Here is a 144179-nt window from a genome sequence, read left to right on the forward strand (position 1 = left end):
GGACAAGAGGTTGTGCAGCATGCTCTGTTTCTGATGTTGTGCAATGCAAACCTGCAAGATCAAGCAGTCTTTGCAATGTGGTCTTTGAAGGTCAGCTGGTCATCAGAGATTACACTCGTCTGACTGAAGTTGATTGATCTCATGGACAGGAGCTTGTGTTTGCAGCCGTGCAAACTCGACATTAGACTAGAGGTGCTCCTATCACGATCGGCCGATCGTTAATGCGCATCTCGTCAGTAAAGCCGGTTTCTAATCAGCTGTAAATTCCATCAGGTGCGTGATTTCACATAGAGCAGCTGTTACTACACAGAACCGTTGTTAACTGAGAAGATGCACAAATAAACGCTGAAAATGAACGTGGATTTGCGCAGATTCTCAGTAAAACAAAAAAGTGTGCTCACCCCTAAACCATCTCGATTGGGTTCAGGTCCGGTGACTGTGGAGGCCAGGTCATCTGGCGCAGCACCCCATCACTCTCCTTCTTGGTCAAATAGCCCTTGATGCCTTCAGTGTGACTCTACAATTTTCATAGTCACGAAAATAAAGAAAACTCTTTGAATGAGAAGGTGTGTCCAAACATTTGGTCTGTACTGTATATATTCATAATTTAATGCCAGTTGACATAGCCCTTATCAATCTATAAAATTCTGTAAAATTATATAATTTCAGATTCTGTGATAAGAACATCTGTTCAAAGAAGAAAACCTTCTCTCTCTCTCTCTCTCTCTCTCTCTCTCTCTCTCTATATATATATATACATATTTATTATTTACACAAAAACAATATATAATTTAAATTATTTGTTTTTATATTGTTTTTCAAGTTTTCTGTAGATATCACAATATACTGTTATTGTTCATTCTTTTGGCCATAATTGTGTGGTGAAAAATCTGATATCATAATAGCACCTAAAGACATAAAAAAATAATGACAGACTCCAATCTTTTGTACAGTAGTGTATGTGTGTTCATTGCATTCTGTGTCCATGTGTGTGCGGCAGGATGTACGTGGAATTCTTTTCAATATGAAGAAGGAGCCACGTGGACTGTTGCTGACCAAACATGTTATTGTCGGGATGGACAGGTGACGTGTATTGAACAACTCAAAGTGACCCCCGCACCCTGCCCAGATCACAGAGGTAAGAGAAAGAAAAGAAACATAAAAACACACAGGAACTGTTTCAAACCCAAATGAGTTGTCTATGTGTCTACATTCTGTACATTGGCAGTTACCTTGTAAAACAGCATCCAAAGCCAAATCCTGACTGATTTGAATCACTGAGAGAAACGCTTTCAGAGATGGGTGTTAGACTCTAATTAGAGTTACTGTTAGAGCAGTACTGAGGATTGCTAAGCTAATGAGACGGTGTTGTAAGTATCACAAAAATGTATAGTAGTGAAAGTGATGTGACATTCAGCCAAGTATGGTGACCCATACTCAAAATTCGTGCTCTGTATTTAACCCATCCGAAGTGCACACACACAGCAGTAAACACACACACACCCGGAGCAGTGGGCAGCCATTTATGCAACGATAATGATTTGAAGGTGACGATTGCTGTGGTGACTCCTGTGGGCAGTGCCAGTACAAGCAGAACTCGTATACAAACGGCCAAAGGTTTCAGGACCCGGAGGATCCCTGTGTGACATGCACCTGTCAGGTAACGCAATTGGAAATCCTAGATTTGACATTTTATGAATGTGTAATACCAGACTTGAATGGGGTTCAATGGTTTGTATGAGCAAGTATTAGCAACTACTGTATTTATACCTTTCAGTGTTTATTAAATGTTTAACGTTTTGGGAAAAAAAGTGATGTTCTTTACATTTCTTGTTAAAAGTCTGTTACACTTTCCAAGGCTGCATTTATTTAATCAGAAATACAGTAAAACAGTAATAGTAGGAAATATTATTGCAGTTCAAAATAACTGTTTGAATTTGAATATATTTTAAAATGTAATTCATTCCTGTGATAAAGAGTTGATTCTATTAATTTCAGATTTTATGACAGTAGCAACAATGCATTAACAAAGTGCTATTGTTGTAACACCATGTTTTCCCCCAGTGTCAACAATAAGAAATCAAATAAAATTAAATATTACATAATATAAAATAAAATGTTTTATAAAAATATAAAACATGTTTTCCCAAAAAAGAAAAGAAAATATAAAATAACATAAAATAAAATACTAAAAGAATATAAAAGAAAATACCGTATTGTAATACCATATAAATACCCCCCCCCCCCCCCCTCCAAAAAAAGAAAATATAAATATGTATTGAGAATTGCTAAGCTAATTGCTAATCATACAGTACTATGGTATACTCTTTATCAAAATATAATAGTACAGTACAGTATTACCATAGATAACATTACTGCACCATAATACAGCATTTGTTAGTCAAAACAAAACTCTAACTTAACCCCTTTTAGCAATGAATTAATTATATGAAAGCACACACTGTTTTGAGCCCACATGATTATTTTAAGGTTTTATGCTAGTAGCAAGAGACCAACAACAAAAAAGTGCCATTGCATGTGTTTTTCAGAACGGCTTTGTGCACTGCGAGACGAAGCAGTGTCCCCAACAGTGTGCTCATCCGGTGAGCATGAGGGACTGCTGTCCGGTGTGTGATGGATGTCTGTTTGAAGGGCAGAGGTACAGAGAGTCGCAGACGTTCTATGCCTCCTCAGACCCCTGCAAGGGCTGCGTGTGTCAGAGCAGCTCTGTTACATGCAGCCCGGTCACTTGTCCCCAGGTTTCCTGCCAAAACCCCATCACCCTGCCGGGACAGTGCTGCCCTCAGTGCAGAGGTCAGTGTGTGTGTCTACACATGTGAGGTCTGTAGCAAACAGCAGACAACATGTTCTACCATGTTGTACTTGCAACTTATTAAGGAATCCAATCAATATAAAATAATCTGTATCTATGAAATTTAGACAAAGTAAGTAGATTTTATTTATATAGCACATTTAAACACAGCATAGCTGACCAAAGTGCTGAACAGAGTATAAAAATAATCATAAATAAAAATAAAATAAGAATAATAAATATGTTAATCTATAAATTCTATTTCAATTAAAAATAGAATTTAAGAAATAAATAATACACAATTGTTTGTGTAATTTTTTTACACTAGCAACAATAATAAAAAGTGCCATTGGTAATAAAATGTTCTTTCCACTGTCAGAATAAAATAAAATGTACAATATGACAAAAACTTAAACACTGTTGTGAAGGAGGATCCCTATTAGGGTTTTACACTAGCAACAATACATTAACAAAAAAGTGCCGTTGTAAAACCATGGTTTTTCAAATCAACAATTCAATTCAATTAACAAATAATAATACTAATAATAATAAAAATAAAATAAAGTAAAATGCTTCTACACTGTTATAAAGGAGGGTCCCAGATTTTTGATTATGATTTAACAGTCGCAACAATACATTAACAAAAAAAGTGGCATTGCAATCCATGTTTGTTTTTTTTGTTTGTTGTTTTTTTGGACATGAACCATGGTACTGTCATGAATTGTCTCTCGAGTACTATGCAAATATCATAATAAATATCAGAATACATGAATATGTTAATCAAACTGTAACATTGTATGATGTATATCAAAATACCTTACTTCAAGCTCTGTTGAGATCAGCTGAGCTCACTAAGCTCTAGAAAAGACATCTATGCTCTTGCAAAGATGTGAGTTTGTGTTCCTGTGAGTGTGTCTGTATGAGATCTGGTTTTCACATGTTATCTCTTTGGCCTCACAGGATGTTTTCAGCAAGGTCAGGAGTATTTAGAAGGAGATAGCTTGACCCTCCCCAATGAGCCCTGCATCAAATGCACCTGTGTGGTATGACACACAACACACAAAACAGCTGTTTCATCCTGCTGAGAGCTCACTGTTTACAAATGTGTGTGTGTGTGTGTGTGTGTTTCAGGACGGTGAGGTGAACTGTGTGGGTCCAGACTGTCCTAAACTGACCTGCATGAATCAGGTCACAGATCCCGGCTCCTGCTGTCCCCGCTGCAGAGGTACAGACACATCCATTAAAGAGCCCATATAGCATTTTATTTTTTCCCTATTTTATTTTTTTGTTTCATTTCAGTTAACAGAATGATTTTAGTTTTTGAATGAGTACTTTATTAAAAAGAAAAAATAATTAATATTTGATATTATTTTTTATTTTATCATTAATTAAAATTTTACTACATTTATTAATAAATATACATTTAATAAAGTCTAATAATTATTTATGCATTTTTTAATAAACATTTTAATGTCTTATATTAAATATACACACACACATATATAAATATATGTTTAAATATATATATATATATATATAGGATTTTAGTTTTTGAATGAGTACTTTATTAAAAAGAAAAAATTATTAATATTTGATATTATTTTTTATTTTATCATTAATTAAAATTTTACTACATTTATTAATAAATATACATTTAATAAAGTCTAATAATTATTTATGCATTTTTTAATAAACATTTTAATGGTCTTATATTAAATATACACACACACATATATAAATATATGTATAAATATATATATATATATATATATATATATATATATATATTTATTTATTTATTTATATATATATTTATTTATTTATATATATATAAACTTATACATTTTATGTATAGATCACACTTTGACTAAAATAAGTTCTACTAATGTGAGCTGTCCCTCTCTCTCTCTCTCTCTGTTTTTCAGGCTGTATTTATGATGGCGTTGAGCATCTTGAAGGCAGTATCTGGTTTGCATCCAGCAGTCCCTGCATGTCCTGCATGTGTGTGAATGGAGTGACCACCTGCTCAGAGGTCCACTGTCTGTCCACCTGTCTAAACCAGATCAGTGTGCCGGGCGAATGCTGCCCAGTGTGTGCAGGTACAACTACAATCCCTACAACCCATTTTGTGCATGCATAGTTTTGCTTTGGAGGTCTTTGGAGGAGTTTGAAATTGTGTCTTCTGTCAGACTGTGTGTATGAAGGCCGTGTGTACGGCCCTGGAGAGAGTTTCCACCCCTCTGATGACCCCTGTCAGATCTGCACCTGTGAGGTATGGCTCAGCACAACATGATGTGTGCATGCGTTGGTTTTCTCGCCTTACGGGTGTGTGTGTGTGTGTGTTGTAGGTGATGCCAGATGGGAAACAGCACTTGCGCTGTTACAGGAAGCAGTGCCCAAGTCTGGTGGACTGTCCTAAACACAACATCCTTTACAGTGGCTCTGACTCCTGCTGTCCTGTCTGTGCACGTTAGTATGAGCACAGCGTCAGCAGATGCTTTACATTGCTGTGCTAGTTTTATCACTCCTTAGTCTCTTTATTCCCACATATTAAATGAATTGATAGCAAAAACTAATGAAAAATGAACAAAAGCACATTTATTATAAATAGTTTGTTCATAACACATTAATGTTAATTTATACAACTTGAAATGTTAATAATGTACTAGTACAGATATGTAGAAATTAACATTAATGATGCATAATGCATTAACTAATATTACAAATTGAACCTTGTTGAAATGAATTGAAATTAATTCTGTTACTGCAATAAAGCTAAAATAAATAAAATATAAATAATGGATTAAATGAATACTCAGTTGAAATTAAATATGAAATACTAAAATAAATATAATAAGACTGAAACTGAAATAAAAATAAAGCTAAATATAAATATTAAATAAATGTTATAATGTTAAATGTTATAATAAACATAATAAATATGCATATAAAAACATAATAAAAACTAATAAATATGACAAAACTGAAATTAAAATAAAACTGAAAATAATAGCTAGTCAAGTCAAGTTTATTTCTAGAGCACATTTAAAACAACAGAAGTTGACCAAAGTGCTGTACATCCCACATCATAAATCAACAACAACAAAAATAAAATGACATCAAAAAGACAAAAACACACAGCTAAAAACCAAGGAAAATAAATGTGTTTTAAGACTAGATTTAAAAGCAGATAGTGTTGGGGCCAGCCTCACAGACAATGGTAAATTATTCCATAGTTTAGGGGCCGCTACTGAGAGAGCCCGAACTCCCCTATGTTTCAACCTTACTATAGGAACAGCCAAGAGCATACAATCTGTCGACCTAAGAGACGTAGACCTAGATGGAACATGTTGTTGTATAAGGTCAGAAAGGTAGGATGGGGCTAGACCATTTAGGGATTTGTAGAAAACTGACTTTTACCACAGAATTTATCTGCTTTTCAAGTTTAAAATCACCGTCCATGATTACTCCCAGATTTTTAACAGAAGATTTAACATACGGAATTAAGGAACCCAATTCTATGTTGGGGGCCACATAGGTACTACTTGGGCCAAATATCACAATTTCAGTTTTACTCTCATTAAAATGTAAAAAGTTCATGGCCATCCAGGCTTTAATGTCTGCGAGGCAGTCCAACAATAATTTTACAGAGCTGTTATCATTTCGTTTCAATGGCAGATAAAGTTGTGTGTCGTCTGCATAACAGTGAAACGAAATGCCATGCTTTCTCAGGATAGAACCCAGAGGAAGGATGTACAAGGAAAACAGCATCAGGCCAAGAATAGACCCCTGGGGGACTCCACAAGGAAAAGGTGCCATTTGGGACACAAAGTCTCCAAGGCAAACAGAAAACTTCCTATTGGACAGATATGACCTAAACCACTCTAGAGCAATACCTTTGATACCAACACAGTGGTCCAACCTAGAGATCAAAATATTATGATCAATAGTATCAAATGCAGCTGTAAGCTCTAACAGCATTTGAATAGCAGAATCTCCTGAGTCTGTAATCAATAAGAGGTCGTTAAAATCTTTTAAGAGTGTAGTTTCTGTTCTATGAAGGGCTAGTTTAAAGTATTAATGAATACTGTAATAGTATATAAATAATAGTAAAATAACTCTGAACAGTTTGTTGTATTAGTTGTTCTTTATTTATTTCTATTACTTCTATTATCAGAAATAACTTTTTGTATAGTTGATTTTATTTTTTTATTTTATTTGCGTTGACAAAAATACATTTTGGTGAATTTCAGTCAAATTGAATTACTGTCCTGTCCATGTTCTATTCTAATTTTCTAATTGAATCAAATTTTTTAAATGTCAAACTTTGACTCATCTTCACAACAGTGACACATATTGAACAAACCATACTTTATTCGTGTCAAATTAAATATGGCATATCTTCTAAAAGAAGATCTTTTTAAGATCACTTGATTAATTCAATGGATTTTTAAAGTTGTATTTATCTGAAAAGTATAAGTTAATGCAAAACTGATGCAAGATGGTTAAATAATCACATAAATTGCATAAACATTTAGTTACTTAAAACAATATATATTTTATAATATATTTTATACCAAAATAAGCAACCAACAGCATTATTAACCAAACATGACTGTCCTAATTTTAAATCCTAGTTGATTTTCTCCAGATCATTTGATTTTAAAATGAATGTTGTAGGATGATTGTTTTATTCTTGTGGTTTGTGTTTCAGAGCCCCTCAGTAACTGCACAGCTACACTGATCGGTAATGAAGTTTTGGCCACTGATGATCCATGTTTTACCTGTCAGTGCAAGGTATAGAAACACACACACACACACACACTACTGTTTTAAAAAGCCATGGTTGATATGATGTATGAGTAATGTGTTTGTGTAGGATTTGACGTGGACGTGTATCCATCGGGGCTGTCCTCCTCTTAGCTGCCCTCCGGCTGAACAGCACACACCGCCGGATTCCTGCTGTCCCATCTGTGATGGTAAAGAGTCTCTCTATCAGAAACACTGCAACGCTGTACATGTGTGCTCATCAGTGTATGTGTGTGTCTCAGATTGTGTATTACAGGGCAACCAATATCGCGTGTCAAACGGCCAGAGATGGACGGACAGGGACAACGAGTGTGTCACCTGCATCTGCAATGTGAGGAACACTAACATTTAACTGTCAGGAAACCATTTCAAGAGAAACACGAACACAAAACCACATTTTGCTTTTTTGTGTGTTGTTTGGTGCTTTAATGTAAGCTTACTCTCACATCAAAAAAAAAAAATCTGTTCCATATGGACCAAAATGGGGAAGTCGTAGACTAATGGTTAGAGAGTCGGACTCCCAATCGAAGGGTTGTGAGTTCGAGTCCCGGGCCGGCAGGAATTGTGGGTGGGGGGAGTGCATGTACAGTGCTCTCTCCACCCTCAATTACACGACTTAGGTGCCCTTGAGCAAGGCATTGAACCCCCAACTGCTCCCCGGGCGCCGCAGCATAAATGGCTGCCCACTGCTCCGGGTGTGTGTTCACAGTGTGTGTGTGGGTGTGTGTTCACTGCTCTGTGTGTGTGCACTTCGGATGGGTTAAATGCAGAGCATGAATTCTGAGTATGGGTCGACATACTTGGCTGAATGTCACGTCACTTTCAAAAGTTCCATATGGACCAACTAATAAAATACAAAATTAGAAGTTCAATTAATATTTTTACTTGAAGGGAAATTTTTGATGGATCTCAAATCAAACTGTTCAAATTATGTCCATTTTATTAGGAAATGGTTGTTTGGGTAACAAATTTAATCACATTAATAGCTCTGAAAAATGTAATGTTAATGTAGTATTTGGAACATTTTGAAGTAATGTACTGAAACCATTTACCAGAAACTGGAATTAAAGATAATTTAAATCTAAATAGAAATATATAAAAATTAAACAACAACAAGAAAAAAATATTGAACAGCTATTTTTAACAGTTGAGTTGATTATATCTGAAATTGTTATTTTGATGCTTTTTAACAATAAACAACTCTTACATCAATCAAACACACCAAACTCTGATGTCAAACAGACTTGCATCTGCAGCAAAATATTAATACTCATATTTTATTGACATTTAATGGAGTATTAAGCACACTTTAAAGCACTTAAATAACTAACATTGCAATAAAAATCAAATCAAATTTTTTATGTCAGGTTTATTAGGCAATTGTTTTGATGCTTTTAATCACACAATTAGCCCTTTAAAGTATTAAGCTCATTTTAAAGTAGTGTGTTTGTGTGTGTGTGTGTGTTTTAGCAAGGGCATATCGAGTGTGAACTGCAGGAGTGTCCTCCTCTTGATTGTCCGAATGGATGGATCAAAGTGAAGAGTCCTGGGAAGTGCTGTCCTGAGTGCACAGGCATCATAACTGTGGTTTACTCCAAAGACGCTCATGCAAAGTGTGTGTACGATGGTCAGTGGTACAACCACAATGACCACTGGCAGGTGGACGAGTGTACGTCCTGCACCTGTGTGTACGGAGACGTGCACTGCCAGACCCAGAGATGCCCAACGCTCACGTGTGCCTCGGTAGGATGACAATACACCTTTGAGGATATTATAGTGAGGACTTCACATAGCTGAAAAAACCTACTGAAACTCACAAGGTTTTACTGTATTAGTGAGGATATTTTTGAATAGTGAGGACATTTTGGGGCTCTCAGATGTAACTGAGCTGAATGTATGGTACATTTGTGTGTTTGCAGGATGAAACGCCGGCTCTGGTTCCGGGAATGTGTTGTCCTCACTGTATTCCTCGACCGGCCACATGCATTGTGTTTGGAGACCCTCACTACCGAACGTTTGATGGAAAGATGGTGAACTTCCAGGGGAAGTGCACATATGTTCTGGCTCAGGACTGTTTGGGCGGAGACTTCAGGTGCTCAGTATATTGTCTCAATCATATCTAGACTACCGTTTAAATGTTTGGGCTCAGTAAGATTTTTCAAATGAAATTAATGCTTTTGTTCCACCAAGGATGGATTAAATTGATCAGAAGTGACAGTACAGACATTAATGTTACAAAACATATCAGAACTTTTTTTCAACAAAAATGTTAAGCAGCATGTCTGGTTTCATTAATTATATTAAGATATGTTTCTTGAGCAGCAAATCAGCATATTAGGTTTCTGAAGGATCATGTGACACTGAAGACTGGAGTAATGATGCTGAAAATTCAGCTTTGATCACAGAAATTTTACATTTTAGTACTGTTTTTACTGTACTTTTTAATCAAATGAGTGTGAACATGAGACCGATCCCAAATGTTTGAACGGTAGTGGATTTTGTGCATTAGAAGAATAATTCACCCAAAAAAGCAAATTAGCAACATTATTTTAAAAATATAAAAAGTGTAGTACACATGTACAGTACATAGTCTGAACAGACATTTGTGTTTGTGTTCCAGTGTTCATGTGTCTAATGAAGACCGGGGACGTAAGGGAGTGTCTTGGACTAAAGAAGTGACCGTGTTTATTGGCGATATTGTGGTACAGCTGTTCCAGGACTGGATTGTCAAGGTGATATGTTTTCCAGTGTTGTTTAAACTATTTTATTGCTTACCATGAATATGGTATTTTGTAGAATTGAAATGTTTTCATAGTTTATCTGAAAGCTCACTATTCTATTTTTTGCCTATAATAGTGTCAGCAATAATTTAACAACTCATGCACATGTTTACATTACATTGACATTGGTTAATGGAGACATTACATACAGGTAAATCTTTTTTTCATCTTTTTTTCCATGCCTCAGGTTGATTATCAGCAAGTCCCTCTGCCGTTTCTTAAAGAACCGTATGTTTACCTGGAACGCAAGACCAACACCATCCTCCTGAACACCAATGTTGGGCTGAAGGTACAGCCTCTGGGCGGACAGTCTCCTATAGGAAATGGGATTTATTTGTAATGTTTTATATTAATTTTCTCTTTGTGATGTAAGGTGTTGTGGAATGGTCGTTCTCATCTGGAAGTCAGTGTTCCTGGCACCTACAAGAACCACATGTGTGGTTTATGCGGCAACTTCAATAACTACCCTCATGACGACATGAAACTCCGTAATAAACAAATCACCAACTCTGAAGCAGTGTTTGGAAACGACTGGAAGGTTAAGATCCTAAAACATTTTCATGCTGTGCTTGCTTATTGCTATGTGATATTGTAGCTGACAGCAAAAGTAGAAATGATACAATAAAATTTTCCAATTTATACACCAAAGCATCGGCTCTGATGCATCATTTTTTACTGTAGTAGTATATCATGTGTTTCACATGAATTTTAAATTCTATATACTTTGACCTCCTTGCAGGTGGGCAGTGAAAATCCAAGTGTTCAGTGTCCTGATGCGATAAACATTCTCCCGTGTCAAGAAGCAGGATACTCGGCCCGCAAGACTGCGAACGCTCGCTGCGCAGTGCTGAAGTCGCCCGTTTTTGAGCACTGTCACAAGCTGGTGCCACCCGAGATGTTCTTTGCTTCGTGTGTGTATGATCTGTGTGCCTGCGGCTCCAATATAGACGAGTGTTTGTGTGACGTGTTGGAGGCTTACGCATCTGAGTGCCGTGAGGCTGGAGTTATCCTGCAGTGGAGGTCGCCGACACTCTGCGGTGAGTGACAAATACACATACAGTACATTATGTGCACTTTCTTTTTTGCTGTCATTTTATAATTGATGAACTTTGCAGTGTTGACAATGTCATTAAACTGATCTGGATCAACACTGTACTGACTTGAATGGAATAATAATACTGCTGTTTTCTGTAGAGCTGCTTTATAGCTGAATTAAATTTCCTTCGTAATTGATGAATATTGCAACACTGACACTGTTACTGAATCAATATTGAACTAAATTTAGCTTAATAATGACATTTGTCTTCTGTACAGTATACTCAATATATAGAAGTTTTTCTTGAGCATCAAAGCAGCATATTAGAATGATTTGCTCACATTTAACAAAAACCCACCAATTCACGATCTCAACAAATTAGAATATGCTGATTTGCTAATCAGCTAATCAACTCAAAACACCTGCAAAGGTTTCCTGAACCTTCAAAATGGTCTTTCAGTTTGGTTCACTAGGCTACACAATCATGGGGAAGACTGCTCTTCACACAGTTGTCCAGAAGACAATCATTGACACCCTTCACAAGGAGGGTAAGCCACAAACATTCATTGCCAAAGAAGCTGGCTGTTCACAGAGTGCTGTATCTAAGCATGTTAACAGAAAGTTGAGGCTGGGGTCAAGGCATCAAGAGCCACCACACACAGACGTGTGCAGGAATTTGGATGCAGTTGTCGTAATCCTCTTGTTAAGCCACTCCTGAGGCATCATACCTGAACTAAGGAGAAGAAGAACTGGACTGTTGCCCACTGGTCCAAAGTCCTCTTTTCAGATGAGAGCAAGTTTTGTATTTCATTTGGAAACCAAGGTCCTAGAGTCGGGAGGAAGGGTGGAGAAGCTCATAGCCCAAATTGCTTGAAGTCCAGTGTTAAGTTTCCACAGTCAGTGATGATTTGGGGTGCAATGTCATCTGCTCGTGTTGGTCCATTGTGTTTAAAAAAAAAAAAGTCATTGCACCCCTTTACCAAGAAATCTTGGAGCACTTCATGCTTCCTTCTGCTGACCAGCTTCTTGTAGATGCTGATTTCATTTTCCAGCAGGATTTGGCACCTGCCCACACTGCCAAAAGCACCAAAAGTTGGTTAAATGATCATGGTGTTGGTGTGCTTGACTGGCCAGCAAACTCACCAGACCTGAACCCCAGAGAGAATCTATGGGCTACTGTCAAGAGGAAAATGAGAAACAAGAAACCAAAAAACACAGATGAGCTGAAGGCCACTGTCAAAGAAACCTCGGCTTCCAGACCACCTCAGCAATGCCACAAACTGATCACATCCATGCCACGCTGTATTTAGGCAGTAATTAAAGTAAAATGAGCCCCTACCAAGTATTGAGTACATGTACAGTAAATGAACATACTTTCCAGAAGGCTAACAATTCGCTATTTTAAAATGTTTTATTGGTCTTATGAAGTATTCTCATTTGTTGAGACGTGAATTGGTGGGTTTTTGTTAAATGTGAGCCAAAATCATCACAATTAAAAGAATCAAAGACTTAAACTACTTCAGTCTGTGTGCACTGAAGTTATTAAATACAATTAAATTTGAGTTGAATTACTGAAATAAAGTAACTTTTCCATGACATTCTAATTTATTGAGATGCACCTGTACTCTGATTACAAATTGTTTCTTTAATTATTTTGATATTAACATAGTATATTAAAATGTAGGGACCTTTACATGTAATTATGAATTTATGTTTGTATAAGAGAAATGTAAAGTCTTTTCATATTTTTTGTGCTTTAGTTTAACTCCATCCTTTCCCTCCTCCATTCCTACAGCTGTGGGCTGTCCGCTTGACCGCGGATATGTGTTTGATGAATGCGGGCCACCGTGTCCTAAGACATGTTTTAACAAAGACGTGCCGCTTGGTGTGATCGAGTCTCACTGCTTCAAACCCTGTGTGCCGGGATGCCAGTGTCCAGCTGGCCTGGTGGAACACAACGCTCACTGCATCGCCCCCGAGAAATGCCCGAAAATTATCCACGGCAATCTCCAGAGCCACAAACTCTACCAAACATCACGTGGAGTCACACCAGCTTAAAACTGAGATCTGATGAACCGCAACAAGCTCTTTAAGTCAACATGAAATCAGAATTTGCTTTATTTCATTTAATTCATATTCCTGGTCTCACACTAGTAAGATTTATTCTGAATTTGTTGCTCACAAATCTGACTGTTGATGCTTGAACTTAAAGCACATTTAAGTTTTACTTTATAACTCAAACCACATAAACACTCTTCTACTGCATTTAATTGTTTTGTTGAATTGTTTTATTGGTGCTACTGTGTGTAAGTGTTTCTGACTGATTATAGGACACTGTGTTAACCTGAGTTTCATGGAGCTAATTTTTACATGTCCATGCGCTGATAGGAGGATGTTTTGAGCCAGATGGACAAAGTTTACCTGCTTTTTCCTCACCACAGAACAAGATAGGGCTTTTTGCACTGGTATTGTGGTTTTAAATATTTTGTTAATCTCTTAAAATACATAGGTTTATAAGCAATATGTTATGAATACACTTCATTTGCAACAAAAGAAACACAAGCTAAATCTAACAGTGCCTTCACAGGATTATTTTGCGTTATGATTATATTCATCAGATGCATTGACATTCTCAGGTTCTGTAAATGGTCTGTTTTTGTGAGTGCAAACATTGTGTCCTCATTTACTGTTAAGGTTTATTAGTTACACAGTATCCCACTGTTACCCAGCCTCTGTTAGTTCCTTTTTTACATCTAACATGGTTTATTCCTTTTTAGAGAAAAACTGTCAAAAATAAAAAAAAAAGGGCAATAATTTTGTATTTTTCTATCAGTCATTTTCATATTTGTTTTACACTATTTTATATGAAATGTTGGGGGATGTAAAAAAAAAAAAAAAAAAGAAAAAAGAAGTACAAAAAAGCAAGACAATTTTGCTTTATAAACGCACATCAAAATCATTTTTTAAACAATTTTTCACATCTCAATCTCAAATGTAATTTAAATTTACAGTAAATATGACATGGTTATATAATTGAAACAACTGTATTGTTTATAGCCTTAAAATATTTGGTTACTATTTTTTTAAATATCATAAAAAAAATAAAATAAAACTAAATATGGTCACAAATGGTGAAATTTAACCCAAAAAATAAATAAATAAAGGTCTATTATAAGTAGCTATCTATCTTGTATTCAGCCAGACTTTTTTAGTGTTTAAGTATCATTACTAAATGATTTATCTGAGGAAGAGTGTGGTCAGCGTTGAGCTTCAGTAATCTGACTCAAACACTTTCGATCATTCATGAAGATAAACTCGAAGAACAGGTGAGACACTTTCTCTTTTCATGTTTAAATTCTATTTTTTTTTTTTTTGAAGGCATTTGGGACAATGAAATCAAGCTTACATGAAGTGGTTTGTCTTTTTTAGGATGGAAGATTGTTTTCATTTGGTCTGTGAGGCGATGGGTGTACATGAGGATGATGAGGTTGGCGTGGACTGGGTCTTCCTCCTCATCACCACCAGCCTGGACGAGACAAAGAGAGCCACTGCACAGGTGCTGTCTCAGAATCTCATGAATGAGAAGAGTGAGACAGAAAAGAAGCAGAAAGAGACATGTTTTGTGTGAAGTGGTCAGACTGGAGGCTTGTCATGTTCAGCCAGAGGAGTTCTGCATGTTCTCCTCGTGATGAAGAAACAACGTGAGAACAGAGTGGAGATCTCACAGGCTTTCCCTGAGTGACCTCGAGGGAAACATTCAGAAAGACAACAGTTAAAAACATCAACTATAAAAAGCACACACTCACCACTACAAAAGTGATCGTTCACCTAAAAACAATAATCCTGTCATCATTTACTCATCCCCATGTTGTTTCAAATTAGTACAATTTGGACTTCAATTTTAGGTGAACTGAATAGTAACTTAACATTAGAAGCACATCAGCGGTAAAATGTACCTCTGGTTTTCATTAAAGTGTGCATACGTGTCTATCTTTCAGATGTGGTTCATGGAAACGTGGTGGATCAGAGCTGTGTGCGGAGCCTGCAGCAGATTAAAGTCTCTACAGGAAACACATGGTTCTTATCCCGGACCACTCGCCCTAGGGTGTTCTGGGATAGATGTCTCATGGGGGGAGTGTGCCACTCATTTGCTGACCCAGCTGACACAAGCACAAGATGATGAGGCCTGGATCATTTTAAACTCTCTGCCAGATTTTTTGTATACATCATGTACTGTGCAGTAATCAGTTTGCAAGTATTCCATTTCGAACAGAACCATACTGTAGCAGTTCTGAAAGGTTAACTGTGCATTTGTCAAGTTTGAACTAAGCTAAAAATAGATCATGCAAATACAAAAATAGAGTTAAAGGGGTGATTTACAGTTTTTTTTCTAGGCTTGATTGCGTTTATGGGGTGCAGTTTAACATGTGTTCATGCTTCGGTTTTTAAAAAACACATTATTTTGCTACTGCTTCTGTTAGCTTTTAATATATGGTTTAATTCTGATTAAGGCTTTAATACAGCACAGCAACCGTATACGTGTCCATGTGTAATGCTTCTCATTGCTATGTGAAAATAAGTGTATAAATGGAACAGTTTGTTGGAGCTAATCTGACGATCTGAATGAAAGGGAGAGAGAGAGAGATGCAGAGCAGGGTGATGCGAGGGACAGGATTGAGAGCAGCTGCTTTAGAACATTGGTTTTGAAACTTGTGAATCCATTAAAATCGTTAGAAGACAGAATCACGATTCATATTTGCACAGATTTTTATGTTCACCGCTAGTTTTCTCTTCCTCTTCTCTAAAGCAGCACAGCATGGCCTCACCCTGTTTGTTATGTGTTCCCGGGGCCTTGTTATCTGGGTTTGTGACGTAACGAACCTGGAAAGAAGCTCTTGTAGTCATAGACAGTAAAAGAAAAGGACAAAGCAACCCCATTGGATTCAACGGAGACAAGTGAAGTCAATTAGAAGCATGCACTTCCTGGGGGTCGAGCGAACTGCACAGACTCAAACTGAGCTTGATGATGTAGATGTCACGTGAGCAACCTCTCTGACAATTTTAAGTCTTCTAATCGCTGTGCCAATAGAAATCTGAATCACCCACCGAATCTTGCAGACGTTGTTGAATAATTTTGTCCCGTTGCTTTTATGGACTCTCTATGGGCTTCTCCCTTGACTTCATTCCTCCACGTCCCCCGACCGCCTCATAGACAGTAAAAGATTGTCTGCGAGCTTCTCCTCCTGTCAATACGATAATTTCTCTACTGTGCAACAGAGAGTCAAAAAAACTGCTTCTACTGGGCCACAACGTAAGATACAAGGTAATGGTGTCTTTTATACATTTTCGTGTTTCTTTAGAAATAATAAATGGACAACGGAGTCTTTAAACTCCTCAGATGTAAAGTTATTCGCTGTCAAAGTGACGCCAAAATGAATGGGAGTCATTTTATTTTTTGCTGTGTCCACCCTGTCATATGTAGCCTATGTCCACTCTATCGAGTCCAAAGTAGCCGAGAGGGTGGATATATTTGTGCTTCAATTAGCATATTAGCTTACAACAAACTGTGACTTGCTAAATATTTAGTCTAGTTGTTGAAGAGAATTTGATATATTTAAACTTATATATTTTGAAAATACTGTATTCTAGTCACTTCTGGCATATTTTAATTCAGACAGGGTTGACATGTTTAGTTTTGTAAAAGCAAGTAAGCAAACTCAGATGAAGAAAATTTGTCAATTTAAAAGTCACCGACTTTTTCACCACCTTTGAAATTCCAAGACAAAAAAAATCTGTTGCTTAAAGGGTCGGATTCCCCAATAGGACAGGGTGGACAACCATTCAAGCACATGGACATACTCTTTTTTTTTTTTTTTTTTTTTATTAAACAAAAATATTGTTTTAATTACTAAATGATCAATACATTCAAACTGAGTAATGTCTTATTTAGCAAAATATTAATAGGAGAACCATTCTTTATTTACATTATATAATTTGACAATATTCTACTATCACTAAAATTTTATGAGAAGTGCATGGGACATATAAAAATAACACACATCCTCTTACACACACACTCACACAAAAAATCTAGAAAAAGTATCTAAAGAACCAAGTAATGGTTGGTTATGAATATAAAAACCTAATATAACTAACCCTTTCATTGTTCATTTTTATGTCATGTTATCATGGTGGCAAATGTGTTATTTATTACAGGATGCCAAAAGGCTTATTGACCAAATTGTGACTTAGTATCTCATGTCTACTTTTTATGTCATAATCAGGATTTACCAGTGCAAACTTGTTGGAAACGGAAACTCCAGCCGATGAGGAGAGAACGCTCCTGTATTCTCCAGACCAGACGGGAGAGGTAACATATACATACTAATGCTAGACTAGTTCAGTCTGACAGTGATCAATCAATATGCAAGCATTTCACCCTAAAATTAAAATGGTCATCATTTACATCATTATGGTGCTTGAAACCTATGGAAACCCATTTTTGCCATATAAAAAAAGCATGCTTTAAGTCAAAATTATGATAAGAGTTGAAGTTGACAAATCATCATTTAGATTTCTGCATGTCAACTCACGTCATAATTATGTTGAAAATGAAGTCAAAAGTCATAATATGTCAAGTGGACATTGACATATTAATATTTATGAAGAAAAAAAAAACAGTCAAAATGATGACCTGTCATAACTGAGATAAAGAGTGAGATAAAAAGTCAAAATTGAGTATTGAGTTGGTATCACACAATTTTTACAGTTTAGGTCATAAATTGATTTACCAAAGCATAATTTTTTCTAACATGACAGAAAGAGGCTTCTATTTCGAAACAACCTGTGGTGATTGAAAAAGGGTTTGATCAAAAATCTGCTCAATTTCTCCATTTATGAAGAAAGAAAATCCTGAGTTAGAAACTAAAATTTAAAAAAGTTTTACTAGAAACACGGCTGGGTTTAAAGAGCTCCTTGCACCCACAGCTCAACGCATGACAGAAACTGAAGAAGAGCACTACTGGGTGCTCAAACCCATTTCTACAAACATACAGCACACGGTCAAAACATTCACCCACTTTATTGATGTATGAGCACAAAAGTAACTCTGTTTGAACTACAGCAACTTGTATTCACGGTTCAAACACTTCCTAATTGCCAATGATGAATGCCGCCCCCTACAGGTTTATAGTAGTGCTCACAATACATGCACACATTGGCTGCTGATCTTTTAAGAAGACCGTGGTGTTCCTTTGGCAAATAAGAAGATGCATGACTCGTATACCATTATCATAAACAGTAAGCACATTAAAACACTTCTGGGTTTGGTTTGCTTCATATTAATCTCAGCAGAGAGTGTGTCTCCCACATGCATGCTATCCTGTCCTGCCACTGAATATAAACCAGTACAAGATGACTGACAGTGCCTGAATCACTGGCAAGTATATAATGAAACACATCTGAACATTTTACTGAACTCCAGGAAACTCCACGATGCCTCAGTCTTTAACAATTTTCTGTGTGCGTGCGTGCGTGTTAGTTATAACTTAAACAACACAGTCTGTCTCCCCACAGACAATGAATTTTACATATTCAGAGAGCATATATACTGTGAAAGTCTACAATGGAAATGAAGTAGTGATGAATAAATTATTTAACATTGCCTTTAGTTACGCTTGTCTTTTCTTTTAAGACAGTGCATGAATGAGTGTACTTTTAGGTAAGATTGCAGGAAATAAGTCTAAGTGTATGTCTACATATACTGCAAGTGTGTGTGTGTGTGTGTCTGTGTGGTTCACTATATGATGAACGTGGAGGTGGGGATTGAATCTGTCCGACCAAAAAGACTTGCAAAGAATTCTGGGACTATTGGTGAGCACACTGCACCCCTGGACCATGCGGACCACCTTCTTCGTCGGAGCTGTCATTATACGCTTCATGGCGATGACCACCAGACGATCCCTGACTGATGTCAAAGTCCTGCAGATCAACTTCCTCCGCATCAGCTGAGATGACAGGAACCTCTGTACGGGACGGCAGCAGATCCTCCAACTCCTGCGTGAGCAGACACACACGAACCAAAGTCTGCATCTCATCAGGTACACGCCAGCGATATTTAAGTATCATATAGGTACCGCTGTAGATTTTATTTAGTTATTATTCTATATTATAGTTGTTATTATAGTTTGTATAAGTTTTACATTTTTTATTTTTATTTCAGTTATAGTTTTAGTCATTAATGTTGTTGTTTTCCCCCACTTTTAATTGCATTTTTTATGTCCATTTAGTTTTTATAAATTTTTATAATATTAGTTTTTATTTCAGCACATCAAGTTTAAACTAAATTAAAATGAAATATATTTCCTAGGCAATTAAAACAATTTTTGTTTTTAGGTTTAGTTAACTTATAATAACAAAAAATAGCTTCAAGACTTAATAAGATACTTTAGAAAGGAATTTAGGGAATCATAGGCACGCTACTGATGCAAAGACGTATAAATAACTTTGGAGATAATAATGTACAATTTTACCCAATATGTGTATAGTTTGAAAACCAGTGTTTTTTTAAGCATTTTTCATGAACTATTGTTTATAAATCATTTATATAGTACTATATAAAACTATTAACTTCTATTTTTGTGTTTTCGGTTTTAATTAAAATTTTAGTAAATCTCTTATGTCTTAAGTAGTTTTCAGTTTAGGTTTTATATAATAGTTATATTTTATTTAAGCTTTATTTAGAACACTTTTAATGATTTCAGTTAACAATAAGAGCACTGTTGAAAACTCACCGTTAGTTTCTCGGTGCTGATCCAGCCGTTCTCTGGAAACTGTACGTCAAACTTGATGTACAGATCTCCTTTCTCAAAGGGGTTTCTGTACTGAGGCATTCCTTCCCCTCGGACGACCCTTACAGAACCTGACAACGAGAACACAACATTGTCTACCGCATATCCTACGAAGACATGAGCAATACATTGACAACATGGCACTCACCTGGCTCTATGACTTTGCCAGGGGGATATTTGATGACGAGATGTCGGCCGTCGAGGTGCGTGAGCATGAACTGAAATCCACACAGCGCCTCCACCAGACCAATCCTGTGGCCCAAGTGCAGATCGTTTCCATCACGACGGAACTCCTGTAAACAAAGACATCATCGATATTTGTGCTGTAAAACAACAACAGCAAAAAACACATATTTCTATTCTTATAATGCAAACATTTCCATTCTGCAAAACGGCACATCCTCACTGCCATTCAATTGTTGCTTCACTTCCAATACGCTTAAATAGAAAGGTCAACCTTTAACAATGAAAATTCTGTCATAATTTACTCAAGCTGACAGTAGTCATTAACTTCCATAACATGAAGAAAAATACTACGGAAGTCAATAGCTTCTGGCAGCTGTTCAGTTACCAACATTCTTACAAATAACTTCTTTTGTGTTCAATAGAAGAAAGAAACTCATACAGGTTTGGAACAAGTGGAAGGTGAGTAAATGATTACATTATTTAAGAACAAATGTAAATTAAAGTGCAACAGGAAATAAAGATCAACTATTGATTCAAATAATATTTTTGATTCAACAAAATTGAAGTACATTAATTATCAATTAATTAAATGACATTAATTAGAACAAACTTGAAATCATGTATGCAACACAATTATGCTTTTTAGTAATCATTTCATTTACATTTAATAATTTAGAAATTGCATTTACATTAAATCATTTAGCATTATTAAAAATAAACTTACAAAAATACATATCTACATATACATATACACAAATATATACACATATATACATATACACATATATACATATGTGTATATATATGTGTGTATATGTATATGTGTGTATATGTATGTATATATATGTGTATGTGTATGTATATATATATACACATATATATATATATATATATATATACACACATACACATATATATACACACATACACATATATACACACATATACACATATATATACACACATATACACATATATATACACACATATACACACATATATATATATATATATATATATATATATATAATCAATAATAATAATACAAATGATTAATTTTATCCTTACCTTTATATTTTAGACCATTTTTGCAAAGATTACCATAAAATTCATTTATAGATTTCAGTTTGCACATTATCTATGGAAATACATTGGGAAAAATGACCAATTAATTAACAGATAGTCAAAATAGTTTTTTGTTAGAGTCCTTCTATATTGACTCTACACTGCTCATTGTGTGTGTGTGTGTGTGTGTGTTACCTCATGATCTTTCTCCTGCAGCACCAGTATAATGTCTCCAGGCTCTGTGTTGGGCGACTGGTCCGCCTCTCCGCTGAATGTGATCTTCTGTCCGTGTCTCATTCCTTTATCCACGTGCACATCCAAGACCTTCACTTCTTTACACACCTTACGGCCCTCACACTCTTTACAGCGGTCCTTCTCGTGAATCACTTCACCTGAAAATGCAACCAAGATTCGAAATGTTGTATTCGGACCATCACAAACAGTTCACCGAATCCAAATGAATTCTCACCCTCTCCATTGCAGTCAGTGCACACAGACTGCATCTGCTGTACCATGCCAGGAGCCAGCTGTCTGATCATGATCCTCATGCCACGGCCCCGACACGTGGCACACTTCTGCACGGCCCCTGTTTTACCCCCTTGACTGAGGAAATAGGTTAAGTTTATATATATATATTTTAGGAGCTGTACCCAATTGTTATAACCCTCTAAGACGGCATATAAAATCCTGTTCACACACACTCACCCATTGCAGGCACTGCAGAGTACGTTCTTGCTAAGCTGTAGTTTGGTTGCTTTTCCATTGTACAGATCTTCCAAAGACACTCTATCAAGGTATTTAAAAAGAAATGTCAAAATCGTTTGTTTAAAGAACATTTTTCCTTTTTTGAATGCATTTTATGGTACCATCTCTCTTAAATTTGGAATAATGTGTATAGATAAATCATATACAAAGGCATTTTTACACAGCAGAGTTAAGGCTGCTCTGAGCCTGCTTAGAATTATGTGTGAAGATGTAATGCTGCATGAAAGCCAGACTAAATTATGCCTGTTCGGTTCCTCAGCCCATTGCATCAAATAATACAGTTGTAACTGCGGTGGAAATGCATTTATGCCATCACTGAACAGCATTAAAGAGGTTGTGTACTGGTAAATGCCACTTCGAAAGCGCATCTATGCCACATTTGCAGTGTAAATTTGGCATTAAAGATGAATAAAATACATTTTGATTTCATGTTGACAGAGATTGTTCAACCAAACATTTTCCGTCATCATTTATTTACTACATTAAAAAAAGTCAAAATACGCACATCCAAAAGCCTTGACTAGGTGCAAGATCAAAGGGTAAATCAAATAGTAGAAAAGATATCTGCATACCGTTATGCTCCCTTTGTGCAAAACGTTTTGTGTTTGCCTGACAAAGGTCTTTGACCGAGATGTTGCTATTTTTAACTTTTTGAATAAAGGGAGCATAACAGTGTGCAGATCTTTTTTCTACTACGGTATATAATTTATTCACTAACCATCAAGTTGACGGTAGCCATTGACTTCCATATTATAAAAAAAACCTAATGGAAGTCAATGGCTACCATCAACTGTTAAGTTACCAACATTCTTCAAATGATCTTTTTTTGTGTTCAACAGAAGAAAGAATCCTATTCAATCCTATTCAGGTTTGGAACAACTTGAAGATGAGTAAACGATAACACATTTTTAATTTTTGGGTGAACCATCCCTTCAAAATAGGTCATGCATAAAATATCTTCCTTCTTCAAGACTTAATTTTTCTGCAGGAAAATAAAAGAGAGCTTTTGTTTTCACATTGACTCACTTCAGTGGATGTATCATGTCCTCTCCTCTCCGTCGGCCACCGTTCCGGCTCCTGCTGCTCTGGCCGCCCATAAAGCCGAACAGACCTCCACCAAAGATGTGAGAGAAGATGTCCTCCATTCCTGCTCCACCACCTCCGCCCTCACGCAGGCCCTGTTCCCCATAACGATCGTACAAATCCTTCTTCTCCGGGTTAGTCAGTACCTCGTACGCAAAACTGATCTCCTTAAACTAAATCAAACAGGTTCAAATTATTATTATTATCATCACCATGTAAATAGCTTTCAGAACTCAAGTTCCATTCTGATAAAAAGAGAACTCACCTTGTCACCTGCATTAGGGTTTTTATCAGGGTGGTACTCTTTTGCTAATTTCCGGTATGCCTGAAAGTAAAAATCACAAATACATTACTAATTGATGACATTTAACCAGCGAAGGCCAGCGAAACTATTACTTATAATCAGAGTTAAGTTTGAAACTTTGATGTTCAGTCTGACAAATATTAATTTCCCAAAGATGAAAGAGGGATGTGCACCATAGAAACAGTAATACATATCACACTTCAGGACTTGAAGATGAGCTCTTTTGAGTTAGCTAAGTTAATAAGTAACCACCTCACAATGACCAAATTCACCCTAGTAACCAACCACAACATTCTTGCATGTCGGTTCCAATGTTTTCATTTATTATTCATTTGCGGTTATTAAAAAAGTACTTATAATTACATAATTGAAAATGTACAAATAAATTTGTTTTTAAAGTCAATAAACTAATAAGAAAATTTAGCGTGAAAATTGTTCAGGAATTTTGATTCCCAGTTGGCAATAAAAAAAATTTTTTTCATAGAATGAAAAAATAATAATTATCTGGAATTTGACAAATAACAGATTTTTTAAGCATTGTTTAAAATGCATGTATTGTACACTGTGAAAAATATTTTTTTGAAGTTGTCAATTAAAGACTATTGAAGTACACTTACCTATTAATCTAAGAAAACTACCTTCAGTTTCTCAACTTCAAAATTTCACATTTAATTCAATTTGTTGCTTGCCATTTCTTTGTAATTGTGAAATTAATTATTAGTAATTTCAAAAGTGAAAGTGTTTCTGCACCAATTTTTTATTCTATAAATGTGTTTATTTTTAAGCAATTGAAATAATTTGAGTATTTAAATAGTCTTGCATTTTGGCAAATGAATTTTTTATTCAAAATTATTTAATTACAGTATTAGTAGTATATTAGCATTGGTAATGTATTAGTTAAAAAGCACGGTAACATTTAATATAACATTACACACTGCTTAAAATGTCTTGTTAACAACCTTTATAATTTTAACAGTTCCTAATCTGTGATTAATCTCAGAGTACTAAAACTAAGACCCCAAAGACATCTGACTGATCAAAGGAAGCTGATTTCAGAGCTATGCTTGAACCGAACCCCAGCAGGGTATTCTTCACTAAGCACATTACATGGATCGTGCTTTTTCTCTGACCTAGTGGCTTTGAATTCACATTGCCAGTGCTTTTATTGTGTGATAACTCATCATATCCCACATTATTTTGGGTCTGCCTGTGCTTTCTGAAATCCTTTGTGTGCACACAATCAAACAACAACAACAAAAGGCCAACATAACAGACAGGCCAGAGCCTGGTCACCTTCTAACAAAGGACTGAACACAAATAGGAGGTTTCACATCGAGGAAATACCTAAAACAAGACACTGACATTGCATTAACCATCTCTGACTCATTGCATATCAGCTAAAAGCTCAGGTTTAGCACAGCAGCTGGTAAGCTAAGCATCTCCCTCCACTGTAATGCTCTTGGACTGCATGAAGCACCTTCATCTGTCTGCAGCAACTGGCTGATGCTCTCAGCATAACCAGCGACACAAATAGTAAACAAACAACGTATGCATCTTTTAAATCCTTCCCCAAATCATTTCCAGAGCCGAAGAAAGGCCACACTGGAGGATCCCGAAAGCATGCAACCTATTAAACACACAGTTTCTCCCCCAACATGCAGCATCCCGCGCGTCTCTTTGGCTTCGTTACGCTACGAAGCGCGAGGCGGAAAAGACTGTCTCTACCTTTTTGAGCTCGTTTTCGGTGGCTGACGGAGATACTCCGAGGATGTCGTACAGTTTAGTGTCTGCGACGTTCGCCATGTCTGCAGACCGGTACAGCAGCTGCGCGAGGAGGAGCGGAGAGAGAGAGAGAAAGAGGAAAGCCGGCTGCGTGACGTCAAACGCGCGCCGCCGAGTCAGTGGCTCAGGCGCGCGCTCGCTTGTTCTCCTGCGCCACGATGTGATTGATAAACAATCATGTGTCTTTTTGAATACGAAATAAGTGTTAGTCGACTTCAAATTAAGTTTTGATTAAACATCATGCTGTATTCTCAGGGGACTTGACTGATTTAATTTAATTTCTTTTTGTTTACACTGATAAAAAATATTTTGTGGTGAAGTAAATACTACAGAAAACAAATGTAACTTCTACATTAAATAATTTAGTTCAGGCTACAATTTAAAAAAGAAAATTCAATATTAGGCATAGTTTGAATTTATATTTTACTTTAGAATTGTTTATTATTTTTACAGGATTTTTAAAGTAATATCAAAGTCATGATCCCGTTGTTACAATAATGCACTTGGGCATGAATATTTTTTTTCTGTTTTCCAGATGTATTTACACTGTTTTATAGTTACTTTTGTTGTTAGGTTAAGTAATTTGCTGTTTTGTGACATTTGGAGTTAATTTTCTGCATAAAATGACCCATTCTTACTCAAACACTATTCACTGATTGTTAAAGGCTTTGTGTAACGTGGCAAGCATTGAGGTCTCAACGTGTTCATTCAGTTAATAACTATATTGAGTAAACATATTTCCTTAAAATGAATCATGAGCTGTCTACTTTCTTACATACATTATTGTAAGTGAACCACATGCTTTATTGGCATTTTTTAAGTTTACAAATCACAACTGAGTGAAATGTACATACTTGCTGAGTATTGCAGGATAAACAAATAATTAAGTAGAAATTACTCATCAAACTCTAAGTGGACACGTTAAATTTTTTTTTCGTTTGCTCATTTTACATAACTTAGTTAAGTGATTTTGCTTAATTACACACTTTAAAAAATTAATTACAAAATATTTGCACAAAACCTTGCAAAATAAAAAAAAATTAAGTAATTTTTTTCAGTGTACTTTATTTGTTTACAGGCGCATTGTACACGAATAAACATTGCTGTAAATGTGCCAGAATTGGCCAAAAGAGGCAATTTTTTCATCTGTAGACCTTTGACCGGATGTTAAAAAGAAACAAAACAGAGCATCTTGGACACATATTACAACCAACAAAGAAGAAGAGATCAAAAAGTAAAAAGCTAAAAAAGAAAATACAAATGCATGATTGCACAGAAACATCAAACTAAAACATAATAATAATACGTTCTCATAACTGTTGTTATATATATATATATATATATATATATATATATATATATATATATATATATATATATATATATATATATATATATATATATATATATATATATATATATATATATATATAATATTAAATGTTTATTTTTGTGTTTACATGCATTTATTGGCATCCAAGTAAAAAAGGATGACGAGATGACGAGTAAACTAAATAAAGGTTTAACTTTCAAAAACAAGTTACAGTAACTGTATACACATTACTGTCCCGTAATATATTGATATTCATAACAGTTGTTACTATATTCTACAAAACCTGGAAAAAATAAAATTTTATATTAGATTTTTGTGTGTGTATATTTTTCTTAGATTTTTCTTATAGTTTTATACAAATCATTTAACATATATTATGTTAGTATCACATTATAATGTTAATAAATATAGCGGAGGATATATTAATTGTATATTGTATAATAAGGAATGATATGCTGCGCGTCCGCTTGATCGCCCAGGCGCGTTCACACACACTATATGCGCGTCCGCGTCTCCTGCTCGGCCATTTTGACTGGAGAAGTAATGTCAGAATCTGTTTCTGCTCACAGTTTAATGGTCTGAAGGGGCCAGAGCTGAAGCAGGGCTGCTGCAGGAGGGAAGATATCGGGGATCTATGGATACAGGACAATGTCTCGCCAATCAAACATCACATTTGCTCTCTGACAGCTTTACACAAAGGCTCCGATCACAGATTGCTGTTTATCTGACACCTCCAAGTGTTCCTGGTAAGTTAACACAACAGCTAATTTGTTTATAGTAATGCTATTCATCGCTGTTTCAGTGTTCTGTGTATTCTGCTCGATCGTTTCTTATGAACACGCGTTTATGACCTGCATATGGACTCACGTGACATGTGAGCAACGTTTAAATATAACGTTACCATGATTATGTTAAACACAAATCAAATGACTTTCACCTTGAAGATTATGCTCATTTACAGTCTTCATTAACCCCTGAGATCAGATAAGAGAGTTTTACGTCGTAATATTGCCTTGACGCGCCACTTGGGCTCCGGAGTATGTTTAACGTACTTTTGTTCATGCAGACAAGCTTGATACGATTTGAAGGCGTTTGACATTTTCAGGCATTTATAATGCCTTGTCACATCCAGTAATCTGGAATGCAAATTCCCTGCGTTCTGATTGGTGTGTCGAGTTTCGCCTCTGCGCTCTGATTGGTGGATCACAGACAGTGACATTGAGCGAGGCCGCTGTGTGTCTGTAGTGTCAGACATTGATCTTGAACGAGGGGTTTGATTTCGCCTTGTTGTCATTAACAGATTTCGTGTCTAATTTATCAAAATATAACATGGGAATGAGAAGAACTGTACATTCTTCAGATTGTCATCGAATGGCTGTATTAGTGTGGGTGTGAAGTGTGTGTGTGTGTTTGTGTGTGTGTGTGTGTGTGTGTGTTTGTCTATCATCTCTGTCTACCTTGAAATATGTGAGATATAGTGCTGAAAATGACAGAAAATGAATAACAATAATACAATGGAGATTTCAATAATGCATATCTTTTTTATAGTATAGTATAGTAGTATGCGTATAAAATGTAAAAAATGCATATATTTTTTCCGCTCTGAGTGTCTGCTCAGTCTCTGTGAGTGTTTTCTATATAAGTGTGTGTGTGTGTGTGTGTGTGTGTGTGTTGTAATAGATTTGGTGCAGTAATGGTCTGTGACACTGTTAGATGTAGTTTAGTCTGGCAGCTGACCTCATATCCGCTGATTAATCCCATTAAAAGACTAAAAAGGAACGTGTGTGTGTTTGTGTGTGTGTGTGAACACCTTCATGTGGGTTTGAACAAGAGCTGTTAGTTGTATTACAGAAGCGTGATGTGCTCAATTGAAGTGTGCATGGCATGCTTTCCTCATCTCTCATCTGATGGACTGGTCTTATTCATGTCTTGATGACTTGTCTTTATCTCTGCAGGTGCCTGTGTTGTAATGTGAGACGGCCTTGTAGATGGATGTGTTATATGACCACTGACCACTCAGTCTAGTAAACCAAGGTGTGTAAACTGCTCTCTGCATCCCAACTAAGGACACACACCATCTGACTGAAGGTAATTTACTGCTTAAAGAGTAACTAAACCCTAAACCAACTTTTTTTAGTTAATGATCTATAAGAATGGGGCTTTATTAGTGCTGTTCATTGATTCGAGTAACTTTTTTGACATTTCAGTATAAAGTGTTTTAATTCTACAATATATGGTGTAAAAACGTGTGAGTGCTGCCCTCTTCAGGTTGAACGGTGGCTACTGCAGTTGATTTTTCCTATTGGATGTTGCGGTGGCAAGTGACGTAAGCAGTTTCCAGCCCACCACTCCCCTTGTTACGAGCTACCACGCCCTTGGCAGTATAAAACCATCAAAATCACTGTAGTGAGTCAGGAGCTGGAATTGCGAGTATTGGTAACGACCAGGATAGACTATTATAGCATCTATTTAGCATAGCAATTATATAGTTATTTAGATCTTCAAGTTAGCGTAGATTTATCTGTATTTAGTACAGTGGTCAGGATGGTACGGAGGTGTGTTGCTGGCTGCAACAGCACTCCTGGACTGCATAGTTTACCAGCAGACTTTAAAATTAAACGCCAGTGGTTGCATGCATTTGGCCTGGAAGACCGCAAGTTCCCGCCTAGAGCTCGAGTGTGCAAACCGCGTTTTACACGGGATTGCTTCTCCAACGCAATGGAGGTGGAAATGGGCTTCTCCACACAGCTCGCGCTGAAAAGCGACGCGGTGCGGGAGGTAAGACCGCAATTTGAGCCAGCGGCTCGAATTGATATGAACAGACACCTCGACACCCTCCACTTCAGGTAAAAGTGGGGGAGAAAAGTCCTCTACTTCAAATGATCGCTCTGTTGCAAAGCTACTTGCGTCATTACAGTCACTCTCCATTTTAGCGTCTCTGACAGCAGCTGTCAATCAATCCGTCACTGCGAGTCTCAGGATCACGCCGCACTCACTCAGCCCCGCCCTAGGTTCGTCCCCTCTATCTCCGCTGTGATCTGCCCACTTTTCAGCATTTTTCAAATATTGTCAGTGGGTGGAGTCAGGCTCTGAGCAGGGGTTTATGCCGCATTCCAGGCAACCCGTAACCCGTGTTTTTCCAACCTTCTACCCGTGAAAGTGCACTGGAACAGCAGTCAAACCCGTGACTTCCCACCCGTGAACTCGTACTAGATAGATGTACTCCGAGTTACGAACTCTGACGTCACATAGCCTGCGAAACAACAATGGCAGCCTCTGCGGATAATATTGCCTATGGATGCAGTGTTTACGCAAGTAGTGCACGTTGAAAAAATGATTTTAGGACAATATAACATTGCAATAAAATTAATAATCTAGCTACAATTGCTTGCGCTCAGGAAGTTTGGCGTGACTTGCCTGGAACGCTATAAAGTCGTGAGTCGTGGTTTGAAATCGTGACTTACGGGCTCAAAAACCTGCCTGGAACGCAGCATTAGTTACACTTTAACATGCTTGAAGGGTGAATTATAAACAACACTAGCATTATTTTGAAAACTCTTCTGTTATTATGTGAAAGTTTTTAATTGATGTTTTTAACTCTTTCTGATCAAATTAGTTAATATTAGGCCTTAGATATTTTGTTCATGATGCAGTATACCAGCAGTATTGTTATAGTCTGGTGATCAGATTTTGCATTATACACATAATTATACACCATCAATATTTGGTTTGAAGTCCAGGGACAGTTACACCTGAAGGCAAATTAATTTAGATCAGCTAATTGACTGATGTAATTGATTCTCAAGAGTTTAATTACAGCTGACTCGCTAATGTTTAATGGTTGCTGTATGTGCTGTTTTGAATATGTTTTATTTATACTGTATAAATTGCATTATTGATGCATTGATCCCTTCTGGTGCATTATGCATTTTCTACATCGATTTTTTTGACTAACCGAGAGTGTAGTGAACAAGTGGTGACCGGCAAACCCTGTGAAACATCAGCTTGCTTTGAGTAACTCTCTCTCTCTCTCTCTCTCTCTCTCTCTCTCTCTCTCTCTCTCTCTCTCTCTCTCTCTTTCTGTCTGTCTCAGGCTCTCTCTCTCTCTCTCTCTCTCTGTAAGCTGCAGTCATGTTCTGGAAGTTCGACCTGCACAGCTCCTCTCAGATTGAGAAGCTCTTGGAGAAGGAGGACGTGACCCTACAGGAGCTGCTGGATGAAGAAGATGTGCTGCAGGAGTGCAAGGCCCAGAACCAGCGCCTCCTCCTCTTCCTCACTCGGGACAGCAGCATGCTGGAGCTCCTCAACCTCATCACACACGAGCCCCCTGCTGACCGGGAGGAGAAACTGCGCTACAAGTGAGTGAAGAGACGGTCTGGGTCATCAACACTTTCTGAGCAGCTCTAAAATCAAATGATTTGAAACTGTCCCTGTGAGGGAACAAAAGTATTGTTCAGTCCAATGAATTAGGCAGATATTTGGCCAGTTTGAGATTATTGGACAGGCCGATTAAATAGCGGATATTTAGCCAATTATAAATTGTGTAGCAGGCTGATTACTTGAACAAATATTTGGCCATTTTAAATTGATCTAGTCTAATTAATCAGCTGATGTTTAGCAATTTTAATATAATAAATGTGTTGAAATATTTATTGATTGATTGATTTATGTTCATTTCAAACTTATTAGCTAGTCTGAATATTTAATCAATATTTGGTCCAGTCTTATTTTGGTATTATTTACATGCAAAAAAATAATAATATTTAGCTATTATTATTATGTTTTCAGTTTCTGTTTAATTTAAGTTTTAATTGTAATTTAGGTTTTTCCTTTTTATTAGTTTTAGTTTTGTTTTTATATTTCTTTTTTTGCTTTATTTCATTTATAGTGTTTAGTTGTACTTAAACTTATATTTTAAAGTTTTAGTGCAAGTTTTTCAGTTGTATTTTTGTTTTATTTCAGCGTTATTCCAATTAATGAACAATTAATAATAGTGTTATTTAATGATAACAATACTGATTTGGCCCTCTGGGAGTCATTAGACAGTCTTATTAAACAGTCATAATTTGACCATCAAACAATGATTTTTGGCCACATTGAGATTATTGGCTTGACCGATTATTGCACTGTTAACCCTATTTTGTCAATTCACAAATTCACAGACAACCTTGTCAATGGCTAATGCACTTTTTGAGTAAATATAAGATAAATGTAGATGCATTCCTTCATGTTCTGCCTTTAAATTTGCATTTTATACTGAATTTATTTGCGATATATCAATCGTCCACTTGTCACATATTGTTCTTTCTGTCTCTCATGCAGGTATGCTAATGTAGCATGTGAGTTGTTGACATGCGATGTGTCCCTCATCAATGATAAAGTTGGTGGAGATGAGGCTCTGATGAACATACTCTATAGTTTCCTAGAGCAGAAGTCAGCGCTCAATCCTCTACTGGCCTCCTTCTTCACTAAGGCCTTTGGCAACCTCATCACCCGCAAGACAGAGCAGGTGCACAAACACGTCTCTTTTTCTTTTCTCATTTGAAAATCTGTTTTCTGCAAATTTTCATTCAGCATTTGCTCCATTACGTTATTTATCAGGTACTTGGTTTCCTAAAGAACAAGGAGGATTTCATAGGGCAGGTGTTGAAACACTTGGACACGTCGGCCATGATGGATCTGGTGCTGCGTCTCATTAGCTGCGTGGAGCTCGTATGTCTCAGACAGGAAGTGCTAACTGTGAGTGCACATGAACTGATGATTCATTACATAGTGGACACTTTGGCTCTAAAAAACAAAAAAATATTAACACTTACAAGTTATTAACTCTTTCAGCTCGGAATATATAATGAGTTTAACAGCATAGAAACATTTCTTGTTATCAATGTTGTGCAAAACAGTACAAAACAGTTGTGCTGCTTCATATTTTTGTGTAAAACGTGATACACTTTATTTTTTCATGATTCCTTCATGAGTACAAAGTTCAAAAGAACAGCATTTATTAAAAAAAAAAATTTTTCTTTAAACTTTTAATGGTACTTGTTTAACTCATCGTAGTTAATTAATAGAATAACTCCTATTTTAAATATATTTATGCTGAATTTATATTTAAAGTGTGGGGTGGGGGAAACTATAAAATCTGTACTCAGAAGTCATTGGATAGATGAATGCATGGTGAAAAGTTTCCAAGACCGTTTTAAGATAACCTTAATGAAAAAAAAGAACGATTTTAAATCTTTGTATTGAGTAAAAATCAGCCCCTGGGTTTCTCAAAACTAAAGAAATGCTTGCGTCTGTGTGTGCTCTGTTGTCAGTGGCTGAATGAGGAGAGGCTGATCCAGAGACTCATTGAGCTGATACACCCTCACAGCGACGGTGAGGTCAGTACATCTTCACAACAAGCTTTAATACCCCGAGTGAAGCATTGATGCTAGGTTCTTGATCTTCTTGGTACTGCAAACAGTCCTCATGCAACAAATGTATTTAATTCCATTTTTCAAATATATATATATAAATAAATATGAATTAAGATCTATAAATGTGTTCACAGATGCAGTCAAACGCATCTCAGACGCTGTGTGACATCATCCGTCTGAGCAGAGATCAGGCCAGTCTGCTGCAAGAGATGCCAGAAACCGACCCTCTGCTCACAACACTAGAGCTGTGAGTGTGTGTGTGTGTGTGTGTGCGTGTCGTCTATTTCACTGCAAACTGTGCTTGGTCACGTTTCATGTCAACTAGACGGTGTCTTGATGTCTAAGTGGGTGGTTGTCTGTCAGAATCAGCAGCATAGTGGACTTTATCTAGGAAGAGTTAGGAACCTTTCACCCAAAAATGAAAATGATCTGAAACTGTGCTCACCCTCAGGTCTTCTGAGATGTACATGAGTTTGTTTCTTCATTGCAACGGAATTGGAAAAATGTAGCATTACATCGTTTGCTCACCACTGGATGCTCTGCAGTGAATGGGTGCCGTCAGAATGAGAGTCCAAACAGCTGATAAAAACATCACAGTAATCCACACGACTAGTCAAAATTTACCAACATATTTTTTAGGCATGTTTTGGACTGTTATTGTTGTTCTTATTTTGTGCATATTTTTCTCCTGATTCAGATGAGACAGACTTTTTACTGAAAAAAAACATATTATGGATAGAGGAAAGAGATGGTTTTATGTTAAAAACATCTTAATGATGGATTTGTTTCTTACTTACACAGCTTTTCACTTTCCAAAATGTTAACTGATGGACTGGAGTGGAGTGGATTACTTGTGGATTATTGTGATGTTTTCATCACCTGTTTGGACTCTCATTCTGACGGCACCCATTCACTGCAGAGCATCCATTGGTGAGCAAGTGATGGAAATCTAACTCTCTGCTATGCATGTGTGTTTCAGACAGCAGAATGTTGAGGCCCTACTGAAGAACATGTTTGAAGGGGAAAAGAGTGAAATGTGCATTGTCAATGGAACTCAAGTTTTACTCGCACTGTTGGAAACTCGTAGACCGGGGTGAGTAATACAAACACAAGACATATTTCAACTCACATTCACTGTTATTAAAGCGTGTGTGCTTGCGCGTAACAGTGTTGAGCAGGTGATTGACCCGTGCTCTCAGGGATTGGAAAAGTCTTACACTGTAAACAACAGCATTTTAATGGGCATCCAGCCACATCTAAAGAACTTCCACCACCTTCTGTTAAACCCACCCAAGGTTGGTCTGTTCCTGCCGATTTATCACAAGTCTTAAACAAAACGAAATCACTAAAAGATGTCTTATTGAGGATGTTTCGACTCTGTGTGCTCAGAAATGTGTGATGTTGACCACGATGGGCGTTCTGGAGGAGCCGTTTGGCAATACGCGACTGCATGCATCCAGACTGATGGCTGCGCTTCTGTACACCAGAGCTCCCAGAATCCACCTGGAGCTCTGCCAGCTGAACATGATCAACCTTCTGCTGGTATTAGTCATTCTTAGTCTAGTCAACAGATAAATCAAATGTTTTCTTTCTTAGGTCCTATCATGTTTTTTAAATTAATCAAAAGTGACAAAAAAAGATATTAATGACAAAAGTTACGAATGATTTCTATTTCAAATAAATGTTGTTCTTTTGAATTTTGTATTCATCAGGCAAAGCAAAATTGTTGGCCAGTGATATAAATCGTGTTTTTCTCACAAATTAAACCGCACAACTGATTTCAACATTAATAATAATGTTTCTAGAGCATCGAATCAGCATATTAGAATGATTTTTGAAGGATCATGTGACTCTGAAGACTGGAGTAATGATGCTGAAAATACAGATTTGATCACAGGAATAAATTACATTTTAGAATGTTACAGAAAAGTATTTCAGCATTTTTTATTTTAAAAACATTACTGTATTTTTAGTCAAACAAACAGCCCTGGTGAACATAAAAGACTTCTGTCTTCTGTCTTAAATGCACTTTCTTACTCTTTCTCAATTTCTCTCTAAAGGATTTGTTTTTCAAATTCTCCTGGAATAACTTCCTACACATCCAAGTAGAGCATTGTGTCTCTGCCATCCTTAACCAGACGACCCCGAACGGGAAAACACACGACAGTCCAGATCAGATTCAGCTGGAAACACAAGACACACAAAACTCAGACAAATCTGACATGTTCACATGCTGTGACATGATAAATCATGTAAGTATGACCCTCACTTACATTTCTTTCACATTTACATTTGCTTGGAGTTTCACTTCTACACAAGTTATTTCACTTGTTCTGCCTATGGCATTAATAGTCAAAAATGAAAATGCTTCTTGTGAAATCAGTGTATGTCATTGTGATATGATTGTGTGTGTGTGTGTGTACAGCTGCTGAAGGACTGCAGGCTGGTTCAGAGGATTTTGGATGCTTGGGAGGAAAATGACAAAACGCAGTAAGGACAAATTTAAATACACGTGAGCCGTGTCAATATGTCAGTATGCTGGTTGAGTATTTGTATATCATATTACATGTATAGTAATATAAGCATCTGTCCGTGTGTGTGTGTGTGTGTTATAGGGAAGCTGGAGGCATGAGAAAAGGCTATATGGGTCATCTGACCAGGATTGCCAACACAGTGGTGCAGAATGCAGAGAGAGAACAGGAACAAACCCAAATCGCACAGCTAATAAAAGGTAGCTGACTCACACACTTAAGTGTTTTTGGGTGGATTTGTGTGTGATTTACATATTATATTCTTATACACATTTTTTTTCTTCAAATATTTGGTATGTTTGTGTATGACAGAGCTACCAGAGGACTATAAAGCACGCTGGGAGCAGTTTGTGAATGAAACGCTAACAGAAACTAACAAGAGGAACACCGCAGACCTGGTGAGATTTCTCACAAAGACAATCGTAGGGAGTATATTTACATCTGCAAATCGCCTTTAATAAGCATCTTTCTCTTAACACAGGTGTTCTCAGATTATCAGATCCAGCAAATGTCGGCCAACTTTGTTGATCAGTTTGGACTGAATGACGATGAATTCGGAGACCATGACGGCAGAATCAGGTGATTCCCTGTACAAAATTTTCCATTTAGAGGTTTAATTATTAAATTAATCAGTAGTTAAATAAATGATTGTTAATTATTCAAATATGTAAGAATATAAAATTCATGTAGATGTACAATATAACTGTATAAAAATATTTTTCTGAAAGTGCCCCTATTATGGGTAATGAAAGGTTCATATTTTGGTCCTCAGCAACAGGTTGACATGCATGCAAGGTCAAAAAACACTTTCATCGTCTTATAATATGTATTTATTTTTACCTTACTTGCTCAATGACTCCCAAACGATTCGCTCAATGATTAATTTTTTCAAACCCCTCCTTGGCGTGACGATAAAAGCGTCTGCTAAATGACTAAATGTAAATAATACGGGCACTTTAAATTATTGTTTACATACAGTAAATTTACCATAATTAGAAAAAAAGGTTTACATTTGGTGCTTCATACAAACTTGCAGTTACATGATGTCCAGCAATTAGATTGAATAATTATGTTTATTGATACAGGTTTAAATTTGATTTACGTTTTTATGTCTGTTTTTCATGCAGCACCACATTCGATCGAATCACAGAGATCAAATTTAACCTGGTGGGTGAGGGAGTGAGTATTACCTAATGCCAGTTCTTTGTTATTTGTTCTATATATCATCCTTCCCATGTTTTTGTGTTTGTTTCCTTTTTATTTACATATACTCTTTTAGCTTCCTTTCTCACTCTCGCTAACCCTTCCTGTTTTTTCTCATCTCGCAGGCAAGCTCTGCCGTCTTTGAGACTCGCACAAAAGAGCGAATCCGGCCATTTGATGATGCGGAGGAGGAGGAAGATATTTGGGAGGATAAAGAAATCAACTATGTAACCAAAGGGAAATCCAGAAGCAGGTTCGTGAAGCACACACACACACACACACACACATTGACACGCGAAACAGCCATTGCTCTGACTGCTGTTCGTCTTCGTTAGGTTTGGGCTGGTGACAAACGCTCAGAAGAGCGAGCCAGATGGTGGCTCTCGCAGACGTCTGGGGTCACCTGACATGGAGTGGTTTCCAGAGACCAAACAAACTCAAGAAAATACCAAGAACCAGGAAATGGACAAGCAGTCCAGCGATCCGCAAAGTAGGTTCACAGCTCACACGGTCTAGATTTAGACAGCTGATCCAATATAATAACTGACTGGAAAGATGATTATCACCCATCAGGTCCTGGATGGATCGCGAGTTTTGAAGACGACTTCAGCTGTCGGGATTTCACGAGTATCGCGATCGATACGGGCTCCAGTGTGTGGGGGAGCACTACCGCCCAGCTCAGTGAGACAGAGGAGAAGGGATGGGCCACTTTCACAGACTTCCAGCCCTTCTGCTGGTGAGGGAGAGACTGTGCTTGACTTGATATTGTGTATTCATGTCATGTAGACACTGTGCTAAATGTTCTCATGTTCTGCAGTTCAGATGCAGGACCCAGATGTAGTTCACCTGTGGACTCAGAAAACCCAAACAAAATGAGCCAAAATGAAGAAAGTAAGTAGCTTACTTGCTTATATACATATATACACAGTATATATATACACACACACACATGTTTGTTTTTGTGAAAAGTGGGGACATCCCATAGGCGTAATGTTTTTTATACTGTACAAACTGTATATTCTGTGGCCCTACACCTAACCCTAACCCTCACAGGAAACTGTGCATTTTTACTTTCTCAAAAAAACTCATTCTGTATGATTTATAAGCGTTTTGAAAAATGGGTACATGGGTTATGTCCTCATAAGTCACCCTCTCCTTGTAATACCTGTGTCATACCCATGTCATTATACAGAGTTGTGTCCTGATATGTCACAAAAACTAGAGCACACACATATGTGTGTGTGTGTGTGTGTGTGTGTGTGTGTGTGTGTGTGTGTGTGTGTGTGTATATATATATATATATATATATATATATATATATATTTTTTTTTAATCTTTATACAAATGCACAACAAATAAACATCCTGGTTTAACTATGTAATGTGTTACCAAACTTTTGTAAGCATCATTTCATTTTTGCAACAAAAAATAAATATATATATATATATATATATACATATGAACATATATGAATAATAATAAATAAATATTATTATTATTATTATTAACACCACTAAACTTTTAAAATCATTTAGAGAGAGAAAATAATTATATATATGTGTGTATATATATATATATATATATATATATATATACATATATACATATAATAATTTTCTCTCTCTAAATGTTATTAGCCATATGAACATTTATATGTAAGATGATTTTAAAAGTTTAGTGGTGTTAATAATAATAATATTTATATTTATTGCTAGATAAATATAATACTTTTGTTCTAAATGTACTTAAAAATGTACATTAATTAATTTATTACATTGAAAATGACATATTTTTTAGTAGTAGTAGTAATGCATTATTTATGATATGTAATAATTTGTTTTTTTATTTGAATTGTAGCGTTATAATTATTCATATTTAAATATTGTTATTAGTATTAATACTACTACCAGTTCAACTACTACTAATAAAATAATGTAATTTTATGTAGTTGATGTAATTATGTAGGTTCAGTTTGATTAATTTTCCCATCTAAGTGCTTGTAGTCTTAAGAATAGTTACTCATGCAAGAATACAAAATGCCTGTAAATGTTTTGCATTATTATTATTCATTTTAGTAGAAGTAATAATTTTAATCATTATTATTATCATTATTTTATCATGATTATTATTATAATTAATCAAATATATAATGTTTAAATTTAATACATTTATAAAATACAATAAATTTCTCCCTCTGAAGGCTGTTAGCCATAAGAATATTAGTTTTCTATGCTAGATGCTTTGGTGATATTAATTAATTGTAGTAGTATAATTAGTAATAATTATTATTATTATTGTGGTTATTTGTATTTACCTTGTATATATTGAACTACTATTATTAATAGTAATATTTTTATTGGGTCTATTTTTATTTGTAATTTTTTCTAAATGCTCTTGAAATGGTATCTTAACATCAGCTCATGTGTCTTGTGCAAGTCAAAGGCTCGTCAGCGTGTGTGTGGAGTGTGTGTGGGGCGAGGAAGGCTCCGCTGGTGGCGTCTGACAGCAGCTCCAGTGGGTCAGACAGTGAGGAAGAGGAGGACCGAACCAACATCATCACAGAGAGCGTCCCCACAGCCAATGCCAAGGACAATGTTAAACTCAGTGTAGATGCAAAGAATGAGAAGGCAGTCTTCATCAGGTAAAACACACTAATACACATTACTGCATTACATCTAAGCATGATTAGATTATTTGCAGACAGTTTGCATATTGACTCGAGACATCTCAGAAAGCACAGTGGTGTTCCTTCCATTGTTTTTCAGTGAATCGAATCCCAGAGCAACAGGAAGCATCACTGGTCCTCAGTCACCTAAGGAGCAGAAGTAAGTGTTTTTCCATTGGAAACTACTGGACATGTAGTTAAAGTGTCTAATTATGGCTCTGTCTCGTTCTGCAGAGGTGACTCCAGTAGTAACTGCCCAATGTAACAGCGTTTCACCCGCCGCTCAGCTCCATCACCCTGACAGCTGTTACTCCACCCATCAAATGTTAAAGGCCGTGGCTTCCTGTTTTCAAACAAGTTTCCTCTCCCTCTGGAATTTGCTGTTTCCATCGGTCTGCCGTAGAGTTATGTGGGTTTTTTGGTTTGAGCATAAGTGGTACTATAGTTGATCTCTGTCTTCCCTAATGAAAACATCTTCACTTGTTGGGAACACTGACCTTTGAACCCTGTGAGAGGGGCCCCACTACAGTCTGTGTGTGTGTGTGTGTGTGTGTTGTGGAACTAGAATATAATGCACATCCACAGGGGAATTCTCATGTATGCGTAAATATGCTTGGTTCATCTACAGGTGTGATTTATAGTGTTAATTTTATGTTTCTGAACCAGTATTTTCCACTTAGAACAGGCAAGAGAACAAGTCTGTGTGTGTGTGTGTGTGTGTCTGTCTTGATCGATATCTCTGTTTGCTGTAGCCCTTGGGCCTGGTACTGATTTGATTTTGGTACTGATATGTTTGCACTCATGTTTCCACAGCATTTATGTTTCCAGCTTCAACCGTCATCCACAAAACACACATATATGAGCAAAGATAAATGGGAGCAGGTCTTAATATTTCTGTTTTGTTGTAGGCTGTTAAAGTATGGAAGCTTGTTTCCACCACAGACTAAAAAAAAATTAACGTAATTGCATATTTTTTTTAACTCAGAATTGTGAGGAAAAATGTTAAGATAAAAAATTCCAAGATGTGGGGCGGGGGGGGGGGGGGTAGAAAACAAGCTTCAATATAAAAGGGGAAGTTCACCTAAAAATAAAAATGTACTCATGTTGTTCCAAACATGAAGGACTTTCTTCTAAAGAACACAAAAGAAGATATTTAATAGAATGTTCATGCTGCTCTTTTTCACAGAATGTAAGCGGATGGTAATTCATACTGTCAAGTTTCAAAAAAGACTAAATAGAACCTTGTAATTAGTCATAATAACAAAAAAACGGACCTAAATATTGTGAAACTGTGTGTGAAAAAGTTCCTTCCATCATAGCATTTAAATCTCATTTGCATTTATTTAGACTTGCTGAATTCTGATTGGTCAAAACACCAGAAAAAAAAAATATTATTAGCTTTAAACCTGCATTGTGTTTTATAGTTAATTTGTTCATCTTCAACAAATGACAATTTAAATTTGTTTGCCTCACACACATAGTTATCAGAAGACCAACGTCTCCTTTTATGTTCCATGAAGGAAAACAGCATGTTGGGGGTGAGTAAATGATGACAGTGTTTAGGTTTTTGAGTGAACTATCCCTTGTAACCTGTTTCTGTAAGGCTGTTTGATTCTTCTTGTGTCAGTGGTTGGTATCAGAACGAACTCAGGTGAACGTTGCGTGCCAGAGCGAGTCTGTGCAAAAGAAGAACCGAGGGCGCGCGCATGCCTTGAAATATCAGAGAATGACACGTCAGTGTTTAACACGTGCACATATATCTTTAATCACATCTTCCTACATCACGTTCAGGTCTTAGTAATAATTGTCGATGTGTATTCTTTACGATATGTACACTTAATATTATATTTTTTATGACTAATTACTAGCGAAACACTAGAACACTGCAGTGTCCATTTGAATCTAGAGTGATAGCAATAATATTATGAATAATTTCTTGGGTTTTTGTTTTGTTTTAGTAATGTAGCTTTGAAATGTGCACACAAACGGTTTGTGAGAGCGCGTGTGTGTGTGTGTGAATGTTGAAGAGGCTCGGTGTGTTTTCAGTTTGTTTTTGCACTTTTAAAAACTTGATTTTGATACCAAATGCAATGGGATGTTAGTGGCGGTCCGATAACGAGATTCCTCGGTCGGAGTTTGGTCTATGTGCATTTTTGAGTTTACAAGTCATTCGTTGTGTAGTTAAAATTGCAGACGTTTCCATGTGCGAGTGTGTTTGTGAGCGAGACCAGAGAGAAATGTTGACTGATCGGTACTAGGCTCTGTGCTTGAATGTAATTCATATTTGTATGTTTATTTTTATTTTCTTATATTATTTTTGCCAAATATTTTCCGTCTTTCTCCCGTTATGGATGACAGAGTTCTATTCTCACACTGAATTCTTTCTCATTGCTCATCGTTACTTCCTTCATATTTGTTGTTATTCTACCACTTAGTTGTGGTATTTACTAGAAATACAAGGTAACACACTAAACCCTCTTTATCTTGTCTTCCGCGTACATACAGGTCTGTATTAACCACTTTTTCTGTGTAAAAGGCATTTCCCCCGATGTCTAGATGTTTAGTTGACCTGTCAGATACCGTAAACGGGTTTAGCAAGTTTTTCTGGTTTTAATGATTTTTGTCATTTGCTCCGATGCGTTAGCAGAACATGAATGAGAAGGGAACCGAGTTTTTATCAAAACTGTGATGTAAGAATTGTGCTACTATAATGTCACAATTTGTGATTCTAATTTCCACATTCTTTCAGTTAGTTTCATATCTACTTCCACCACACCACCATAAAGATTTTATAGCTGAAAAAAATAATGCATCACAACTTTCTTTTCAGATCTTGTATGTATTCATGTACCCATAAACACAAACGCATACTGTACGTTATGAACTGGTACAGTATTTTGTTATATTCTGCCTTGAGCATCTGTCCATGGTGTGAAACTGGAACACAGGTCTGTTGTCATAGTCAAATGCCTTTTTAATGTATACTGATGCTGGTGGGTTTTTTTTTTATCTTTTTTTTTTTTTTGTGAAATGCAATACTGTACCTGTTATCTGTTGTCAGAGTTAGGCTTTAAAATCAGATATCAAACAAATAAATATTTCAAATGTGTTTGTGTTTCAAATGTGTTCCAAATTAATAAACTAAAGCTATGTATATGCACAATAATTAACTAGTTAGTACTAAAACATTGGTTAAAGGTAATTTTACAATGTATAGTTCATCTGGCTAGAACGCACTTTCCACAAATTGGGATTGCAGATGATGAATCCAGTCTACATTTATTTTTTTAAGTGTCAAAATTACAATATAATTGGGTAAATTATTCTGTAAATTGTTGCAGAATGTTTAGCCATTCAGTGCCGGATTAACAATGCAAAATTAAGATACGTTGGTAACACTGTATAATATGGTCTCATTTGTTAATGCATTCGCTAACATTCACAATATGAGCAATATATATACAGGTGCATCTCAATAAATTAGAATGTTGTTAAAAAATATTCCTCAAATTGTGAAACTCGTGTATTAAATAAATTCAATGCACACAGACTGGGGTAGTTTAAGTCTTTGGTTCTTTTCATTCTGATGATTTTGGCTCACATTTAACAAAAACCCACCAATTCAATATTAATCAACTCAAAACACCTGCAAAGGTTTCCTGAGCCATCAATATGGTCTCTCAGTTTGGTTCACTAGGCTACACAATCATGGAGAAGACTGCTGATCTGACAGTTGTCCAGAAGACAATCATAAACACCCTTCACAAGGAGGGTAAACCACAAACATTATTTACCAAAAAAGCTTGCTGTTCACAGAGTGCTGTATCCAAGCATGTTAACAGAAAGTTGAGTGGAAGGAAAAAGTGTGGAAGAAAAAGATGCACAGCCAACCAAGAGAACCGCAGCCTTATGAGGATTGTCAAGCAACATCGATTCAAGAATATGAGTGAACTTCACAAGGAATGCACTGAGGCTGGGGTCAAGGCATACAGACGTGTCAAGGAATTTGGCTACAGTTGTTGTACTCCTCTTGTTAAGCCACTCCAGAACCACAGACAACGTCTTACCTGGGTGCTATACATATATATTACAGCATTGATTTAAAAAAAAAAACCAAGCAATTGCATTTTGAAATTAACCTATATTAATAAATTATTTGAAAGTATTGTTTATTGTTAGTTCATGTTAACAAATTTTAATCATATGAGAACTTAACTTTATACCTATTGCAATACAATTCATAGATGTTTAAATGTAATTTAAAATGTCCAAATGCAGGTTTGGGTACACCATACCTGATGATTTGCCTTATGTCATCATGACCATGAAACCAAAGGAATGAACAAAACTTCACGGAAAATTCCATGCCTAGGAATGACACCAATCCTGTGTGAAGTGCACTGAAAGTGAAAGTTCCTCTGGAGGCACAAGAGGGCGGTGTCTCAGGGAAAAGGTAGGGCAGCTTGGGGAAGTGGGCGTGACTTTGAGTGTGTAAGAGAGTAAATATTTTTCACTACTGGTGGAACCTGTCCGTCTGCTTCACTGGAGATAAGGAGACTCAGCCTGAAGTGTAGGACGCACAAAGAACAGCGGAGAGAACACAAAAACATTTACCAGCAAGAAACCAGACAGAATGCTGGACGGAGCAACAGTCTGGATGTAGACCAGGACTGGACATCATGTAGATGAAAACGACATGCTCTGCGTTTGAGTCTGAATGAGGCTTGTGTGTTTCTGAGGACCTTTAATGGGTAGAAGCATTCTGAATATGGGGGGGTGTCAGAGTAACAGCAGCTCTGAAGAAGAGGATGTCAGCGCTCTGAAGGCAAACTACACCAATGTCAGCCTGTTCAAAGTGTGAGTATATACTGCACCTACACACACTAGATAGGCAGTCAAATAAGGAATGCATACATCAGACAAACGTCTGCTGAAGAGATAAGCGGCAGCATATCTTCAGAGAGAGAGAATGTGTGTGAGCATGTCAGTAGTTTCAGTTGGGCTTCATGTTGGGAAAAGACTGAAAGTCAAAGAAAACTTCCAAGTCCATGTGTGTTTGTGTGTGAAAACATGGACCCTCTGCACAAGGGTTTATGGGTAAACACATCTGGCGCAGCCTGTCTATTTACATAACGCACACCCGGGCATGAGTGCAAATGGTCATTTTGATGGTCATTGATTAGAAAATGTTTTCTAAAAACTGACACTTTATCTTTCACATAAGCATTAAACATGAAATAGGCATATGTATTTTAAAACGTAATAGAACAGTTCATGGTACTCGCATACCATGGTATTATATACACAAAAAAAACATGATATGTGCATTATAAATACCGTTGTACTTGTAGATACTTTTGTAGGTCAGTCACTTCTAAATTAGAAATACATGACTCTTTTACTTGTTAATATTTTAAACTGCTGTGTCTAACCTGACCTTTATCTAATAGAATCTAACCACACATCAAATACCAACTATAATACTAACTAACTATTCAATTTGTTTGTTTTTTGAGTTTCCTATTAAACAAACATTACGTTACACAATTTATTTATTATTTATGACTACAGCCTTAAAATGTGCATTAAAAAATTGGAAAACAACAAATATATGAAAAAATATATAGTTTGTTGTTTTCCGATTTTTAATGTGTGTGTGTATATATATATATATACTGTGTATATATATATATATATATATATATATATATATATATATATATAAAATATATATATTACAAATATTCTATATATTAAAAGTGACCATATTTACTTAATACTGGCATCTATTTTTCTTAAAAAAAAAATACTAAACAAAAAACATTACATCTCCTCAAGTGTCCATTAAAGGCATGGTAAACATAGTATTTCAGCACAGATGATGGATCTTGCTCTCTTCCTCTCATCAAAGTGGCTGATTTAGATGAAATCATGCGATATTGCAACAGGGTGTGATGAGAATCTCATCCGTTTTAAAAAGGAGATGCTTACATCAGTAGGTAATGAGAAAAAAGCTGAACCACTATGTGCACAATAGACGTAAATGCAATAACTTGTGTACATTGCATAAGTGTGGCATAAGTATCCAGGTGTTTTTGGACAACCATATGGAAGATATTCCACCTTACAGCCTGTCAGGTTTAATCTGTCAGGTCAAGGCCACCGTCTCAAACCTCCCACCACACACAAACACACACTATCAGTTATTTCAAGGCTGAATTTAGAGATTTGTTTTCTCTGCCTTCACACACTCTGTGCACTCCGTCAGGCCAGCGTGTGTGTGGTTTTTCTCATTTGCTTAAATGAAAATTACAAGCGCTGTCTACAGTAGAAGGCAGCACTCTTTCCAGTATGAACGTGATGATTGCTCACTAATGCTGTCGGAAAACACAACCTTCTTCAGCACATACAGTAATTGACCAGCCCCATGTGTACACATGACGACCCGAAACCAAACTAAATCCCTGTGTGTCCTTGTGTAACGTCACACTGTGTGTCTGCAAACGGTTTGCCATCTGCTCAACAGCATAACTATTTGAACAAAAATTAACTAGCAGACTGCAAAAGAATTTCACATTCCCCATCGCAAAGCCAGTCAGGCACATACTGCAGCTGTATATCTGCATCTTTCAAATTATTTTCTAATTTATTTATGCGTTTCCACTCTTCTCCGGCTTGCTTCTTAATCTAGCTGTCAAATAAACCTGGCATTGTATATTACAAATATTGTTGGCTCCTTAAAGAATTGCTTTTTTCCTTTTTGTAAGTCACTTTGGATAAAAGCATCTACTAAATTCATAAATGACTCTATTTGACCCTCCATTCCTGGTCATATTGTGCACAAGTGATTAGTGTTTAGTGTAAATATATGTACAGAAAAAGAGCTTTTATCAAAATGTAATGCATTTCTCTGATGTGGATTCTCATCGAGTATTCTGTTGACTGTGTGTGTTGACAGAAAGAACAACAGTCTACATTTAGTCCCGTCTGCTGAGGTCAAACCTTACCTGAAAGATCACTTCCTGTCCAGACGGATCACTGATCTCGACCTTTTGACCCTCTCTGCCCTGCCACACGGCCTCGACCAGCAGGAGTGGATAGCAACAAACAGTGAGTATTCAAACACAAACTAAATTTTATCAACCCTATGAATATGTAAAAAAAATAAAAAATAAAAAGCAACACACACATACACGAGTCAAAATGCACATAACGCCAGTTAAACACCCAGTGTTTAAAAAATGATGACACTGAAAAGTGTCATCTGAGTGAGCAGTTACACTAGAGACGGAAACATGTCAAATATTTCTCAACATATGTATAATGTTCAGAAACACGTAAAGGTATGATGGGAATGTGTTGGGCTTGGCTCACATACCTAGACATTTGAATAAAGGCTGGTCTGTAGCTTAACTTATTTTGACCTAGAACCACCCACTTACAATAAAAAGAAACATCAAATAACAAAAATACACAATAAATAGTAAGTACTACAAAGAAAAAAAGAGTTTGAAACAAAATCCATTTTTGTTTGCACTATGCATCATATAGTTGAGGTTTGTGGGGTTTTCAGCTCTGTGTGTGTAATGTGTGTTAGCTCATCTTACCATCTCTTCCAGCGGTGTCGTTTTTCCAGCACACAACCCTCTTCTTCAGCGCTCTGTCTGATTGTTGCTCATTGACCACGTGTCCAGCAGCCAAGAGCTCAAGAAACATGTGAGCAGAACAAACACACTTCATTACAGCTAGATAAAACAGCCTAAATTCATAGCTCGAATACAGGAGAAAAAAAAAATGGGCATATGTACACCTCACCAAATATTGCCTAAGTTTATTATAGTTAACATTACAATATCACAACGTATTTCCAGTAGTAAATATGGTATTTTAATGAAAACTACACTGTAATACAAAGACAGGATTAAATAAAATACAATAAACTACAATAAAAAAATGTATGAATCAATGAAGGTAATATTTATGTAGTAGTTAGTAGTAGTTGTGGTTGTTATTGCTGGTTTATTTTAATATGATTTGCATGGATAAAGATGAATGCAGATAATCAGCATTAAAAAAAAATCAGCAAAAAAAACATCCCAAAACCATCATTACATAAGTAGCTTTGTTGTCACATAACAAACAACAGCAGTGACAGCAAAAACACCAAGAATAGTGCAAAAATGCAATAGTTTAATGATATATTCATGCCGCACAGTATTACAGTAAATATACTAGATATTATTGTAATAACACAGATAATTATTAACCTTGTGAAGCAATAGGAAGCAGTATGTGTGTGTGTGTATATATATATATATATATGTTATGTATATAATTCCATATATAATTCCACATGTGTTAATTCATAGTTTCGATGCCTTCAGTGTGAATCTACAATTTTCATAGTCATGAAAATAAAAAAAACTCTTTGAATGAGAAGGTGTGTCCAAACTTTTGGTCTGTACTGTATATATATATATACATATATATATATATATATATATATATATATATATAGTGATTCTACATGTTAATCACAATAGTTATTTAATAATCATCAGCTGCAGAAATAGTACTGTAAACACTAGTGCTGTCAAACGATTAATTGCGATCAATTGCATCCAAAATAAAAGTTTTACATAATATGTGTGTATACTGTGTACATGTATTATGTATATATGAATAAAAAACACATGCATGTATTTAATAAAAATGTTAATATATTTATATATAAATTATAAGAATATTATATATATATAAGAATTTTTTGTTTGCCTTTTAAGTTTGTATGAATGGACAGACGAACAGGGGAAGAAACTGAAGTGTTCAGCTCCGATCTACATCGACTACGCCTTGTCCTACATTCAAGAGATTCTCACAGATGAGCGTGTGTTCCCCACCAAGACCGGTATGAGGTTCTCTCCATCAGAATTTGACTTAGTCTAATGAGCTAAAAATGATCTGAACACAAAGAAGTGACTGTATTTGTGTGTTTAGGTTCAGCATTCCCTTCTGGATTCATGTTCCTGATAAAGAAGATCTTTGTGATGCTCTTCCGCACGCTGACTCACCTGTTCAGCGTTCACTACCAGGACGCCATCGCCGTGGAGTTACACCCACACCTCAACACGCTCTTCACACATTTCATCACCTTCAGCCACACGTTCAGACTGCTGGAGCCTTCAGAGACGGCGCCGATCGACGAGCTCATCGCCGTGCTCACACACTGACACACAAACACAAGGAATATACATGTGAGGGCTCTACAAAAAGGCACAGCATGAGCCGGTGAATCATAAAATTCACAAATGGGACACTTTTTGGAACACATAATGGACACGTGCAAGTGAAGACCACGAGACTGTAAGTCCACATCAAGTGCACTATTTAGGACAGTTTCTTTTTGATGTTACATGAAGAATCCCTTTGATGTTTTGACCCAGTAGAATTAGAATGTGTCAATCAACTTCAGACTGACCTCTGATTGGACAGCACAGACGATCCTGCCTATAAGCAGTTTTTCAGTGCCAACCAGTGAACGTGGGCAGTTTTCTTTTGGCCAGTGGCCACATGGCCTTTCAACAAAATGCAATTCTTAGGAATCTGGGAGCACTGGGAGCTTTCAACTGCGCTTTGCAAACTATGGCAGCATTCCCTCTTAGCATGTTTGTCTGAAACACTGAATGAAAACAAAACACTGTCTGGGAGGGGACAAAATGCTTCTCCAAAAAGATACACACTGTCTTTCAAAAGTTTGCGGTCACTATTTTTCCCCCGGAAACAAATTACTACATTTGCTCATCAAAGATGCTTTAAATTGACCAAAAGTAAATACATCTATAATGTTAAAAATATTTGTTTCAAATAAATGTTGTACTCATTCTATTCATCAAAGGATCCTGAAAAAAATGTATCACAGTTTCCACAAACATAAGTAAGGTAAGCACTGTTTTGAACATTGAAAATATAATATGACTGCTGAAACATCAGCATTGCCTCACAGGAATGACATTTTAAAATATAATAAAATACAAAACATATATTACATATTAATAATATTTCTGTTTTCGTTTATTTTCTATCAAATAAATGCAGCTGTGGTGGGCCTAAAATATTAATTTCACAAGCATTAGAAATCTTACCGACCTCAAACCTTTGAACTGTGTATTTCTGAATGAATAACAAACACTTCATCATGTCCTAATCAGATGCTACGCGATAAATACGACAAAAGAAAACATTTTTTCTTATTTTCCCGAGTTTTTATCCAAATCATTCGCGACCGTTACAACGGCGAAGGTCCGACGCAGAAAAAGTCAACGTTTATCAATCACGTGACTCAAATTTATGTAGCCCCGCCCACTATGAAATCTCATTGGTCTAAAATCCCTGTGCACATATCTGAATATTAATCAAATGTCCTGATTAGCCACATGGCATGTTCTTTTTGTTATTTATTTTTTATTGAGAACAGACAGATGAGCGATGAAGTAGCATGCCGTCGTGTCTGTTCAGGATTAAAATGTCTGTGCTACTGCATACACCATTACTAAGGTAAGTTACTATATCACGCGAAAAGTTACTGTGATAGAATGTAATATCCTATTGATGGTCTTATATGGGTTTAAATTGTTTGTTCATGTTCCTGTTTGAAAGAGAGAGAAATATGAGGATAAATGGAGAGATCAGATGTTTCTCTTCGATCCTAAGCATTCATAAATGAACAGCCCCGAGGATATTAAAAACATACACATGAAGAATACCCACAGAGGAGAGCGGTTCCCAGTCTGAACTAGATCCGTTTATACTCTCTCTCTCTCTCTCTCTCTCTCTCACACACACACACACACACAGTCATTGTACTGCATCAGTTTATTTATGAATTTGTTTTTTATCTTGTGCAAAGTTTAAAGGAACAGAATTCTGGGATGACAAACCGTTACATTTGTCAAACACAGATAGTATACTATTATACACTGTATACGAACTATATAGTATATTCTGTATACTGTTTTTTTTTATACTGTCATTCAGTGATTCAGTAGCCTATGCAGAATGTTTCAGACAGTAGCTAGACTGTTGCATGCTATACATGTTATCAGGTTTTTAATTCCAGTGAGTGAATAATTAATTAATTAATTAATGTTATTTTGGAGTTTAAGTCTACGTTTGTGTAAAAAATAGTTTACTTTTAGAAGTTCAGTCAAATGAATCATGAAAAAAAAGTATAGCAAATTGCATTGTAGGATACAGGACAGTGAGGTTTGCTATACTACACATTTAGGCTAAAGTAAAATATCATCCATTCATGCATTTAAAGAAAATGCACATATTATATACACTTCTGGAGGAGCAGCACATACACACTTGATGCTTTACTTTTCACAGGTCTAGTCTTATATAGCATACTGCTTTTAATAAATAGTATGATACATGCCATTCCAAAATGCAGACTATCTCTGTGTCCCAATGTGCATACTATCCACCAACCTATCTGCCCCAAATAACATTGAAAATTACTAAAAATCACATATAACTTAGGATGAATAGTATGAATTGGGACACGGGCTCAGTGTCAAAGCACTGAGTGAACATAAATGTGTTGCTCCAGCAGGGGGAAGCAAAGGGAAACTGTCAATGAAAAAGACTTTTACCAGACCAACACACACTCCTAGTGCCTTAAAATCTGCTGAACACTAGAGTTATTGAGATTTAAAACGCACTCACACAGATATTTAATCAAAAGCACTACATTATGAAACCTTGTGAAGCAGTGTTTGGATAAGAAGTTGAAATAAAGACCTTGACCATTGTACCACCTCATAAGTGCACAGATGTGATTGGTTGATTCATCTTTCAGGGTATCTGCTGATGTGCTGAGAGTGAGCAGGGAAGGAGTGTAGTACACTAAAGTACAGTCACTGTGCGCAATAGACTGCTGGCTTGTTCCAGTAAAACCCTATTGTAATTTTTGTCATGAAAGAGCTTTTGACAGCAAACAGAGAGTCTATATTGTGTTAGATCAGAGGTACTTTCAGGGTACGGGGTACAAAATAGGACCCTCAAACTAAAAAATAATAAACTACTTCAAGGGGTAAAACAAAATATGAGTATTAATTTTATATGAGATTTGCAATTTTGTAACCTGTAATCAAAATTAAGCATTGTGTAAATGCATTTTAAAAACGTTATTTGTGTGATTTTATTTTCTAGCAATAAACATGCATTAAAAATAATAAAAATGAAAATACTTTCACTGTAATAAGTTAACATGGTTCCAAATTCAGTCTAAATTGAAATAAATAAATATAGTTATTATTGATAAACTTCTATTTTCTGCAACAACAAAAAAATTAAAAATGGTTAACTTTTGTACCAGAGTTGATTGGTTCAATGTTTTTTTAAAAACATCAGAAAATGGATGGAGATTATTTTCTTAATTTTTTTTTTCTTTTTCAAATGCAGCAGAGAGAATCAAATATGCAAATTCTTGTAAAAGGGTGGTGTCAAATTGTATTACTTTTTATACTAGATTTTAATATAACATGAAATAGTGTTTTACAATATGTAAGATGTGTGCATCTATGGTTTAAAAAATGAATTGCTCCATATGGAGTGAACTGGAAAAATTGATCTGATTTAGATGGATCAGAGATGAATCTAGCGCTCATCTGAATTTAATCAGAAGCAATACACCATTTGAATTCTACAATATTATTGTAATAGGATTATATTAAAACTGTGCTTTTATAATAATGTATAATAATGAAGAGAGGAGAGACACTTGGACAGACACACAAATATACACTTACACACACAAGCAGGCAGCTCTGTCTGAGAGAACTGAGGCATGAATGCAAGCGTATCCTGTTGCTGTCTGACCCATGACGCAGAACAACACACACACACACACACACACACACACACGCACGCACGCACGCGCGCGCACGCACGCACGCACACACACACACACACACACACACACACACACACACACACACACACACACACACACACCAGCTCAGGAGGCATCTGCAGAAACCAAACCAGTTCAAGGGCTAATGCTAATTATTTATATTGCATGAAAACAAGAGCGTTACATTCATGCGTTCTGAAAATCATTTACAATTACATCACAAGAGTAAAGCAAATACACAAAAAACATAATAATATAGTAAATTAAAGTAATAAAATAACTTTTTTCCAAATAATGAGACACCAAAGTTTATGACATCATTTATGGGACAGATGCAATAAATATCCTAGGCTCTTAAACATACAGACCTCTGAACACACTGACATAAAAACAAACTTGACCTTTATTCTGTTAAGCTATAAAAACACAATCATGTGAAACGAGAATGGAAAATACTCGTTTAGTGATGATATAAAATTTAGACACTTGCATTGCTACAAAAATCACACTAAGGCCAAAGTATAACTGTAAAAATACCTTAAATAAGATTTACAAAAGAGAAGCTGAAACAAACGAGCATCAGTCCTGGAGTCTCTTCTGTGACTGACTCTCATCAACATGAACTCAACTGTTAATACTCTCCAAAATCCTCTTTAAAAGAGCACAGGACACAGTAAGCTCTAGAAAACCAAACACACACTTCTGATATTGTCTCTGACCTTTATAATAAGCCACTGTCACACCTGACAGCACAATTATATTTTTATATCATGACACATAAGTTAAAGGCCTGACGTAAGCTTAACATGCTTGAAACACTTTCCCTCGAGAACCAGCATCCCTACAAAAGTATCATCTTCCTATATAAAAATATAACTGAATAAAAAAAGACCAGGACCAAGAGCCAGATAGGGTTTGAATATTGAATAAATATTGTATTTTGTGCACAAAACACATTAATTTGACCAATTGAAATAATATTTTACCACAACATTCTATCTCTCGAATGTTATATATTATATATATTATATATATATAGCCGAATGGTGAAAAACATTATGACTTTGAAGATCAGAGTAATATATATATATATATATATATATATAAATATATATATATATATATATATATAATTTTTTTTTTTATATATAAAATACATGTAATTTTTGTTATATATTATTACATATAACAACATAGTGAATATGAATATGAAAAAAGTGATACATATGTATACAGTACCGTTATACGTATTATCATACATTAGCATATTGGCCACGCCCCCACTCATTCCATATGGTAGAAAATAGCAAAAGAGGTGCTCTCTAAAATAAAGCACGAAAAACAGCTGCCCGTGGAGTTTAAGAAATATCAATAGCAAACACACAGTCATCAACGGTGTCGGTGATATGAAATTAATTCGTTTCTGAAAGGAGGATAATAAAGTGCAGCATGTGGAGTGTCAGTTATCCGAGTCTCCTCCCTCTCGGTATTTAAGCATCTGCTCCATCCATGACACACTCAAGTTTTCTGAGTCAGCACTGAGAGTTTCTCCAGCCAAATCTAAGTCCTTCACCCACAGGAGCTTTAAACCGTTGTGGAATTAATATTATGATATGAACTGGATACGTCGGTGTCCTCAACTCAGTGTGTTTTTAAAGTAAGTAGTGAACAAGTTTTTTTTCAGTCTTTAAAAGTAGCTTTTCGTTCGGACTTTGTAAGAGAAGACTCTCTCCTCTTCTCTCTACTCCTTCACAGCTGCGCGTCTCTGTCTGAGCTGAGGAACATCATCTCAACATAACTGACTGGGACTGTAGAAGATGATGAGATCTCTGCTGCTCGTCTGTGTGTTTGTGCTGCCTCTGCAAACACTCGCGCTGCCGCTGAGCAACAGGTGAGAGAACTCGGACGCGATCGCATCTACTGATGCTCTATAGATATACATTAGAAAAAACACTATGATCGATATTCTCAGTATTTAATATTACCACCACTAAGGCCTGGAAAGGTTTTTGTAGAGCTTGTGCGCATTATTCGTATGCAAAAAAAAAAAAATCTTAATTTTAAACATTAGTTAATGCATTCCCTGTATTTATATCATTTATTAATCTTTGATAATGTTAATTAATAAGCTACAGTTGTTCATTAAAGTTCAGTGCATTCACTAATTTTAAATATACAGCTTTTAATGCATTTTTAAAATCAAAAGTTGTAATTAACATTTATAATTAATAAATGTTGTAGATTTATGGTTCAACGTTAGTTGTCATTAATTAATGCAAACAAATGAAACCTTTCTGTAAAGTGTGTTACCATAAGGCTACTCTTATATAAACAGACACAATGCAGACATCATATAGTTTGCCAAGTTAAAGTTGAAGTATGTATGTTCATGGCAAGCCATTTTAACATTCATTACTTGTATCTATCGTTAGAATTGACCATATTTGTTAGTAATACTTATTTTGAATTGCTTCTAAGTAATCTAATAGTGTTGTAATTTTTTTTTCTTTTTTTGTCAAGTAGTTCAGTAGTTTTTATAGCAATTGTATTTAGTATAATATGAAATATTAATAGGTGGTGTGACTTGAGGTAAATTGGGACACTTGTTTCCAATTAGATGGCTGGAAAAATGGGCTAATTATCCTGAATTAACCCTACAATACTATTTTGCTAAAAATAAATATTACCAAGCTTGAATAATGATACTAGATGCTATTGATATAGTGACTATAGCAAAGAAATGTAGGTAATAGTATGTAAAGATCAAGTACAAATGAATAATTTAATACTAGTCACTATTGAAGTATTAGTATCTAAAGAATGGGTACTAGTGAAATTGGAAACAATATTAGTCACTATTGGGATACTTTACTAGTATAACTGAAGATTAATAAAACTAGTAACAACAATACATAGTTGTTGCAGAATATATGTTCAAATGGCTTGCCACGTGTGTGTGTGTGTGTGTGACCTGTAGTTCGTCACTTGACTGTCTGCATTTGGCACAGTGTGCACAAGAGAGACGTGCCACCTGTAACGTAGTTTCTCAGATTTCCCCATCGTGACCGCTTAGTCATGATATGGATCAAGCTATTTCTAACTCTGACTTGCAAGATGCAACACTGAATCATGCATACAACATAATCCACATAGCTGCATGAAACTGCATTATATTTACTGCAATTTAACAGTAAAGTATTGAATTAAGTGTCATTAATTTCATAAGAGCACACTTTAAGCAAAAATTTTCACAAAATGCAGGTTATAAATGGTAAAACAATAGATATAATAATAGAAATGTTGCAAAATGAACACACTAGTATTTAAACACTGGCTTTTGGTTGAGGAACTGATTTCATATATAAAGCACTTACAGCAGTCACTTAACAATTGCTAAAATATGCTGAAAAGCACTATTTGTTAATATAATTCATTTTAAATTTGATTGGTATCAGTGTGCAAACACCGTTTGAGGGTCACTTCAGCTGTTGGTGTGGGTGTTGTAATGATGTCACCTCTGAGCTCAAAGCTTGATTGAACACCATCTCAGTGTCGCCCCCTGCTGGTGGGCAGAGGCTCGCTCCTCCACTGAACAATGAGTCTGTGGCCTTCAAAAGTGAATAAATCTGAACACGCAGTGTGTGCCTAATGTGAGAAAAGGTCAAACAGACGGTGTGAGGTCACAAACACAAACACCTAGTGATTTAGGACTTTAATGTTCGACTGGAAATTAAATCCTCTTTTGCACACACACTCGCGCAAAGGCACAATGAATTTATGTAAGGTGGATTTAAGCAGCCCCCCACAAATTAGCCCCTTTAGCAATGTTTTTAAAAATGTGCCTATCAGAGACTGGATTGCAACATCATTCTTAACAGTTTGTGTGATTAAGATTGGTATTTGTGCATGCTTACATCTCTCTCAGACCCCATGCAGGGCTCTAATGTGGGAACGCTTCTCAACAATCTCTTTCTCTCTCTCAACCTGAAACTTCCAGACTTCCTCCTAGTGTTCAGAATAAAACATCACAATATGTCTCCTATTCGTCCTCTACAATCCAAGAGACTCTTCACCCTGTGTGCTGTCTTCCACGTGTGTGTGTGTGTGTGTGTGTGTGTTGTGTGTAATCTAGCACCTGAGACAGAAGTGTATGAATGAAGCAGTGAAACAGTAGGACTTTAGCTTGGGGCAGAGGCTTAGAAGGGCTTATGCTGGGACGGCCTGATCTCAATTCAGTGTACATTTATGATGCATAGGGGCGTTGCTTATCTAATCAAACTGCAACAAAGGGTGTCAAACTAATTAAGATATGTAGCCAGATTTCATCATGATAATGCAAAGGAAACCAATTACAAAGTACATGTAAAAAATAAAAATAAAAATAATAAAAATAAAAGAAAATAAAGAAAATTATAGAACTTGAAACAAGATCAAAGGAAAGAGTTCACCGATAAAAGATCTCCTGCATTTGAATTAAATTTGAACTGTGCCACCAAACATGATGCTGAATTTGAACTTAAGAATGTAGAATTGAAAATAACTAAAATATAAAAATATATACAGTATATAACACATTTTTAAATGTTGGCTAAAATAATTGTTTACATTTTTTGTAAAGGTCTTCAAGTTGAAGGGTTTATAGAATGATAGATCAAAGCGATCGGTTGAATGATGGGTAGAAAAACAGAACAACGGATAGAACAGTAGATAGATAAAACGGCGAACAGTAGAAAGACAGAACAACAGATAGAACAGCCAGCATGACAGACTGACAGACCAATTTCTGAGCCACAAAAATAATCAAGCTAACACAGTGTAAAAGCTCTTAATGACGTGTGTGTGTTGTTTAGGAAAGGCTTGACAGCATTTAGGCTGATGGTGACCTTCACAAGAGTTAAAGCACAAAGCAGTGTGTGTTTTGTTTGTAAGCAGTGTGTGTAGTGCATGTTAAATGAGGAGTGTGTTTTGGAAACTCCAATGATTCCGAGTTTGTTCAGTCTTTCTGACTCTGGCCCACATTTAATGAGATGTACAAGCAAGTGGTACACCCGCAAACACACACACACACACACACACACAGAGACCTGTACTGACTCTGAGCCCCGGTGGTCCCACATCTCCGGCTCTGCTACAGACTCACTAGAACTGCTTCAACACACGCGTAATGCCAGCCATTCAGGAGCTGCCCGCAGTGGTGCTCGTGCAGCTGAAGGGAGTTTAAATCTGACTGGCATGTAATAAATTGTCTACGTCAGTCCCATTTCAATTTTGCATAGTATAACCCAAGTTTAGCAGATACTATAACTACACCGTTTGGCTCCTAAAAGACTTAAACAACATATAAATTGCTACAATTTCATCATAGTATTACAGTACCAATTATGAATGATCTTTTATTTATGTCTCTAATGCCCCTCGAGCCTGCATTTATTTAACCAAACAAGAGTATTATTGTGAAACATTATAATTTAAAAGAACGGTTTTCTATTTTCATATCTTTTCAAATGTAATTTATTCCTGTCAGTGTCACATGATTCTTCAGAAATCATTCTAATATGCTGATTTGCGATGTTAAAAACTGTGCCACTTAATATTTTTGTGGAAACCATGATAGATTTGTTTTTCAGGGTTCTTTGGTGAACAGAAAGTAAAAAAAAAGCATTTATTTGAAATAGAAAGTTTATAAACATTATAAATGCATTTACTGTCTCTTTTGAATAATTTAATGCATCTTTGCTGCATACAACTATAAAATACTAAATTCTATGAAACCAAATTTAAAGTGTACAGAAATTTAACGAGTATAGGATCATAGTCTTCAAACCAAGCTCTAAACAAAGGTTTCCAGTGGACCCGTGTTATAACCACACCATTAAATGCTCCGTATGATCAGAAACCGCTGAGAGGCAGTGATCAGAAGTGTTTTTGAAACTTTGTGTAATCAGTGAAAGTGATTTTGTGTGTTATGCTACAGCCAGTTCAGACTAATCCTGTTCAGAAACATTCTGATTCAGATTAGATTTAAAGTATTACCCTATATCCCACACTAATGCTCAACGTAAACACAGCCTATGACACCCACTAACAATTACACACATACAGATACCCAGAGTAGTAACATTTGTTATTAATGTTAAGTTTACAAACATAAATAAATAAAATACAAATACATGTAACAAATGCAGCACAAACAGCTAACAATTCAGAAAAACTACAGTACAAACATTTACTAAAAAGAAAATCTCACATAATCTCCCTCACCTGCAGGTTTGGAAGGGATGTCGATCTCTGCCAGGTGCATGATGGGTATTAGTGCCAGTTTATTTATGAGCTAGAAAACACAAAGCACAAGTCAAAGGTGTTTAAGCAGTCTGACATGTGAGTGTCTGGCTCAACCTGACTGGACGAATAATGCAGATGTTTGGCTTTTATCTGAAAAATAATATTACTCCGGCAATTAATGTGCTGCTGAAAAATTTGCTTTGAAACTATTTTAACTCAGAAATCACAAAGAATTACAAAGAAACAAACAAAAAACATCAAATTAAATTAATAAAATTTCAACCAAAAAAACATAGTATTTTTTCTATAACTTCGGTAAATAATTTTATACAGTGTAGTGACAAACTTCACCTTAAATAACTGATTTACATATAAAATAACTAAATTAATAGCAAATATAGTGCCAAACAGTCACAGAATCCCTCCAACACAGTGCAGAGACCCCGGTCTAACAATTTTACATCCCTACGGTTTCATTTTTACCAATATTCTAACAAAAAACGAATTATCTGAATGTCTCCTGAGGAGCCAGACTGAAGACAGGGCAGCACGTGAAGTGTGCATGTCCTAGAGTGAGGGAATATTAGTGCATGCCACAAATAACTCGGACTAGAGCCAGAGAAGTGCTTGATTAATAACAGGCTTCAGATACTAAAATGGTCCTAATGCTGCCAAGCCTCTTATTTAATACTTAAACTACGTCAGCTTCTATGTGAATGTCTGAATGATGTATTTAAATAGATCTAGACAATGCATGCATATATGCGCTTCGCTGGTGGTCAACCAAACGATTCCTCTTTCTCTCACCAGATCGAGTTTTCCCAGCAAACCCGGGAAGCTTCCAGAAACACGGGGTGGTAATGCCATGGAAACCATCACCATTCCTTCAATAGCTTCGAGTGCCGGGGCAAGAGAGCGCCGTGCGGTCTGGAGGGCCCTCCTGCATAAAGGACCCCCGGCGAAACAGGCCAACACACTGGCCAATCAAAACAGGGAACATTTCCGAGAACGTCGCCATGTGCTCAGAGGTCACCCGCAGGGTCAGCTGATGCGTGTGGGATGCATCCTCGGCACATGTCAGGTACAAAACCTCAGCCACCGTCTCTATCAGCTGAAAGGCCACAGTGGACGGCAAGACGCACCAATCAATCCCAGAAGTCCACATAGTTATGGATAAGACTATGAATGAACTCACAGTAAAAATCTATCCAAAAATGTGACTACAGAAGACCACAGACACCAGCGGGAGACCAATTAACAATTTACAGGCGTCCTGTCACGAGAAATTGAATTCTCTTGATCTTTTGAAATAAACGAGTAATTTAATGAGCTCTAAACTCCTTTCCCCAAACAAGCATTTACTGAAACAAGAACAACTCGTTATGAACTTCTGCAACTTTGACGTCATTTAACATTAACATAAGCTATGATCGCCAACATTAACCTGCAAGCTTCTATGTAAATCTTCAGAAACTTGGCCTGGCTTTTCATATGGAGCAGTATATCACTCCTAAATAACGGGAGCAAGGGGAAGTTTAAGAAACCTCACTGTGTGTAGCACCTACAGCTCTGCAGACACGTCTGAAGTTTATTTTTCAGACCTGAACAGTCTGAGTTTTCATTTCAGCATGGATTGTTTCATGAATCTCTTTAATGACTTAAAGTACAGTAATGCAACTTTGGAGCCAATAGAAAACACTACTTACTAAAAAAAAAAACTTAGTGGATCTCAGGGAAGAGAATATAATTGTACACATTATATGTCTCCCTTTAACAATCAGTTGTCCTTTACTAAAGGTCAAATTCAGAAGAAAGTCTTAAAATTTCCCCCTTCTGATACTTCATGCCCTTCTGTAATGAAGTGACTTGAACATTCATTATCTTAACAGTAATCCCACACTGTCTCTCGCGCTCGAACCAGGACAAATCGCCCTTGACTGAGCCACCTTAAGCCCAACAGAGCTTCAGTGGGAACACCTTAAGAGTAAACATCCTGCATTTGGACAGTTAAGCTGTACTTATTTATGAATCTAACTGCATTAGATAAAATATCAAACCAAGTGGTTATTTAAAAGAAAGATTTTTTCAGTGAATAACTTAAATTTTAAGTTGTTCAAAGATATTTAAAATTGCAAAATGCTCCAAAAATTGCAGTTAGTTCTGAGAAAAAGCTCATCATTTTCTTGCAGATACCATTCGGTCATCTTAACAGTAACTGTTTTTAAACAGGTTTCCGGCGCTCTCCTCCCATCAGCCATTGGCTAGACAAACAGATAGTCCCGCCCCAAACTCACACTATTGGCTGAGCCGACGTCAACTTGTTGGGTCGTTCAGACCAACAGAGTAATGTTACAAGCGTCACAAACACACACTGTTTACACTCTTCAGGGAAATGAAAGTCTTACTTCTAGCTGTCTCTGCACTTTACACTAGGATTGGAGAAAGTATTTTCACTTCATAAAATTACACACAGTCACTTTAAGTGTCCACTTACCTTGCGGGACCACTGTATATTCCCATTTAAACTTTTAAAACGTCAAACTTTCAACACTGACTGATCGTGTATGTCGCACATGCCAGTCTCACAACATAAAATCACAAATACAAATAAAACATGGGAGACAAATATAAACACTGGCAAAACACACACACACACATCTTCAGTTTGTTATAGTGTGTCAGTGGTGGAATGTCTGCTTTCCTTATGTTCACATATAGGTCAAATGTTGCTATTAAACATAAAGCACTTTAAAAGCAACATGATCATCACCTTCTTTAATGCCATTGACTTGAATGGAAGAGATGTTATTTAATTCTAAGTTAACAAAAGATTGTGTAAATATTTTGCAAGTGTATATGACTGAATGTTTGTAGTTATGTGTCAGTGCTGTGTATTTTAATATGATTTAGCGGTTTCAATAAACAAATGCAAAGGGTTATTGTTTTGTTTGTTAGTGTCATGTGGGCAGCTGTAATAAAATGCAAACACATGTAGTACATGCACAGATCATTGCCTCTGTGACCTGAGTCAGAGCGACACCTGTGGTGTTATCAATAGCTCAGCACGACCCAAAAACAATGTGGTTAAATCAATGCAACACATGGACTCGGCTGGCTTACTGCTTTCATAAAATCAGAGATATGATTAAAAAATATGATCAAATGCACCAATTTGTAATTGTTGACATTCACTGACAAAAGTTTGGGGGGTGGAAAGATTTTTTTAATGTTTGTGAAAGTCTCTTCTACTCACTATGCTGCATTTATTTGAATAAATATACAGTAAAACTATTATAATTAAATAAGGTTTGAATATATTTTAAAATGTAATTTATTCCTGTGATCAAAGAAGAAATGTTCAGTATCATTACTCCAGTCTTCAGTGTCACATTATCTTCAGAAATCATTCTAACATGCTGATTTGCTGCTCAAGAATCATTACCTGCTATTCTCAAGGCTGAAAAGAAAACAGTTGTGATACTTAACATTTTAGTGGAACCCATACTCTTTTTTTCTGGATTTTTTGATGAATAACAAGAACAGCATTTATTTTAAATAGAAATCATTTGTAAGATTATAAATGTATTTACTGTCACATACTTGCTAAATGAAAGTATTATTAGTAGGCAACCTGGGTATTGTTGCCTATTGTTACTATACTAATACTGAATTTCAGACATAGCCTACTATTCATTTGACATATAGTGCTTTTTACTTACTGGAAGCAAGGCTTATAAAAGAGTCACATGTCTCTCTCTTACCTCAACGCAAACCCCTTCTTACAACATTGTCCTTGTGTGACATTCATTCAGGAGGGTTTTCAGTTAGAGCCCCACCTGCTGGCTGCAGACCTGAAACATTACACAAAGTTAGTATGGGTGTTATAATACAGTTCATTGGATTGGTTGGGTCAACTTTTGCTGCTGCGTTATTCTCAATTAAACATCTACTATAATATATAGAAAAATTGCAAGTTGTTTTTAACTTTCCATTGTGAATTCATGACATGTGGACTCAAACTATCAGCCAATAAAAATTAGGGGTGTACTGTACACAAAAGGACACACACACACTAGACTATACATCATCTCTGCCTACAAACAAACATACAGACTATCATTAAAGTTCCCCAAAATGTACCGTTGTGCTTCAGCTCAATATTTACAAAGTCAAATTCAAAGAATCTCTGTTATCAGGACACCAATCTGAAGGTTGTGAATGTTCTGGTGAAGCACAAATAAAACTGATTAGAGATGATTTACAAATGAGACTCTTTAAACACAAGCATTGAAGCCATTGTGTTAAAGAAATCAAAAAATCGTAATCTTTAGGGGAGATAATATTATTCAGAAATTAGCTAAATATATTTTACTTTGATTTATTGTGTTGATATGGAAAATACAATGAAAATTCACATAAAAACTAAAACCTACCAAAAAGAAGAAAAATTCTGAAAACCACATTAAAACAAATATATTAATATAATGGTATAGTATAGTAATGAAGTAACTCACTCACACTCTAAATGACTATTAAACCAAAACCCCTTAGTCACTGTATTGACACTGTGTCCTTTCTGAACCAGACTGTATTTGGGACAAGATATCTCAGTACTGAGCACTCAATCACGCAAACACACACGGAAGGACCCCTGGAAGCTTCAGAGAAAGCAAAGTGGAGAAAGTTAAAGTGTTACTAGTTTTCCTACTACAGTTCAGAGACCCCATCTGTGCAGCATTGATAAATAGAGCATTCAGAGACACCAGACACACAACATACTCCTTCTTCAACAACAACACCATCTCAGCTGAATCATGAGGGTGGTGAACCTGGTATGTACCTGACATTCAGACTATTAATTACATACATGCTTTAGAATTTCCTCAATGGTGTGTAAAACCGAATTGTAGGAATAACACATGAATAATCATTTTTGATCATTTACTGTAGCAATGCAGAAAACAGACTGTGTCTCTCTTTGAGTTGGCAGACTAAGTCTAATTAGTTGCATCTAATAATACACACAAACTCTTAATACTAGGGTCCAGATCCCTCTCTGGCATATCGCCCTAGCAGTCATGAGAAAGACAAATCAGAATTCAGGAACTTTGAGGTAAATCTTGGAATTATGCATATTCTTAATTCATATTTTCTTGTATCACTTCTTTTAATAACAACCCTCTTATTTCCATTTTGATGTGTGTACATGTCTAACACAGAGTGGAGCTCTCTTTGACCGTGTGTTTAATACGTACAAGCTGATGCACACATACCAAACACTGGACTTTGTCAAACAGAAGGTTGGTCTATCAATACCATAAAGCAAGAATGTACATAAACAGAAGCATATATATATATATATATATATATATATATACACACACAAAATAAATGCTGCAATAATATTATATACGTATGCATGTGTATGTATGTATGTTTATTTATTAAGTACGTCTTAAATTGATGCTCTAGGTAATAGGCTTGTGCTAAAAACTGTTATAAACTGAAGTTATATTATTACGCATAAATTCTGACCATTTTCTCTGTGAAGACCCAAATAAATGACAACCTTTACAAACACAAAAACATTAAACATGACCTCTCACCTCTGACCTTTAGCATCAGGAATGGGCGAACTGCAATCACTTCAGCATGAGCATGATGAAGAACATTGATTCCCTGGACGAGCTTGTTGATGAATCTGACCCCGACGTTGACTTCCCAAACTCTTTCCATGCCTTCCAGACTGCAGAGGGAATCCGTAAAGAGCATCCTGATAAAGGTGAGAGATCAGCGGGGACAAAGGTCATGGACGTCGTCTTAGTGTACTTAGATAAGACTGTGTTTTACAAGAACACATACCTTAAGTTGTTTTTGTGAAGTTTCTGATCATTATGTCCAAACCTGCAGGGCTTCTTTCAGGACTGAAATCCATTTCTAAATGTAAAAGCTTTTTGTGTATTTTTATATCTGGTTAAATGTTCAAATAAAGGTATTTAAAATACCTTCTCTCCAGATTGGTTCCAGCTAGTCGGTTTGATCCATGACATCGGAAAAATCATGGCCTTGTATGGGGAGCCGCAGGTGAGACAAAAAGCATCCAATCACGGTGGAAAAACCTTGGGATCAGTAATATACAGAATGCCACTGTGTGTGTGTTCAAGTGGGCTGTAGTTGGAGATACCTTCCCAGTGGGATGCAAGTTCCAAAATTCAATAGTGTTCAGAAACTTAACGTTTGAAGGCAATCCGGATGGAAAGAACCCTGCACTCAAGTACGATCTTCTAAACGTCAAAACAGTGCTATTTAAATACTAGTATAGTATATATTATTAGCTCATCATTTCATTTTAATGGAACTTTTAAATGTATTTTTATATGAAATGTATTTTTTCTATCTTTAGATTTGGAATGGTTCAAAAAAATTATATTTAGCTTTAATTTAGTTCTAGTAATTGTAATACTCCAGATTAAAATGTTCATTTCAGTTAGTTGCAAAGGCAACACTTCTACTTCTTTAAAGAAAAATAAATTCATCGAATATTCATATTTTATTTTTAGCTTTATTTTAATGATCTAAAATGTAAAACTATTTTGTATAGCATTCTACCTATTTTTTATTAAAAATGTATTATTGCAGCACAGAATTTGGGATTTATGAACCAAAATGTGGACTTGATAACATCCTGATGTCTTGGGGACATGATGGTGAGTGCTTTGAGGGATCTTTGCACATATCTCCCTGTGAAACATCAAAAGTTTGAGGCCAGGTGAAACATACAGTAGTTTTATTCAGCAAGGATGCATTCAAGTGTGTCAGAAGTGAGAGTAATGTTGATTTCAAACTAAAGCGGTAATTTTGAGCTTTCTATTCATCAAAGAATCCTGAAAAATAGATTTAAGTTTCCACAAAAATATTAAGCAGCACAACGTTTTTTCACATTGATTATAATCAGAAATGTTTGTTGAGCAGCATATTAGACTGATTTCTGAAGGATCGTGTGACACTAAATACTGAAGTAATGATGCTGAAAACTCACAACGTTAAAATATATTTGAACAGAAAAGTTACTTTAACTTTTAATAATATTTCACAATGCTTACCGCATTTTTATTCAAATAAATGCAACCTTCTTAAAAAAAAGAAATGAAAAAGAACAATTTTCTCATTGACCTCAAACTTTTGAAGAATAGTGAATTTGCCGCTTAAGTGATGAATGAAAATGCTTCTTGCTCTATTCTAGAGTATTTATACCGGGTAATGAAGTTCAACAAATGCACCATCCCTGAGGAGGTAAACAAATCTCACAAACAATATGCTTTCATTTATGCTTTTTAAAGCCACTTTCAAACATTTTGTTCTTCTGCCAGGGTCTTTACATGATTCGCTTCCACTCCTTCTATCCCTGGCACTCTGACGGAGACTACATGCACTTATGCAACGAGAAAGACCTGCAGATGCTGCCCTGGGTCAAAGAGTTTAAGTATGTCATGAGTTTCTCAATGAGAGCTTGTTTGTGTGTCCCTTTAATCTGCTGTGTGACCTACATATTGAAGGTCTGACCTCTCAAGCGTCTGTTTGTCTTTCCTCTGACAGCAAGTTTGATTTGTACACCAAGAGCACTGAACTACCGGACATGGAGAGTCTGAGGCCGTATTATCAGTCTCTGATTGACAAGTACTGCCCCGGGATACTGCGCTGGTGAACCTGTTCTCTTCTACCAGTCGGTCCTATTTCAAACATGAATGACACTTCAAATCATGTTTAGTTATAGTTTTTGCTCTGTGGGCAATACAAAAAAAAAAAAATCAGCCAATTAGAAGCCACCTGACATCTTGGCACTTTGGAATTGTCTTCAAAAAATAAAATCATAAAAGTGAACAAAATAAGTTAACACAAATAAATATTAGTTATTAATATACGACACTGTATTGTATATATTCGTTCTTAATACTATATTAGATTCAATCTAAAATTAATTGTACATGAAATTGTTTAATTAAATGTTAATTACTTTGGAAATAATGGTGCTTGTGCCAGTGTGTATTTTATAGGTTTATTAAAAATATTACAAAACATTAAAGCCGAGTGTTTTTTTGATGCATCTTCACTTATATTATCACAGTAAACATGCAATACTACTGTACTGTAGATCACAGTGGTCAAATATGTTATTACAATACAATACACAAATATTACAAACCATAACCAGTTAAAGTTCAATTAACTATTTCATGTTCTATTACACCACCTATACCTCATGACAGTTAAAGTGGAAAACTGTTTCAAATGTCGTATTTTCAGGCACCTAGATATCTCTGATACTCTTGGTATACTGTAAGGCACTGCACATACTGGGCTTCGTTCAGAAAACGATGAATGTTTGTCTTAATTGTGCTGTTGTTGTTGCATTGGATTCAAAGTGTAATTTATGTAAGAATGATTTTAAAAACATTAATTTCACTTCAGTTTACTGGGGTCCAGTATGTGCATTTAGATATACAGTTTTGTTATAGGTTTCATGGTGTTTTTTTTATTTATATATGTAGCAGTTAGTGTACACCATACAACAAAAACCCTTGTTTTGCAGTGAAGCCCTTCAGTCGGGTTTAGTTGAGCTAAACTGGCGGGTAAATCCAGGACACTCCTGGGAAAGATGCATGCGCATGCATCACTACACTGCCTAATCTCTCAAACCTGCCTGTGAAAACAGAGGAAAGTCAATGTTTTGAGACAACGATGGTGGACGTGCTGGTGTTTTGGGGAAGATGTTATTACCCTGAGCTGGAATTAAATTCCTCAGATGAGTAAAAAAAACCTCACTTCCTTTTCCTGAGGCTGTCCACTTCCTCTTTAATTTCTACTTTCGGTTCTTCTTCACTTGCTGCATCTTCTTCCTGCTCTTTTGCATCTTCTTCATGTTTCTTCTCATCCTCTTCCTCCACATTGGAGCGAGTTGGTCCTGCGGTCGGTTTATCTGCGTGTTTGTTCTGGAGAGATTCGTGCTGGTGGTGATGTGCATGTGATCGCAGAGAGTTGAGGAGACACAGGGTCGCGGCCGAGCTGAAGAGAGTCCAGAGCAGAAGAGGAGTCGGCATCTCATGGGCATGTTCACCTACATGATGCAATAACTGTGGCAGCCAAGCATCCAAGCTGCGCCTCGGAGGAGCCTTATCCTGATACACCAAAAGAAAGAAAACCAATACTGTTAAATCTTTGTTAATCAACACATCACTGACTGTGAGTGAGATGGAGAGAGTAGAGCTTAAACATTAATACAGTATTTGAGGGTCAACTCTCTTGACTTCAGCTGATAGGAACATCAAAAACATCACAGCAATGGATAGTAATGACATAAAAAAACAACAACTTTGAAATGCTCTTCAAATAATTAAATACATATAAATAATGATAGAAAATATATCCAATGCATAGAAATTCAAATCAACAACAACAAAAAACACTGTTTTTAATATCCAATACTTTATCGTGTATTTATGTATTCATTCATTATCTTATGTATTCGTATAAAGCTGCAAGGTAAATTGAAAAAGAAATTAAAACTAAAACCACAATGTAATGAATTAATTTATTAATAAAACATGTTTTTAAAATATTCAGTGTGAAATATTAGTAATATTCCTTTTTTTAGTAATGTTTTAATTATTATTAACAATATTATTAAAAATAATTTGTATTCACAGTTAAATAAGCACACCGTTTTGGGAAAATGGTGCAAAAAATATATATTTTTTTTTTTAATCACAATTTGTTTGGTTGTTGTCGTATTTTCATATATAGACTGAAGATAAATGTAATTTTACTTTAAATTGTGAGGTACTAGACCATAACGCTCGTAAATTAGTTAAATCTTGGTAAATATCAACACTTATACCAGTGCATGTTTACTAAAAAAATACACACACACATAAATACACACAAAATTATTTTTTGTGCAAATACAATATTTTAATGACAGTTTCATTTTGATTCGTCCTCACTATATCTATGCTTTGCAAGGTCAATGAAGATGATTCAAAAACCCTGTTTTGTTGAATCAAACTATCCTGCAGATAACAGATGGTGAACTTTAGGTCTGTTTGTTCTTCTGAGAGGTTATCGACATTCAACATGTGTCCCAATTTAATTAGACTTTCACTTTTGACAGCACTTTGACTTGTTTCTTACCTTCAAACCATGTTGAACCAGCATCTGTTCAAGGTAAGAGTCACCAAGGTGCACCATGGGATAGAACTCCCACGTACACCTGTCTCCACCATCTCTGGGGATATGACCTAAACACACACAAACACATCCAATGTGACCAAGTCATAAAGACAGAGAATGCAACCAATGAGGCTAAACATTAATATTAACTATAATTATTACTTGAATTAAAATAAATGTCAATTGAATAAAGAAATATAAAAATATTTATTAAAAACATTTAAAACAGATTAGCAAGTGTTCTCCTTTGAGAGAAGATTAAATGCTAAAATAGTTAAAACTAAAACCAATAAATAAAAATAAAACTTTCAATTATTTTATTTCTTACAATTGGCAAATTTTTTCCTTTAAAAAAATACAATACAATGTATGAAATAAAATAACAGGTGTGCACTCACCCGTCCTCTTTGGGCTCGCTCAACCAGTACTTGTAGTGGTGAGCTCGGAGGTATGCAGGAGGCTGTTCGCTGAACGGATACGGAGACTCATCTGTCTGAATGAGTCTGATCACTGCTCAACATACACATATAGTATTAAACACTGCATCTTGTTCAGACTGATGCACTGGATGCATTGAAATCTCATGCATGCAGAAGCGAACACACATCGTCTCACCGTCTCGCTTGCCCTGCAGGAGTCTGTATAGGAGGCTGCTGAACCAGGGGCTCTGTGTGTGCGGCCAAAGAGCTGCAAACCACATCTGCCAGTCCAGCCTGGGCTGGTGCGGAGCCACCACAGGGGGCGCTCTGCTCATGTTCCCCGGCTTATACATGAACTCGATCTCCTGCAAAAATAGAAACACACCAAACACTTACGGACCACAATCATATTTGGGACCCTGGACCATTTTTTTTTCCAAAAAGCTGAATAAATAACTTTCCATTGATGTATGGTTTGTTAGGATGCAACAATATTTGTCCAAGATACAACTATCTGGAAATCCTGAAACTAAGGGTGCAAACAAATGAAAACATTGAGAAAATTGCCTTTAAAGTTCTCCAAATTAAGTCATTAGCAATGCATATTATTAATCAAAAAAGAAAGAAAGGAAATGTACAAAATCTTCATTGAACTTGACCTTTATTTAATCTCCTAATGATTTTTGGCATAAAAGAAAAAACGATAATATTAACTCAAACAATGTATTGTTGGCTATTGCTACAAATATACTCATGCCACTTAAGACTGGTTTTGTGCTCCAGGGTCACATATATTTAGATTTACAGTAGAAATGTTTACATGGTCTAGTTTCTGTCAATCCGTATTAATCGTGTCCGATTATAGATTCTGAAAGTTCTTCAATCCCACTGAGCCATCAGTTAAATTACTAACAGATTATTTGTGTGCATGTAAATGTAGCTAGTTTTAATTTAACCAACTGAATGATTAACTTCACCATAACATGTTGAAGCTGTTGCATGTAGAACAATTCTGAATAGTTCATATTTTTGCAACTTTGGCGCTCCTTGCTGCAGAGAATCTACATACATCACCTTTAAGATCCTGGTAAGATGATATTTAATTGATTTAATGTCTGAACCTACAACTCTTCAGTTACTAGCCAGTATTCTCCCTGAAGTCTCTCCTTCACATTAAATTAAATGATGTAATTCAGACACTAAACACTCCTTCAAATACTTGTAAACTGACCGTCCATGTGTTGCGATCCATACTGCCCTCGATGACCACTTCTGGACGGCCTCCGACGCCGGTCATCCTCCGGAACAATCCGTATGAGTTGACCAGCTGGTAACGGTCAGTCAGCTCAAACACCATCCGGACGCCAGGACAGAGGTTACTGTGTGCATCATACTCAAAGTAGGTGTAGGGAACCTGCACACACACTTCATTATTAGAGTCATCATTTTTAAACAACTTAAAGGGACAGCGCATTCAAAAAAATAAGAATGAAGTTCTCCTGTGTATTGAAAATGTGGAAGCATAAACTAAATTTTGATGAATAAACATGCAGAGGGCAAGATTTTTGGTAATAAATTTAATTGAGTTCCTCATAAAAGCTACTGTATGGTTTGAGAAAACTTTAAATATGGAGACTTGATAGATGTACGGACTACTTTTATGGTCCATTTTTGACATTTGTCACCATCCACTTTTCTGAAAAACTACAAACTATTAATTCTATTTTACTCATCAGACAGGTTTGGAACTGCATGCAGCTGACAAAATGCAGAATTTTTTTTTTTTATTCCAAGAGGGTCCTCACACCATTGGTGCTCGGACCCTAAAAAATAAAAAAAATAGAAACTAAATACAAATAAATAAACAAACAAACAAACAAAAAAACATAAAATGACTAAAACTTCAATTAAAACAGAAAACATTATAAAGCTAATTCAAATTATTAATAAATGCTTTATAATTATATTACTGACACTAAAACAGCACAGACAGGAAGTTTACTGACCAGACTGATGGCGAACAGAGACTGTCGCCGCAGCCATAACTGCCCACTGGATATGTGCTGATCTCTGACATCACGGCCAACCAAGAGAACAGAGTCTGCAATGATGCTGGAAAATAACAATAAAATAAGGAGTCGTGGCTTTTTTTCAGCATATTACATTGATTTCTGAAGGACACTGGAGTAATGATTGGGAAAATTCAGCTTTGTATCACAGTAATAAATTACATATTCAAATAGAAAACAGTTCTTTTTTAAATGGAATCATACTTTTTTTTTTACCATAGCTTTGAACAAATTAATGCAGCCTTGGTGAGCATAAGAGACTTCTTTCAAAAACACCTTAGTTTAACGTAAGCGTATCCATACTGCTCTCGGTCTTTGGCGTGGGTCTTCGGAGCCAGAAGTTCACGTTGGTCATCCAGCAGAGACAGGCACAGGGTGATGGTGAGAATATTAAAGAAGTTATAATTCCCAGACAGGATGATCAACACCTGAAGCAGGACCTGTACATCACCAAGACATCACACTGATGCACAAACTCATGGGAGCGTCTCAATTTCTGACCAACCACACTCGCTCGCTCACCTGCATGTAGAAGGCGGCGAGTCTGTGTCTTCGTATAGGGCTGAAGAACATGAAGGGAACGGCGATCTCGATCACAAACGTTCCCACCACACTGAGCTTCTGGAACCACCCCGGCAGCTGATGAGCAAACCAGGCCAGCGGGGTCGGGATACACTGCGTCTCATAGTGATAGGTCAAAGCTGACGAGACAAGAACAGAATATAGGTGAGCTGACATGAATAGTTTGATGTCTATTTGTTTTATTTTCAGACACAATAAAATATATAGGCATAGTGGCAACACTTTCAAAACTTCCATCAGATTTAGTACTTAAACTACAATATTTCTTAGCTCAAACGACAAGGTCATGGGTTCGGATAACAGGGGAAGCTGGTTGCTTTGGATAAAAGCGTCTACCAAATGCATCGATGTAAATGTAAAATAAGTAAAAATACACATTCTTGTGAAAATAAACAAATACAAACAAAATTAAAAGAATAAATAAATAGGCAAGTTAAGTTTACTTTAAATTCCAAAGTGGAGACAACTGTTACCTAAACATTGGGAATTAACAAATAAATCTTAGAATTAACATGCTGTTTAATTATGAAATTTAAGATGGAAAGAAGCTATACAATAAATGTAATTAATCTTCAAAAAAAAAAAAGATATATAGATAGATATACACACACACACACATACACATATATATATATATAAGATCCTACCTTTTATTTAAAAAAACCCTACTTATTCAAGCTAGACACATCCTTTCAAATAACTATAAACAATAATAATATAATATAAAATGTTATTTATAATGAGATTATGAAAGTCTTGACTAAACAACATGTTTAATTTAGCAAGTTTTGGGGCCGAAACATATTTTTTAATTCTTGTCAGTTCAATAAAACAGTGACTTCACAAACCATAGATTTTGCTTCCAGTTCATTTGTCACAAAAGAAGAAAAGAAAAAAAAACTCCAGAGCACTGCATTTTGGGACACTGTGTGTTAGACTGTGCTCACAAACTGTAAAAACAGTAGTTTTAGATACATGCTGAACCTGGAGCACACCCAGAACATACGGGAGAACAGATATATTCTCCAGATTCCTCACCGGTCAAGCCCCACCAGGTGGGACAGCGGCTGGCCAGTTTGAAGACACCCCGACGCAAACATCAGCATAATCATGTTTTCACCCTTAGCTTAGATAGCTAAGCAGTATTTGTGCACCTATTGGGCAGAAATTTTTTTTATTTTTTTAGGTAATGGTCAATAGCAGGTTGGATATATTGCAAACTTAATATGATACAAAAGAGTTTAAAAGAAAGCAAATGAGAAATTTTGGAAATATTTATATATAATTTAGCATTATATATTACAGTGTGTTATTAAATTCGATGCTATATTATAAAATATCTTATAAAAAATACAATAAGAAAATTGTAAAGTAAAAAAAAAAATATTAAAACATTTTGCATGCAATGTAGTTTAAAGACAGCAAATGAGAATAAATTATTTTAAATAAATGAAAACCATATATAAAAAAATATATTATGTAAATTCATAAAAATATGTATTACTACATACATTTCAACAATTGATTTATTCATAGTTTGTGCATATATATATATATACATACAGTTTACAGATACTAATTTATGTTTAATCTTTTTTTTGTTGTTGTTCATAAGTTTTTTTAGGTAATTTTTTTTTTTTTTGTCAGCCACAGGCCACCTTTTCTCTTTACATTACACAAGATAGTGAAAACTGCATCTGCCTACCAGTCTACCACTAGTGGATTCAGTACTGTGTGAACGGAGTCTGTACCTGGTAGAGGGACAGATTGAGTATCCAGAGCAGCAGGAAGACTCTGCAGTCTCTGAGCACTGGCAGAGCCAGAGTCATTAAACTGAGCAGAGCTCCGGTCAGACTCAGCAGCTCCATGCACTGCTGCATGTCCAAGCCCAGACGAGGACCGAACCACAGCAGCGTGGGAGAATCCTTCAGCTGCTCCACGACACTCTTCCCAGACACTCGCAGATGCCACCGCGCCGGCAGCACACCCTTGTTCCCATACAGACCTGAAGGCGGACACAGAGCACAAAGTCAATGACACAAAATACACTTTGAATTGTGACCTAAAAATCAGAATCTGAGATTTAATTTATGTCATAGTGTTACTTGAAGTTTTAGATTTTTCTGAATCCCAAGAATTTATTTCCAGGTTTCAGGTCTCAGATTGTTTATGTGGTCTCACTCTTTAGATTTCAATTTAAATGTAAATTAAATTACATGAGAAACATGACATATGCTAAACATGCAATATTGGTCATATACTGTATGCTAGACATACAGCACGGTGGTGGCCAAAATGATAGAACACTAGTATTTCCAGCAGCTAAAAATGGTTTTAAGTCATTTATTTCTATCTTTTGCTGTAGTGTGTCAGCGGGAAATATCAGTTTACATTTCCAAACATTCATTTTTTCATTGATTGTAATAATCCAGTGAGATTTGTGTTTGCACAAGGAGTCTGACAACAGAGATCTGATCTCACCATCATCAGTCTGTCTGGAATAACATGAAGAAACAGAACAAACTGTGACAACGTCTCCAAGATGCTTCAAGAATCTTCCCTTTATTAGACAATACTATAGTAAATGTGTTTATATTTGTTCATCTATGATTTCCGATATGCATTTCCTTTTGAGTGAAAGTATGGTTGTAGTATTCAGACTTCACTGATTTTAACATGCATTTTTGATTTTACACTCTGCACGTTTCTGAACAGTCTGAGATGTTTTGCACAGACAGTTCTGTAAGACATATTAAATATGGGTCTTTAAAATACTTTACTACAATACTACGTACCCCAAAAGGAACATACTGGAATAAACATCCTGTAGACTTGAACAAACTGTAAACTTACCTAATGTACTCACAGATGAGCATGTCTGTTTAAAATGCATGTCTAAAAGATTTTTACTGCATGTTTAACTTATGCACTTGTGCTGTTGGTTAAGTTAAACAAATCTTCAAACTCACCTGGAATCTGCACATACAGAGACGCGAAGGCAAACATATAAATAGCAGACAGGCACCACAAAAACATGTGCCTTGGCAGCCTTATTTCTCCCATTTTTGTTCAGTAAACTCCTAAAGGAAACAGATGGAGTAGTATTCTCCTCAAGATGGAGATCAGGGGGGTTTGAATGCTCACAGGACTGATTCTGAGAGCGAGCGACACGTCTGACGTGCAGGAAAGCGGAGCGCGAGGTTTCCCAACAAATCCTACTATGGCGAAGACTTGACTCATGAATACTAATTACGTCACACACGGGGAAGTGAATTTGATTGGCTGACTGGTGTACGTTAGTATGTGGACGTTGGAGGACTAGCGAATTGATGATCCCTACTGGAGTAAACGTTCGACTTTTCATGAATATGTATTACGTCAATAGACGCTCGTCCGTGAGAGCAGCCAATTGGCTGAAAGGCAAGACGTTTGAAAGTAGGCGTTACAGAACAAACCCATGTTAAGACTCGGCTCATGAATTATTAAGTAGGTTGCGCATTTACCTCAGCAAAAACTGTGTCTTTTGGTTAAATGATTCTGCATTCATTGCAGTTATAATATCTTAGATCAGAACAACGATAAATTAAATCCATTATATGTTCATTAAAAAAACGGAAGAATTTGACAAGGACTAAACACACCAGAGCAATAATAGTTTTATTCAATTTTAACTTACTCGTGTGCAATTATGATTTGTCCTTAGGCAAACACATATACAAAATAATAGCATTAAAAGTCAGTCAACACATGAACAGAGCCGCCCACCTCATATTCCGACCCATCATCTGTACATTCAAGTGTCAGTCCATTGGTGAACACAACTCTGCCTTAAATATCTCTTTCTCAAAATGATTAACTGGCATTGCACATGCAAGAGAACTGGACCAGCCTTGCAGAAGTCCAACCCAAACATTATGATGAAAAAAAAGCACTGTGGCACATGAAAGCAAACAAATGTTTCCAGCATTTGACATGATTTTAACGAGATCAGTAGGACATGACATGAAGTGTCTAATTTAAAACCAGTATTTAAAATCCTGAACTGGATGTCCATGTGAGTGCATCAGTAGTTTACCCTTTTATTTAAATACAAAACATGGCCATTTAAAGAGTCACTGACACATTTACACACACTCTGTGAACACAAAAGACGGATTTTATAGACCTTTTGAATTTGGTAGCTGCCTCTGCCACATTTGGACAAAATGGAATGTGAACCATGGCCAATACATAGAAACATGGCAGATGACCTTTCTGAAAGGTTTCTGACAGGGGGAGGATTTTAAAACATTGTTCTGAAATAAAACAAAATATTGGCCATTTGATGGGTTTAAAATATGACACTTTGGAGAACTAACCAATAAGGTCTAGATTTTCGCTTCTTTTTGGAGATTTGGTTGGTAGATTTAGCGTGACACTGCTTTAAATGGCATGGTTCATGTGAAGAATCGTTTACTTGAGAATTTATCAGTGTGTGTGTATGCGAGTTCACGTTCCTTCCCCACCGTTGGAGGGGTGTGTGGTGGCTGACTGTGTCTGTACCAAAGTCGAATCAAGTTCAGATTCTCGGACGAAAATAACAGCGTCCCCGCTGACATTGATTAGGCACTGTGCCTGTAAAGCACACAACATGAGCATAAATGAACAAACATGATGGGTTGAGTGTGTATGAATCGGTGTGTGTGACTGTGTATGTATTAACCTGGTTCTTGTTAGGGTTCTCCATGAACACACACTCCTTCATGCTGTAGGAGACGACAGCATTTCCTCCAAGAGCAGCGACGTGGGCACGAACCATCGCAAATACTTCAGCAATAAACGTATGCAGAAACCCACTCACACCTCCCTCCTAAAACATATGAAAAAATGTGACAATAATACTACCAAGAATATAAATGAATAACTACTTTTAAATAATTTTAATAACATAATATAAAAAAATCTTTATTATTACTACAATAAAAGCAATATTTGGCACTATTGATATTTATTATTATTCATAGTAACAACACAATTTACCATAATAAATAATATTATTACCAATATTTTCATCAATGTAAATAATTGTAATTATTTAATTTTTTAAAATATTTTTCACAATAAAAGCAATAATTGGCACTATTAATTTTTTTTATTATTCATAATAACAACAATTTACCATAAATAATATTATTGCCAATATTTTCATCAATGTAAATAATTGTAATGAATAAAAAACAATTAATATTATTTGAATAAAAAGGCACTATTCATTTGTTTTATTCATAAAAACAACACAATTTACCATAATAAAAAATATTAATAGTATTTTCATCAATGTAATGTAAATATTTAACATTATTACAATACTTCATATAAACAAGTCATTATAATATATTATTAATAACTTTATATTACTATTTTTTTAATTTGCATTAATGAAAAGAACATTTTAATAACACTACTATTATTTAATATTAAATAATAATAATAATAAGTAATTTTAGTATTAATAATTGTAGACAATTAATTAAATATTAATAAAGAAATATTAAGCATTAATATAAATATATTCAAAAATAATATTCATAATTGTTATTGCTATTAAAATTATATTGTTATATTTTCAATTGCATTAATATTATACAAATACTTAATTTTATTATTAATAATAATAATAACAAGCAAACTTCTAAATGTACGTGACCGGAATGAGTCTAAAAACAGTGAGACTGCTACCTCTCTGAGTGAAGAGGTCTCTCTAATGAAGAACATGTTAATGATGCCAAGGTATTTGATGATCTTTGCTCCAGGAATGAAAGAGAGTGGGGTCATTTTGACGACTGCGACAGAACTGCCTGAGTAGGAACGATCTGACCGAAGAGAACGAGAGCGACCTTCAGGCAATGGACTGGCCTTCTCCAGAGATGATGCTGTTGAGAGTAAGAGAGCGAGAGAGAGAGAGAGAGAGAGAGAGAGAGAGAGAGAGAGAAGATACCAGACATGGCCTTCAGAGGGCGTGTACAGGACTGATGGATGTGACGAGACAAACATGGTGTGACCGAGGAAAAAGGACGTGTGCAGTTGTGTGTTACAGATCAGCAGCATGTGATCAAAGCAAAGCTATGACACTGCACCATGCAAATAAAGAGCATGCAAATACAGAGACAGAAGAGGAGAGAAAGAATGAATGCACACATGTTCAGTCGGCCTTGACAAATCAGAGGACGATGAGCTTTGAGGAGGGAAGATACTTCTATAATGAGTGTGAAAGAGCTTGAAATCTCAAAGCAGTATAACATCATTCATGACACTGCATCACAATTATTACACAGAGCACTAATGCGCATGCAGCTCCCAAACACTGCTCTAACTATCTGTCAGTGGACTCAATTAGGGCCGGCGATATATACAATTTTACTGTGATTATTTTGCTGAAGGCATAGAATAAAGCAACATAGTGAATACTGCAATGATTTTATGAAAACAATATCGTGATTTGAAGATTAGAATCAGTTCTGTTACATTCATTTACATGAATTAGCTCAAGCCCTTTTCAAAGAACTGATTTAAAATGAAAAAAAAAAAACCCTGATTTAAAAACACTTAGAAGTCTTCATTTGTTATTTTTCATATTTTAGTAAAAACAATATGTTCACAGATACTTCTGTTTATTCCTACGTGTTAATCAGGGTTTCCACACATTCCACACTTTTTCCATTACTAAAACTAAAGTTGTTAAAGCCATTAATAATTTATAAACATCACTAACAAAAAGTACATTTTACTAAATATTTCACAATGGAGCATAACATAATATATAACAACATAGTCTTCATTACATAACTTAGTCATTTGTATTACTAGTAATAAAATGTTACCAATAGCAATAATAATAATAGCATAACTAGACAAATTTAGAATTTTTCATGACGATTTTTTTTATTAAATTATATAAATATTAATATTTAATAATAACAACAATCTTTTGTAATGTTTTATTACTATTAATTAATTTTAAGAATCTTAGTATTATTTAATATTTCAATTGTACAAATTTCTGACAAGATTGCTGTTATAATGGTTCATAGAAAATTATAATTTAACGAGTTTCTTAATCATTTTTGTGTTCACTTGGTGAAAAATGGTGTGGAAAACAAACATGACTTGACTGTTTTTTACTTAATGTGTAATTTTAGAGCATTTACATAAATATTGAGATATAGATTATGATTTTTTTTTAAGCTTAACGCCCAACCCTGGACTATTCAATCTGCACAGCCATACTTATGATGCATCAATGCATCATATGCGACTCTGCATGGGCCAATGCTCTGTGTTTGTTCATACTCATTATATCAGCAAGCTCAAACATTGAAATCACTGAGGTACCACTGAAAGAATGACAGTCTTCATCTTGGCTCCTCACTAGGACTCAACCTTAACTTTCACACTCTGTCAATCAAGTTTGATCGGATCGGCATATGGCAGCAAGACTCGTCCACTTTTTGATGCAGGACATAGGAGTATGTGTGTGTAAGGATGCGTGTATAAGTATAGACTGTAGTCAGAGTTGATGTCATTTTAAATTTGACATTTGATTATTAATGAATACAAGGCTGTGAGGATTAGAGGATAATATGTCATACTGCATGTACCCTGGTCTTTACTTTACTTTACTTAGCAGGCAAAAATTGTAAAAACATAAAATTGAAAACATGGTTTATGAAAGATTCCTGTGATCCAGGATTTTAAAAATAAAACACATTCAACACATTGAATTTCAAACCCTCAGAGCCCCATTTACTTCCATATTGTGATTTTCAAAATAAGCTTATTTACATAAATTACATACATGAAAAAACTAAATGTATATGTGTGTGTATACACACACACACACACACACTTGTATACATACGTGAATATAGCAAGGTATTATTTTAGTGGAAAATGATCGTCTAATGAGCATAAGACAACCAAGCAAATGTTTATGAAAATTGTATTAAGGTAGTATATTAAATATATTGGGACCATTTCGATTACATCTTGAGGCTAAAGATCCTGTTAAATATGCAGTTTACTCTGACTAGGGTCTATGTGATTGTGTGTGTGTTTGTGTGTTAAGCCAGTTTGCGTGTGTGCTCCTACTTGTTTTAACCGATCCGCGTCTTATGGTGTGAGCTTTCAGTTTAAGCTGCTCTATCCAGGAGCTGCATCTGTCTGCAAAGGAACTGTAATCAACTGAGGAGGCTGGACACACACACACACACACACACACATATATATATATATATAGACAGACATTCAGAAACGAACACAGATAGACACAAACATACACACACACAGAAATATGTGCACATGCGGTCACAAATCCCGCGGACAAGAACATACACACGACACAACAGAGGGACAAAGAGAAGAAGAATAACACAAAGAAAGAAAGAAAGAATAAAAAAAGGGGCAAAATGGATGATGCTGGGGTGTGTGCTGCAGCACTTCAAACTGTCACACACAACAGGAGCAGAAATTAAAAGAAAGAAACAACCTGCTGCCTCCAGAACTCAACAACGGATCAGGTACTGACCTCTGGCCGACAGATGGCTGCCAACCTCTGACAGACCTGAGACAGACACACACACACACACACACACAGGAAAACCAATGCTGTGTTAAAGGGACACACCAAGGAAAACAGTATATTCCTTAATATTGTGAAAAGTCAGTGTGCAATACAGATAAAAGAACTCATAATATTAATCTTAATGTTATAAGATTTTTTTAGCGGTCCCACAAAAAAAAACCACATATACACACGTATATTATTGTTTAATACAAGTGGTAGACATATATATCGATAAGTCTTCTTTTTATTGGCCGATGTGTTCGAGGCGGGACTTTTATTTTGATTGCACTGAGAAAGGCAGCGGCTGAGCACACACAGCCAAAGTCTCTTTAAGACAAGTCATGTCAATCGGTGGCCATCTTTGAAACGCCTCTCAGGCATCCTTGTGCAGCTCTTATCTCTTTGAATGGGGAAACAACAAAGTCTCCAAAGCTGTTCACTAAGCTTAGCATTAAATGTATATATTTGAAACAATTGTGTCATAAATGTTGTTACTTTTGTTCAAATAGCGTAGGAAAAAAAAAAAGCATATTTCTCAGGTTAGACCAGCCAGTGTGACGACCCGAACAGGCTACAATAGTCCAAAAATAATCACTTATAAATGTACTGTAGTGATTTGCATTAAGACAAAAAGGCGGTTTGGTAGATTAATTTATGATGTACTCTCATGTACTCGCTCATTATATACATTTTGCAAATTTTGAACTAAGAAAAAGTTACATAATGTTGCTATAAGCAAATACGCATTTACATGATTTAAACAAATCTTTGTATGGCTAATGAACATTTAATTTCACAAACCTTGCAAACTTCGAATCGTCGAATTCAGCTGTGAGATCTTTATCAGTTAACTAAATTAAATCAACATTTGGTGTGAGCTTCCTTTGCGTTGAAAGCAGCTTTAGCCCTCGGTGCACTTGTATATAGTTTTTCAGTAGGTTTGTTTGAAAATTAAACTGTTATTTCCTACTGACACACTACAGCAAAAGACAGACTTCAAACCATTTTTTTGCTGCTGAAAACATTAGTGTTCTAATCATTTTGGCAACCACTGTATATATTATTATTTCTTAACATCAGAAAATAATATTTTTCTAAAAATAGCGATTTTGGTAAAAGAAACTTATGCACATAAACCGGCACTGTAGCAGTTATGTCACCAATATCTTTGGTTTTAATGCACTATAATAAATAATGCACCTACCACTAATATAAAAGGAATATGACAAACATTTGAAGAGCTATACAGCACAGTATGTAAAGTTTAAAATGAGAATTCACCCGGGTTTACCTTTGGGGGAGCTACGAGGATTGGAAGAAGATGTTTCAGCATTGAGCTCCAGATTGAACTGAAGCTGCTCGTCATTTTCTGTTACAGCTGCAAGATACAATCAACATTGAGGATTTGCTTTTCAAAAAGGTGTCTTACATGAACACGCTATACATACAGTACAGCACATGCTTACCCTTTATCAGTGTCTTTTCCCCACTTTGTTTGCCATTCTCCAAAGGTTGCTCTTTGTCAAAGCTCATTGCCACAGCTGTCACCGCCACCTGCCAATTAAACAACACCAACCAATCACATGTGACCGAGGTAAAAGAACGAGAATGAATCTAAACAGGACAAACTGACCTTAATGCCTTCGCTCTTAGTTACTTTTTTGTTGTTTGAAAGTAATAACATATTTAAGCATTAAGGAAATAAGGTCAGTGTTCTCACCTGAATGAGCTCATCTTCAGGTATGGCTACGGTGAAGTTCAAGTGACAAAGACAACAGGGGACCATCGACCGCAGTTTGAAGTACAAACTCTACAGAGTACACATATATTCCAGCTAGAGCAGTGATATCCAAACACACTTGAATCATTTGGTTTAGCTGATCCATATCAAACCAAGGTTGAAAAAATAGAGAAATGTATTCAGAAAATAGGAAAATGTATTCACCTTAAGCAGATTCTCACAGAGGTCACTGAAAATCTTATTCAGTCCCTGATTGGTTAAGTTAGCATTAAGGCGGAAGACCCTCACAGAGGTAAACATCTGAAGAAAAATATGTTTGATTCCACACCAAACAACAATAAAGCTCATATAAATTTATATAAGCATTATAGAGACAATAAATAGATTTTTCCAGAGTGAACATCTCTCAAACTAGCTTCAACTGTCTGCATATATTAGGGCAACAGTAACTTAAGTCTTCATTGTTAATACATACACATAAAATGCTGCTCATAATATTTGATATCCGTGCTGTGGTTTGAAATTACTCTTGCTGTCCATTTCCTGAGAACTGCAGATGGTGTGTTGATGTGTTTACATCTTCAAGAACCCAAAACTCAACAGAAACCAACTAGTTCACTGGGATGAACGGTACCTGTATAGCCGAAGTCCAGTTCTGAATCCCAGGCATTATTTCAGTGTTGCAGCTGTAGAATCCTGATGGGAAGACAAGAGAACATACATACACCGGTGAATATATAGCCAAGTAAACAGAATAGAGTCAAAGTCCTTTAAGACAAGTCATGTCACTCGGCAGCCATCTTTGAAATGCCTCTCGGGCATGCAAGTGCAGCTCCTATCTCTTTTAATGGGGAAACATCAAATTCTCCAAAACAGTTCACACTAAGCTTATGATTAAATTTCATATTTGAAATCACCAAAGAAATCTGACAACAACTGTGTCATAAATGTTATTACTTTTGCTCAAATAGCGTTATAAAAAACGTATTTTTCAGGCTAGATCAGCCAGTGCGCAAACAGTCCCAAGTCTCAGTGTGCTGTAGTTTCATTCAAAACTACATTAGTGACATGTATTGGGTATTCTATAGTCTTTGATAGAGTCCAACAATGGTCCAGCCCATGTATTTACCTGCTGGGGTGGGGGAATCAGTCAGAAGGGCATGTATATCTTCCACAGCATCCGTGTCATCAATCTAGAAGAGTATTAAAACATTCAGTCCTTCAGACTGCAAAATGGATTTCCAGCATCTCCATGTTAATCTTTCAAATCCATCAACCTCAAGTGCAAGTCAGCTTACCTCCAACACAAAGGCATCCTTCTTCCCATGGGATAGGTCTAGTTCTGAAACCTCATCTGAACTCTCTGAATGAGAACGAAAGAGACGAGACCTCTGACGGGGCTCAGGGATCGGCGAACCAATGATCTCTTCCACAACCTCCTATACAATGGGAAAAAAATGTTTTAGCTTTGTTTTTAAAAGAGGAAAAGGTGGCTCACATAAAATATAAAATCCTTGAAACACACTTGAAGTGTACATGCACTTACAGGAGGGTTAATATCATATAGTTCTTTGTTTTTAGCAATGGTGTCATTAATTTTCTTCTGCATAGTGGAGATATGCTGTTCGTATGTGATGTCACTGGGAGTTTTTCCCGCAATCTGGATTCCTCCGGGACTGGGTAAAGCTGTCAGATAAACTCCTGTTGCAGACTAGATGCAACAAACAACATTTATTAGCATTAAAACAGCAGCATATACAATCATATCTAATAAAGTACATAAAATGCACTGAGCATTATCTTTAATTGCACACTGACCGCTAATCCTAGCAGCATGGTCTCTCCAACGCTGATTTGGATACGTAGACCAAACAAAGCGTTCATGCTTCGTAGCTTTAATTTGTTCATCAGCTGTGTGTGGAGTTCGTACTCTAAAAATGGCAGAAGACTGCTAATGGCCGTGGCGTTCCCTTCTCCTTGCGCCTTCTTTTTAGTCCTGCACAACCTATAGTGAGATGCAAAGAATACCCGGATGACCTTCTGAATGGAGCACATTGTAATAAATCTGTATCTGACAATGCAGTAGGGATATGCCGGTATCAAATTTTCATGTTGCGATTAATTGCTAATGCTTTTATCACGGTATTGAAATTTAGTTTTAAAAAAGTGTTTTTTTTAACAAATTTAATAACTTTTTTCTTATAACAAAAATAACTGAACATTTAAATACAATAAAGGAATACAGAAAAATATATAAAGTTAAAAGTTTTACCCAGATTAAAGTTCAAAAGAACTATAAAGACCCATAGGTATCAGTTAACAATAAGACCTCATTAGTTAACCTTAATTAATGCATTAACATTCAAAATGAGCAATAGCTACATTTGCTACAGAAGTTATTAATCTTTGTTAAAAAATACAAGTCTTAGTTCATGTTTGCTCATTAAATAACACAGTTGCAACTTTTGATTTTAACAATGTGTTATTAAATATTGGAATAACTTTAATGAATGTTCAGAAGAATTTTTCATTGGCAGTTTGTTAACTAGTTAATTAACTAATGTTAACTAATGAAGCCCTAATGTAAAGTGTAAAGAATCGAATATCAATATCTACAATATCTAGAGCATGTTATAGTCCAGATTAAAATATGTAAAAAAATAAATAAATAAATAAAAAAGATTTGCAAATAGCCTATTAAGTCTAAATATTTAAGTAGTTGGCGCTGTGATGAACACCATAACGAATACACATTCTGAATGGCTATTTAAATCTATTTAAATACGTTTTAGAAAGTAGCACAGTTGCTTTATTTATAACATGTGCAGCACGGCACACCGCTATTTAAAATGTATCATTGGATACTAAATATAGTTTCATATACTATTTTCGTTATACTGTGCAGTACGCAACAATAATATACCATCTGGACAGGATGTAATGTGCATGTAATACCTGGCCTGAATCAGGCAGCCCTTTCCGGTGACGTTGGCTTCATTAGGCAAGTCGATTGTGGTGAAGAGGACATCGGGCACTTTGTAACGGCGACAGCAGTAGCAATAGGTGAGCTGAGCAGGAAATGGTATATTCAACTCATCGTATGGTATGTGACAAAACCCACAGCCAGGGGACACCACCTCCTCAAACCTAAATGAAATAAACACTGCAATTAGTACATAAACAATAACACAAGGGCACAAACACAGATCCAAACACCCAAATGAGCTAAAACTGAATAAAAGAATTACATAAGCATATAAATGTGTCACGGTGGTATTATTTTTTAACATAAAATATACATATGCAGAGACAAGCAAATGTTTTTAGCCCTCAGTGCTTAATTTGGTTAGTAGCCATAAAAAAATAAAAAAACACCCTCCGCAAACACACACACACACACACACACCAATTTAATTAGTATTGTTTAGTACTGAGATTAAAGGAAAAGTTCACCCAAAATTACATTTAAGTTTTAATTTACTTAAACTTGTGTCGTTCCAAACCTTTTGGCTTTTAATGCCACCATGTAATCCTAATTGACAATACTGCAATGTTTAATGAAAATTATTAATTCATCAATATAATTTTTTTAAATTGATGTGCTCTTGTAATCTTTAATCAAAAATATAAACTTTCTCTTCCCTCGCAACAACATCCCTTCACATAAGATTGCAAACAAGCAATCTAATCAATTCCAAATCCAATTTTTATATATATATTAAATACTTTAAGAGCTACTCTATTAAGGTAAAAAAATCTGTGAATAATTACTTTTTTTTTGCAGTTGTTTGAACTGAAATGTGTGTTGGCGGTGTGAGTACCCAACCACCCAATAATGATAAAGATCCACCAAATGTTTTTTTTTTCATTAAATAATTTCCCCTTTCTTATATCTATGTCAGTGTGACATCACACGGACCCAGGGCCCTCCCCTGATTGTTGATTGACACTAGTGTTTAACATTAGACCCGCCCTGAGTGAAATGTCATTAGTCCTCCATTGTTTCACCGCCGGAGCGGATGTAGACTATGTCTCCTAAGTGATTGTTGGATGTAATAATGAGCATAGCAGTCCAAATGAGTCCAGCTTCAGCTCCAGAAGAAGTGAGTGTAAGGCTTTTTAATAAATCGATGTAAATCATCTTTCCTAATAATGGGCTAGTTACCAAGTTTCAGGATGAATGTGGCTAAAGTTAACCATTTCTCAGAGAGCGGCTTGGAAGAGAAAGGCGGGGTGAGCAGAGCTCATTTGCATTTAAAGCAACATGCAATAAAACGGATTGGTGTAGACAGAGCTGTAAAAACAGTGTTGTTTTACACTACCATTGAGAAATTAACCAAACTAAAGAAAATACCTAAAGAATCATATCAACTTGTGGAAAATGGGCATCCAAAGACCTCTTTAATTTTATTGTTGAAGTCACAATGATACAGAAGCACTGACAGATCTTTTCTATATTGTGACATGCATTGGATTATCAAAAGAATATTTCATGTTCACAACATCTATAACATTCATTTAGAAAACAGACAGGGTGAACTGTCATTTCTTGCTATCTTTAAAGTTGGTGTATGACTTTAGAAGACTGGGGATATAGCAAACAAGTTGAATTATTATTATAAATTATAGAGAGTGTACTAATGGCACACCTTTTTTGTAGTTTGATACAACACAAGCGGAGAGTTAATAATAATTTTTTTTTATTTTTGGGTGAACTATTCTTTTAAGAGTCCATTAGCATAGGGCCAAAGGTGTGTGTGTGTGTGTGTGTGTGTGTGTATGTCGTGTGTGTCTTTAACCTACCCTAGCGATGCTGAACTACCCATATCCCCCTCGACCCTCTCTGACCCTGTAGAAAAGACACAAAGCGGCTGCCGTGACAACCTGTGTTCGGTGTCCGGCGGGCCGTCCTGCATGAACCGGGAGCTGAGGATCGCCGCGGTGCCTGACGCTGACAGAATACACACCTCCTCACTGCAAACACAAAGAACACATAATCAGAGTCTTTCACTACGGCTCACAGAATGAGAAAGCTGTGTAACTGAAAATCAAGACACATATCATTTTAATTGACTCCCTCAACCGTCTTGAAAAACCTGGATATATGAGGAAGCCAAAAGTGTGTAGAAACATCCTCAGAGTTGAGTATTGTGTGTGTGTGTGTTTAAATACCAGATGCTGGTGGACTCGCTGTAGCCCACCACAGCATGGCAGCCGAGAGCTTTGGCATGAGACTTTATTTCCTGACGGATCTCCTCCCACCAAGCATCCCGTGTCTCCGGCTCATCTGAAACAAACATATTTACATCATCGCGCAAACACCCCCTCTTGCTTTAGTAGCATACTAGCCCTGGTTTATTGATGCTCCCAAATCTGGCACAACTCACAATCAATTTTTGTCTAAAATGTATTTATTTGTTTATTATTACTGTCTATATTTTCCCAAAGCGGATTTTTGTCAGCTGAACATTTTAGAGTAAAAAAATGAAATTAATATTTCAATAATTGAACAACACGTGTTCTCTGATGTCGGTTAATGGTCACATGACATATGTAAACAAAATAGTAAATATTTGAGTAAGGGTTTTATTTTAATATTGTTTATTTATCATACTTTTCAGCTAATTATTAGCTTTTCATCAATTTACGAATCCCCTGCAGTTCTCTCATGAATTGCAGTTTGGAAAACTTTACATCAAGTATCGTAAAAATTATTTTCAAAGAGATTTTTTCCAGATGATGAATGATAAAAACACTGACAGTCAGAACTTTAAAAAAAATAATTTTCTAGAGTTTGGTTATGCATTGGAAAACATAATTGAGTAGTAGCTTTAGCAAGCATGTGGTGTGAAACAGGTCTTACAACATTTAATTTAGCTGTGTGTGTGTGTGTGTGTGTATATATATATATATATATATATATATATTTAACAGTGACAAATATAAAAATTGTCCTCAGAGATGGAGCAAACCGTGAACTAATGCAAACAAGGCTAGTGCCTGAGCTTTTCTGTTTCACACACACACACACGCACAGGTGCACACACTCTGAGAGCAAGGGGTTTTCACGAGTGCAAACAGTACTCCCTTGACTGTTTACCACAACTAGGAAAGATGATGATGATGGTAAGGATGAAGAGGACAGTGGTGTGATACAACAGTAGGCAGAGCATTCCCCTGCTAGTGCAGTCATGCTTCCCAATGGAGGACAAACTCCAGCTTATTCTGGATAAACAGCCAACAGTAGGAGGGAGTTTGATTAATAACAGTAACATTAAAGAGAGAAATGCACAGCAGCAAACAGACCAGAAGCAGATTGCATTTGCATTATTGAACTACAATTTTTTTTTATCTTATTCCATTACATTAAATTATTTTAATATATCAAATTAATTTATTATACCTCTTGTAGCTTTTTAATTATCTCAATATTTGTGACAAATGCTTTGTATTTCTTGTTTATATCAGAATTTTTTTTATTTACTCAAAAAAAAAACAATTAATTTTTCTTTTTTCTCGTAATACCAGTAAATTGCCATAAAATTACAGAAATGACTTTAACGATGAATTAAACAATGCGCTATTCACACAGGCAATGACATTCCATCTTTTTTCCGGAAAAACACCAGTCACACACCGGGTTCAAATTACCGGTAGATTCTGTGACATCATTAACCCAAAAATTACCTCTAAACAACCTCCTGGTGTTGTGTTTGTAAACATAAACATGTTTTCATTTTTGCGTCAAACATTCACATTCATGCAGCGCTTTTGGTCCTGAGACATCATATTAGATGACCTTAAACTGAACTACACAGCGCGGAGTAAATGCGTTATAGGATGATATCATTTTAAATTTCAATGGCTCTGGACTGGCCGAGTAGACGTCTTACGTCTGTTCATTCTGAACTCGTATATCGGCGTACCGTTAATCATCATTCTGCATTCACACACAGAATCATTCCAGTAATTCACTGGTTATGTAACAACTTCTCATACTGGCAAATTGCCAGAACTATATTTTTGAAAAAGTCCAGTTCACACAATCTCTTTACGGCAATTTACTGGTAAATGGGGTAAACGACTACAAATCAATATCAGAGCACATGTGATATCAGCTTACACAAACATAATCCATAATGTATGAATCCTTATTACTTTAGTGGAGGGAAGCAACAATGACCACAGAGGCAGCAGCACTGCCAAGGGCACAGAGGCAGCAGCTGGATTGGTAGATTAAGTGGTCATGTGATCAAGGAGCAGGGGATGCTGGGTAAGGGGTCAGGTGAAGCGCAGTCAGAGCAGATCAAGGAATGATCAGCCAGAGCAGAAAACAGACACACATCCAGCTAAAACATGCAGCAGCAGCCAGAGACACACATTCATACAGAAGTACAGCGCGTGGCAGCTCATGCAACACACACTACTGAGAAAAGGCTTGAAGTTGTATGTGCGAGTCTTTGTATATCTGTATTTATAACTTTATAAATATTTATAATCACTCTTGACAAAAATCAACTCATCTTCTTCATCGTGAATATGCACTCAATAACATATTTCAATACATATTAAAGGCAGGGTAGGTAATACATGTATAAACAACTTTCTTCCAAATTTGTTTAAACTTTCTATATATATCGATGCATAAATAAAATGTAAGTACTCTGATAAAAAGAGTATAAAAATCGAGTGACTCTAGACCGTTTAATCTGTATTAAACACAGCTCATTGTTTCCATTTCGGGACGAAACATAGGATTGGCTTAGGCGACTGTTACTCTCTCGCAACCATGGCAACCACCCTTTTGCCACACATGACCTGCCCACTTGCGAAGTTGCGCGTACACGTTTGATCTGAGGAATTTTACAGGCACGGATCCTAGGAATACCAAAACAATGGCAGAGAAACAGCAAGCAAATTTCACAGTACCAGCCTATGCAGTTAGTGAAGGCAAACCAGGCAAAAAAAGGAAGACAGTAACAGTACAAGAAAAGGCAATGAACAAAAAGTCTTTGGATAAACAAAGAAATAAAACGCGATATATATCGGCGTGGCTTTCCAGCGATGGCAAGAACTGAGGGAACTCAAGGGGCTGAAAAGTGACTCCTTGATGGCTTTATTTCTTCTGGACAGGTAAATCTTTCTTTTTGTATTTTGATCATACATATTTTTTTCATGAAGCATGTGTCATTAGCACACGTAGCTGCATAATATAGCTAACATAACATTACTTAGCGAGCCGTAGTAGAGGCTTTGGAAGGAGCCCAGAAGGGAGGGGGTGGAGTGAATAGAAATAATGAGCTGTCTTTAAAACAGTCGTGAGAGGTCTACAGTCACTCGATTTTTATACTTTCTTTTTCAGAGTACTTACATTTTAATTATGTATTGATATATAAATAAAGTTTAAACAAATTTGGAAAAAAAGTTTTTTATACATTTTTTTACCTACCCTGCCTTTAAGGGAAAAGTTAAAATAACTCATTTACTGACCCTCCTGTTATTCAAAACCTGCACGCCTTTCTTACTTAAAAAAACAAACAAACTGCTTTTGTGTTGCTGGTAGGGAGGTCAATTTTCAATAATTTCCAAGGTTGATTGTAGTTTAAATTAACAAATCAATTAACTTATTAATCATAAACCTTAATGCTACAAAATGCATCTATTGCAGCGGCACGCAGTCACCGGTATGACTAGATGTGCAAAACACACTCAAAAAAAAAAAAACGATTTCTCTCGCCAAATTAAAGGGAGTTTAGTCTGAATAAAATGCTAGTAGCAGGATTATAAAATGAATACATGTGATAATGATAATTTGATAAAATGAAGAGAGCATGCCGTTTGAGATCATTTTACTTTGTTGACTGTTTCCCAGCACAGAGACCGCTGAACGCACCTCTTCAAATGGTTTTGTGGTGCTCTTTTTTATTTTAGGCCTATTACCTACATAGACCATGCATTTAATTAATTTACAATTAATGAAACATGAACAGTTGCCACAAATTAATAAATCACAGGCACAAATTAACAAGTTGTAGGAATGAATAACCTATCTGTCCTGTGTCCCGCAGCCCTGCAAAGCACACGATTATCTGCGGAAATGACTTAGTTACTACATTTCTTTTGCTTTCCATGTTGAATAACCTAGAGTTGTTTCTATTTTAAAGTACTTTTAAAGTTTAAATCACATTAAAAGCTTAATTTGTACATTGTGAATGTATGACGGTACATTTATACACCGTCACATTCGATCACAGCCGCTCGCATGTGTTTTACTCAGGAGCCGCACGCAGACCAACATTAAATAAGTTAATCGACCATCGATTGCTTTAATCGATTCCATCTCTTATACACAATTAATCGATCATTGATTAATCGTTGACATCCCTAGTTGCAGGAAAAGAATGTTCACGCTGCTCTTTTTCATAAAAATAAGATATAGGGACAAAAAAAGCACCTTAAGTCCAAACAAGCAGTACAAACATTTCAGAGTGCTATATTCCTAAAGGCAACAAACAGACACTGAAGATGTTATTTGCTGACAACCTTCCCAGCTTTTGCAGATTGGTTAGGAGACACGCAAGAACCAGTGGTCTTTGGTGTCATCCACACAAATCCTGTTGTGGAAGGTCTTAACATGCTATGCTTTTTATTTTACGGAAAACAGCAACTGAACGTCTTTTTCTGTGTTCCTTAGAAGAAAGAATATCATAAGGGTTTAGAAAAACACGAGGGTCAGTATATGATGACAGAATTTCATTATTGTGTGAACAGTCCCTTTATGCATTACCACAATGTTGATTAATTGCTAAAGGAGGATATTTAAAATTCCAAAATTTGTTATAGATGAGCTGCCAAGGGCTGTGTGTGTAAGTGTGGATTTGTGTGTGAAAAGCAGGACTGAGGGTAGGGTAGTACCTGCAGTGAAACTATTCCAGTCTAGCAGTTTGTATGATCTGGTGTTACCCAAGGCTGAGCCAAATCGCCACATTAGTAGATCAGTTAAAGGAGCGGAGAGAAAAAGAGAGAAAGAGAGAGAGAAGAAAAGAAAAAGAAAACCAAACACCTACTACAAACAAGAACACAACACTGGACAACACCACTCCACAGGAACTGCAAAGTCAGACAAGAGTTATCTGAGAGGGTGACCACGAGAACGAGAGCTACAGGAGAGATGGACAGAGAGGAAGAAAACACAGGTCTGGGGGAAAGAATGGGGGGGGGAAGAGGTGAAAGATGAAGAACAGAGAGAAAGAGATAGAGAAAAAAGCATGCAACAGCACTATGTCAGAGGTTCTAAACCAGCACATCTAAATTAGAACTACATGAGGGGCTCCTTCAACCAAACCATGCTTTATTAATGCACACACACTCGCAAACACTAATAAAACATTTGTACATAGATGTAGTAGTAAATCATTTGTATGTTGTGGAATAACAACTGTGGGTGTATGTGTGTGTTTGCAGTCATCTATAAGTAACAATTAAGAAAATAAAATAGACAACCTCTGAGTGGCAGTTCAGAACTTAAAGTTGTTCTCCCTTTAATTACACTCCACTATACAAAACAACAACCTCTCTATGAGATACCTAATTTGGAAACATGTCAGCAAAATGTAAATTAGTAGGTAATGGCTCAGCTTGGTTAGCTTAAAGCCAGAATCCATGCAAGTTTTAAAGAAATACAATCAGATCACTGCGATGGGCAGCATCACAAAAGCATGACAAGGGTTATAGGTCAAACTGAGGATAGACAAATGTTAGGATGGGTAGGGAATGAGAATTAGAAAGATTATGAGACATGCTACAGGGATGTAGAAGTTCACCCTGACAAGCATTTATTTATTTATTTTTTGATGAAGTGCATCATGAAATGTTATCATGATTTAGTTTTATTTCATAATTTTAATCTGATTCATAATTATTTCCAAAATTTAGCTAAATACACAAATAACAGGGACAATCGAACATGTTCTTGTAGACAGAGTCTGGATTTGGTAGATTTCTATAGCTCAAAATAGTCTATACAGTCAAACCAAAAATATAACACCAGATATAGTTTTTATATTTTTTACTAGTGGGTGCAGGACACTATAGTTCATGTAAGTGAGGATAGCAAAATAAAGTGAACTGTGACATATCAAACTCAAATTCTTCATACAGTGAAACTTCTACTAGTGAAACTGAAAAAAAAAAATTGGAATAATTATTCAGACACCTTGACCTGACCATGTTTTGCTTAAGTGTTTTTTTTTATTATTATTATTGCTTAATGCAACATTTTTTCACCACAGACTGAAGAAAATTAAGCATTGGTAGACCTAAATTGGGATTATCTAACTGTGTACTTTATTACGTTAATTGTAATCCATTACATACCTTTCTATCAAAATTATATCGCATCATCAAGATGTATTCGTACTGAAACAGCTTAACTCTGAGTTCTTGTCATATTTTATTACCATTTTCTAAACTATAGCGTATAAACTGTGATAATGTGAGAAATGTTGAAGGCATCTGAATAAATTTTGGTTTGACTGTATATGCATACTTAAAAAAAAAAATACTAAAATGATAAACAATAATAATTAAGCAGCAAATCAGCATTTTAGAATAATTTCTGAAGGCTCAAGCAAGTGATGGCTGCTGAAAATTCACCTTTTCCATCACATTAATGTAATGTAAATTACATTAAAATATATTAAAATATAAATAAGTTCTTTTAAATTGTAATTATGTTTCAGATTACAGTTTTCTTTTTACAGTTTATATTCAATATATTTATATTTAAAACAAAATGATAACTTCAGTAATTATGATAAATAAAAAATCGAATTATTATTATTACTTAAATTTTGGAATATATATAGTTTTATATAGAGCTGAAACAACGAATCGATTTAATCGATAAAAATCTATTATTAAAATAGTTGTCAACTAATTTAGTCATCGATTCGTTGCTAAATAACTTTTATTTGCCGTAAGCGGCTCATTTCGTGCATATTTCAAATCTGTGGTGACCAAAGTGTGGCAGTAATGAGCCACCGGAGGTTTTACTCAGCCAGTACAACAGGAGAAGTAGCGAATAGCCAATAGCTGGCCTCGTTTTATGTCACGTGCTTCCCGAACAGCGTCTCTGCAGCATTTAGCGGGATGTGGGAGACTGGGAGTACTTTACTTTGAGCATTCAAAAAAGAAGAGTAACCTGTAAACTCTGCACTACTGAACTGTTTAAGGGGACGTTCACATATCGCGTCTTTTGCGCGCTCAAGTTTGTAATTTCCAACACCGCACCGCATCGAGTTAAAAACATCTCAACTTTTCAGAATGCTGCAAGCGCATCGCGGGTCATGTGACAAGAACTAACCAATCAGCTTCATCCTTTCCCGTAACAACGTTAAAAGCTCAGTCAAGATGAAAGGAACAGCTGATCATAGTTGTATATGGATTTCCATTTTGAAATAAATTTAGTAGCAGAGCTAGTGCAAGCGATTTTTTGAGCTGCAAATCCATTTATCCTTTGCTGAAATTTCCGCGTCTTCAAGGAGAGAGCACGTCATGGTTGCTTAGCAAAGGCAGACGCCTCAGGGGCGCTTCTGCACGAGCGCTTTGGAAAGGAGGAGAAAGCGGCGCGCCTAGCGTTTTCCACGCGTTTTTAGGCACGATATGTGAACGGCCCCTAAGACTTTTATTTGTGCAGATTCTCCAGTACAATGTTGTTTGCAAATGTTTAGTCGTAAAAGCTGATAACATTGCTTTTTAACAGTTAACATTTAAAGCTTTACAAACATGTTCTGTGATCAGTTTGTCGTTTAACAGTTCAAAATTCAGTCGTGCAGCCTAATTATGACTGAATGAGAGAGGTAAATGTTTAAAGATATTTGAAATGCACTTTTTTTTCTAAGTATTCACTGCTCTTTTTCACACAGCAGGTTTTTTGTGTGTGACTGTCCAATTTTTTTTTTCTGGACAACCTTCTGATGGATTTTACTTTAAATTGTGAGTTCCATTCAGGTTTCATGCCATTGGCACTTTATTCGAAGGATTGTTTACAATTTCACAGCAAAAGCTATAAAGCTGTTTCCCAGTAAATAATAAAATACAATGCACTGCAATTTTATTCTGTTTTATCCTTATTCTTCGTGAAAATATGTTCTGAAAGATTCCTTAATAAGCTTCGTTCGGGATGTTAAACTACTTTAGGAGCTCTAAGGACTGCCATGGTGAAAACATTATTTTAAATCTTGTGAAATTTGCTAGAGTATGGGTCAGTGTTCTGATTGCAGAAGAGTTCGACAAAGGATTACTAACACAATAAAACAACTCCAGGTATATTTTTGATTAGGATATGACAGTGCAAAATGGTTAAAATCTCTTAAAAATCTATGCTGAAGGATAAAGACCATTTATTAATAATTTACTTGGGGAAAAAATGGAAAAAACTAAAATATAAGTACATAAACCGATTAATCGTAAAAATAATCGACAGATTAATCGATTATCAAAATAATCGTTAGTTGCAGCCCTAGTTTTATAATATAGTTTTTTTGTAATATATATAGGTTTATAATATATTAAATACACAAATAATTTGCATTTCCAAGCTGTGCATTAAAAGCTTGCCAAAACCAGCCACTTTTCAGTTAAAAATTGATATTAAACTATTATACAATATAATATTTGGTTATACTGGTTATATATTTGGTCAATATTAATTAACCACATGTATTTACTATAGGGTTAGGATTAGGGTTCGGTTTAGAGCTACTTGCATGTAATTACGCACAGTTAATTGTTAAAATAATACATTTACATTTGGTCATTTAGCAGAAGCTTTTATCCAAAGCGACCTACAAATGAGGCCAATGGAAGCAATCAGAATCAACAAAAGAGCAGTGATATGCAAGTGCTATGACAAGTCTCAGTTAACCTAATGTAGTACATGGAGCAAGGCTTTTTATTATTATATAATAAATACAAAGAAAACAGAACAGAAAAAGAATAGAGCAAAACAATAGAGGAAAGGTATTTTTTTGCTTTTGTAAATTGTATAATAAATAAAAAAGATTGTATAATAAATAAAAACATTGTATTAAATTGCATTAATACCAATATTTACATCCCCATAATGCACTGTTAGCACAGACTAGAAAGGGTACATGTAGGGGAGATGGATGTCTCAAAATCTTCTATAAGCAAATAAGAGTAATAGAGCATCATAAGCTGGAGAGGACAAAACATTAAAGCCAAGAAATGGTGCATGTGATGCATTGCAGAACATACACTGTACAAAGAACTTAAATTGAAAATACAACAAAAGCCTCACCAACAACATGCACACTGCCAAATTACCTCATTAATGCCCCTTCTGATTAATTTACGTTCTTGCTACAGTGAATTATATTTAATGTTGTTTTAAATTATGTTCATGTATCATATATTTGGTGCATTTGTTTGTGTTTGTGTCTTACCTGGGTTGTGAATTCGATCCAGAAGCTTTACTGAACGTGCACTGACCACGCCTCCCACATGAAGGAGAAATCCAGTAGGGAATGCAGTCAACGTGAAGAAAGGGTATTCCTGAAACACACAGAACGGTGATGGAGGAATCATACAGAAATGACACAGGTGACCCACTGGCATTCTAGTAAATGCCATGAAGACAGGTGAACTTCTGCACCGAAATCTTCACACAGAACTAAAGATTTTACAGCACAAAATTGAAACCTGTAGGTCATGCCATTACGTTGTCAATATTCAGCAATAGCAGCACAAGACTCATGCATAAATACAGAGACTCAGACACTGTAGGAGACAGGCTCTTTTACTGGGTAACAAATCTGTTAAGTGCAATACATCAGGACTTACCAGTTGATGTAAGTTGCTTAACATTAACAAGTGGTAAAAAGATGCACATAAAAGCATATAGAGGCTCTTTTACTCATAACCCACCATTCTGATTTATTGCATGCAAATTAGAGCTGCCCTTGACTAAGGATTTTTCTGGTCAACTAGAACTTGTTAATTTGAAGCATTTGTCGACTAATCGCATAATTGTTAACAAACCATATGAAATCATTATAATGTGCCTTTAATTGCCTATAGTCTAATAAGCACTCAAGCACACACAATAAGCCTGCCACAGCACACCGGCAGAACAAATAATTCTGAATGTGTTAGGGAGAAACAGTAAGGAGGCTGCATTAACATTTAATAATCTGATAGGCTAAATTACGTGCTTTGTTTCTGGCTTAAGAGGTTAAGTCAGCGACATGGACTAATGGATAATTGGATAATTTTCGCAGAAGAGGACGTATGCAAGTTTGATAGAGATTACATAACCTTGGAATATTTATTTACCATTTGAATTAGTTTATTTTAAAGTAGCCATTTCGATCTCTAGATATGTTTTTAATTTCTGTAAGGCAAGTACACATAGTTTTGGAGTTTCGTGCTCAAGTTTACATGTCTGAGATGGCAGAACGAACGCACATCCTTTTTGCTTTAATTATTTTACAAAAGCAATGTTTTGTTGTTATTCTGAGTGCACACAAATAAAAAGTCTTTACAGATTTGAACGACGCATTATACAGAGTTCACACTGCACGATTTTAGCGCTGATTTCCACTCGCCGACAGAAAATTGCAGACAAATGTCCAAAATTGGAGGCAAATCGGTGCTCATTCATATGAGTGACAATCATGCAGTGAGAATTATTAAAGAGAGAGAGAATCATTGATGCATTGCAGATGCCCATGAAATATTTGGCATGCGAAGTATCTGGAGCTGTCAGCGATACAAAATCCTGTTGTGTGAAATGAGTTCTGACTGAAACATACATCTGCGATGAACTTCAGCCAATGAGAGCGCAAGATGAAGGCCAGCAGAAAGTTCAGGAGGACATAATATTGAGCAATTAGACAAACAAACAATGTGGCAATGTCAGTAAATTTTTGCATTAGAAATTATAATATACAGAACAGGTCCATGAATATACATATACATACACACACAAAAAAAATATATGATTTTTTTCCTGTAAATCATATTCTTCTATAAAGGACAAAATACTTATTGCATTTTTCTTTTTCATTAAGTAGAGGGCTTTTGCAGACAAACTCAATTTAAAATGCACTAAACGTTGGTTTCACTTTCAAGTACTTACATTTATGTACATAAAATATTCGCTGAAGAAGTAGGCTATGTTACGAAGTCATCTTTGTTATTGTTTATCCGGGGAGGACTTATTATAGACAACAATATCAGCGTGATCTTGCGTTATTTCCTTGTCACTTCTCGTGTGCGTTTGATTATGAAAAAAGTAGTTTGTGGACCAGACAGAGTTGTCTGTGATTCTGCTTATTGTAAAATCATGCAGTGTGTAACCTCCTGTCGCCAATCTATTGTGCAAGGTGAACACAGTTCTCAGTTAAATGCTACCAGTCGTCAAGTGTGAAAACAACGATTATCCGATGATTTTGACAATCATGCAGTGTGAGCTCATCATTATTCTTATCTGTATGACCACAGATCAAATGAGCGCACTGTCGCCTCCATCTGTCATGCAGTGAGCGCACTACTGTTCAGCTTCTACTCTTCGCACAGACACTACAACAGCGCACATTATTGTAGGTTAAAATTAGATCAAGCAGCAATGTAAAGTTGCTAATACTTACATAATTCAGGTGATAAGCCACATTTGAGGTCGATGAACAATAGGTGAGCATTTGGATGTCTTGCCTGATGTACTGCATTGCCATAGACCAGCGCTGTTAACGATCTATCCATCACGGACTGCGTGACTTCGCCTGTGGAATTTTTTTTCTGCGACTAAGCGATTAATAAAATTTTGGTCGACCAAGCCTCTTCTGGTCGACTAATGGTAATCGACTATTAAGGGCAGCCCTAATGCAAATACATAATAAATATGCATGAATTCCTGATTAAAAGCCTAAAAAAAAAAGACTTCAAGATCTTTGGCTATTCATTTTCATTACTTTCTTAATTTACAAGATATTTGAACCCTGGAAAACTGTGACGTACAGGTAGACAATGAAAACTTCCTAGCACCTGTCAAAGGTTCTAGAGTATTCTCGATGGAAATGGGTGCATAACCACATGGCCCCCAAACCAATAGTCACAATACTGTTGTGTCATTGGTTTGATAATGAAGTACTGTCATTAGGACAGAAGAAGAGATGCGGGTCTTCCAGTTCAAAGTTCTCAAACAGGGAGGAGTTTGGGAAACATGGAAGATTCTACGATCAGAAAGCATTCGGCATGCCCTCTCCGAGACATACCCCTGTTCTAACAAACGCTTCAGAGGATGATGAAATCCCCTGAAATCCAGTGAGAGAATGACAGAGTGGAGAAACATCACTCATAATCACAAGTTCCACTTTTGTGCATGAACTTGATTGTGAATATATAAATGCATGTGAATGTGTCTTTTTCTTACTCTCTGCTCCAGTGCTGATTGGGTCTGCTGCCTCAGAAGAGCTTTAAGAGGCCCCGCCTCCTTCCCTACACTGCCGCCACTTCCCATTCCTGTTCATGATAGAGAAGAGAGAAATTTGGGAGAAATTAAAGACTGTAAACAACACATCACTTCTAAACAACCTAGTGCACAATGTTACAATAGCCAATGTGATCACATACATTCACCTCTTTTAAGTGCCCATGGCTGCATTTACATGAACAATAATCAAAATATGTAAAGCCTTTATTACTGTTTTACTTGAACATTAATATTAATTTATTGACAAGTAAGCAAATCACTCATTTATATCTGCAGAAGTACACACTTTTCAGTGATTTTTTTTAGAGTGAAAAGGAAATTGGTATAGAGAAAAGCCTCAAGACTACATTTAGTTATTTATTGCGCTCTTGTGTGCTGTTGCAAAAGTAGGAAACTAACATGCATACAGCAATATTCCAATACCTATGGAGCATATATGACCTCTTTTAGAAATAAAGGCTTCACTAGAATATATTAATACGGAAATTATGTGCATGTAAAAATGGTTAATATACACTATTGCCCAAAAGTTCAGTAAGATTTTTCCAAAGAAATCTCTTATGCTCACCAAGGCTGCATTTACTTAGAAAGTTATATTGTGAAATATGATTACAAATTAAGCAACCATTACTGTAGTCTTCAGTGTCACACAATTCTTCAGAAATCATTATAAAATGCTGATTTGATGCTCAAGAAACATTATTTTTTTATCATGATGAAAACAGTTGTTCTGCGTAGTATTTTTTGGATACCTTGATACTTTTTTCATGATTCTTTCATAAGAAAAAAAAAACTGCATTTGAAATATTAACCTTCTGTAACTTTATAAATGACTTCACTGTCATCTTACTTACCTGAAACTTTTGAACAATAGTGTAATTCATTTGGTGGCCAACAAGTGATTTTATTAGGTAGAGCAGCAGTCAAATATAAAGATAGTGTAATTGTAATACATATCTGAACTTGAATAGGATGTGTTCACATGCATTTTAAAAATGTAATAATGGCATTACTTGGATAAACCATTAAAGTAATCCATGTATGAAAACATGGAACATTCAGAGACTTTTAAGAAATGTTCTCTACTCATTCACTAGCTGGGCAACTTCAAGTTTTCACTTTTTGACAGATTAAAAGACAATTAATATACAGTTTCAGACACATAAGCTCAGAGCCCAGGCACTAGGAAATGAGATTTCTGGAACCAGCTAATAAGAGACGACAGATGGTGGCTGGTTTACTTTTTTCTAGTTTCTTCTTCCACTGGCAGAGAAATCTTAACCTGCAATCAGGCTGAAAAAACGCATGCAAGTGGGGTTGTGTTAAATCAGAGAGCTTAGAAGACATTAAACCACACCCCTCTATCATAACATGCACTCGGAGTGCATTTGCCAAAAGATTTGTGTGGGCAAATGAGAAAAAAAATCTCAAATTGTTAGTACGATTTAATCAGCGATGGCCATGAAATTCTGCCAGGGGGCAGCACAGGGGTTGGTGTGGTTACACTGGATGCAGTCACTGCACCAAGGGTCAAAGGTCATGGGAACAGCAGTGGGTATATCCTACCAGAGGCCGCCAGCAGCAGCTCCTCACTGAAAGACACGCTCTTTCTCAGCATGGCTGTGTCTGATTGGCTGATATGGAGTGGGGGAGGAGTTGTACTCCTGGAGGACATCCCTGGCCGTAAGTGACAGGCCAGATGGACAGAGGGGAGGGGAGATGATTCAGAGTCAAGGGCAGGAGTACTGGGACACTGAAATATCCCCACTGACAGAGAAAGAATGAGAGAGAAGTTTGGGGAGGACAGGTATGAAGACAACATATGAGAAAAAAATAAGGGGTGACTGAACTACACAACAGATGGAGATGCAAACTGATGTGACGTAAATAAAATGGTTTTCCAAGGGTTTTATTTCCAGCAGGTTGGGTTTGAAGGTATAATCTGTAGTTTCTCCTGTCATAATTACTTTCTTTATACATTTCAGAGGTTAATTCTCAATTAACTTTTCCTGATAAAAAACGTATATACTTCAGAATACTCGCCACTAGTTATATGGACAATCAAAATCGTGCTTTATGGTGACTTTTTCTTTTCTTTTTGAGCTTGACAGACATGGTCTCTATGAACAGTATGGTTCATAGATCATTTGCTGTATGGAAAAAGAATACAAAAAATATATGACAGCATTTTCATTTTTTGGTGGATTATACCTCTGGGGTCCCATTTTGATTTTTATTTAAAAGTTGTAGAAAAGGTAAAATAGGGTTTACTGCTATTTTACACATGAAAACAAATAGAAGTTGAACAAAGATAGTAACATTTCACCAACTAAAATGATTTTTGGGGGGGGTGTAAAATACATGAAGGGCATATAATACTAATTATAATCTTTAGAGAAAATTACAATTCTGCCATCATTTACCCAAACCTGGTTGACTTTATTTCTACTGTGGAACACAAACAAAGTTATTTTGAAGAATACCGAGAAGATATTTGGAAGAACGTTGGGAGCTAAACAACACTGAACCTCATCGTCTTCCACTGTATGGACATAAACAGTCAGACAGTAGGGTTATGCCGATAGACGATAGTATCTTGTATCGACGATCGTCAGAGATATCGACATAAGCAGAATACTCTGTCGATAATCAAGACAATATTAGGCTAATTTTCCTATTAATGTATTAGATTATAATAATAATAACTATTATTTTTATTTTTATTAGGCTGCTTATTATAATTCGGCTTTTAAACTGCCCAGCTATTTCCTTAATTTCACTTCCCGCATTTCACTCACACACACCTCGCATGCGCAGGAGGATTAGAGCATGTAGTCGGTGAAGTTGTAACGCTTTTACTTGGATAATTCGTTAAATCTATGAAATGAAAGAGATAGAAAACGACGAGTTGGTGTCCCACACATTTAATGGCTGGTATACGGCAACGCGCTCTTCTCATACAAAAGAGATTAACTCTTTCTTGGTGTCACAAATAAAGTAAAGACAAAATAATTAACAAGGCGGCAGAGCGAATTTATCATCCATAGCGCATGGTTTTCACGTAGTCCTTTTCTTAAAGACTGATCACTTAACTTATAAAACACACTATGTGGTGATGACGTAAAAGGACTACATGAGAACCACTATAGATAATAAATTCAATCTGCCACCTTGTTATTATTTTCATGCACACCGCACTATGTGATGCATGCAAAATACATAGTTTTGGCCGTTACAAAGTCTCCATCCACAAACAGACGTACATCGTCTGCAGATATAAGGTATTTCATTGCACTTTAACAAGTAATCTAATAGGCCTATATACTGTTTGTGCAATATATTAAACGAGCCCTCACTGAGTTTAATGCAACAGTTATGTTAGAATGCATCTCATTCTTGTTTCTGTGACGGTGCGTCAGACTCGTCATGAGGCGCGCGGACCGGAGCGCTGTATGACTGATGCATCAGTTCAATTCAACTTTACTACAAATATCAACTTACCTGTTTTAAATACTTTATATTTAAATGTTTGTTTATGCCCAATATTAGTGTTTAACTGTTGGACTTTAAATGAAATCTGCTATTGATTTTCACTGTTGACTGATTTTGCAGAACATTTAGACTGATAACTTCCCTGCGCAGATGCGGACGTGCGATATGACAGTTGCGTCCGACTATGTATGAACTAGCTGTTTTAAATACAGTATTTTTATATTTAACGTTAGTTAAATCAGTCAGTATGTTTGAAAGTAATTTTTTTGATTATTGGTGACTCCATAGGCTCTCTCTCGCGCACCTGCGCGGTTTAAAACACCAAATAGTTATGCTATGACAAGAACAAAGAGTCTCTCTCTTGCTCCACCCATGCTCGATAATATTGTGTATCGTCGATCTCACGGGCTGACGATATGACAATTTGAAAAATGACCATATCGCCCAACACTATCAGACAGTTCTCAAAATATCTTTTTTTATGTTCCATAGAAGAAAAATAAAGTCATTTGGATTAAAACAACATAAAACAAGGGTAATTAATAACAGAATTTCAACCTTTGGGTTAACTATACCTGTAATAATTCAACCTTGCAGTGAAAAAAGGTCCATGGTTCAGGATGAAACAGAATAAGTGACCTATTTTATAACACACTGAGGATTTGGAATAAAACTAAGCAGTTTGCATCCCTGGAAAGATCATGAAAAATAAGAGGCAAACATGCATTAAATAAAAAATGTAAAAAAAAAAAAAAACAGAACTACGGTAAAGTTCATTAGATTCAGCCCCTTCTAAAGAACTTATGTCCTTTAGAAGGGGCTGATTCACATATGGAAGGCATGTTGGAGTTCATTTTCTTCACAGAATCCAAATGCACAAATTACAAGATCACAGCCTTGAGTCAAATAAAAATAAACAGCTTACATACACAGTAATAAAGTAATAATGAAAGGAAAACACAACAAAAATAAACAAATTAAACAAAAAACCAAAAAACAAAATACACAGACACTGTGCCCTAGACCCTCTGCCTCTCAGCTTTAACACTGGGGTCAGTGTGCTGACATTGATTAAAATCAAGGCTCATAGAGAGAGAGAGAGAGAGAGAGTCTGGTAGAGTGTCAGAGGTCAGGTGGGGTCAGGTATCTTACCGGTTTTCGGGGTCAGGCTGAGCTCGGTGTCAGAGGAGGAGGACTGGCGACTGTAGGACTTGGAGGGGGAGAAGGAGGAGAAGGTTTGTGCTCTCAGAGGGGTGGGGGGTCCTGAGGATAACGGTATGCCTGGGGCCTCCTCCCCAAACCCTGGCCTGTCAGAGCAAGGAGGAACACACTCCATCAACACACACGGACTCACAGGTTCATGCATGAGGACTGTGCCCGTGTGTGTGTGTTTGAGCATGTACATGTTTGTGTGTCTGTGACGTGGAGGTAGAGATAGTGAGTAAGAAAGAAAAAAGAGTGTTGACTGCTTGCTGCGGAAAGGGTAGAGCGTGTGATGATATCAAGAAGAGACAGCAAAGCACTTTATGGTAGCGAGCAGGGATAAAAAAAAATAAAAATGGAGAAAAAAATACCCTCTGTGAAAACCAAAAAAAGATGCAGGACACAAATGAGATGAAAAAGAAGCATGTTTCAGCCAACCAAAGCACAACGCTTTAATAACAACTAATCAACTAATCCCTTCAAAAGGCCAAAATGAAAATTTCAACAACCCTGCCTAAACAAAAAAATTAAAAATAAATCTAAGGGTACAAACGCACACAGAACTCAAAAACACAGAAGGAAACCGACACCTCTGATTGGATATATTCTATGTGACAGTGACAGCTGAATGCAGCTTACTTATTGGTCAGAGGCATTTTTAAGCTGTAAACGAGGTTGCTTTGGCAGCTGAAGGGGAGGGGGGCTGGTGATGTCATAGCTGTCTGCCAATGAAGAACGGGGTGACAGGTCCGTGGCAGAGTCGTGAGGGGATCATGGGGGTCGTGGGGTACCTGCCTACACTGCCTGGCTCTGGGGGCTTCTGAGCTCCTGTGTCTGGGTTTCATACCGGCGAACAGCAGTGTTGGCACAGAAACGGAGAAGCCCTGAGAAAGACGACTGCTCGCGCTGTGAACTGGACTGCTGTGTGTGGAACGACATCCGAGAGTGGAAGGGGCAGCCTGCGGAGAGCTACACACACACACATTCACGCATATTTCATACATTTGAACACACACACAGAGTGTACTGAACCTTCACAGAGAACACAAACACACATATAACGATGACATACAGAAACATGCACGCACACACACACACCCAAAGCAGACCGCATAGAGAACCAACAGCAGGAAACATCCTTTTTGGCTGCATCTTACAACCTAGTGAGCTGACTACCTAAACAGCACCAAAAACGCTGTCTAGTTAGGCAGGTCACAGCCTTTCAAACATTCATAGCTCCCAAGAGGGCACGGGACAAGACAGCACAAAGACAAAGCACAACAGACTCAATGCAGCAGTCCAGATGCAAAAAACACCTAGTCTGGAAATGAACAACTGAAAGGCATTTAAACTTTAAGCCTAACGCCCGTTTCACACATACTCCGTCTGCAGTGCGTATGCATTGCATATTTTTCTACGCACCCATGTTAACGGCTTCCAGCATTCACACTGCACGTGGTTGCGGTCCGTCAATGCGTTCCAGGAGCAGTGCGTCTGCAGCAGTGCAGCGATCGTTTACGTACCGAGTCTATTTTTGCTGTGCTGCACGCGCTGAATTAAAGTGACAGCGCATTGTTCACGGTAACACACATGAGTATAAGTCGCATCAGTCCAAAAATACGTCATGATGAGGAAAAAAACATAAGTCGCAACGGACTATAAGTCGCATTTATTTAGAACCAAGAACCAAGAGAAAACATTACCGTCTACAGCCACGAGAGGGCGCTCTATGCTGCTCAGTGTTGACTACAGGAGCACTGAGCAGCATAGAGCGCCCTCTCGCGGCTGTAGACGGTAATGTTTTCTCTTGTTTCATTTCTCTCGGTTCATGTCAAATTAATTTTGATAAATAAGTCGCACCTGACTATAAGTCGCAGGACCAGCCAATCTATGAAAAAAGTGCGACTTATAGTCCGGAAAATACGGTAATAAAGATTTAAATGCAAAGGGCACGAGAGTCGACTGTTTCTGTCAGTGGTGAGTTTTAATTTTAAATGTTTGTGATATCCTAACAAGAAAAGTAGACTAATGTTGTGTTTAAATGTGTTGCAGCTTGTTTCAGCAACTTATAAAAACCTAGCAGTCAAATGCATGAGTAATACGTTGTATACGTTATATTTGAATTTAAATATGTCTATGAAAGATTGTTACTGTACTGTGATGAAAGAGTATCACAATGCTGAAAAAGCTTTTTGATTTTTTTATTTATTTATTTTTTTTACATGATTTGATATCAAAATAATGGACAAATGTTGTGTTTTTTGGCTTAAACAGCCGCGGATCAGTAGCGGACTGCAAACGTGTCCTGTGTGAAAGCACAATGAGTCCGTGCTGCTTCAGGACAACATATGAAACGTACACAGACTGCATACGCACTGCAGACGGATTATATGTGAAACAGGCGTAAATCTAATGCAAACACATGCTGGTGCAGGAGAGAAGCAGCATGCAGGAAAGCCAAAAAAACAGTAAGAGCAGGAAAGGACATAAAGGACATGCAGGGGAAAACAAGATTGAGGTGTGGTATGTTTGTGTGTTGAGAACGCATTTTGGTAGAACTTATAAAACAGCAACTCAGAAAACAAATAGACGCACACACCCTCATTCACAAATATAAACAGAAAACAGAGTAAATGAACAGCATTTTCTTCTTTTTCAGATTACATTAATACCTGTTTAATAAAAAAAAGGAATGTTAGATCATTTGAAGAAATTATTTAAATAATAACAATTGTCTTGAATAAAAATGTCTGCTAAAAATGGATGAAAATCTAAAACAAGATATGCTATCATTCAAAAATTTGGAATCAGTTAACATGACCATAAATACATTTATAATGTCACAATTTTAAATAAATGCTGATTGGTTCTCTTGAACTTTCTATTCATCAAAGAATTAAATATATATATATATATATTTATTAAGCAGCCAAACGGTTGTCAACATTGATAAAAATTTAAAGTTTTTTAAGACCAAATCGGCATTACAGGAATAAATTAAATGTAAAAAATATATTTAAATCGAAAATAGTAACTTTAAATTGTAATAATATTTCTCAATATTACTCTTTTTCTTGAATATTTGATTAAATAAATGCAACCTTGATAAGCATAAGGGACTTCTACAAAAATGTTACCAACACCAAATTTTTGAGCAGTGACTGAAAATTAAAAACTAAGACCCTCTATTTTTCCTTTTTTATTAAAATTCAATTGAATCACTGTTTTATATAATATACACCCATATATCATGTATCAAACACTTTTAACAAAAAAGCAGTTATTTCCAAATCTCTTTAAAATGATGCTGACATGCACATAGACACACGCACTGACATTTTATCCTTGATTTTGGAGCACAGGCACTTTGTGTGTGTGTAGGTGACACTCACTCTTTCATGTCTTTTGAAGGAGAGGAGTTGCTGGGGTGTGTGGCTGTGGCAGGGAATGTGCTGATTTTCTCAAGTGTGCAGGCCGTCCCGATGGCACGGACCACAAGGCCTGATTCTCCTTCCAGATCAAAACACTGTAGGTACCCCACCACTGCATTCCCTCCCATCTCCAGCACCTTCAGACCAATCTTTCGCTGCAATTCACCTACAACAGAAACACAAATGCATTTAGACAAACACTACATGAACCAAGAGAATATTGACAGGAGTGTCTCAGATTGCACATGCATGTGTCTCCAGAGACACAGAGAGCACTCTTCTAGTAAGTCATCTGTTAGCAGATGATCTTACCCAAAGCAGCTTAAAGTACACTTAGTCAGACTAGATCAATATGCTTTTATTGTGCTATCCAAAAAGAATGGAATTTTTTTTTAACACTACCGAAGTCTTTACTTTCACTTCCGTTCAATTTAATGCATCCATGCTGATTAAAATTTATTCTTTACTTATGCCGATTAGTCAGTAGAAATTGGTAACCAACCACTGAACTAGCAGCCCTCCAGTTATCATGTGATCAAACCCATAAAAAAAAACACTAGCACCTCTAGCAACATATCCAAATATTTGAAAATACGCCTATTTTCTACATAGACGTTCAGTCGTTCATTCACACTGTTTGTGTATTAGTACCTGACATGAGAAAGATGAGTCTCTGTCTGGCCTCATTTGAAGCTCGAGGGGTTCTGATACGGTCAATCCATTGGTACTCTGGATCCTCATTCACCACAAGCTCTTCCACAAACCCATGTACCATAACGGCCCGGTAACATCGGGGAACAGAGGTTGCTGAAGAAAAAGAGAGACAGAGCCATAATGAAAATGAGTGAAAATTCAATGAGAATGACAAAATAAAGACAGGAAAGAGAACAGAGAAAAGTGGAAGAAACTGATCATCAAGGGATACAGAAAATAAGTATTGGAAGAAATGGAAGTCGATAATCTAGATACTTACTACAGAAGAATTTAACCCCACATGAAGACTGTCTAAAGCGGTTCAGGTCGTTGAAGAGATCCACCTTCACCAACACATTGATTTCCCCTCTTATACCTGAACACAAGCACGTCATCAGAACAAAACAAGTCAGAACTCCTTAATATTACAGGCTAAATTTGCTTGCGGATACCCACCGTGTATAGTGTCATAGATGGGGAGCCAGCCAGAGATGACGGTAGCAGCTTCACTGCAGAGCAGTGGATCAATGTCAATGTATACCTTTCCAATGGCATCATTAGCGCTGTATGTGTCATGGTCAAGAACAGTTATCTGCAACGGCTCATCCTGCAAATCCTCATCATCCACCTGAGGGGTAAAGGGGATGATAAGCATATGGAATAGACTCTACAAAAATCCAACCTAAAGCAGGACAAATAAAAAAAGACCTTACCTCGAATTTGAACCACTCTGAATTCCACTGAGGATTCAGGGATTTGGGGTACACATCCGTTTTAAATGTTGTGTTTCCAAACTTCACCTGTGGAGCATAACTTCATAAGTGCCGCACTATGATAAAACAAGTGATATCCAACTGCATTTTAGGCAGCATTTTAATCTTAATGGGCCTAGGCAAGTGACTTCATTAACCGACTGATGCTTGATTTGTAAGTCGTATTTGTAAGCCGCTTCGGATAAAAGCATCTGCTAAATGATTAAATGTTAATGTAAATGTTAAATATGATTTACCTCCACAAAGGCATCTGTGAGATCGCTGGCACGGTCCATGACCGGCAGATGCCGCCCGGCAACAATCTTCGCCTTTAACTTCCCAGGCATTATTCATCTATTCAAACATACATGAACACAAACAAACAGTTTGCACAGTGGATCGAAGCAGAGAAAAAAAACAGACACTAAGCAACCTGACCCATATCCATTAACTGACCAAATAACTGTTTTTATAACAGGTGATCACAACAGGCCTAATATAATATAAACACGCACTCAAAAAAAAAAAAAAAGCTCTATATGATTAGTATATAAATATCAATAGAATTTACATGTTTATTTAGATTCTAAAACATTTATTTAAAATATTTAATCAACCCTTTTTAATTTTAAAATACTGGTAATGTAACAACAAGATTAGTAAAAAAAAATGTAATAAATTTAATTAATTCGGCAAAATAATCAATTAAATTACACAAAATGAATACAATCCATATATCTGCATTATTGCAATCATCTTGTTCACTTAAAAAAACATAGCACTATTAGATATGAAAACATGATCTTTGCATAATGTTGGTACAATAATTAATATAACGTTAACTTACACGTAATTTAATTATGTATAATATCACAAGAGTTCACCTTGTTGGTGTTTTATATATATATATATATATATATATATATATTATATATATATATTATATATATATATATATTATATATATATATATATATAAAATCACCGAAGTATTATATTATTACATTAGAAATCCAAGAGAAAACCAATTCATCAAAGAAGTAATTCGATAATAATTATTATATATTGCATATAGTTAACGTTACATGTATATCTCTGTATGGATCAGGCAGTATTCAGTTTAGCTGCATTTAAATTGTTTATACATCACAGCAGTCACGTTATTATATTAGACACAAAGGCTTATTCGTTGAATGATTTGGCTATAAACTGATTATTTTAGTGTTTTTAATCCTGTCAGCTCACCAGTTTCACCTTTGCGGTTCAATCTGACATTAAACTCTCTCCATCGATCCTCGCGCCGATTAAAACTCTTCTTCTGTCATAAATAGATCTCAGGAAGGCGCATCGTCGATTCTGTGATCCATTTTGATCACAATCATATCAAAATGTTGATGTTTATGCGGTTAATTTTAAAACCAAATTCGCCCGTCAGATGTAGCGACTCACGCAGGATCAGGCGCATTTCTCGCGCAGGTGGGAGGGGTGGGAAAGTCAGAGCACATCCGGGTCACGGACATTAACACCACCCACACGCGTGTTTTTGGGCTAGATGCGTGCTTATTTTTTAATATTAGATTTTTCACTTTCATCCAAAGTCTTGGCCATTATATAATATCCATCTTAAATCTTTAGAAAATAACTGTTTAATCATCGCTGCATTTTTCCCAAGGGTTGAGGATTAAAAGTCAGAGTCTTAAAGACTAATCCCATTGCATTCAGAGTCAAATAAGCCAGTGGATTGTGCAGCCAGGCCTGTTATTAGTCTACTATTATTACACACTGCTACCCCACTGGATGATCCACTGTTATTTGTGTAAACACATACTTTTGTCAAGCATAAGCACTTAGGCATACTTGCACTTATTAATAATACATTTATGCATTTAGCAGACGCTTTTATCCAAAGCGATTTATAGTGCATTCAGGCTAACATTTTTTACCTAACATGTGTTCCCTGGGAATCGAACCCACAACCTTTTGCACTATAAGTGGGTCATTCAAATATGTGTAGCTCATGTTCATATTATGTTGTGATATTTTGGAAAAAGTATTAAACAGTACTTTTTAAGAAATTAAAAAAGTATGTTATAAATTATTATTAATTGTACCATAGGCTAAATTGATAAACAGCAGTTTTGATTAATCTGCCAATGTTTTGTAATATTTGGATTGTCTCACATTTTAAAACATAACATCTTGGATGATACATAACAATAACTGGTACAATAATATAGCCTAAAAAAAATCATACATAGATAGATATAGATATAGAAATCACATTGTTCATGTAAAAACACATCTGTATTATACATGAAAACATGACCTTTGCATAATTTTAAGATAATAAATAAAAGTATACATAATATATGTAAAATATCTCTGGGCTCACCTCATTGTTCGCAGATTGGCCCCATGCAGCTTATTTTTTATGAAAATCACCAAAGAATATACATTTCTATCTGATGCATGACACAGCTTTGACAGCCAATCAAAATCCATCCTGTTTTAAAGAGCTCGACCATTTAATAAAGCGGCAAGTGTCAAAACTGCAGTGCACACTTAGAAACAGAACATTATCATCTGTTGGTAGGGAATATAATATAGTTATCATTAAGATTATCTTAATAGTTATCATTCTTGGTATGAACGGGCCTTTAGGCCTACTGCATTACAGAAATGACCCAGTTTGTGTCTAACATTAACCATTACATAAGCAGGCATCACGTTACATAAAATCCACAGCTGACTTATTGTCATCAAAGACTATTTTTGTATGGATATGTATGAGTGGCATCACTTGTGTGTACGCAGTTTGTGTGTGTGTGTTAGCGGGACAAGTAGCATGTTTATGTAGGATCAATTCGATATCTTGTAAATGTCGGCTTAATTTTAAATGAACCCTCGGATCAGAGGGGTTTTCACCTCATTGACCTGCCTTAGGTGGAAATGCGCTAATTCTGGATCACAAATGCAAAGGGGAAGCATGAGAGATATTCCTGATACCCCAAGCGGCCGAAATTGTTCGTCCGTAGAGTCCAGACAGACAGTCGAAGCAGCAGAGCAAGACATGGCCTTATGAATCCTTAAGGACTTTTTGGTAAACAAATAACCTGCACGTAAAAGTTTTGCTAGATCTTATGACTTGATTATAGATGAAAATGTATAACAGTTCAAATGGTCCTGACAGCAGCTTTTGTATTCAAAACAATCAAGAGTCAAGGATTTAGCTAAGTCAAGTACATTAACACTTTAAACAATAAAGATGTTTCAAAGAAGCTTCACGTTAATAAACAAGAAAATAACAGTATTGATGTTGCAAAGCTCTTTAATTATGAAACAAATACAATTTGAGCTATAAAGCAGCTCTCAACGACAATAGGATTTTGATGTGAGAGGACAACAGGGGATGTTTTTATTTTTTACAGAATGATTATGAACTTATATTTTGGCCACAAGCAATGGTTTAAAGTAAAATGCCTTAACAATGAGTTTGTTTCTTACAATCAAGCAGATTTTTGCTTCACAAGATGATAACTGATGTACTGGAGTGGTGTGGATTACTTATGGATCAAGTGTATCAACGGTCTGGACTCTTATTTTGACGGCACCCATTCACTTCAGAGGATCCATTGGTGAGCAAGTTAGATGACCTGAGATTAAAGTTTCAGCATATTTTCATTGCTGGGTGAGCCATTCCTTTAAATAACAAAAAAACAACAACAGTGGGATAATATAAGTCCTGGGTTGGTGGGCAAATGGTGTTTAAAATGGAGTATTTATGGAAGTGAAGTTTGCTTATGAACGTGAGAGCGAGTAGGTGATGATTGTTCTGACCTATGACTAATGGATGGAAACGTTTCCTTTATGCAATGTCTTGTTAATGACTGTAATATATGTGCTCTGTAGAGGTAAAGTCTTAATGACTTGGCGTGTCCTGTAATTAACAGATGTGTATAGCATATGTCATTTTTAGAGTTTTCATTATACTAACATGTTTGATTTCACAATATCCCATTATAGGATGTGCCTCGTCTGCTATATTGCATTTGAGATGCACATAAAAATGTATTTTGAGGCATTTACTGTATTAGGCTTTGAATTGCTTTGTCCTTGTGGCGTAGGACACACACACACCCAGTCCCTGATATGTTGAGGACAGCTGCCCATTCATTCCCATTCCTGTCTCTGTGAGCTAAAATTACAAAGCTGCTGCCTGTCACACATAAAAACAATTGTCTTTGTCCTTTGTGCTTTCAGAAGCTTTCTTGACCCACGAGCAACATCTCAGGTAACACGCGTCTCTGTGTCAGCTACATCTCTCAATGCAGATTTATTTAGTTAGTACTGTGATTGCAACTATTCATCATTGCCTCTTTTTCTTTTTGTTTTTACCTATTTTTGCTATGATTTTTACAGGTTTCACAATGGCGGAAGAGTAAGTGTTTATGCATCATGTTTTGTGAACATTGCCTGAATCTTTGTATATTTCTTTATTTGATCATATTTTCTTCTCTTTTCTCTTCGTAACCACCAATAAACAAAATCTGCAGCAATGTAAGTAAATAGTCTACAGTATATGCAACTTTCAAGACTGAAATTAGAGCAATAATTAGTTAAAGGGATAGAAGCTTTAAACTGTGTATTTTTATTCATATTTTCACTTGAATTTTTGTATGTCATCAATAGCCTCCTACTCCATTGCCTCCTCGAGTGCAAGCCAAGGTATTCAACAGCATATTGTGATTACATTTACTTTTATGCATTTAACAGATGCTTTTATCCAAAGCTACTTACAGTGCATTCAGGCTAACATTTGTAATTTTTTAAAACCTAACACTACGATATTGTAAAATGCACATTTATCTCTAAATTGTTGAATGACACAATATAGTGCATAAAATTTTTATTAAACTTGTTTAATTTTTTTTTTTTAGCCGAAGTCTAAGATTTCTGCATCTCGAAAACTCTCCCTGAAGGTATGATAGTGGTGTGTGCGTGTGTGTTTTCTGTACTTTGAGAACTGATTGCCAGTATGTTTTTGCTGTTTGAACCTACAGAATGCCTATTTACAGAACATTCTGTTTTCTCAGATGCTTTTGCTGCAAAGAGCCATGGAGGAGTTGGAACAGGAGACGGTCAGTCGTGATGAGGAGAAGGTGAAATATCTGAGCGAGAAGCTTCCACCTCTTCAGATAACTGGCCTCTCAATGGATGAGTTGCAGGTTAGAGAAAGACAGCTTCATTAACATATACAGACACTGATCAACTAGTAAAAAGGAAGCGAGTTAAAATGATTTATGTCGTTCTTTCTATATTTTTAGGACATTTTAATTATTATAATGTGTATCATATATTTCTTTAAAAATATATTTATATGACTATTTTAACACACTTGACTGAATTTATGTTCCTCATGAAGTCAAAGGTTTTTTCAGTCACCTCACAACTTTCCATTTTGTTTTATCTTAGTGATCTGCTGACTTAAATCATGAAACCACAAATCATAAAAAAAAAACTTTAAATAGTAATACTAGTCATTTTGTAATTATAATTTTATGTGTATCCAGAAACTGTGTCGCAAACTCAATGCCCAAATCGAGGTAGTGGATGAGGAGAGATACGACTTTGAGGCCAAAGTGAATAAAAACAACAGAGATGTGAGTAAATGAAATGTACCTTTCCTAAACTTGCACTAATAACAGATGACAGTTTCTGTAATTAACGGTGTCTGTGAAAGATCCATGAGCTGAAGCTGAAGGTGCAAGATTTAGGAGGGAAGTTTAAGAAGCCTGCCCTGAGGAAGGTGCGCGTGTCTGCGGATGAGATGATGCGAGCGCTGCTGGGCTCCAAACACAAGGGCTCCATGGACCTCAGAGCCAACCTCAAATCTGTAAAGAAAGAAGACATTAAACAAGAGAAGGTACACCTGCATGCAATGTGTTTATCTCAGCAAAATGTGAAGTCACATTACTATGGAAGCTGATTCCACCATGGTATATAAAAAAATAATAATAATAATAATTGCGACTCATCCTTCATCCTTGGTAGGGTTATAGAGGTTCAAGAGAATAAAGGAAACATATTTAGGGTTTCTCAATAATCAGTAACAGCACACCTGATTTCTGTTTTGTCAGGTTATTTCGTCGGAGGTGGGAGACTGGCGTAAGAATGTGGAGGCCATGTCTGGTATGGAGGGCAGGAAGAAGATGTTTGATGCTGCTGGTGGAGGACAGTAATAGGAGTGTATATAAAAGTGTGTATAATTGTGTATATGTATGCGTGTGCATTTGTATTAGTGACGTGTAAAACTAATAAATAAATGAATAAAAAGAGCTGAAACGAGTTACCAGTAAAATTAGATTATTAAAATGCATTATTACAAATTCAAATTTAAAAAAAGCTTCCAACTAGGCCTATGTGAATATGTTTACTGCTACTTCAGTGTATGCTATTTGCCCATTTAAGGTTAATAAAATGGCGATGTGCTAAAATTGTGTGATTTATTATAACAATAGACTGTCATGGTATTTTTAACACATACTGGATGGAGAGAACTTCACAACAGTTTGGGTTCCTCCTGCATATCAGGGTGCTGAGGTCACACTGACAACTGACTCATTCAGATTATTCACACTGTGTGACTGACTGTGTGTTTGTGCTCAAGGACAAGATAAGTCAGTGTCTCCAGCAGTGATTTTTTAGGTCAACACCTGTTAAGGGGGACAAAAGAGACGAGTTATAGACGTGTAATGTGGCCTGGTTTGGCAAGCACACTGTATGAACAATGGTGTGGATGTACTGCAGTGGAGAGAGAATATTTTATAACCTCAAAACAGCATGATGAAACTTCCATAGTGCTCTTAATATTTCTGCAGTACGAATTGTGTATTATAGACAGCATGCAAATATTCAACAATACCCTTTTCTTGACTCATTTTTTATGAGCATATGCAAATGGTTGAGACATTTTTAAATATAGGCTAATGCATTATTATCATCAATAAAGATGTTTTAGTTTTTTTTGTTTTTTTAGAAAATTTTAGATTACTCCAGTCTTCAGTGTCACATGATCCTACAGAAATCATTCTAATTTGCTGCTCAAGAAACATTTTTTTTACTATTATCAAACACCTATGCTGCTTAATATTTGTGGAAACCATGACTCCTTTTTTCAGAATTCATCATAAAGCTAAAAAGAGCAGCATTTATTTGAAATTGAATTTTCCGTAACATCTCAAATGTCTTCACTGTCACTTCTGATCAATTTAATGGGTCATTTATGAATACAAATATACATTTTGGAAGTGTTAGTTTCACACACATTTTTTTAAATGCAGGCTGTATCTGTTCAATACTATGCAGTTAGAAATACACTAATATTCCATTCTGAATGCACAAACAACACTGATAATAGTCAGCCCTCCTCTAAACATGTCAAAGTTTTAACAATTGAGTTAGATAATGAGTGTTTCTATCTTAGTTCTTTGCACTGACGATGTGTTGAGCTCCGCTGACTGCAGGCCTGAGGATGCACATATATACACAACTCCAGACAAATGCACAGACACGAGCCTTCACTATATATAGCCCTCCGTATAAAATTAAAAGGCATTTGCAGAATTTAAACATGCTCAGAGGGAAGCCAGAGTCTCCTGTTCTTAATTTAACCCTTCACAAGCTCATACCAACAGATGGAGGGTCCTCAGTTAACTTTGTAGGTGCTGTATTTAGATGTATATTAAATTTTGGTGGAGTTTTTTTTTCTCTTGTTTTCATTATACTGTTTGAAAACATATGTGACCCTGGAGCACAAAACCAGTCTTAAGTCGCAAGGGAATATTTTTAGCAATAGAAAAAAAACAAAAACATTTGTATAGGTCAAAATTATCGTTTTTTGCTTTTATGCCAAAAATCATTAGGATATTAAGTAAATATCATGTTTTAGGAAGATATTTTGTCAATTTCCCTATACCGTTAATATATCAAAACGTAATTTTTGATTAGTAATATGCCTTGCTAAGAATTAATTTGAAGAACTTTAAACGGGATTTTCTCAAGATTTAGATTTTTTTGCACCCTGTTTCCAGATTTTCAAATAGCTGTCTCTATGACAAATATTGTCCAATCCTAATAAACCATACATCAATGGAAAGCTTTTTGATTCAGCCTTCATTAATCTCAATTTAAAAAAAAAATGTACACTTAAGACTGGTTTTGTGGTCCAGGGTCAAATATATGTTAAATGCAGTGTCTGATTTAAAGTGGTGAGCTTTCCTTTTAAAACAATTGTAATTTAAACATTCTCCACAATTAATCACTGCTGTATGGAGGCTAGTCAAATGTCACTTGTATTGTCCACTTAAAAAAATCCTCCTGTGGTAATGAGAATGTTCTTCGAGGTTTTGGTCTAGTTATTTATTACATCAACATCTCTATTTCTGGATTCTGAGACAACAGACAAGGATTAACCTAACGTTTCTTAACCATGGAGTGATTGATGACGCTAACATGCCAACAGAGAGAAAACTGAAAATAATAAACATCAAAACGTTTTTCCGGAAAGAAGTACAGTACGTAATGCTGCAGTCAGACAATAAACAAATAAATATATTTTATTAATGCAGAAACCGGTGGTGCTGATATTGATTATAAAACAAATAAAACACACTGAAGATCTCCGAAGAAACATTTTATTTTAAGGTTGTTGGTGATCTACATAAATTTGTTAAAGGTCATTTCCAGTCTGCCACTTAAAAAATATGTGGAAGAATAAATAAATAAATTGATTTTTAAGTAACACACTATGTGAATGTCAGATCAATACATTACATACTTAAAAAAAAAAAAAAAAAAAAAAAAAAGAGCCCACCAAAAAACAAACTAACCTTAATGGTTGAAAAATACTCTAAAAACAGCGCCAAATCCCTACAAAACAAGAGTGTACAGTAGATCTGATTACCTTTCAGTCACATACAGCAGAAGGCACTTTTGAGGGAGCATGTCTTATCTCAGTTATCAGTGGGAAAAGGTTGCATATAATTCATCGGTGTACAAACTCATAACAAACCAAATAAATTAACTGAAATTGATTGTGTTTGATGAATATTAGGATTGCTTTAAGTAATACTGTAAAGGGCTGAATCAGTGTAAATCAACAGGTCTACTCACTGGAACGTATCATGAAGATAGAAAATGCTGGAAAATCTCATTTGTACAAAAAAAAGCATTTTCAGCTTTAAAACACATGCAATACCACTATAAAATGGCAAATATCACAGAAAACATGGATGGTCATTTTATGCTACCATGAGACATACATACTTTGAATTTAATATGGCTATTTGTCTGCATTCCAGTAATGAGAATTTGGGAGTACATTACGCTTAATTTTTATGAAAATTACTGAAAAAAACTATTCTTTTAACAAAATGTAATTTATTTTGTATTTTGAGGATGTTATATGACCAAGACATGTTCTTGACAGTCTTTGTGAGACTGACTTAAAAACAGAACAGCATTTCTAACCTGAATGAATTGTTTTTCTTAGACCAACACGCTATGGGAATATTGCACATCTCTTCAGTTTCGGCCAGATTCTTTCAGTCTCTAAGAGGTCACACAGCATAAAACATATGTAACAATGTGCAAAGTCAACCCTCACCCAAGACACTTACCTACCTGAATAAATACACATTTTCTCAGTATATACATCTCATCAAATGTCATATTTCTGTTTGTTAGAGCAGAATACTCAGCCAGACATGACTGAAGGCATTTGATTGATCTGAAAGTGACAACAACAATAACCAAGAGATGCTGAAGGCATCAATAACTTATATCAGTTCCTTTGTTAAAAAAAAAATTCACTCTTGATAGCATAGCTAGCTTTAGAGAAACATTCCAACTCTGGAAATGATCTGGAGAGGTCTGGATGCAACATTGTTCAATCCAAACATCACAGACGTCTTTGACCCGAGTCTCTGTGTGTTTCCATTAAACGGTCACCTCACATTCACCTTCACTCAGATGTGATCTGGAACACATCTGGAATGTCCTGAAGTTTAAAGTGCCATTGTAACCGTTGGTTACGTGTTGCGCAGCATCTGGCGGTTCCACATTCCACGCTTTGAGTGAAAGTGATGGAAGAAGTTCCTCAGGTAGAGTCGCTCCACCTCCAGCCCACCCTGAAGGATCCTTGAGACCACAGAAAACAGAAAGCACTTCACACACCAAATAATGTTTGTTTAGCATTAGGGATATTACAGTTCTGGCCGTCACGAAAAGTGTGAATTATGTTCACATTACAGGCAATAACTTATAAATAGCCAATATTAACCATTGTTAATTGTAATTATGGACATTTCTGTCTTTTTCATTTTTGTAATTTTGCCTGTGTTAATGCCAACAGCATAAATATTGGCACAAAGGTGTATTTTTATTAGAATTTTAATATTTAGCAAAATCTATATTACACCAGCTACACACAATTTTTAGTCCAATGGCAATTTAACTATAGTACAGTGCAATCTTTGTTATCAGGCCTTCATTCTGGTGACAAAGCTGCAAAAATTACATTTCTTTTTACTAAATGGTGCTATTTTCTTAGGTTTGGCCTATAAAGCAAATTTTCACTTTTTTATTCTTTCTGTTTTTGCTGTATTTTAGAGGCAACTGAATAAATGATACAACTATAATTGTTTGAGTGTGTGGGTATGGATGTAAGAGTGTGGTTTGCATGTGTGTACTAAAAAATTGTGTGTGCATCGCTGTAACGTTTGAGGGAGAACAATTATACTGTACTGCAAATCATAAATCAAACCACCGTGTATACCAGAAAAGCTTTGCTGGCAATCTAATGGAAAAATGTCAGTACTGCACCCTAACAAAATCTTAGTAAAAGCTCATTTTTGGACATATCAACCTCAAATTTGGAACACAGCTTAATATTCTAGCAATTTTTTGTTCAACATGTTTTTTTTTTTTTACAAACTTAAAAAAATAGCTCATAAATCATTTTCATAAACTGAAACATCTAACTTTTTTTGTTTCACTTAAAAAAATTTTTTTTTCTTTTCTTTTTTTACTCCAGAAATAATCAACCAAGGGTCTTCATTAAAATGAGAACATATGTAAGATTACAATTTTCATGACATTTTTCTTACATGGACAATTTGGTCCTCTAAGGCCTTCAGAGTAACTTTTTTTAAATCGATGCACAAGGGTTAATATCCTATACAAGGCAAGTTTATTTATATAGAACATTTTATACTGTGAATGATGGCAATTCAAATGTTTTTACAAAAAACTGATTCAAAATAAAAATGTGCATAGAAATAAATGAATAAAATATTTTATTTGACTATTTTAGTGTAAGTTTATACCATAACATTTTTTATTATATTAAGTTTTATTTTTATAAATCTAAAAACTAAAAAATCTATTACTTTAAATGCTGCCAGTGAGTTTAGGAATCACATCATCATAATGCACAGTTTAAAGAAAAGTATACTGACTGAGATCAAGCTAATAAATGATAATAAATGATAACGTTTTAATAATGAACTTCTATTAACTCTATTAGTATGATATTAGTGTATTGTCCCATGACTGACCTGTCCAGTAGTTCCCAGTCCTCTCCGCCCCAGCGGTCAGTGAATTCTTTGGTGTTCATGCCCCCGATGGAGTCCAGGTCTGATTTATAAATGCCCAGAAGACCAAAGCCATTGACCTCCCAATAACCTGCACATTACCAGCACAACCGTTTTCAACACTGATAAACATAAGAAATGTTTTTTGAGCACTAAATCACCAATAGAATGATTTCTGAAAATTCATGTGTCACTGAAGACTGGGGTAATAATGACAAAGACATCAAACAAATCTTATGAACCCCAAACTTTTGAACAATAGTGTACATTTGGATATGCATGAATCTAATTCTGTTGTATATGATGTGTTATCATGTTATCTTGTGTTTGCAAGACTGCACCATCAGGCTCCAGGGGTGTAGCGCCACAGTTCAGTCTCATGACTATCGGAGCAAAGGCCATGTGTCTCTCCACACAGTGTTTTCTCACAGTGTCGATGAAGCCAGGAGGGAAATGAATGTGCAGGTCACAGAGAAACACAATGCTGTGATCATCCTGAGAAAGAGACAGATCTTTATAAGCTGCAAATGAGTGTCATCCATCATCTTGAATTAGTTCAGCCTTTTTTTTCACTGAAGATCCTGTCATGTTTTGAACACTCATTTAAGCCTTTTTTATTTTTGTAAGTACGGTGTGTGATTTTGTCTTAAACTTACAGAAATGAGGTCTATTCCTGCCTGCAGTCCTGCTGATCTCTCAAAGTTCCCACTTAACCTGAGGTATTGATACCTGAAACAGGATACACAATAGAAAGGGACTCAAAGGGGGGTCTCGTTTTACAAAGCTGTAGTAATGTGACTTCTCCACAGGTTAAAAAAGAAATATGATAGCTAGAGAAGCACGAGATGTCAATGTGCCATATGATCAGGAAAACGAACTCATGAAGGATCACTCTACTTAGTGTGTATTTATGAACTGGTAAATGTACCTAGGCAAGAAAGAGTTCTGTAGAGCTTGTTCTATGTTCATATCAGTGCTTTGATAGTCAGTAATGATGACATTGAAGTTTTGATCTCCAGTAGTGCGGTACATCTCCTCCATGTCTGAAATAAACTGCTGCACCCAACGGGCCTGGTTCTTCACTTCACACACGAACACACACACGAACACACACACGAACACACACACGAACACACACACGAACACACACACGAACACACACACACACACACACACACACACACACACACACACACACACACACACACACACACACATTGCCTTATGAAGATGTTTCATGCAGTCTACTCAGAAACATGCACAAGTCATTTTCTTCACCAAGATGTGTAAGAAAGTATCTTTAATAAAACTCAATATGAGAGTGCTACCTGGGACGATGAAGTGAACAGTAGCAGTCGGGTTCCAGTAGAAGCGATATGGATTGCAAAGTTTAAGTTCTGCGTCCTGAGCCTTTTGCTTTCTGTGAAAACCCCGATCTTCAGTTCGTTTCACATAGATGTACTGAACCAGACGCAGGTGGCGTCCTGAAGCCTCCTGCAGGTCCAGTTCCAGTAGATATCTACTGCCACGATTATAATCAGGCTTCTTCGCAATGTTCACAATACGCTCTAGAGAGAACTGCCTACACACACACACACACACACACACACACACACACACACACACACACACACACACACACACACACACACACACAAACACACACACACACACACACACACAGACACACACACCAGTTAATGTCAAAGATGAATTAAAATGTTCAGAATTGCAGAAATATTATATACTAATACTATACTATACAGAAATACTATACAGTACATACCATTTTTACTGTGCACTGATTTTCTGTATGTATGCAATATTATAGAACTAGAGCATACTGCATGACTAATTTCCATTATGACGGCGAATCTGAAAATACTATTAACTAAAATTTTTGATCAGCATGACAAATACCATTTAAAATGGTATATTAAGAAAATACTAAAATAGCACACACTACGGAAAACAATTTTTTTGTTGTTGCAATTTTACAGTTAAACCGTAATGGAATAAAATTTGACAATTTCAAACACCCATTTTCTACAGTAATATATTTTGAAATTAAATATCTTCCTGTGATGCAAAGGTGAATTTTCAGCATCATCCAGGTTTCAGTGTCACATGATCCTTCAGAAATCATTCTAATATGCCGATTTCCTGCTCAAAAATATTTCTTATTATTCACAATGTAAATTTTTGTGGAAACTGCAATGATTAATTTTTAGGATTCTTTTATAAAAAAAACAGCATTTATCTGAAATAAAAGTAGCATTATGTCTTTACTGTGACTTTATTAATTTAGTGTGCCCTTGCTGAATAAAAATACCCTTTTGACGCAAATTAATACATTTTCAATAAAATCCCAGGAAGTACACTGTATAAACGGTGTATTATTCAGTATGGTAGTATTCCACTCCAAACGCAGCTCACAGAGTGAATAAACTGCTGATTTCATTCAATATTTGATTCCTGTTGAACAGCTGGCCTACCTTGGAAATTTCTTGTTTAGTTTCTTCATGAAAGCTTCCACTACAGACAATGCTTCAGATTCCTCAAGCAGCAGGTTTCCAGACACATTACACTTCAGATCGATCCAGTCGGAGCGCAAGGCGTGCAGATCTAGAGGTTTGGCCTGGAACGTCTGAGACCACTTGACTTCCACGTCAAACACAGCCCTGTTTGTGAGGTCATAGTCATCTTCCTCTGAGAAACCCTGTTTGACCCAAGAGTCTTCTTCATCTCCTCCATCTTCAACCTCCTCTATATGCATCGCATTATCCTGAATCTCTTTTTCCTTTCTGCCGTCATTCATGTGATCCCAGCGGTTGTTATATTCTTTGTTAGATGGAGCTGTGATGACCAATGCCTGAAGATCATTGGTCTCGTTATACAATGGGTTTTGAAGTGGATGTTGGGTAATCTGGAGATGATGCAACACATTATTGTGCTTGATGGGAATATTGTTGTCATCTACTACAGCCTTTTCAGGGTTGTTCTCCAAAACGTGCACAGCTTCATCTGCTTTATGTTTTGAGTGTTTGCGCCTCTTCATTGGTTCAGCTTTGACTTCATTCCCATTCGAGGATGGCAGTTCATCTGCAGTGTTCTCCAGCCTTGCCTTTTTTACGTTCACCTCATCTAATCTAGAGTTCTTGGGTGTCTTCTCAACCTGTTCTCCTAGATAGACTTTTCGATTACCCATCCGATTCACAAGGTCATGACGTTCCCTCTGGTCCTCATCAAACATGGCAGGGTTGGTCACTGATCTTTGCTTCAATTCATTGGCTTCTCGTATGTTCTCCACAGGAGTATTTCTGTCTCCAACTGCAACAAGATTTGGAGTCCCATCACTACTGTTGTGGTATTGGGCTGGATGTTGGTGGAGCTCAATTCTTCCATCATTAAGCGATTGGTCCATTTGATGTTTCACTTCTGAACTCAAGTGATCTTCTCTTTGAGCTGGTCCTGGATTCTGCCGGTCAGGAATGTTCTCCATGACGTGATTCTGAAACTGCTGCGAGTCTTTTTCTTTTCCCTGGTCATAGTTCTTCACCTCAGAAGGTGGGTTTTGGAGGTAGTGTTGGTCCTGTTGGTTTTGTTCAGGACGTCTCCTTTTCTTCTTCTTTTTTGGTTGCTGCTGTGGTTCCTCTGGGCGGTTCTGTGGTTCTTCAAGTGGTTTTGGGATTTCCTTAGGTTGGTTGTCTTGGTCCATCTGTTGAAATCTGTTGTCTAGTTCCCCGTCTTGCCTCTTTTTTCTGATGCTGCCATGTTTCTGAACAGAAGACAGTTTACGGCGTCTCTGCATTGCGTAATCATCATAATCATCTCCATATTCCTGGAGAACGTTAGCTTTTATTTGTTGCTTCTCCTCATACTTTCCAGCTTTCGGCAAGCCCTCATCTTCATCTCTGCCCAGGTCTATGGCTCTTCCTTCCATGCCATCTCCTACAGGAAGACAAAGACAAGCATTAAGTGTTTTGAAATGTAATTTAAGTTCTGAACCATCAAGCTGTTGGGAGTTGAAGACAAACAAGAAATTGACCACGTTTCAATAAATGTACTTATTGTAATATAATTATTCTAATATAATCTTTAATCTTACTGCACACAGTTTATCATTATACATTTTTAATAATAATTATTTTCAAAATTCATGATCATTATTTCCTACAAAATATTCCTGTTGCATTAAGGAAGTTAAATGCATTGTGACTGTTGCTTAAATGTATGCTGTACCTTTGTATTTGATGAATCTCTCCTCATTTTCAGGCAAATCCAACTGAATGTAGTTTGAGAAGCCGTATCTAAAAACAAATTATTTGATTTGAGATCATAATACACCAGGTGCCCCAAAGAGAGATTGATCAGGGGGTGTGATGTTGCAGACTGTACACGACCATTCAAACATTTGGTGTCAGTAAGATTTTATTTAAAGAAATGAATACTTTGATTCAGCAAGGATGCATTAAATTGATCAAAAGAAACAGTAAACATTTATGATTTTACAAAACATTTCAATTTCAAATGATGTTTAAATAAAACAGCATATTATATATTTTACTGAAGGATCATGTGACTAAAGACTGGAGTAATGGCTGTTGGACATTCAGCTTTGCATCACAGGAAGAAATTATATTTCAAAATACATTCAAAAAGAAAACAGCTCCCCTGATTGTAACAATATTTCACAATATTACTGTTGTTTTTGTATTTTAATCGAATAAATATAGCCTTGGCGAGCAGAAGATACTTTTAAATAAATAAATAAATAAAAAGCCACACCAAGCCCAAGCATATGAACGGTGGTGTACAGTATTTGTGTGTCTACCTTTCCAGGTAGTATGGATTCCCACGGTAGAAACATTTGTTATCATTCTCCATGTGTGTGAGCCGTGTGTAGTCATTAGGATACACGTATGTCAGGTGCACCTGCATCAGATTAGATTGATCAAGATCACAAACGCATAGGCACAACAACATACACTTCAATTTTTTATTAATTTTCTAACAATCTACACTTACAAACTGCAGGCCCTGGTAGCGCATTAGAGGATATCCCTTTATGATGTAGCTGGGGTTATAAATACAGTCAGGTAAAACTCCCTGCAAACGCGCCCTGTCCAATAAAGGAACTACATATACAAATACACACAAAACATTATAACACATCATTACTATTATTATTAAGATTTATAATTAACAATAATAACAACAACATGCACAATTTAATGTATATTAATTATATAAATTTAATTATCTAATTCACTTTTTCTTGAAATTAGTAAATTATTATTCTTTTAAATATCTAGCATTCATTTTTTAAATAAATTGTATTATTTTGTGTTAAAATAATCTAACACCAAAAAAAAAAAAAAATAATAATAATTTATATTTATATATATATATATATATATATATATATAAATTATTTGATTTGAGATCATAATACACCAGGTGCCCCAAAGAGAAATAGATCAGTGGGTGTGATGTTTTTATATATACACATATATATATATATATATATATACACACACACACACACACACACACATACATATACATATATATATATACATATATATATATATATATATATATACACATACATACATATATATATATATATATATATATATATATAAAATTTAAATAAATATGTATATTTTGAAACCAAGCAGCTTTGTCATAATTACAGAAGAAATAATAAAATATAATATATATAATATGGATTGGGGGGGGGTGGCCTTAAAGTACAATTTTGAGCAAAGGGTCTTCAAGTCAAAAAGTCTAAGAACCACTGTAACAATGTCTCTTCTACCACAAGGTGGCACTGAATTCATGTGCCGTCTGCATATATTCTAATGTTTTTCGCAGTGCTTGTACATGTGCAACTTGAAGATCTGTTGTAGTTTTTGTCAGAAAGTCACTACATCACAAAACTAGCAATAAACTACAGACAAGAAACAAAACTATTATAAAGTGGGAAAATACTATTATAAACTATTATAAAGTGAGGGAAATAATAAGTGCCGATAACAATGATTTATTATTTATTATAATGGAGCTCTCATCATCTTCTAGGCCCACTTCATTTAAAAATTCTATTTTCACTTACTCTCATGTTTCAAACCTGTATATGTATATTCGGTGTACGGTTATATTATACCCGCATTGTCAATTTTGGACCATTTTGACAGACATGGTCAACAGGAACCATCTTTATATGGAAAGTGCTTCCACTGAAAAAAATATCAGCATGTGGGCCTGGAATGCCCTGAGGGTTTCATTTTAAGGAGTTAAGTTCAATGTTTAATAGCGCAGCATGTCTGCATTGTTGGTTTATTATGTTATTTTGACTCTGAAAAGGGTGTTGAGTGAAAGTGAGTTTGTGTCTGAATTTCTCACCCTGATGAAATGAGTCCCGAGGATCTGCTCTCAGCATGTCTACTCCATGGGGCGGAGTCTCAGACGACCTCTGGGGCGGAGTCACATGACTGGCAGAGGTCTGAGGAATGTGATTGACATCTACAGTCTTCAGCGAGGACTCATCTGCATGAACACACACACACACACACACACACACACACACACACACGGGTAAATTATGTCATACAAAAATTAGGTCATCAGTTTGAAAGCACACTACCATCCTTAGCATTGTAGACTGTTCAAACTGCTAAAAGATGCAGAAAAAATTTAGAGGGTTAAAACTGCAACATTTCTGAGATGACTAAACACTTTTAAAAGCATGTTAAATGTTCCATGTAAACCTTTTCAAACAGCAGTATGCTACACTGTCACATGACATCATGTTTGTAACAACACACACTGCATGCTGTTTTAAAAAACATTTACTAATCAAACATACCAGTTTTTAAAACATTATACTATTAATACTTTTTTTAATATTTGTCTAAATATTTATTAATAGCTTTTGTTTTTTATATTTTCAGTTTTAGTTTAATTTAGTATTTTCGTTTTATTATTCAGATTATTTTTCAATATATCTTTAATTTATATTTATTTCAGTTTAAGACATTTTAATACTTTAACAAAAGTTTTTTATTCGAGTTACCTGCAAAAGAAACCAAGTTTTTCCTATAATATTTTTATTTTATTCAACTTCAGCAGTTTTTAAATTAACAAAAATTCTTACCACCGGTAATTTAGTTTGCAATAACTAAGGCAAACGCGTCGACAAACTTGCAGTGTGAAAACAAAAACACAGTTTCTAACGAGAACTACATAAGCATATATTTACACAGAAATGAATGCAAAAGCCTGGATTGACACACTTCAGCTGAAGCAATAAGAGGACAACACACACACGTTGTGCAGTGGTGACTACCCCATCATTAGCTCTATTTCAGGACGTGTGTGTAGACAGGAGCAGCTATTCCAGGCGTCTTAACACTACCCTGACATTTCTGCAACCACATCCCAAAATAACACACACACACACTCACTGGTGTAGAGGGAGATGAACTTGGAATCGATGATTGAAAATCCACTCCCGATCTGTTTGAGTTGCCACTGTGAGTAAAGACAGACAGTGTCATAACAGTGTATACCGACCAATCACACACAAACACCCTCAGTGAACACACTCACCGCAACCTCCACATGATCCGTTCCCTGATCGTTTTGTTTGTGGATAAGCTCAAAGAAATATTTATTGTTCTTTTGCAGACTGTAAAACAATAAAAAAAGTGAACTTTTATTCATTTTGAATGAACACAATTAGATCTTTGAAACTTTTATATGTTAAGCTTCTAATGCAACTCAATAGTTTTACATTAAAAGATAAACATGAAATAACATTAAAAACTAATTTTTTTTAGGTATTTGAAATAATACTAATAATAATAATAAAAAAATCTTTATAGCGACTACACAAATTGCTTTCTCATTATGCTTTACCATATAGACAAGACAGCAAAACAAATAAAAAAGAATAAAATTAAACCGACATTTAGGAATTAGAAATTAGTTGAAAACAAAATAGAAATAAATTAACTATTCTAATAAAACATCAATTATTTAAACATGTATATATATATTTATATATGATATTATATATTATTCTAAAATAATGTTACATTTAATAAATAGATAATTACATTTTTAAAAAGTTTCATGCTTTTTTTTTCTGATAAAGGGATAGTTCAAAAGACGATGTCAAGATTTTCCGAAATTAAGCAAAGTAACACGCCATGTACTTTGCATTCCAGCTTCCAGGGCACACTTGGAGAGGGCTTTCAGTTTTTGCGGTCGCATACTAGAGCAGAGACGCATTAATCTGAAGCCCTCATCAGTGAACGACATGCTATTGCTGCATGGGCACATTAAGAAGTCGTACAGGTTTTTTTTAGTTAATTCAGTTTATTTTTATTTATTTATTTATTTTGTTAAATATTTAAAATTGTTTTATTTTGTTATTGAGGAATAAGGATATTTTTTGTTTAATGTTTGAAGGAATTGCTAAAAGCAAAGAAGGCATTCTTAAGTAGTATTAGGCCCTAGGCTACTTTTCCTTTGAACATGAAATAAATCCAGGTTTATTATTATTATTATTATATAATTTATTAGGCTATACTATAGCCTAATTATTATAGGTATATATTGTTTTAATTTTAATTTACATATTTTTGCTTTATTTCTATGTTCTAAGTTCCATGTTCGTGTTCATCCATTTAATTAAAATCTATTTTCCGTTTCTTTTTTTAATTTATATTCAACAGGGGAGCAAGTGAAAAAATAATAGCAGTAGCAGGCAGAATATGCAATGTATTTAAAAAAAAACCTACTTATACGTTTACCCGTGGGATTTTGCAGGCGGGAGCAGGACGAAACTTGATTGTTTGCGAGCGGGAGCGGGAGAAAATAACATATATTTTTGGGAAAAATCCGTCCTGCGCAGGTCTCAAAGCGAGTAGCTAAATGATGGCTGAATTTTCCTTTTTGGGTGAACTCTCCCTTTAATTCAAGTTATTTATTTAAAAAACTAAAAAATGTATGAGTATTAAAAAGACACACACATAACAACATAATTACTAAAACTTAAATACATCGACGCTTCCATTTTAAACACATCCAGTATATAATTCCATTTTAAACACACACCTGCACTATTACAAATCATGTTATAACAGAAGAATACTTTTAATGACTTCCCACTGTGTGCCGTGATCATCAGGACAAAAGCAGCAGCTGGTAAATCTACACATATATACTGAATCTAAAAATAGTTTTCATCACCGAGGTACGTGGTCATAACTTGGACAGATGTGTGAGCACTTCCCTGCAGCATTATGAAACACAAACACACTTACGGAATAAGATCTGATATCTGACTGGCATATTTCCCATATTCCCCTGGGGCAGTCCATTCTCTGCCTGTCTAAAAATGGAGGAATCACACAAAATTCAGTGCATGCATTTCACACATCGACATTAAATTAATTATAAAGTTGACACTTGTCTCTCCAACCTTTCCGACGTAAGCGCGGAGCTTCAGATTGTCTGGATTCTCATCTTCACTGAGCCAGAACTCACTGTTATCATCAGACGCCACTGCAAACAGAAAGTCACCTGCCAAACAAAGGGAAGAGACAACAGTGTGACAATGGCTGATCAATCTGAATATGTGCATGTTAGCACTGCATGATAAATCACATGCGTTTATCATGCGCCTCTCGTCAGTAAAGCCGGTTCTGTGATTAGTAGTAAATCTCCAGCATGTGCACTGGCAAGCTAAGCAAACAGCTTTCATTACCGCATGCGATACATCGCTGATAGTGAATGCAATATTGCATAGCTTGTCAGTGAACTACGGCTCTGTGTAGTAAATGCCCCTCCATCTGACAGCAAGTGCTGAAGATCACTACTTATCACAAAACCAGCTTTACTGAAGAGATGCACATGATAAACGCATGCGATTTATAATGCAGCCCTAGTGTGTGTGTGTGTGTGTGTGTGTGAGAAAGAGAGACAGACAAACCATCGGTATAAGGATGTATGTATCCAAATATCCTGAGTCCATAATTGGTCCAGCTTGGTGACACAGCAAGTTTCTTCACAGTTGTACGAGTCTACACAAATAAAAACATATCAAATACAAACAAATGTAATATTGAAAGTAAAGTATGTTGTTAACAGTGTTGTTATCATTAACCAAATTTGTTTATTCAAATAAAGCTGAAATATATATATATACACACACACACAAACACACACACATATACACACACAAACACATGCATATGTATATATACCTAAATTTATTTGATCAAAAATACAACAAAAGCAGTAATATTGTGAAATATTTTTATTGTTTGAAATAAATGTTTTCTATTTAAATATATATCATAAAATGTAATTTATTCCTGTGATCAAAGCTGAATTTTCAGCATCATTACTCCAGTCTTCAGTGTCACATGATCCTTCAGAAACCATTCTAATATGCTGATTGGCTGTTCAAGAAACATTTATTATTATTATTATCAATATTTAAAAGAGTTGGGTACAGATATGACAGATATGTCATCTATACAGATAAAACACCTACGTGAGGATATAATGGATAATGTAGATTCTTCTGTAGTTGAGATATAGAGGTGCCACACCAGTCCTCAAAGATGTGAAGATTCGCCATTCCTTTATACTGCAGCAAACATACAACACACACATACACATATAGTTTTTTTCCCTTTGTAATAGTCTATAATATTATAAGATATGTCATCCACCAGACTGCAAAAACAAGGAAAAAACATGTTTACATGATGCACTTACCATTGAAGTCTATGGGGTAAGACACAACACTGGAATAAACATTCAAATACTGTTTCAAAAGTGTGATAAAGTTACCAACTGTCTCTGCAAAGCGATATCCAATACCTCAATTCCTGTCATGACTGTGTAAATTAGGTAGAAAAGTATTGTAAAACAGTGTGATTGTCTGTATGTGCTACTGTCTAAATGTACTATTTACATGTATTTACATATAACTGGAGTAACTTTCCCCATAGACTTCCAGTGTAAGCGCATTTTATTTCTATCATTGTGGCCGTATTATTACCTCCGCCCTCCATGCCTGTTGAGTGTTTTTTGGTGTCCAGATGTCTTTATCATGTTTATTGTCAGAGATGTGATCTTCAGAGATGTGAACCTGTGACACACACATAAAACACACACAGAATTGTTTTTCATGCATCTGCATTCCAGCAGCATTTTCGATTTCTTTTTTGTTGAAAATCGACTTAGCAACTACCTAGACAAAATTTGAGCATCATAGATGTGTTGCCTTTTTTTCTTCAGTATGTAAATTGTATGCATGCATGGAATACTGGAATGACCTACTACATATGACAGAATTTGCAGTATACAACCAGAAGATGTTGCATGGAATATCGTATCCCAGAATAATACTATGTACATAAAGGAACAGTTCACTCAAGATTGAAAATTTTCTCAAAGCTTACTCAGCTTTAGATTATCCAAGTTGTAGATGAGTTTGTTTCTCCATTGGAGAAGATTTAAAGAAATGTTGTATTACATCACTTGCTTCTATATCTTCTCGCATTAACATAGTGCTCGATCTGTGCATATTTCTCTCCTGATTCATACGAGATGACTTTTTCACTGGAGAAAGCAATAGTTTTCTTAGAGGACTTACATTGTAACCTGATGGTTTAAAGTAAAAAAATGTCTTAATGGATTTGTTTTTTTACAAACATGCAACTTTTCACTTCACATGATTGTTCATTGATGGACTGGATTATTGTGATGTTTTTATCAGCTGTTTGGACTCTCATTCTGACGGCACCCATTCACTGCAGAGCATCCATTGGTGAGCAAGTGATGTAATGCTACATTTTTCCAAATCTGTTCTGATAAAGAAACAGGTTTCTTACAGAAGCTTTATTTAATGACTTGTGGACTGTTCAACTGCAACACCCGCTGACTGCAATTATAGAGCTTGGAAAAGCCAGGACAATCTTTTTATATAACTCCGACATGGATTTGTCTTGAAGAAGTCAGTCATATACACTTAAGATGCTTCGAGGGTAGGTAAAACAGTCTAATTTTCATTTTTGGGTGAAGTAACCCTTTAAGTTGACCCTTCCTTTTGAAATGAACCAGACGAAATATCAGCACGACAAATCTTTTTCTTGACACAATATATTTATCTCTAGATGCTAAGAATCACGGTTTCATACAAAACTGAATAAAAAAATAAAAAAAGGAAAATAATTTATTTTTTACAATTATAACAGGTCTCCAAAATTAAAACATGAAACACAAAGGTCAAAGTTGAGCTTTTACCGCACGTCGAGCAGCAGCGTTTGCCCAGCCGATGCTTTCACTGCGGACGGTCACACCTGAAAGAGAAAGAGAGTAAATATTTAATCAAGCTGCCAATTAATTAATTACACCTGACTGACCGTGTGTGCGTGTGTGTGTGTGTGTGTTTGATTCAGGACAGTGACATTAGATTGCCATTGATGGGTTAGGATTTCTCCAAATAGACTGAAACTGACTCATGTTCACATTAATCTTTAACAGGAGGGAAAGCATTAACTTGCAGATTCAATCACACCAAACACACTTTCAATGTTATCCTTAATTAGATTAAATCAAAAATATGTATTTCATATTACAGGTAATCTTGGTGAGCTTAAATCGGGTGTCAAGCATCCATGTTAATCCATCTATAACAAACATGAGTGAACATAAGAAGTTCAACTTAGGTTTTCTGTAAAATGAAAAGTGCATGAATTCATGAAAAATTCATTTTGGTGCATCACTAACATAAAACCTAATTATAATTCCTATAAACTAACAGTTTTAAGAATAAAAGTCATTATTTATTATCCACTATACCTTGAGGACATCCCAAGAGGATGTTTTGTAAGAACACACACAGCACAGATTGCTAATACAATAAAAAAAAGACTTATGTTTCATCATTTGTACAGTCGTGGCCAAATGTTTTGAGAATTACATAAATATTGGAAATTGGAAAAGTTGCTGCTTAAGTTTTTATAATAGCACTTTGCATATACTCCAGAATGTTATGAAGAGTGATCAGATGAATTGCATAGTCCTTCTTTGCCATGAAAATTAACTTAATCCCAAAAAAACCTTTCCACTGCATTTCATTGCTGTCATTAAAGGACCTGCTGAGATCATTTCAGTAATCGTCTTGTTAACTCGGGTGAGAATGTTGACGAGCACAAGGCTGGACATCATTATGTCAGGCTGATTGGGTTAGAATGGCAGACTTGACATGTTAAAAGGAGGGTGATGCTTGAAATCATTGTTCTTCCATTGTTAACCATGGTGACCTGCAAAGAAACGCGTGCAGCCATCATTGCGTTGCATAAAAATGGCTTCACAGGCAAAGATATTGTGGCTACTAAGATTGCACCTAGATCAACAATTTATAGGATCATCAAGAACTTCAAGGAAAGAGGTTCAATTCTTGTAAAGAAGGCTTCAGGGCGTCCAAGAAAGTCCAGCAAGCGCCAAGATCGTCTCCTAAAGAGGATTCAGCTGCGGGATCGGAGTGCCACCAGTGCAGAGCTTGCTCAGGAATGGCAGCAGGCAGGTGTGAGCGCATCTGCACGCACAGTGAGGCCAAGACTTCTGGAAGATGGCCTGGTGTCAAGAAGGGCAGCAAAGAAGCCACTTCTCTCCAAAAAAAACATCAGGGACAGATTGATCTTCTGCAGAAAGTATAGTGAATGGACTGCTGAGGACTGGGGCAAAGTCATATTCTCCGTTGAAGCCCCTTTCCGATTGTTTGGGGCATCTGGAAAAAGGCTTGTCCGGAGAAGAAAAGGTGAGCGCTACCATCAGTCCTGTGTCATGCCAACAGTAAAGCATCCTGACACCATTCATGTGTGGGGTTGCTTCTCATCCAAGGGAGTGGACTCACTCACAATTCTGCCCAAAAACACAGCCATGAATAAAGAATGGTACCAAAACACCCTCCAACAGCAACTTCTTCCAACAATCCAACAACAGTTTGGTGAAGAACAATGCATTTTCCAGCACAATGGAGCACGCTGCCATAAGGCAAAAGTGATAACTAAGTGGCTCGGGGACCAGAATGTTGAAATTTTGGGTCCATGGCCTGGAAACTCCCCAGATCTTAATCCCATTGAGAACTTGTGGTCAATCCTCAAGAGGCGGGTGGACAAACAAAAACCCACTAATTCTGACAAACTCCAAGAAGTGATTATTAAAGAATGGGTTGCTATCAGTCAGGATTTGGCCCAGAAGTTGATTGAGAGCATGCCCAGTCGAATTGCAGAGGTCCTGAAAAAGAAGGGCCAACACTGCTTTTTGCATAAATGTCATGTAATTGTCGATAAAAGCCTTTGAAACGTATGAAGTGCTTGTAATTATATTTCAGTACATCACAGAAACAACTGAAACAAAGATCTAAAAGCAGTTTAGCAGCAACTTTTTGAAAACTAATATTTATGTAATTCTCAAAACTTTTGGCCATGACTGTACACCCATGTATGAGCCTTGTATGCACAATATCCTTAAACTCACAAAAAACAGCTGTTCAAGTTTCAAAAAGGTTTCCAGTTGTCAAAAATAAGAATTTCGACGTGGCATTTACCAGTTGTCTTTTGACAAACATCCCGCTCAAGAGGAGAAAAGTGTATTTTGCAAGCTTGTCAAATATAACATGTATGCACACAAAACACATAAAAAAACGTTATGGTTAATTTGAACATAAGGTCTCTGCAAACATTTACAGCAAATGTATAGACGCTCATCAGAAGGTGAAGAAAACGCATACACTCCCTTGTGTGTGTGTACAGAGAAGTGCAAGTGTGCTTAACCTTGCACATTGGTGCTATAGCAACAAGAAGTACAGGAAATGACGCCGCACCTTACAGAAGAAAGGGTCATCTGACCCCCAGCGCTACTAAGCACACACTGCAGAGAGCTGTCTATATGGCCAGTTATTATAGTCTGTGTCTTCAGGTGTATTTGCACACTGGGCGTTGTGTGAACTTTCCTTAGTGTTTGAGTGAGAACAAATGCATTTAAAGAAGAGACCCTGAGGATTTCAGCATGGCATTTGCATGAGCAACCAACACTTTTGTCTTCTTTGCCTTTCTCCATTTTTCAAATTCTTTCTTTTACTGTACTCCCTAGAGGCCGCTGGTATCCTCTGGAGCAGTTGTTTTCAAACCGGTCCTGCGAGCACCCCCAGGACTTCACATTTTCTGTGTGTCCCTTATTTATCACACCTCATTCAACTCATCAGCTCATTAGTAGAGACGGCCAGACCTGAAATGGGTGTGTCAGATATAGGGATACATACAAAATGTAAGGTGTTAGGGGTGACTGCAGGACCGGTTAGACGACCATTGCCCTGGAGGAATGTTGAATTTGTTTAAAAGCCCCAATGTCCAGTGCAGCATAGAGTGAGAGAGAGGCATGCATTACTGTAGTCTCCTTCCATTTCTGCTTCATGCACCTGCTCTTAGATGATCCTCCACAAAAAACAACAAGGAAATTTCAGCTTAATCTAAAAATCCAGGGTTGGTGCAAAAAAAAAAAAAAAAAAAAAAAGTCAAGGGTCAAGGGTCAGTCACAAGGGTTCGTCACTTCACACTGACACCCCAGTGGGATAAAACTAACACACACAGACAAAATGTTGGTTAGGCCACATGGATGACTAACCACTGCCCTTGAAAATTAAAGCTAAATGCAGTAGCTTGCTTTCAACACTCACTAAATTTGTAAAAACATTTGACGGTGCATCTTCTCCTGAAGATATTGTTCTAATTTCGACATAAAACTAATGTATATAAAAAGCAAAACTGTGCTACTTAAGTTTCACAGAATGTCACCACTCACCCACTCATTACAGTTCGTCCAGAATTTAAAATACTGTCTCTATTTAATCACCATCATGTTGTTTCAAACCTGTATGTATTTCTTTATTCTGCAGAACACAAAAGAAGATATTCTGAAGAATGTTGGTAACCAAAGTCCCATCAACTTCCATTGTGAGTAAATGGGACCCAAATTCACTTGGTTATCAACATTCTTAAAAATATATTCTTTTGCTTTCCACAAAAGAAAGAAATGCGTACAGGTTTGGAGCAACATGACTGTGAGTAAATAGTGACAGAATTTTCATTTTTAGATGAATATTTGGCCACTGTACGTATTTGGTCATTTCAGATGAAACCCACTTCTGTGTGACTGACTACAAATCTACCAACAGCTTTGGCATTGTCAAAATAAATATTTTTTATTTTCTTTGTGCATTTTGAGTAAATACTGTTTGAAATGTTTCAGAATGTTTGTGTTTATCTCATCTACAGTCATTATAAAAATAAAAAGCATTTCTGAATAGATACATTTTGCAGTGATCTTATAATTGCATTTCCAGCTCTGAGAATTAGACTTTTCTTCCCACAATTTTGTGGTGGAGACAAAAAACTAAATTGTGAGATTTTTTTACTGTTTTATCTCACAATTCTGACTTCTTTCTTACAATTCTTAGAATTCTCAGAATTATGAGATTAAAATTCACAATTAACTTTTTCTTTTTTTTTATTCCATAGTTTTCAGACTTGGAGAAATAAAAAACGTATTGTGTTAACGGTTTAAACAATAGTTGACATTTAATAGAAGCAAAGGTTTGCATTCATTCATACTCTGTGTTATGTCCAGCTGATGTTATTAACCTCATAAATATGCAAATAACATTAACCCAGGATAAAACAAAAAAGCACTGTGGAAATCAAAATGCTAAATATATGCAGGTTCACAGAGGAATGGCATGCATGTGAATTCATGGCCATCGGACTCACAAGAGCGTGTCGATGCCATGTGCAGGTCAAACATTCTCCTCTGGATTTCTTCCAGAAATACAGGAGGAACAAGGAACTTCATGACACTCAAGCTTCCTCCTTAAAGCTCAGCCAGACAGCTTTTGTTCTTAATCGGATTTCGCTCGCATGGGCACAGTGTGAGTTTACTATTCAAATGTAATTTTAGCAGGCTGATATCCAGGTGCTGTGACATTGGTGCTGCTCCTCTGACCTGATACTGACCTCAAACAAGATGACAAACCCCTTCTGCAGGTCCGAGCTCACCTGACATCTCTCAGGTTTCCTCGATCACATGAGCTTCTCTTTGTACAACCTTTGCAATCCAGGGCCAGTCAGAAAACATGATTTAAATTGCTATAATTTTTAAGGTCCCTGAGCCAGCAGATAAAAGAAGAGCAGAAGAGGCATCATGAGTCACTCTGGGAATGGGAAGGAAACACCCTGATTTTGAGCTGGGACTGGCAGGACAGAAACAACCAGTCTGATGTTCTTGTGTCTGCATGCACACTGACCATATCCGTGTACACAGCAACACGATGCATTCTGTCAGTGCATTAAATTCCATTGTCCTGTACTGTTTGCATGATGTATTGTATATAATATTGCATTGTGTGTAGTAATAATAATAAAAGCAATTCACCATGACCAAGTCTTCTTAAACGAACAGTTCACCCAAGTTATTACAAACATGCAGCTTTTCTCTTCATTGATGGACTGAAGTCGTGTGGATTATTGTGATGTTTTTATCAACTGTTTGGACTCTCATTCTGACGGCACCCATTCACTGCAGAGCATCCATTGGCGAGCAAGTAATGTAATGCTAGATTTTTTTCAAATCTGTTCCAATAAGGAAACAAATTCATCTACATCTGGGATGGTCTGAGGGTGAGTACATTTTCAGAAATTTTGTCATTTTTGAGTGAGCTATTCATTTCAGAGAAAATTTACAGTAAATTCCAAACTTCAACTCCAGCTCCTCCCTCCCTGCCTTTCAATGAAGAATACTCACTGGCCAATCAAACCTCTGATGCAACTGAATATCTAATAAACTGGAATGTAGTTAGTATGGACTGTTAATAAACATTATAAATGTGGAATGTTAATGAGGTTTAAGGTTTGGTAGTTAATGCATTGGGAATCACAAACAATACTTTTACAGCACTGAATATAATTTAATTCATTAATACATTGTTCAAATTGTATAATTTAAAATCAGTTCATATTGTAACATTAACCACCTAGAACAAGGTCCCCAAAATTTGTTTTTGTTTTTTTAACAAAGACAATAAATTAAAACAATGAAAATAAAATACAAAATAAAACACGGTTTTTAACAAGGTTAAATATTTTATTTGTTTACCTGCGTGTCATGTGACCATAAACCGCCATCAGAAAAACGTTTAGGACAAATAGTGTCGGCTGACAGAAAGTTTGGGAATCTCTGACTTAGTTCAATAAATGCTGTAAAAATTTTGTTGTTGGTACATGGTCTACTAACTAAGGTCAATAAAGTGACCCTTACTGTAAAGCATCATCATAATTTGATACTGTATAAGCAAGCAGTATTTAAGTGACAGGACATCAGATGTCACTCACCAGGGCTGCTCCACTCGTTCACGGCCATGAACTCCAGATAAGCTGCCAGGAAGGCGACCATCAACACCGCCCCAAACACAATATATCTACCGTTGCGCTTGAATTTCCGCACCGGGAAGAAGTTGAGCATCATCTTTAAGTTCTTCAGACTCCGTGTGGATCGCAGAAGTTGCAAACCTCTGTAAGAATCATCGACACACGCTTTCACGGGTTCAAAGCCGGTGGAAAAACTCGATCTCGCGTCGCAACGGTTCACATTTCCTTCTCTGTGATTCAGCGTAGTGTCCCTCAAAAATCAACGCTCACAGGTTGAGCAGGCCACGCCCCCTGCGTGACGTCGCGGCTCCTGAACAGGTACAACAGGTCTACTAGCACTTATTTTGTACCCCTCTGTATATTTTTCTTCATTTTTGTGTTTATTTATTTAGTTTTTTTTCTTCTTCTTTCCTTAATTTGGATTTTTTTTGGAATTTCTGGAATTTCTAGAATTTCTTTTTTTGTTGTTGTTAATTTGTATGTGACTTAAAAGAAAAAAAATCGAGCTATATATCCAAACTATTTCATCTTCAGTCAGCTCCAAAGCTCTTAAGCTCTTTTTATTTGTTTAGCTAAAGAATGCTATGTATTTTGTCGAAATAGGCGATATATATATATATATATATATATATATAATATATTTTTTGTGTGTGTGTCTTTATTATCAGCTCCAAAGCTCTTAAGACAGTTAACTTTTGCTGCCCTTTTCTTTTATTAGTTAAAGAATATGACGTATTTTGTCAAGATGTAACATTTTATTATTTTGTGTCATTTACTTATTATACTTGGTAGTTTTATTTCCACACACACAAACACACACACACACACACACACATACACATACACATACATGATGACTTTAGAAATGACTTTAATAAATATGTATTTAATAAATAAATCAACATGTCAACATTTTTTAAAATGCCAATTCACAAGAAACTGGGATTGTCTCCTAAAAGTCCTTACAGGACAAAGGAATATGTTTGGATGTTTTGTGCAGCACTGCTGATCTGGGTAAACCTGTAAGACCTGTTGCTGCAGGTTGCTTTGCATGTCGGCTAATTTGTCTTCTAGAAAATTTCTAGAAGATGTGGAATGAGCTACACATTTGAATTTGAGACTTGAAAGAAAAAAACAGAGATGTGCTTGGCAGATATATCACTGACAAACAAACAAATCTGCTTGGGGACTTTACTATCCCCAGTGACCATTGTGTTACCAAGTGACACACTGCAGACAGACATGGGAAAATCTCAAGTTTTCAAAGCCAGTGACATAAAACTGTTAGAGAAGCTTTACATTTTCATTCATGTAAAATATAGGTGTTTGATTTAGGTTAATAGTACAAAATTTTATTTCACCTTAAAATGCATGCTATATTGTTCATATAAAGTATATTTAAAACTAATACTCCTCAGTTAAGATATTTGTAATCGTAATATAACCGTTCTCATATTTTCTGTGCTATTTTTATGTAGTAAAAGTGAGTTTTTAAAACCCCTAGTTTACATATGTGAGTCAAACATTTTGTCCTTTTGCATGTTATCTGTATTTAAGTTATTACTATATTATACTTTATTACTCAACGTCATGATAGTAAACAATGTATGTTAAAACTTTTAACACACAATGTTTATTATCATGACGCTGAGTAATAAAATAATAAAAAAGATGTCATTCAGCAGATGCTTTTAACAATAGAGACAGACTTATAGTGAAAATCCCCTTGTAGCAACCTGAGGTTAGATGTTCAGTCTGTCCACACACATACACATACACACACACACACACACACACACAATTAGTTTTCCCCGTGGGGATTTTGGTTGTGGTTTCAGATTACGCTAATCATAATCCTGATCCTAAACCCAACCCTCACAGAAATCTTTGTGCATTTGAGATTTAAATGTGACACTGGACCACAAAACCAGTCAAAAGGGACGAAATTGAGATTTATACATCATCTGAAAGATGAATTAATAAGCTTTCCATTGATGTATGGTTTGTTAGGATATTTGAAATTCTGGAATCTGAGGAGGCAAAAATATATATATAAAAAATATATATATAAAAAATAAATATTGAGAAAATCGCCTTTAAAGTTGTCTAAATGAAGTTCTTAGCAATACATATTACTTCTCGAAAAGTAAGTTTTAATATATTTATAGTAGGAAATTTACAACATATCTTCATGGAACATGACCTTTACATGTTTTGGGCATAAAATAAAACTAGATAATTTTGACCCACACAATGTTTCTTTTGGCTATTGCTACAAATATAACCCAGCGACTTAAGACTGGTTTTGTGCTCCAGGGTCACATATTATTATTCATTCATGATTTACTATGTGATTTAAACCATTTCCTTATGAGGACTGCTGGCTAATTTTTACAGTTGTAGGTGTTTTCAGGTTTTACTGGCTACTTGGTTTGATTTGGTTAATGTTGGCAAAACATGACTCAAACTCGCTCAAAATGATCATTCAAATGCTTAAATCAACAAAACTAGTCTAACGTGGATCAAATTAAATCCTATATGCAACTTTATCCATGTCTTTCTCCTAGAAAGGAAAATTGCTGTATATTAATAAACTTGTATATTATATTCATTCATTACAGTCATCACAGACTGATATATTTCAAATGTTTATTTCTTTTAATTTTGATGATTATAACTGACAGGAAAGGATTATTAGAAATCTTGGCCAACTGAAAAGTATGAGCATGTACAGCACTCAACACTTAGTTAGGGCTCCTTTTGCCTGAATTACTGCAGCAATGCGGCGTGGCATGGAGTCGATCAGTCTGTGGCACTCATCAGGTGTTAAGAGAGCCCAGGTTGCTCTGATAGTAGCCTTCAGCTCTTCTGCATTGTTGGGTCTGGCATATCGCATCTTCCTCTTCACAATACCTTTATAGATTTTCTATGGGGTTAAAGTCAGGCGAGTTTGCTGGCCAATTAAGAACAGGGATAACATGGTCCTTAAACCATGTACTGGAAGCTTTGGCACTGTGTGCAGGTGCCAAGTTCTGTTGGAAAATCAAATTTGCATCTCCATAAAGTTGGTCAGCAGCAGGAAGCATGAAGTTGCTGTCTGTTGTTCAAGAGTGGCTTGACACAAAGAATGTGACAGCTGAAACCCATGTCTTGCATACGTCTGTGCGTCGTGGTTCTTGAAGCACTGGCTCCAGTTGCAGTCCACTCTTTGTGAATCTCCGCCACATTTTTGAATGGGTTTTGTTTCACAATCCTCTCCAGGGTGCGGTCATCCTATTGCTTGTACACTTTTTTCTACCACATTTTTCCCTTCCCTTCACCTCTCTATTAATGTGCTTGGACACAGAGCTCTGTGAACAGCCAGCCTCTTTAGCAATGACCTTTTGTGTCTTGCCCACCTTGTGCAAGGTGTCAATGGTCATCTTTTGGACAACTGTCAAGTCAGCAGTCTTCCCCATGATTGTGGAGCCTACAGAACTAGACTGAGAGACCATTTAAAGGCCTTTGCAGGTGTTTTGAGTTAATTAGCTGATTAGTGTGTGGCACCAGGTGTCTTCAAAATTGAACCTTCTCACAATATTCTAATTTTCTGAGATACTGAATTTGGTATTTTCCTTAGTTGTCAGTTATAATCATCAAAATTAAAAGAAATAAACATTTGAAATATATCAGTGTGTGTGTAATGAATAATTATAATATGTAAGTTTCACTTTTTGAATGGAATTAGTGAAATAAATCAACTTTTTGATGATATTAGAATTATATGACCAGCACCTGAAGATGTTATTCAAGAGGTGATGCACAGCACCAGCAGATGGCGGTGTGAACACGAGTTTACAGGTTCCATGAAAATGCTCTTTATTAAAATAAAAAAATAAAAACTCTGATCTAAACTACTACTCTAGTGTATATGCATTATATTTATTTTTCTCACTACAGATGCACTCTTACACACCCCGCAGATATATATATATATTAAACATGTTAGGCATGTTTACACTTTTATAAACCCGTTAAGGCAAAGCCCTTGTTAAGGTCAACTTGGCTAATACATTTTCTGATTTAGTAGTTGTGCAGTTATTTCAGAATTAGTCTTTTCCTTCTCAATTGTATTGTTTGCATGATTGCATGGTAAGCTGGTGAAGGTTTCATAGACAAACTTGTCGAAACAAGTTTGTCTAATTCAGTGGTGCTCTAACTGTTTTGAGTCCAAGGCTACCCCCTACTGTCAAACACATAATATTTGAAGAGATATTACTGAAATTATAATGACAAAGCTGCTCAGTTTCAAACTTCATGTACAGAAACTAGGAGTGATAATATATTACAATAAACAATAATTGTAAATCAGTAAATTAGATAAATGTCAGTAATGCTCTTCAGGGTTGTGGCATTGTGAGAGGTAGGGTATCACCAAAGTGTGGGTTGCTTCACAAATTGAGTCCAGGCTGAGGTCAAGCTATAAGTTTA

At 36.0% G+C, this 144179-nt stretch overlaps 10 protein-coding genes and 1 long non-coding RNA gene across 29 annotated transcripts in view; 6 read left to right on the forward strand and 5 right to left on the reverse strand.

The window, feature by feature from the left end:
• kcp (kielin cysteine rich BMP regulator) overlaps window positions 1–13780 on the forward strand; it is a 40087-nt gene extending 26307 nt beyond the window's left edge. The window contains exons 17-34 of the mRNA XM_059507043.1: window positions 1001–1138; window positions 1548–1660; window positions 2550–2814; window positions 3773–3855; window positions 3944–4037; window positions 4738–4911; window positions 5002–5084; window positions 5161–5281; window positions 7527–7609; window positions 7692–7791; window positions 7864–7952; window positions 9092–9364; window positions 9541–9713; window positions 10242–10353; window positions 10589–10690; window positions 10775–10939; window positions 11141–11438; window positions 13233–13780. Coding sequence (XP_059363026.1) covers window positions 1001–1138; window positions 1548–1660; window positions 2550–2814; window positions 3773–3855; window positions 3944–4037; window positions 4738–4911; window positions 5002–5084; window positions 5161–5281; window positions 7527–7609; window positions 7692–7791; window positions 7864–7952; window positions 9092–9364; window positions 9541–9713; window positions 10242–10353; window positions 10589–10690; window positions 10775–10939; window positions 11141–11438; window positions 13233–13495 — 2729 coding nt within the window. The 3' untranslated portion in view covers window positions 13496–13780. The remainder of the gene's footprint in view (window positions 1–1000; window positions 1139–1547; window positions 1661–2549; window positions 2815–3772; window positions 3856–3943; window positions 4038–4737; window positions 4912–5001; window positions 5085–5160; window positions 5282–7526; window positions 7610–7691; window positions 7792–7863; window positions 7953–9091; window positions 9365–9540; window positions 9714–10241; window positions 10354–10588; window positions 10691–10774; window positions 10940–11140; window positions 11439–13232) is intronic.
• A 4722-nt stretch (window positions 13781–18502) lies between these two features.
• dnaja2b (DnaJ heat shock protein family (Hsp40) member A2b) lies at window positions 18503–25576 on the reverse strand. Its single transcript, XM_059506865.1, has 9 exons — window positions 25415–25576; window positions 23651–23710; window positions 23329–23558; window positions 22243–22323; window positions 22007–22140; window positions 21733–21929; window positions 20435–20579; window positions 20230–20357; window positions 18503–19492 (listed from the first exon to the last, which is right to left on the reverse strand). The coding sequence occupies exons 1-9, from the start codon at window positions 25490–25492 to the stop codon at window positions 19304–19306; spliced, it is 1242 nt and encodes a 413-aa protein (XP_059362848.1). The 5' UTR covers window positions 25493–25576; the 3' UTR covers window positions 18503–19303.
• A 5302-nt stretch (window positions 25577–30878) lies between these two features.
• Window positions 30879–40591, forward strand: ppp6r2b (protein phosphatase 6, regulatory subunit 2b). The gene is made up of 21 exons (XM_059506866.1): window positions 30879–31162; window positions 32127–32313; window positions 32406–32543; window positions 33119–33184; window positions 33355–33467; window positions 34200–34313; window positions 34389–34515; window positions 34610–34762; window positions 35281–35472; window positions 35646–35710; window positions 35836–35951; window positions 36064–36149; window positions 36233–36330; window positions 36879–36930; window positions 37080–37207; window positions 37290–37444; window positions 37528–37690; window positions 37772–37845; window positions 39391–39595; window positions 39720–39779; window positions 39854–40591. The coding sequence occupies exons 1-21, from the start codon at window positions 30936–30938 to the stop codon at window positions 39882–39884; spliced, it is 2550 nt and encodes an 849-aa protein (XP_059362849.1). The 5' UTR covers window positions 30879–30935; the 3' UTR covers window positions 39885–40591.
• A 3555-nt stretch (window positions 40592–44146) lies between these two features.
• LOC132101717 (MOB kinase activator 2) lies at window positions 44147–49536 on the forward strand. Its single transcript, XM_059506868.1, has 5 exons — window positions 44147–44476; window positions 46578–46729; window positions 47239–47335; window positions 48403–48527; window positions 48617–49536. Exons 1-5 carry the CDS (start codon window positions 44367–44369, stop codon window positions 48847–48849), a joined length of 717 nt encoding a protein of 238 aa, XP_059362851.1. The 5' UTR covers window positions 44147–44366; the 3' UTR covers window positions 48850–49536.
• LOC132101718 (uncharacterized) lies at window positions 47225–50163 on the reverse strand. Its single transcript, XR_009423204.1, has 3 exons — window positions 49766–50163; window positions 48691–48845; window positions 47225–47353 (listed from the first exon to the last, which is right to left on the reverse strand). It is a non-coding gene; the product is annotated as an uncharacterized LOC132101718 (long non-coding RNA).
• A 4122-nt stretch (window positions 50164–54285) lies between these two features.
• On the forward strand, window positions 54286–61446 carry LOC132101988 (protein ADM2-like). The gene is made up of 2 exons (XM_059507199.1): window positions 54286–54426; window positions 59628–61446. The coding sequence occupies exons 1-2, from the start codon at window positions 54353–54355 to the stop codon at window positions 59992–59994; spliced, it is 441 nt and encodes a 146-aa protein (XP_059363182.1). The 5' UTR covers window positions 54286–54352; the 3' UTR covers window positions 59995–61446.
• A 2054-nt stretch (window positions 61447–63500) lies between these two features.
• Window positions 63501–66685, forward strand: miox (myo-inositol oxygenase). Its single transcript, XM_059506867.1, has 10 exons — window positions 63501–63649; window positions 63859–63930; window positions 64037–64117; window positions 64437–64599; window positions 64834–64901; window positions 64982–65091; window positions 65457–65524; window positions 66061–66110; window positions 66188–66300; window positions 66414–66685. Exons 1-10 carry the CDS (start codon window positions 63632–63634, stop codon window positions 66520–66522), a joined length of 852 nt encoding a protein of 283 aa, XP_059362850.1. The 5' UTR covers window positions 63501–63631; the 3' UTR covers window positions 66523–66685.
• A 951-nt stretch (window positions 66686–67636) lies between these two features.
• On the reverse strand, window positions 67637–75246 carry lmf2a (lipase maturation factor 2a). Its single transcript, XM_059507044.1, is given in 12 exon segments — window positions 67637–67993; window positions 69006–69075; window positions 69077–69112; window positions 69443–69554; window positions 69660–69828; window positions 70695–70919; window positions 71470–71575; window positions 71809–71972; window positions 72055–72233; window positions 73153–73210; window positions 73866–74119; window positions 75084–75246. Coding segments are annotated over 12 exon segments (1824 nt in total). The 5' UTR covers window positions 75178–75246.
• A 507-nt stretch (window positions 75247–75753) lies between these two features.
• Window positions 75754–111041, reverse strand: c2cd5 (C2 calcium dependent domain containing 5). 19 transcript variants are annotated; one of them, XM_059506882.1, is made up of 29 exons: window positions 110798–111041; window positions 109801–109897; window positions 109505–109591; window positions 109248–109419; window positions 109072–109167; window positions 108750–108905; window positions 108060–108264; window positions 105463–105636; window positions 104617–104771; window positions 101539–101739; window positions 99913–100001; window positions 96926–97034; window positions 87630–87744; window positions 87261–87431; window positions 85413–85604; window positions 84276–84462; window positions 84004–84168; window positions 83756–83896; window positions 83587–83650; window positions 83092–83153; window positions 82662–82757; window positions 82437–82526; window positions 82183–82270; window positions 82008–82094; window positions 80678–80713; window positions 80242–80343; window positions 77833–78026; window positions 76817–76963; window positions 75754–76728 (listed from the first exon to the last, which is right to left on the reverse strand). In XM_059506882.1, exons 2-29 carry the CDS (start codon window positions 109888–109890, stop codon window positions 76603–76605), a joined length of 3597 nt encoding a protein of 1198 aa, XP_059362865.1. In that variant the 5' UTR covers window positions 109891–109897; window positions 110798–111041; the 3' UTR covers window positions 75754–76602. The 19 variants fall into 19 exon arrangements, with proteins under 19 accessions (XP_059362865.1, XP_059362867.1, XP_059362868.1 ...); XM_059506884.1 differs by having other exon boundaries at window positions 77833–77966; window positions 110789–111041; XM_059506885.1 differs by having other exon boundaries at window positions 87342–87431; window positions 110789–111040.
• Window positions 111042–113778: 2737 nt separating this feature from the next.
• tnni1c (troponin I, skeletal, slow c) lies at window positions 113779–115885 on the forward strand. The gene is made up of 8 exons (XM_059507200.1): window positions 113779–113834; window positions 113963–113985; window positions 114233–114268; window positions 114481–114522; window positions 114637–114768; window positions 115114–115203; window positions 115284–115466; window positions 115681–115885. The coding sequence occupies exons 5-8, from the start codon at window positions 114637–114639 to the stop codon at window positions 115780–115782; spliced, it is 507 nt and encodes a 168-aa protein (XP_059363183.1). The 5' UTR covers window positions 113779–113834; window positions 113963–113985; window positions 114233–114268; window positions 114481–114522; the 3' UTR covers window positions 115783–115885.
• Window positions 115886–118961: 3076 nt separating this feature from the next.
• b4galnt3b (beta-1,4-N-acetyl-galactosaminyl transferase 3b) lies at window positions 118962–140008 on the reverse strand. Its single transcript, XM_059506871.1, has 20 exons — window positions 139674–140008; window positions 133528–133583; window positions 132281–132370; window positions 131768–131863; window positions 131201–131291; window positions 130691–130791; window positions 130533–130600; window positions 128812–128890; window positions 128667–128733; window positions 127606–127749; window positions 126223–126332; window positions 126029–126129; window positions 125437–125504; window positions 123690–125145; window positions 122523–122776; window positions 122123–122276; window positions 121851–121923; window positions 121536–121689; window positions 121159–121285; window positions 118962–119740 (listed from the first exon to the last, which is right to left on the reverse strand). Exons 1-20 carry the CDS (start codon window positions 139804–139806, stop codon window positions 119632–119634), a joined length of 3531 nt encoding a protein of 1176 aa, XP_059362854.1. The 5' UTR covers window positions 139807–140008; the 3' UTR covers window positions 118962–119631.
• Between the last annotated feature and the right edge of the window lie 4171 nt (window positions 140009–144179).

This window comes from Carassius carassius, chromosome 23, assembly GCF_963082965.1.
Source record: "Carassius carassius chromosome 23, fCarCar2.1, whole genome shotgun sequence".
Taxonomy (NCBI): Eukaryota; Metazoa; Chordata; class Actinopteri; order Cypriniformes; family Cyprinidae; genus Carassius; species Carassius carassius.

Bases quoted from the DNA above. Each gene is read 5' to 3' on its own strand.
- dnaja2b (XM_059506865.1), bottom strand. From the start codon at position 25,492: ATGGCGAACGTCGCAGACACTAAACTGTACGACATCCTCGGAGTATCT. The intron at 21,930-22,006 runs GTGAGAATTCAT...TTGCATTTTCAG, and splicing joins CACTGACTGCAATGGAGAGG to GTGAAGTGATTCACGAGAAG. The intron at 20,358-20,434 runs GTGAGTGCCATG...TCTCGTTGTCAG, and splicing joins TGGCAAAGTCATAGAGCCAG to GTTCTGTAAGGGTCGTCCGA.
- ppp6r2b (XM_059506866.1), top strand. From the start codon at position 30,936: ATGTTCTGGAAGTTCGACCTGCACAGCTCCTCTCAGATTGAGAAGCTC. The intron at 33,185-33,354 runs GTCAGTACATCT...ATGTGTTCACAG, and splicing joins ACCCTCACAGCGACGGTGAG to ATGCAGTCAAACGCATCTCA. The intron at 36,150-36,232 runs GTGAGATTTCTC...CTCTTAACACAG, and splicing joins AGAGGAACACCGCAGACCTG to GTGTTCTCAGATTATCAGAT.
- LOC132101717 (XM_059506868.1), top strand. From the start codon at position 44,367: ATGGGTAGAAGCATTCTGAATATGGGGGGGTGTCAGAGTAACAGCAGC. The intron at 44,477-46,577 runs GTGAGTATATAC...GTGTGTTGACAG, and splicing joins AATGTCAGCCTGTTCAAAGT to AAAGAACAACAGTCTACATT. The intron at 46,730-47,238 runs GTGAGTATTCAA...CATCTCTTCCAG, and splicing joins GGAGTGGATAGCAACAAACA to CGGTGTCGTTTTTCCAGCAC.
- LOC132101988 (XM_059507199.1), top strand. From the start codon at position 54,353: ATGATGAGATCTCTGCTGCTCGTCTGTGTGTTTGTGCTGCCTCTGCAA. The intron at 54,427-59,627 runs GTGAGAGAACTC...TTCTCTCACCAG, and splicing joins GCGCTGCCGCTGAGCAACAG to ATCGAGTTTTCCCAGCAAAC.
- miox (XM_059506867.1), top strand. The intron at 64,600-64,833 runs GTGAGAGATCAG...CCTTCTCTCCAG, and splicing joins TAAAGAGCATCCTGATAAAG to ATTGGTTCCAGCTAGTCGGT. The intron at 65,092-65,456 runs GTACGATCTTCT...GTATTATTGCAG, and splicing joins GGAAAGAACCCTGCACTCAA to CACAGAATTTGGGATTTATG.
- c2cd5 (XM_059506882.1), bottom strand. From the start codon at position 109,890: ATGCCTGGGAAGTTAAAGGCGAAGATTGTTGCCGGGCGGCATCTGCCG. The intron at 87,432-87,629 runs GTATTTAAACAC...TTGTGTTTGCAG, and splicing joins AGCGAGTCCACCAGCATCTG to TGAGGAGGTGTGTATTCTGT. The intron at 84,463-85,412 runs GTATTACATGCA...ATCTCACTATAG, and splicing joins GGCTGCCTGATTCAGGCCAG to GTTGTGCAGGACTAAAAAGA.
- tnni1c (XM_059507200.1), top strand. From the start codon at position 114,637: ATGCTTTTGCTGCAAAGAGCCATGGAGGAGTTGGAACAGGAGACGGTC. The intron at 115,204-115,283 runs GTGAGTAAATGA...TGTCTGTGAAAG, and splicing joins TGAATAAAAACAACAGAGAT to ATCCATGAGCTGAAGCTGAA. The intron at 115,467-115,680 runs GTACACCTGCAT...CTGTTTTGTCAG, and splicing joins AAGACATTAAACAAGAGAAG to GTTATTTCGTCGGAGGTGGG.
- b4galnt3b (XM_059506871.1), bottom strand. From the start codon at position 139,806: ATGATGCTCAACTTCTTCCCGGTGCGGAAATTCAAGCGCAACGGTAGA. The intron at 130,792-131,200 runs GTTTGTCTGTCT...TTTGTTTGGCAG, and splicing joins CATACATCCTTATACCGATG to GTGACTTTCTGTTTGCAGTG. The intron at 121,690-121,850 runs GTAAGTTTAAGA...TCTCTTTCTCAG, and splicing joins CAGGAATAGACCTCATTTCT to GATGATCACAGCATTGTGTT.